The following is a 144,179-nucleotide window of genomic DNA, read 5'->3' on the forward strand; positions in this document are numbered from 1 at the left end:
TAAAACTTTCTCCTGCAACCGGTTCCATTTGTGCTAGATGAACGAACTTCTCTCCATATGCTCAGTTCTCAGAGATAAGTGTGTGTGTAAGACATCCTTCAGCTAGCTTGTTGGGAACACAGAGTTACTTTTCATTTGCAAACTGCACTCCATACATTTATACGGGAAGTACTCACCCCAACTCGGATTTACACTGAAAACTGCAGGTACTTCAAACAGGCACTAGGAAACACACTGAGAAACCAGAGTACTAGTTTCCCTTGCAACCCGTTCCCTTTGTGCTAGATGAACGAACGTCTCTCCACATGCTCAGTTCTCAGAGATATTTGTGTGTGAAAGGCGTCCTTCACCTAGCTTTTTGGGAATACAGAGTTTCTTTTCAGTTGCCAACTGCACTCCATACATATATATGGGGAGGTACTCGCTCCAACTCGGTTTTACAGTGAAAACTGCAGGAACTTCAAACCGGCACTAGGAAACACACTGAGAAACCAAAGTAAAAGTTTCTCATGCAAAATGTTCCCTTTGTGCTAGATGAATGAACGTCTCTCCACATGCTCTGTTCTGAGTGATAAGTGTGTGTGCAAGCCGTCCTTGACTTACCATGTTGGAAACACAAAGTTTCTTTTCAGTTTCAAACTGCACTCCATACATTTATATGGGGAGGTACACGCTCCAACACGGTTTTACACTGAAAACTGCAGGTATTTCACACCGGCACTAGGAAACACACTGAGAAACCAGTGTAAATATTTCTTTTCCACACTGTTCCCTTTGTGCTAGATGAACGATCGTCTCTACACATGCTCAGTTCTCAGAGATATGTATTTGTGAAAGACGTCCTTCACCTATCTTGTTGGGAACACAGAGTTTCTTTTTAGTTGCCAACTGCACTCCATACATATATATGAGGAGGTACACGCTCCAACTCGGTTTTACAGTGAAAACTGCATGAACTTCAAACCGGCACTAGGAAACACACTGAGAAAGCAGATTAAAAGTTTCTTGCAAACCATTCCCTTTGTGCTAGATGAACGAACGTCTCTCCACATGCTCATTTCTGAGAGATAAGTTTGTGTGCAAGCCGACCTTGACATAGAATGTAGGGAACACAAAGATTCTTGTAAGATGAAAACTGCAATACATACATATATATTGGTGGTACCCTCTCAAACACGTTTTTACAGTGAAAATTGCTTTAACATCAAACCGGCACTAGGAAATACACTGAAAATCGAGAGTAAAAGTTTCTCCTGCAACCCATTCCATTAGTGCTAGATGAACGAACGTCTCTCCACATGCTCAGTTCTCAGAGATAAATCTGTGTGAAAACTGTACTTCACATTTCTGGTTGACAAAACAGAGATTCTATTCAGTGGCAAAGAAGAATCCATACATATATATGGGGATTTACTCGCTCCATTTCGATTTTACAGTGAAAACTGCAGGAAATTCTATCCGGCATTAGGAAATAGACTGAGAAACCAGATAAAATTTTCTCCTGCAACCATTTCCCTTTGTGCTAGATGAACGAAAGTCTCTCCACATGCTCAGTTCTCAGAGCTAATTGTGTGTGCAAGCCGTCCTTCACCTAGCTTGTTGGGAACACAAAGTGTCTTATCAGTTGCAAACTGCACTGCATAAATATGTATTGGGAGGTAAAGGCTCCAACTCGTTTTTACCGTGAAAACTGCAGAAACTTCAAACCGGCTCTAGGAAATACACTGAGAGACCAGAGAAAAAGATTCACCTGCAACCCGTTCCCTTTGTGCTAGATGAACGAACGTCTCTCCACATGCTCAGTTCTCAGAGATAAGTGTGTGTGAAGGCCGTACTTCACATTGCTTGTTGGGAACACCGAGTTTCTTTTCAATGGCAAACTGCAATCCATACATATATATGGGGAGGAACTAGCTCCAACTCGGTTTTACAGTGAAAACTGCAGGAACACTAATCGGCACTAGGAAACACACTGAGAAACGAGAGTAAATGTTTCTCCTGCAACCCGTTCCTTTTGCGCTAGATGAACGAACGTCTTTCCAAATGCTAAGTTCTCAGAGGTAAGTGTGTGTGAAAACCGTACTTCACTTAACTTGTTGGGAACACAGAGTTTCTTTTAACTTGCAAACTGCACTCCATAAATATATAAGGGGAAATACCCAGTCCAACACGGTTTTACAGTGAAAATTGCAGGAACTTCAAACTGTCACTCGGAAACACACTGAGAAACGAGAGTAAAAGTTTCTCCTGCAACCCGTTCCATTTGTACTAGATGAACGAACGTCTCTCCACATGCTCAGTTCTCAGAGATAATTGTGTGTGAAAGGCGTCCTTCAACTAGCTTGTTGGGAACACAGAGTTTCTTTTCTGTTGCCAACTGCACTCCATACTTTTATATGGGGAGGTACAAGCTCCAACACGGTTTTACAGTGAAAACTGCAGGAACATCAAATCGGCACTAGGAAACACACTGAGAAACGAGAGGAAAACATTCCCTGGCAACCCATTCCCTTTATTCTATATGAAAGAAAGTCTCTCCACATGCTCAGTTCTGAGAGATAAGTGGGTGTGAAAGCTGTCCTTCAGCTAGCTTGTTGGGAACACAGAGTTTCTTTTCAGTTGCAAAATGCACTCCATAAATATATAAGGGGAAGTACTCGGTCCAACTCTGTTTTAAAGTGAAAATTGCAGGAACTTCAAACCGTCACTAGGAAACACACTGAGAAACCAGAGTAATAGTTTCTCCTGCAACCCGTTCCCTTTGTGCTAGATGAACGAACATCTCTCCACATGCTCAGTTCTCAGAGATATGTGTGTGTGAAAGCCATCCTTCAATTAGCATGTTGGGAACACAAAGTTTCTTTTCAGTTGCAAAGTTGAATCCTTACATATATATGGGGAGATACTCGCTCCACCAAAATTTTACAGTGAAAACTGCAGGAACTTCAAACCGGCACTAGGAAACACACTGAAAAACCAGAGTAAAAGTTTCTCCTGCAAGCCTTTCCCTTTGTGATAGATGAACGAACGTCTCTCCACATGCTCAGTTCTCAGAGATAAGTGTGTTTCAAAGCCTTCCTTAAATTAGCTATTTGGGAACACAGAGTTTCTATTCAGTTGCAAATTGCACTGATACATATATATGGTGAGGTACTCGCTCCAACTCGATTTTACAGTTAAAACTGCAGGAATTTCACCGGCACTAGAAAACACATTCAGAAACCAGTGTAAAAGTTTCTCCTGCAAACCGTCCCGTTTTTGCTAGATGAACGAACGTCTCTCCACATGCTCATTTCTGAGAGGTAGGTGTGTGTGCAAGCCGTGATTCACATAGCTTGTTGGGAACACAAAGTGTCTTATCAGTTGCAAACTGCACTGCATAAATATGTACTGGGAGGCAAATGCTCCAACTCGATTTTACAGTGAAAAATGCAGGAAATTCAAAACGGCACTAGGAAATACACTGACACAACAGAGAAAAAGTTTCACCTACAACACTTTCCTTTATGCAAGATGAACGATCGTCTCTCCACATGCTCAGTTTTCAGATATAAGTGTGTGTGAAAGCCGTCCTTCAACTAGCTTGTTGGGAACACAGAGTTTCTTTTCATTTGAAAACTGCAATCCATACATATATATGGGAGGAACTCGCTCCAATTCGTTTTTACTGTGTAAACTGCAGGAACATCAAAACGGCACTAGGAAACACACAGAGAAACGAGAGGAAAAGTTTCTCTGGCCAAACATTCCCTTTATTCTAGATGAACGAATGTCTGCCACATGCTCAGTTCTGAGAGATTAGTGTGTGTGAAAGCTGTACTTCACCTAGCTTGTTGGGAACACAGAGTTTCTTTTCAGTTGCAAACTGCACTCCATACATTTATAAGGGGAAGTACTCGGTCCAACTCGGTTTTACAGTGAAATTTGCAGGAACTTCAAACCGTCACTAAGAAACACACTGAGAAACGAGAGTAAAACTTTCTCCTGCAACCGGTTCCCTTTGTGCTAGATGAACGAACGTCTCTCCATATGCTCAGTTCTCAGAGATAAGTGTGTTTGTAAGCCATCCTTCAGCTAGCTTGTTGGGAACACAGAGTTACTTTTCATTTGCAAACTACAATCCATACATTTATACGGGAAGTACTCACTCCAACTCGGATTTACCCTGAAAACTGCAGGTATTTCAAACCGGCACTAGGAAACACACTGAAAAACCAGAGAAATAGTTTCTCTTGCAACCCGTTCCCTTTGTGCTAGATGAACGAACGTCTCTACACATGCTCTGTTCTCAGAGATATTTGTGTGTGAAAGGCGTCCTTCACCTAGCTTGTTGGGGACACAGAGTTTCTTTTCTGTTGCCAACTGCACTCCATACTTTTATATGGGGAGGTACACGCTCCAACTCGATTTTACAGTGAAAACTGCAGGAACATCAAATCGGCACTAGGAAACACACTGAGAAACGAGAGGAAAAGTTTCTCTGGCAACCCATTCCGTTTATTCTAGATGAAAAAAAGTCTCTCCACATGCTCAGTTCTGAGAGATAAGTGAGTGTGAAAGCTGTCCTTCACCTAGCTTGTTGGGAACACAGAGTTTTTTTCAGTTGCAAACTGCACTCCATATTTTCTATGGGGAGGTACTCGCTCCAACTCGATTTTACAGTGAAAACTGCAGGAACATCAAAACGTCAGTAGGAAATACACCGACACACCAGAGAAAAAGTTTCACTTGCAAACCGTTCCCTTTATGCAAGACGAATGAACGTCTCTCCACATGCTCAGTTCTCAGAGATAAGTGTTTGTGAAAGACGTTCTTAACCTAGCTTGTTGGGAAAAGAGAGTTTCTTTTCCGTTGAATCTGCAATCCATACATATATATGGGAGGAACACGCTCCAACTCGGTTTTACAGTGAAAACTGCAGGAACATCAAATCGGCACTAGGAAACACACCGAGAAACGAGAGTAAAAGTTTCCCTGGCAACCCATTCCCTATATTCTAGATGAAAGAAAGTCTCTCCACATGCTCAGTTCTGAGAGATAAGTGGGTGTGAAAACTGTCCTTCAACTAGCTTGTTGGGAACACAGAGTTTCTTTTCAGATGCCAACTGCACTCCATAAATATATAAGGGGAAGTACCAGGTCCAACTCGGTTTTACAGTGAAAATTGCAGGAACTTCAAACCGTCACTCGGAAACACACTGAGAAACGAGAGTAAAAGTATCTCCTGCAACCCGTTCCATTTGTGCTAGATGAACGAACGTCTCTCCACATGCTCAGTTCTCAGAGATAATTGTGTGTGAAAGGCGTCCTTCACCTAGCTTGTTGGGAACACAGAGTTTCTTTTCTATTGCCAACTGCACTCCATACATTTATATGGGGAGGTACACGCTCCAACTCGGTTTTACAGTGAAAACTGCAGGAACATCAAATTGGCACTAGGAAACACACTGAGATACGAGAGGAAAAGTTTCTCCTGCAACCCGCTCCATTTGTGCTAGATGAACGAACGTCTCTCCACATGCTCAGTTCTGAGAGATATGTGTGTGTGAAAGCCGTCCTTCAAATAGCATGTTGGGAACACAAAGTTTCTTTTCAGTTGCAAAGTTGAATCCATACATATATATGGGGAGATACTCGCTCCACCAAAATTTTACAGTGAAAACTGGAGGAACTTCAAACCGGCACTAGGAAACACACTGAGAAACCAGAGTAAAAGTTTCTCCTGCAAGCCATTCCCTTTGTGCTAGATTAACGAACGTCTCTCCACATGCTCAGTTCTCAGGGATAAGTGTGTTTCAAAGCCTTCCTTAAATTAGCTAGTTGGGAATACAGAGTTTCTTTTCAGTTGCAAACTGCACTGATACATATATATGGTGAGGTATTCGCTCCAACTCGAGTTTACAGTGAAAACTGCAGGAATTTCACCGGCACTAGTAAACACATTCAGAAACCAGTGTAAAAGTTTCTCCTGCAACCCGTCCCGTTTTTGCTAGATGAACAAACGTCTTTCCACATGCTCATTTCTGAGAGGAAAGTGTGTGTGCAAGCCGTGATTCACATAGATTGTTGGGAACACAAAGTGTCTTATCAGTTGCAAACTGCACTGCATAAATATGTTCTGGGAGGCAATTGCTCCAACTCGATTTTACAGTGAAAAATGCAGGAACTTCAAAACGGCACTAGGAAATACACTGACACAACAGAGAAAAAGTTTCACCTACAACACTTTCCCTTTATGCAAGATGAACGAACGTCTCTCCACATGCTCAGTTCTCAGAGATAAGTGTGTGTGAAAGCAGTCCTTCGCTAGCTTGTTGGGAACACAGAGTTTCTTTTCATTTGAAAACTGCAATCCATACATATATATGGGAGGAACTCGCTGCAATTCGGTTTTACAGTGTAAACTGCAGGAACATCAAATCGGCTCTAGGAAACACACTGATAAACGAGAGGAAAAGTTTCTCTGGCAACCCTTTCCCTTTATTCTAGATGAACGAAAGTCTGTCCACATGCTCAGTTCTGAGAGATTAGTGTGTGTGAAAGCTGTACTTCACCTAGCTTGTTGGGAACACAGAGTTTCTTTTCAGTTGCAAACTGCACTCCATACATTTATAAGGGGAAGTACTCGGTCCAACTCGGTTTTACAGTGAAATTTGCAGGAACTTCAAACCGTCAATACGAAACACACTGAGAAACGAGAGTAAAACTTTCTCCTGCAACCCGTTCCATTTGTGCTAGATGAATGAACGTCTCTCCATATGCTCAGTTCTCAGAGATAAGTGTGTGTGTAAGCCATCCTTCAGCTAGCTTGTTGGGAACACAGAGTTACTTTTCATTTGCAAACTGCAATCCATATATTTATACGGGAAGTACTCGCTCCAACTCGGATTTACACTGAAAACTGCAGGTACTTCAAACCGGCACTAGGAAACACACTGAAAAACCAGAGTAAAAGTTTCCCCTGCAACCCGTTCCCTTTGTGCTAGATGAACGAACGTCTCTCCACATGCTCTGTTCTGAGTGATAAGTGTGTGTGCAAGCCGTCCTTGACTTACCATGTTGGAAACACAAAGTTTCTTTTCAGTTGCAAACTGCACTCCATGCATTTATATGTGGAGGTACACGCTCCAACACGGTTTTACACTGAAAACTGCAGGTATTTCAAACCGGCACTAGGAATCACACTGAGAAAGCAGATTAAAAGTTTCCTGCAAACCATTCCCTTTGTGCTAGATGAACGAACGTCTCTCCACATGCTCATTTCTGAGAGATAAGTTTGTGTGCAAGCCGTCCTTGACATAGAATGTTGGGAACACAAAGTTTTTTTAAGACGAAAACAGCAATACATACATATATATTGGAGGTACTCTCTCCAGCACGTTTTTACAGTGAAACTTGCTTTAACATCAAACGAGCACTAGGAAATACACTGAGAATCGAGAGTAAAAGTTTCTCCTGCAACCCATTCCATTTGTGCTAGATGAACGAACGTCTCTCCTCATGCTCAGTTCTCAGAGATAAATCTGTGTGAAAACTGTACTTCACATTTCTGGTTGACAACACAGAGGTTCTATTCAGTGGCAAAGAAGAATGCATACATATATATGGGGATTTACTCGCTCCATCTCGATTTTACAGTGAAAACTGCAGGAAATTCTATCCGGCATTAGGAAATAGACTGAGAAACCAGATAAAATTTTCTCCTGCAACCATTTCCCTTTGTGCTAGATGAACGAAAGTCTCACCACATGCTCAGTTCTCAGAGATAAGTGTGTGTGAAGGCCGTACTTCACATAGCTTGTTGGGAACACCGAGTTTCTTTTCAATTGCAAACTGCAATCCATACATATATATGGGGAGGAACTCGCTCCAACTCGGTTTTACAGTGAAAACTGCAAGAACATCAAATCGGCACTAGGAAACACACTGAGAAACGAGAGTAAAAGTTTCTCCTGCAACCCGTTCCTTTTGCGCTAGATGAACGAACGTCTTTCCAAATGCTAAGTTCTCAGAGGTAAGTGTGTGTGAAAACCGTACTTCACTTAACTTGTTGGGAACACAGAGTTTCTTTTCAGTTGCAAACTGCACTCCATACATATAAATGGGGAAGTACTCGCTCCAACTCGGTTTTACAGTGAAAATTGCAGGAACTTCAAGCCGGAAATAGGAAACACACTGAGAAACCAGAGTAAAAGTTTATCCTGCAAACCGTTCCTTTGTGCTAGATGAACGAAAGTCTCTCCACATATTCTGTTCTCAGAGATAAGTGTGTGTGAAAGCCGTACTTCACCTAGCATGTTGGGAACACAGATTTTCTTTTCAGTTGCAAACTGAACTCCATACATATATATAGGGAGGTACTCGCTCAATCACGATTTTACACTGAAAATTGCAGGAACTTCAAACCGTCACTAGGAAACACACTGAGAAACGAGGGTAAAAGTTTCTCCTGCAACCCGTTACCTTTGCGCTAGATGAACGAAAGTCTCTCCACATGCTCAGTTCTGAGGAATAAGTGTGTGTGCAAGCCGTTCTTGAGTTACCATGTTGCGAACACAAAGTTTCTTTTCAGTTGCAAACTGCACTTCATACATTTATATGGGGAGGTACATGCTCCAACACGGTTTTACACTGAAAACTGCAGGTACTTCAAACCGGCACTAGAAACACACTGAGAAACCAGTGTAAAAATTTCTCCTGCAAACCTTTCCCCTTGTGCTAGATGAACGAACGTCTCTACACATGCTCAGTTCTCAGAGATAAGTGTTTGTGGATCCGTCCTTCACCTAGCTTGTTGGGAACACAAAGTTTCTTTTCAGTTGCCAACTGCACTCCATACATATATTTGGGGATGTACTCGCTCCAACTCGCTTTTACAGTGAAAACTGCAGGAATTTCTAACCGGCACTAGGAAACAAACTGAGAAAACAGAGTAAAATTTTCCCCTGCAAACCGTTCCCTTTGTGCTAGATGAAAGAAATTCTCTCCACATGCTCAGTTCTCAGAGCTAATTGTGTGTGCAAGCCGTACTTAACCTAGCTTGTTGGGAACACAAAGTGTCTTATCAGTTGCAAACTGCACTGCATACATATGTACTGGGAGGTAATCGCTTCGACACGATTTTACAGTGAAAACTGCATGAACTTCAAACCGGCACTAGGAAATACATTGAGACATTTGAGAAAAAGTTTCACCTGCAAACCGTTCCATTTGTGCTAGATGAAAGAACGTCTCTCCACATGCTCAGTTCTGAGAGATAAGTGGGTGTGAAAGCTGTCCTTCACCTAGCTTGTTGGGAACACAGAGTTTTTTTCAGTTGCAATCTGCACTCCATATTTTCTATGGGGAGGTACTCGCTCCAACTCGATTTTACTGTGAAAACTGCAGGAACATCAAAACGTCAGTAGGAAATACACCGACACACCAGAGAAAAAGTTTCACTTGCAACCCGTTCCCTTTATGCAAGACGAACGAACGTCTCTCCACATGCTCAGTTCTCAGAGATAAGTGTGTGTGAAAGACGTCCTTAACCTAGCTTGTTGGGAAAAGAGAGTTTCTTTTCAGTTGAATCTGCAATCCATACATATATATGGGAGGAACTCGCTCCAACTCGGTTTTACAGTGAAAACTGCAGGAACATCAAATCGGCACTAGGAAACACACTGAGAAACGAGAGTAAAAGTTTCCCTGGCAACCCATTTCCTATATTCTAGATGAAAGAAAGTCTCTCCACATGCTCAGTTCTGAGAGATAAGTGGGTGTGAAAACTGTCCTTCAACTAGCTTGTTGGGAACACAGAGTTTCTTTTCAAATGCCAACTGCACTCCATAAATATATAAGGGGAAGTACCAGGTCCAACTTGGTTTTACAGTGAAAATTGCAGGAACTTCAAACCGTCACTCGGAAACACACTGAGAAACGAGAGTAAAAGTTTCTCCTGCAACCCGTTCCATTTGTGCTAGATGAACGAACGTCTCTCCACATGCTCAGATCTCAGAGATAATTGTGTGTGAAAGGCGTCCTTCACCTAGCTTGTTGGGAACACAGAGTTTCTTTTGTATTGCCAACGGTACTCCATGCATTTATATGGGGAGGTACACGCTCCAACTCGGTTTTACAGTGAAAACTGCAGGAATATCAAATCGGCACTAGGAAACATACTGAGAAACGAGAGGAAAAGTTTCTCCTGCAACCCGTTCCATTTGTGCTAGATGAACGAACGTCTCTCCACATGCTCAGTTCTGAGAGAAATGTGTGTGTGAAAGCCGTCCTTCAATTAGCATGTAGGGAACACAAAGTTTCTTTTCAGTTGCAAAGTTGAATCCATACATATATATGGGGAGATACTCGCTCCACCAAAATTTTACAGTGAAAACTGGAGGAACTTCAAACCGGCACTAGGAAACACACTGAGAAACCAGAGTAAAAGTTTCTCCTGCAAGCCATTCCCTTTGTGCTAGATGAACGAACGTCTCTCCTCATGCTCAGTTCTCAGGGATAAGTGTGTTTCAAAGCCTTCCTTAAATTAGCTAGTTGGGAACACAGAGTTTCTTTTCAGTTGCAAACTGCACTGATACATATATATGGTGAGGTACTCGCTCCAACTCGATTTTACAGTGAAAACTGCAGGAATTTCACCGGCACTAGTAAACACATTCAGAAAACAGTGTAAAAGTTTCTCCTGCAACCCGTCCCATTTTTGCTAGATGAAGAAACGTCTCTCCACATGCTCATTTCTGAGAGGAAAGTGTGTGTGCAAGCCGTGTTTCACATAGATTGTTGGGAACATAAAGTGACTTATCAGTTGCAAACTGCACTGCATAAATATGTTCTGGGAGGCAATTGCTCCAACTCGATTTTACAGTGAAAAATGCAGGAACTTCAAAACGGCACTAGGAAATACACTGACACAACAGAGAAAAAGTTTCACCTACAACACTTTCCCTTTATGCAAGATGAACGAACGTCTCTCCACATGCTCAGGTCTCAGAGATAAGTGTGTGTGAAAGCCGTCCTTCGCTAGCTTGTTGGGAACACAGAGTTTCTTTTCATTTGAAAACTGCAATCCATATATATATATGGGAGGAACTCGCTCCAATTCGGTTTTACAGTGTAAACTGCAGGAACATCAAATCGGCACTAGGAAACACACTGAGAAAAGAGAGGAAAAGTTTCTCTGGCAACCCATTCCCTTTATTCTAGATGAACGAAAGTCTGTCCACATGCTCAGTTCTGAGAGATTAGTGTGTGTGAAAGCTGTACTTCACCTAGCTTGTTGGGAACACAGAGTTTCTTTTCAGTTGCAAACTGCACTCCATACATTTATAAGGGGAAGTACTCGCTCCAACTCGGTTTTACAGTGAAAATTGCAGGAACTTCGATCGTCAATAGGAAACACACTGAGAAACGAGAGTAAAACTTTCTCCTGCAACCCGTTCCATTTGTGCTAGATGAACGAACGTCTCTCCATATGCTCAGTTCTCAGAGAAAAGTGTGTGTGTAAGCCATCCTTCAGCTAGCTTGTTGGGAACACAGAGTTACTTTTCATTTGCAAACTGCAATCCATATATTTATACGGGAAGTACTCGCTCCAAATCGGATTTACACTGAAAACTGCAGGTACTTCAAACCGGCACTAGGAAACACACTGAGAAACCAGAGTAAAAGTTTCCCCTGCAACCCGTTCCCTTTGTGCTAGATGAACGAACGTCTCTACACATGCTCAGTTCTCAGAGATAAGTGTGTGTGTAAGCCATCCTTCACCTAGCTTGTTGGGAATACAGAGTTTCTTTTCAGTTGCCAACTGCACTCCATACATATATATGGGGAGGTACTCGCTCCAACTCGGTTTTACAGTGAAAACTGCAGGAACTTCAAACCGGCACTAGGAAACACACTGAGAAACCAAAGTAAAAGTTTCTCATGCAAAATGTTCCCTTTGTGCTAGATGAACGAACGTCTCTCCACATGCTCTGTTCTGAGTGATAAGTGTGTGTGCAAGCCGTCCTTGACTTACCATGTTGGAAACACAAAGTTTCTTTTCAGTTGCAAACTGCACTCCATGCATTTATATGTGGAGGTACACGCTCCAACACGGTTTTACACTGAAAACTGCAGGTATTTCAAACCGGCACTAGGAATCACACTGAGAAAGCAGATTAAAAGTTCCCTGCAAACCATTCCCTTTGTGCTAGATGAACGAACGTCTCTCCACATGCTCATTTCTGAGAGATAAGTTTGTGTGCAAGCCGTCCTTGACATAGAATGTTGGGAACACAAAGTTTTTTTAAGACGAAAACAGCAATACATACATATATATTGGAGGTACTCTCTCCAGCACGTTTTTACAGTGAAACTTGCTTTAACATCAAACGAGCACTAGGAAATACACTGAGAATCGAGAGTAAAAGTTTCTCCTGCAACCCATTCCATTTGTGCTAGATGAACGAACGTCTCTCCTCATGCTCAGTTCTCAGAGATAAATCTGTGTGAAAACTGTACTTCACATTTCTGGTTGACAACACAGAGGTTCTATTCAGTGGCAAAGAAGAATGCATACATATATATGGGGATTTACTCGCTCCATCTCGATTTTACAGTGAAAACTGCAGGAAATTCTATCCGGCATTAGGAAATAGACTGAGAAACCAGATAAAATTTTCTCCTGCAACCATTTCCCTTTGTGCTAGATGAACGAAAGTCTCACCACATGCTCAGTTCTCAGAGATAAGTGTGTGTGAAGGCCGTACTTCACATAGCTTGTTGGGAACACCGAGTTTCTTTTCAATTGCAAACTGCAATCCATACATATATATGGGGAGGAACTCGCTCCAACTCGGTTTTACAGTGAAAACTGCAGGAACATCAAATCGGCACTAGGAAACACACTGAGAAACGAGAGTAAAAGTTTCTCCTGCAACCCGTTCCTTTTGCGCTAGATGAACGAACGTCTTTCCAAATGCTAAGTTCTCAGAGGTAAGTGTGTGTGAAAACCGTACTTCACTTAACTTGTTGGGAACACAGAGTTTCTTTTCAGTTGCAAACTGCACTCCATACATATAAATGGGGAAGTACTCGCTCCAACTCGGTTTTACAGTGAAAATTGCAGGAACTTCAAGCCGGAAATAGGAAACACACTGAGAAACCAGAGTAAAAGTTTATCCTGCAAACCGTTCCTTTGTGCTAGATGAACGAAAGTCTCTCCACATATTCTGTTCTCAGAGATAAGTGTGTGTGAAAGCCGTACTTCACCTAGCATGTTGGGAACACAGATTTTCTTTTCAGTTGCAAACTGAACTCCATACATATATATAGGGAGGTACTCGCTCAATCACGATTTTACACTGAAAATTGCAGGAACTTCAAACCGTCACTAGGAAACACACTGAGAAACGAGGGTAAAAGTTTCTCCTGCAACCCGTTACCTTTGCGCTAGATGAACGAAAGTCTCTCCACATGCTCAGTTCTGAGGAATAAGTGTGTGTGCAAGCCGTTCTTGAGTTACCATGTTGCGAACACAAAGTTTCTTTTCAGTTGCAAACTGCACTTCATACATTTATATGGGGAGGTACATGCTCCAACACGGTTTTACACTGAAAACTGCAGGTACTTCAAACCGGCACTAGAAACACACTGAGAAACCAGTGTAAAAATTTCTCCTGCAAACCTTTCCCCTTGTGCTAGATGAACGAACGTCTCTACACATGCTCAGTTCTCAGAGATAAGTGTTTGTGGATCCGTCCTTCACCTAGCTTGTTGGGAACACAAAGTTTCTTTTCAGTTGCCAACTGCACTCCATACATATATTTGGGGATGTACTCGCTCCAACTCGCTTTTACAGTGAAAACTGCAGGAATTTCTAACCGGCACTAGGAAACAAACTGAGAAAACAGAGTAAAATTTTCCCCTGCAAACCGTTCCCTTTGTGCTAGATGAAAGAAATTCTCTCCACATGCTCAGTTCTCAGAGCTAATTGTGTGTGCAAGCCGTACTTAACCTAGCTTGTTGGGAACACAAAGTGTCTTATCAGTTGCAAACTGCACTGCATACATATGTACTGGGAGGTAATCGCTTCGACACGATTTTACAGTGAAAACTGCATGAACTTCAAACCGGCACTAGGAAATACATTGAGACATTTGAGAAAAAGTTTCACCTGCAAACCGTTCCATTTGTGCTAGATGAAAGAACGTCTCTCCACATGCTCAGTTCTGAGAGATAAGTGGGTGTGAAAGCTGTCCTTCACCTAGCTTGTTGGGAACACAGAGTTCTTTTCAGTTGCAATCTGCACTCCATATTTTCTATGGGGAGGTACTCGCTCCAACTCGATTTTACTGTGAAAACTGCAGGAACATCAAAACGTCAGTAGGAAATACACCGACACACCAGAGAAAAAGTTTCACTTGCAACCCGTTCCCTTTATGCAAGACGAACGAACGTCTCTCCACATGCTCAGTTCTCAGAGATAAGTGTGTGTGAAAGACGTCCTTAACCTAGCTTGTTGGGAAAAGAGAGTTTCTTTTCAGTTGAATCTGCAATCCATACATATATATGGGAGGAACTCGCTCCAACTCGGTTTTACAGTGAAAACTGCAGGAACATCAAATCGGCACTAGGAAACACACTGAGAAACGAGAGTAAAAGTTTCCCTGGCAACCCATTCCCTATATTCTAGATGAAAGAAAGTCTCTCCACATGCTCAGTTCTGAGAGATAAGTGGGTGTGAAAACTGTCCTTCAACTAGCTTGTTGGGAACACAGAGTTTCTTTTCAAATGCCAACTGCACTCCATAAATATATAAGGGGAAGTACCAGGTCCAACTTGGTTTTACAGTGAAAATTGCAGGAACTTCAAACCGTCACTCGGAAACACACTGAGAAACGAGAGTAAAAGTTTCTCCTGCAACCCGTTCCATTTGTGCTAGATGAACGAACGTCTCTCCACATGCTCAGATCTCAGAGATAATTGTGTGTGAAAGGCGTCCTTCACCTAGCTTGTTGGGAACACAGAGTTTCTTTTGTATTGCCAACGGTACTCCATGCATTTATATGGGGAGGTACACGCTCCAACTCGGTTTTACAGTGAAAACTGCAGGAATATCAAATCGGCACTAGGAAACATACTGAGAAACGAGAGGAAAAGTTTCTCCTGCAACCCGTTCCATTTGTGCTAGATGAACGAACGTCTCTCCACATGCTCAGTTCTGAGAGAAATGTGTGTGTGAAAGCCGTCCTTCAATTAGCATGTAGGGAACACAAAGTTTCTTTTCAGTTGCAAAGTTGAATCCATACATATATATGGGGAGATACTCGCTCCACCAAAATTTTACAGTGAAAACTGGAGGAAATTCAAACCGGCACTAGGAAACACACTGAGAAACCAGAGTAAAAGTTTCTCCTGCAAGCCATTCCCTTTGTGCTAGATGAACGAACGTCTCTCCTCATGCTCAGTTCTCAGGGATAAGTGTGTTTCAAAGCCTTCCTTAAATTAGCTAGTTGGGAACACAGAGTTTCTTTTCAGTTGCAAACTGCACTGATACATATATACGGTGAGGTACTCGCTCCAACTCGGTTTTACAGTGAAAACTGCAGGAACATCAAATCGGCTCTAGGAAACACACTGAGAAACGAGAGGAAAAGTTTCTCCTGCAACCCGTTCCATTTGTGCTAGATGAACGAACGTCTCTCCACATGCTCAGTTCTGAGAGATATGTGTGTGTGAAAGCCGTCCTTCAATTAGCATGTTGGGAACACAAAGTTTCTTTTCAGTTGCAAAGTTGAATCCATACATATATATGGGGAGATACTCGCTCCACCAAAATTTTACAGTGAAAACTGCAGGAACTTCAAACCGGCACTAGGAAACACACTGAGAAACCAGAGTAAAAGTTTCTCCTGCAAGCTATTCCCTTTGTGCTAGATGAACGAACGTCTCTCCACATGCTCAGTTCTCAGAGATAAGTGTGTTTCAAAGCCTTCCTTAAATTAGCTAGTTGGGAACACAGAGTTTCTTTTCAGTTGCAAACTGCACTGATACATATATATGGTGAGGTACTAGCTCCAACTCGAGTTTACAGTGAAAACTGCAGGAATTTCACCGGCACTAGTAAACACATTCAGAAACCAGTGTAAAAGTTTCTCCTGCAACCCGTCCCGTTTTTGCTAGATGAACGAACGTCTCTCCACATGCTCAGTTCTCAGAGATATGTGTGTGTGAAGGCCGTGATTCACATAGCTTGTTGGGAACACAAAGTTTCTTATCAGTTGCAAACTGCACTGCATAAATATGTACTGGGAGGCAATTGCTCCAACTCGATTTTACAGTGAAAATGCAGGAACTTCAAAACGGCACTAGGAAATACACTGACACAACAGAGAAAAAGTTTCACCTACAACATTTTCCCTTTATGCAAGATGAACGAACGTCTCTCCACATGCTCAGTTCTCAGAGATAAGTGTGTGTGAAAGCCGTCCTTCAACTAGCTTGTTGAGAACACAGAGTTTCTTTTAATTTGAAAACTGCAATCCATACATATATATGGGAGGAACTCGCTCCAATTCGGTTTTACAGTGTAAACTGCAGGAACATCAAATCGGCCCTAGGAAACACACTGAGAAACGAGAGGAAAAGTTTCTCTGGCAAACCATTCCCTTTATTCTAGATGAACGAATGTCTGTCCACATGCTCAGTTCTGAGAGTTTAGTGTGTGTGAAAGCTGTACTTCACCTAGCTTGTTGGGAACACATTTTTTCTTTTCAGTGGCAAAGTAGAATCCATATATATATAGGGGGATTTACTCGCTCCATCTCGATTTTACAGTGAAAATTGCAGGAACTTCAAACCTTCACTAGGAAACACACTGAGAAACGAGAGTAAAAGTTTCTCCTGCAACCCGTTCCATTTCTGCTAGATGAACGAACGTCTCTCCACATGCTCAGTTCTGAGAGATAAGTGTGTGTGAAAGCCGTCCTTCAATTAGCATGTTGGGAACACAAAGTTTCTTTTCAGTTGCAAAGTTGAATCCATACATATATATGGGGAGATACTGGCTCGACCAAATGTTTATAGTGAAAACTGCAGGAACTTCAAACAGGCACTAGGAAACACACTGAGAAACCAGAGTAAAAGTTTCTCCTTCAAGCATTTCCCTTTGTGCTAGATGAACGAACGTCTCTCCAAATGCTCAGTTCTCAGAGATAAGTGTGTGTCAAAGCCTTCCTTAAACTAGCTTGTTGGGAACACAGAGTTTCTTTTCAGTTGCAAAGTGTACTCCATACTTTTATATGGGGAGGTACTCGCTCCAACTCGATTTTACATTGAAAACTGCAGGAATTTCACCGGCACTTGGAAACACATGCAAAAACCAGTGCAAAAGTTTCTCCTGCAACCCGTTCCCTTTTTGCTGGATGAACGAAAGTCTCCCCACATTCTCATTTCTGAGAGGTAAGAGTGTGTTCAAGGCGTGATTCACATAGCTTGTTGGGAACACAAAGTATCTTATCAGTTGCAAATTGCACTGCATATATATGTACTGGGAGGCAATCGCTCCAACTCGATTTTACAGTGAAAAATGCAGGAATTTCAAAACGGCACTAGGAAATACACTCACACACCAGAGAACAAGTTTCACCTGCAACCCGTTCCTTTTATGCAAGATGAACGAACGTCTCTCCACATGCTCAGTTCTCAGAGATAAGTGTGTGTGAAAGACGTCCTTCAACTAGCTTGTTGGGAAAACAGATTTTCTTTTCAGTTGAAAACTGCAATCCATACATTTATATGGGATGAACTCGCTCCAACTCGGTTTTACAGATAAAACTGCAAGAACATCAAATCGGCACTAGGAAACACACTGAGAAACGAGAGTAAAAGTTTCCCTGGCAAAACATTCCCTTTATTCTAGATGAAAGAAAGTCTCTCCACATGCTCAGTTCTGAGAGATAAGTGGGTGTGAACGCTGTCCTTCAACTAGCTTGTTGGGAACACAGAGTTTCTTTTCAGTTGCAAAATGCACTCCATAAATATATAAGGGGAAGTACCCTGTCCAACACGGTTTTACAGTGAAAATTGCAGGAACTTCAAACCGTCACTCGGAAACACACTGAGAAACGAGAGTAAAACTTTCTCCTGCAACCCGTTCCATTTGTGCTAGATGAACGAACGTCTCTCCACATGCTCAGTTCTCAGAGATAATTGTGTGTGAAAGGCGTCCTTCACCTAGCTTGTTGGGAACACAGAGATTCTTTTCTTTTGCCAACAGCACTCCATACTTTTATATGGAGAGGTACACGCTCCAACTCGGTTTTACAGTGAAAACTGCAGGAACATCAAATCGGCACTAGGAAACACACTGAGAAACGAGAGGAAAAGTTTCTCTGGCAACCCATTCCCTTTATTCTAGATGAAAAAAAGTCTCTCCACATGCTCAGTTCTGAGAGATAAGTGGGTGTGAAAGCTGTCCTTCAACTAGCTTGTTGGGAACACAGAGTTTCTTTTCAGATGCCAACTGCACTCCATAAATATATAAGGGGAAGTACCCGGTCCAACTCGGTTTTACAGTGAAAATTGCAGGAACTTCAAACCGTCACTCGGAAACTCACTGAGAAACGAGAGTAAAAGTTTCTCCTGCAACCCGTTCCATTTGTGCTAGATGAACGAACGTCTCTCCACATACTCAGTTCTCAGAGATAATTGTGTGTGAAAGGCGTACTTCCCCTAGCTTGTTGGGAACACAGAGTTTCTTTTCTGTTGCCAACTGCACTCCATACATTTATATGGGGAGGTACTCGCTCCAACTCGGTTTTACAGTGAAAACTGCAGGAACATCAAATCGGCTCTAGGAAACACACTGAGAAACGAGAGGAAAAGTTTCTCCTGCAACCCGTTCCATTTGTGCTAGATGAACGAACGTCTCTCCACATGCTCAGTTCTGAGAGATATGTGTGTGTGAAAGCCGTCCTTCAATTAGCATGTTGGGAACACAGAGTTTCTTTTCAGTTGCAAAGTTGAATCCATACATATATTTGGGGAGATACTCGCTCCACCAAAATTTTACAGTGAAAACTGCAGGAACTTCAAACCGGCACTAGGAAACACACTGAGAAACCAGAGTAAAAGTTTCTCCTGCAAGCCATTCCCTTTGTGCTAGATGAACGAACGTCTTTCCACATGCTCAGTTCTCAGAGATAAGTGTGTTTCAAAGCCTTCCTTAAATTAGCTAGTTGGGAACACAGAGTTTCTTTTCAGTTGCAAACTGCACTGATACATATATATGGTGAGGTACTAGCTCCAACTCGAGTTTACAGTGAAAACTGCAGGAATTTCACCGGCACTAGTAAACACATTCAGAAACCAGTGTAAAAGTTTCTCCTGAAACCCGTCCCGTTTTTGCTAGATGAACGAACGTCTCTCCACATGCTCAGTTCTCAGAGATATGTGTGTGTGAAGGCCGTGATTCACATAGCTTGTTGGGAACACAAAGTTTCTTATCAGTTGCAAACTGCACTGCATAAATATGTACTGGGAGGCAATTGCTCCAACTCGATTTTACAGTGAAAAATGCAGGAACTTCAAAACGGCACTAGGAAATACACTGACACAACAGAGAAAAAGTTTCACCTACAACATTTTCCCTTTATGCAAGATGAACGAACGTCTCTCCACATGCTCAGTTCTCAGAGATAAGTGTGTGTGAAAGCCGTCCTTCAACTAGCTTGTTGGGAACACAGAGTTTCTCTTCATTTGAAAACTGCAATCCATACATATATATGGGAGGAACTCGCTCCAATTCGGTTTTACAGTGTAAACTGCAGGAACATCAAATCGGCCTTAGGAAACACACTGAGAAACGAGAGGAAAAGTTTCTCTGGCAAACTATTCCCTTTATTCTAGATGAACGAATGTCTGTCCACATGCTCAGTTCTGAGAGTTTAGTGTGTGTGAAAGCTGTACTTCACCTAGCTTGTTGGGAACACAGAGTTTCTTTTCAGTTGCAAACTGCACTCCATACATTTATAAGGGGAAGTACACGCTCCAACTCGGTTTTACCGTGAAAATTGCAGGAACTTCAAACCGTCACTAGGAAACACACTGAGAAACGAGAGTAAAACTTTCTCCTGCAACCGGTTCCATTTGTGCTAGATGAACGAACTTCTCTCCATATGCTCAGTTCTCAGAGATAAGTGTGTGTGTAAGACATCCTTCAGCTAGCTTGTTGGGAACACAGAGTTACTTTTCATTTGCAAACTGCACTCCATACATTTATACGGGAAGTACTCACCCCAACTCGGATTTACACTGAAAACTGCAGGTACTTCAAACAGGCACTAGGAAACACACTGAGAAACCAGAGTACTAGTTTCCCTTGCAACCCGTTCCCTTTGTGCTAGATGAACGAACGTCTCTCCACATGCTCAGTTCTCAGAGATATTTGTGTGTGAAAGGCGTCCTTCACCTAGCTTTTTGGGAATACAGAGTTTCTTTTCAGTTGCCAACTGCACTCCATACATATATATGGGGAGGTACTCGCTCCAACTCGGTTTTACAGTGAAAACTGCAGGAACTTCAAACCGGCACTAGGAAACACACTGAGAAACCAAAGTAAAAGTTTCTCATGCAAAATGTTCCCTTTGTGCTAGATGAATGAACGTCTCTCCACATGCTCTGTTCTGAGTGATAAGTGTGTGTGCAAGCCGTCCTTGACTTACCATGTTGGAAACACAAAGATTCTTTTCAGTTTCAAACTGCACTCCATACATTTATATGGGGAGGTACACGCTCCAACACGGTTTTACACTGAAAACTGCAGGTATTTCACACCGGCACTAGGAAACACACTGAGAAACCAGTGTAAATATTTCTTTTCCACACTGTTCCCTTTGTGCTAGATGAACGATCGTCTCTACACATGCTCAGTTCTCAGAGATATGTATTTGTGAAAGACGTCCTTCACCTATCTTGTTGGGAACACAGAGTTTCTTTTTAGTTGCCAACTGCACTCCATACATATATATGAGGAGGTACACGCTCCAACTCGGTTTTACAGTGAAAACTGCATGAACTTCAAACCGGCACTAGGAAACACACTGAGAAAGCAGATTAAAAGTTTCTTGCAAACCATTCCCTTTGTGCTAGATGAACGAACGTCTCTCCACATGCTCATTTCTGAGAGATAAGTTTGTGTGCAAGCCGACCTTGACATAGAATGTAGGGAACACAAAGATTCTTGTAAGATGAAAACTGCAATACATACATATATATTGGTGGTACCCTCTCAAACACGTTTTTACAGTGAAAATTGCTTTAACATCAAACCGGCACTAGGAAATACACTGAAAATCGAGAGTAAAAGTTTCTCCTGCAACCCATTCCATTAGTGCTAAATGAACGAACGTCTCTCCACATGCTCAGTTCTCAGAGATAAATCTGTGTGAAAACTGTACTTCACATTTCTGGTTGACAAAACAGAGATTCTATTCAGTGGCAAAGAAGAATCCATACATATATATGGGGATTTACTCGCTCCATTTCGATTTTACAGTGAAAACTGCAGGAAATTCTATCCGGCATTAGGAAATAGACTGAGAAACCAGATAAAATTTTCTCCTGCAACCATTTCCCTTTGTGCTAGATGAACGAAAGTCTCTCCACATGCTCAGTTCTCAGAGCTAATTGTGTGTGCAAGCCGTCCTTCACCTAGCTTGTTGGGAACACAAAGTGTCTTATCAGTTGCAAACTGCACTGCATAAATATGTATTGGGAGGTAAAGGCTCCAACTCGTTTTTACCGTGAAAACTGCAGAAACTTCAAACCGGCTCTAGGAAATACACTGAGAGACCAGAGAAAAAGATTCACCTGCAACCCGTTCCCTTTGTGCTAGATGAACGAACGTCTCTCCACATGCTCAGTTCTCAGAGATAAGTGTGTGTGAAGGCCGTACTTCACATTGCTTGTTGGGAACACCGAGTTTCTTTTCAATGGCAAACTGCAATCCATACATATATATGGGGAGGAACTAGCTCCAACTCGGTTTTACAGTGAAAACTGCAGGAACACTAATCGGCACTAGGAAACACACTGAGAAACGAGAGTAAATGTTTCTCCTGCAACCCGTTCCTTTTGCGCTAGATGAACGAACGTCTTTCCAAATGCTAAGTTCTCAGAGGTAAGTGTGTGTGAAAACCGTACTTCACTTAACTTGTTGGGAACACAGAGTTTCTTTTAACTTGCAAACTGCACTCCATAAATATATAAGGGGAAATACCCAGTCCAACACGGTTTTACAGTGAAAATTGCAGGAACTTCAAACCGTCACTCGGAAACACACTGAGAAACGAGAGTAAAAGTTTCTCCTGCAACCCGTTCCATTTGTACTAGATGAACGAACGTCTCTCCACATGCTCAGTTCTCAGAGATAATTGTGTGTGAAAGGCGTCCTTCAACTAGCTTGTTGGGAACACAGAGTTTCTTTTCTGTTGCCAACTGCACTCCATACTTTTATATGGGGAGGTACAAGCTCCAACACGGTTTTACAGTGAAAACTGCAGGAACATCAAATCGGCACTAGGAAACACACTGAGAAACGAGAGGAAAACATTCCCTGGCAACCCATTCCCTTTATTCTAGATGAAAGAAAGTCTCTCCACATGCTCAGTTCTGAGAGATAAGTGGGTGTGAAAGCTGTCCTTCAGCTAGCTTGTTGGGAACACAGAGTTTCTTTTCAGTTGCAAAATGCACTCCATAAATATATAAGGGGAAGTACTCGGTCCAACTCTGTTTTAAAGTGAAAATTGCAGGAACTTCAAACCGTCACTAGGAAACACACTGAGAAACCAGAGTAATAGTTTCTCCTGCAACCCGTTCCCTTTGTGCTAGATGAACGAACATCTCTCCACATGCTCAGTTCTCAGAGATATGTGTGTGTGAAAGCCGTCCTTCAATTAGCATGTTGGGAACACAAAGTTTCTTTTCAGTTGCAAAGTTGAATCCTTACATATATATGGGGAGATACTCGCTCCACCAAAATTTTACAGTGAAAACTGCAGGAACTTCAAACCGGCACTAGGAAACACACTGAAAAACCAGAGTAAAAGTTTCTCCTGCAAGCCTTTCCCTTTGTGATAGATGAACGAACGTCTCTCCACATGCTCAGTTCTCAGAGATAAGTGTGTTTCAAAGCCTTCCTTAAATTAGCTATTTGGGAACACAGAGTTTCTATTCAGTTGCAAATTGCACTGATACATATATATGGTGAGGTACTCGCTCCAACTCGATTTTACAGTTAAAACTGCAGGAATTTCACCGGCACTAGAAAACACATTCAGAAACCAGAGTAAAAGTTTCTCCTGCAAACCGTCCCGTTTTTGCTAGATGAACGAACGTCTCTCCACATGCTCATTTCTGAGAGGTAGGTGTGTGTGCAAGCCGTGATTCACATAGCTTGTTGGGAACACAAAGTGTCTTATCAGTTGCAAACTGCACTGCATAAATATGTACTGGGAGGCAAATGCTCCAACTCGATTTTACAGTGAAAAATGCAGGAAATTCAAAACGGCACTAGGAAATACACTGACACAACAGAGAAAAAGTTTCACCTACAACACTTTCCTTTATGCAAGATGAACGATCGTCTCTCCACATGCTCAGTTTTCAGATATAAGTGTGTGTGAAAGCCGTCCTTCAACTAGCTTGTTGGGAACACAGAGTTTCTTTTCATTTGAAAACTGCAATCCATACATATATATGGGAGGAACTCGCTCCAATTCGGTTTTACTGTGTAAACTGCAGGAACATCAAAACGGCACTAGGAAACACACAGAGAAACGAGAGGAAAAGTTTCTCTGGCCAAACATTCCCTTTATTCTAGATGAACGAATGTCTGCCACATGCTCAGTTCTGAGAGATTAGTGTGTGTGAAAGCTGTACTTCACCTAGCTTGTTGGGAACACAGAGTTTCTTTTCAGTTGCAAACTGCACTCCATACATTTATAAGGGGAAGTACTCGGTCCAACTCGGTTTTACAGTGAAATTTGCAGGAACTTCAAACCGTCACTAAGAAACACACTGAGAAACGAGAGTAAAACTTTCTCCTGCAACCGGTTCCCTTTGTGCTAGATGAACGAACGTCTCTCCATATGCTCAGTTCTCAGAGATAAGTGTGTTTGTAAGCCATCCTTCAGCTAGCTTGTTGGGAACACAGAGTTACTTTTCATTTGCAAACTACAATCCATACATTTATACGGGAAGTACTCACTCCAACTCGGATTTACCCTGAAAACTGCAGGTACTTCAAACCGGCACTAGGAAACACACTGAAAAACCAGAGAAATAGTTTCTCTTGCAACCCGTTCCCTTTGTGCTAGATGAACGAACGTCTCTACACATGCTCTGTTCTCAGAGATATTTGTGTGTGAAAGGCGTCCTTCACCTAGCTTGTTGGGGACACAGAGTTTCTTTTCTGTTGCCAACTGCACTCCATACTTTTATATGGGGAGGTACACGCTCCAACTCGGTTTTACAGTGAAAACTGCAGGAACATCAAATCGGCACTAGGAAACACACTGAGAAACGAGAGGAAAAGTTTCTCTGGCAACCCATTCCGTTTATTCTAGATGAAAAAAAGTCTCTCCACATGCTCAGTTCTGAGAGATAAGTGAGTGTGAAAGCTGTCCTTCACCTAGCTTGTTGGGAACACAGAGTTTTTTTCAGTTGCAAACTGCACTCCATATTTTCTATGGGGAGGTACTCGCTCCAACTCGATTTTACAGTGAAAACTGCAGGAACATCAAAACGTCAGTAGGAAATACACCGACACACCAGAGAAAAAGTTTCACTTGCAAACCGTTCCCTTTATGCAAGACGAATGAACGTCTCTCCACATGCTCAGTTCTCAGAGATAAGTGTTTGTGAAAGACGTTCTTAACCTAGCTTGTTGGGAAAAGAGAGTTTCTTTTCCGTTGAATCTGCAATCCATACATATATATGGGAGGAACACGCTCCAACTCGGTTTTACAGTGAAAACTGCAGGAACATCAAATCGGCACTAGGAAACACACCGAGAAACGAGAGTAAAAGTTTCCCTGGCAACCCATTCCCTATATTCTAGATGAAAGAAAGTCTCTCCACATGCTCAGTTCTGAGAGATAAGTGGGTGTGAAAACTGTCCTTCAACTAGCTTGTTGGGAACACAGAGTTTCTTTTCAGATGCCAACTGCACTCCATAAATATATAAGGGGAAGTACCAGGTCCAACTCGGTTTTACAGTGAAAATTGCAGGAACTTCAAACCGTCACTCGGAAACACACTGAGAAACGAGAGTAAAAGTATCTCCTGCAACCCGTTCCATTTGTGCTAGATGAACGAACGTCTCTCCACATGCTCAGTTCTCAGAGATAATTGTGTGTGAAAGGCGTCCTTCACCTAGCTTGTTGGGAACACAGAGTTTCTTTTCTATTGCCAACAGCACTCCATACATTTATATGGGGAGGTACACGCTCCAACTCGGTTTTACAGTGAAAACTGCAGGAACATCAAATTGGCACTAGGAAACACACTGAGATACGAGAGGAAAAGTTTCTCCTGCAACCCGCTCCATTTGTGCTAGATGAACGAACGTCTCTCCACATGCTCAGTTCTGAGAGATATGTGTGTGTGAAAGCCGTCCTTCAAATAGCATGTTGGGAACACAAAGTTTCTTTTCAGTTGCAAAGTTGAATCCATACATATATATGGGGAGATACTCCCTCCACCAAAATTTTACAGTGAAAACTGGAGGAACTTCAAACCGGCACTAGGAAACACACTGAGAAACCAGAGTAAAAGTTTCTCCTGCAAGCCATTCCCTTTGTGCTAGATTAACGAACGTCTCTCCACATGCTCAGTTCTCAGGGATAAGTGTGTTTCAAAGCCTTCCTTAAATTAGCTAGTTGGGAATACAGAGTTTCTTTTCAGTTGCAAACTGCACTGATACATATATATGGTGAGGTATTCGCTCCAACTCGAGTTTACAGTGAAAACTGCAGGAATTTCACCGGCACTAGTAAACACATTCAGAAACCAGTGTAAAAGTTTCTCCTGCAACCCGTCCCGTTTTTGCTAGATGAACAAACGTCTTTCCACATGCTCATTTCTGAGAGGAAAGTGTGTGTGCAAGCCGTGATTCACATAGATTGTTGGGAACACAAAGTGTCTTATCAGTTGCAAACTGCACTGCATAAATATGTTCTGGGAGGCAATTGCTCCAACTCGATTTTACAGTGAAAAATGCAGGAACTTCAAAACGGCACTAGGAAATACACTGACACAACAGAGAAAAAGTTTCACCTACAACACTTTCCCTTTATGCAAGATGAACGAACGTCTCTCCACATGCTCAGTTCTCAGAGATAAGTGTGTGTGAAAGCCGTCCTTCGCTAGCTTGTTGGGAACACAGAGTTTCTTTTCATTTGAAAACTGCAATCCATACATATATATGGGAGGAACTCGCTGCAATTCGGTTTTACAGTGTAAACTGCAGGAACATCAAATCGGCTCTAGGAAACACACTGATAAACGAGAGGAAAAGTTTCTCTGGCAACCCTTTCCCTTTATTCTAGATGAACGAAAGTCTGTCCACATGCTCAGTTCTGAGAGATTAGTGTGTGTGAAAGCTGTACTTCACCTAGCTTGTTGGGAACACAGAGTTTCTTTTCAGTTGCAAACTGCACTCCATACATTTATAAGGGGAAGTACTCGGTCCAACTCGGTTTTACAGTGAAATTTGCAGGAACTTCAAACCGTCAATACGAAACACACTGAGAAACGAGAGTAAAACTTTCTCCTGCAACCCGTTCCATTTGTGCTAGATGAATGAACGTCTCTCCATATGCTCAGTTCTCAGAGATAAGTGTGTGTGTAAGCCATCCTTCAGCTAGCTTGTTGGGAACACAGAGTTACTTTTCATTTGCAAACTGCAATCCATATATTTATACGGGAAGTACTCGCTCCAACTCGGATTTACACTGAAAACTGCAGGTACTTCAAACCGGCACTAGGAAACACACTGAAAAACCAGAGTAAAAGTTTCCCCTGCAACCCGTTCCCTTTGTGCTAGATGAACGAACGTCTCTACACATGCTCAGTTCTCAGAGATAAGTGTGTGTGTAAGCCATCCTTCACCTAGCTTGTTGGGAATACAGAGTTTCTTTTCAGTTGCCAACTGCACTCCATACATATATATGGGGAGGTACTCGCTCCAACTCGGTTTTACAGTGAAAACTGCAGGAACTTCAAACCGGCACTAGGAAACACACTGAGAAACCAAAGTAAAAGTTTCTCATGCAAAATGTTCCCTTTGTGCTAGATGAACGAACGTCTCTCCACATGCTCTGTTCTGAGTGATAAGTGTGTGTGCAAGCCGTCCTTGACTTACCATGTTGGAAACACAAAGTTTCTTTTCAGTTGCAAACTGCACTCCATGCATTTATATGTGGAGGTACACGCTCCAACACGGTTTTACACTGAAAACTGCAGGTATTTCAAACCGGCACTAGGAATCACACTGAGAAAGCAGATTAAAAGTTTCCTGCAAACCATTCCCTTTGTGCTAGATGAACGAACGTCTCTCCACATGCTCATTTCTGAGAGATAAGTTTGTGTGCAAGCCGTCCTTGACATAGAATGTTGGGAACACAAAGTTTTTTTAAGACGAAAACAGCAATACATACATATATATTGGAGGTACTCTCTCCAGCACGTTTTTACAGTGAAACTTGCTTTAACATCAAACGAGCACTAGGAAATACACTGAGAATCGAGAGTAAAAGTTTCTCCTGCAACCCATTCCATTTGTGCTAGATGAACGAACGTCTCTCCTCATGCTCAGTTCTCAGAGATAAATCTGTGTGAAAACTGTACTTCACATTTCTGGTTGACAACACAGAGGTTCTATTCAGTGGCAAAGAAGAATGCATACATATATATGGGGATTTACTCGCTCCATCTCGATTTTACAGTGAAAACTGCAGGAAATTCTATCCGGCATTAGGAAATAGACTGAGAAACCAGATAAAATTTTCTCCTGCAACCATTTCCCTTTGTGCTAGATGAACGAAAGTCTCACCACATGCTCAGTTCTCAGAGATAAGTGTGTGTGAAGGCCGTACTTCACATAGCTTGTTGGGAACACCGAGTTTCTTTTCAATTGCAAACTGCAATCCATACATATATATGGGGAGGAACTCGCTCCAACTCGGTTTTACAGTGAAAACTGCAAGAACATCAAATCGGCACTAGGAAACACACTGAGAAACGAGAGTGAAAGTTTCTCCTGCAACCCGTTCCTTTTGCGCTAGATGAACGAACGTCTTTCCAAATGCTAAGTTCTCAGAGGTAAGTGTGTGTGAAAACCGTACTTCACTTAACTTGTTGGGAACACAGAGTTTCTTTTCAGTTGCAAACTGCACTCCATACATATAAATGGGGAAGTACTCGCTCCAACTCGGTTTTACAGTGAAAATTGCAGGAACTTCAAGCCGGAAATAGGAAACACACTGAGAAACCAGAGTAAAAGTTTATCCTGCAAACCGTTCCTTTGTGCTAGATGAACGAAAGTCTCTCCACATATTCTGTTCTCAGAGATAAGTGTGTGTGAAAGCCGTACTTCACCTAGCATGTTGGGAACACAGATTTTCTTTTCAGTTGCAAACTGAACTCCATACATATATATAGGGAGGTACTCGCTCAATCACGATTTTACACTGAAAATTGCAGGAACTTCAAACCGTCACTAGGAAACACACTGAGAAACGAGGGTAAAAGTTTCTCCTGCAACCCGTTACCTTTGCGCTAGATGAACGAAAGTCTCTCCACATGCTCAGTTCTGAGGAATAAGTGTGTGTGCAAGCCGTTCTTGAGTTACCATGTTGCGAACACAAAGTTTCTTTTCAGTTGCAAACTGCACTTCATACATTTATATGGGGAGGTACATGCTCCAACACGGTTTTACACTGAAAACTGCAGGTACTTCAAACCGGCACTAGAAACACACTGAGAAACCAGTGTAAAAATTTCTCCTGCAAACCTTTCCCCTTGTGCTAGATGAACGAACGTCTCTACACATGCTCAGTTCTCAGAGATAAGTGTTTGTGGATCCGTCCTTCACCTAGCTTGTTGGGAACACAAAGTTTCTTTTCAGTTGCCAACTGCACTCCATACATATATTTGGGGATGTACTCGCTCCAACTCGCTTTTACAGTGAAAACTGCAGGAATTTCTAACCGGCACTAGGAAACAAACTGAGAAAACAGAGTAAAATTTTCCCCTGCAAACCGTTCCCTTTGTGCTAGATGAAAGAAATTCTCTCCACATGCTCAGTTCTCAGAGCTAATTGTGTGTGCAAGCCGTACTTAACCTAGCTTGTTGGGAACACAAAGTGTCTTATCAGTTGCAAACTGCACTGCATACATATGTACTGGGAGGTAATCGCTTCGACACGATTTTACAGTGAAAACTGCATGAACTTCAAACCGGCACTAGGAAATACATTGAGACATTTGAGAAAAAGTTTCACCTGCAAACCGTTCCATTTGTGCTAGATGAAAGAACGTCTCTCCACATGCTCAGTTCTGAGAGATAAGTGGGTGTGAAAGCTGTCCTTCACCTAGCTTGTTGGGAACACAGAGTTTTTTTCAGTTGCAATCTGCACTCCATATTTTCTATGGGGAGGTACTCGCTCCAACTCGATTTTACTGTGAAAACTGCAGGAACATCAAAACGTCAGTAGGAAATACACCGACACACCAGAGAAAAAGTTTCACCTGCAACCCGTTCCCTTTATGCAAGACGAACGAACGTCTCTCCACATGCTCAGTTCTCAGAGATAAGTGTGTGTGAAAGACGTCCTTAACCTAGCTTGTTGGGAAAAGAGAGTTTCTTTTCAGTTGAATCTGCAATCCATACATATATATGGGAGGAACTCGCTCCAACTCGGTTTTACAGTGAAAACTGCAGGAACATCAAATCGGCACTAGGAAACACACTGAGAAACGAGAGTAAAAGTTTCCCTGGCAACCCATTCCCTATATTCTAGATGAAAGAAAGTCTCTCCACATGCTCAGTTCTGAGAGATAAGTGGGTGTGAAAACTGTCCTTCAACTAGCTTGTTGGGAACACAGAGTTTCTTTTCAAATGCCAACTGCACTCCATAAATATATAAGGGGAAGTACCAGGTCCAACTTGGTTTTACAGTGAAAATTGCAGGAACTTCAAACCGTCACTCGGAAACACACTGAGAAACGAGAGTAAAAGTTTCTCCTGCAACCCGTTCCATTTGTGCTAGATGAACGAACGTCTCTCCACATGCTCAGATCTCAGAGATAATTGTGTGTGAAAGGCGTCCTTCACCTAGCTTGTTGGGAACACAGAGTTTCTTTTGTATTGCCAACGGTACTCCATGCATTTATATGGGGAGGTACACGCTCCAACTCGGTTTTACAGTGAAAACTGCAGGAATATCAAATCGGCACTAGGAAACATACTGAGAAACGAGAGGAAAAGTTTCTCCTGCAACCCGTTCCATTTGTGCTAGATGAACGAACGTCTCTCCACATGCTCAGTTCTGAGAGAAATGTGTGTGTGAAAGCCGTCCTTCAATTAGCATGTAGGGAACACAAAGTTTCTTTTCAGTTGCAAAGTTGAATCCATACATATATATGGGGAGATACTCGCTCCACCAAAATTTTACAGTGAAAACTGGAGGAACTTCAAACCGGCACTAGGAAACACACTGAGAAACCAGAGTAAAAGTTTCTCCTGCAAGCCATTCCCTTTGTGCTAGATGAACGAACGTCTCTCCTCATGCTCAGTTCTCAGGGATAAGTGTGTTTCAAAGCCTTCCTTAAATTAGCTAGTTGGGAACACAGAGTTTCTTTTCAGTTGCAAACTGCACTGATACATATATATGGTGAGGTACTCGCTCCAACTCGATTTTACAGTGAAAACTGCAGGAATTTCACCGGCACTAGTAAACACATTCAGAAAACAGTGTAAAAGTTTCTCCTGCAACCCGTCCCATTTTTGCTAGATGAAGAAACGTCTCTCCACATGCTCATTTCTGAGAGGAAAGTGTGTGTGCAAGCCGTGTTTCACATAGATTGTTGGGAACATAAAGTGACTTATCAGTTGCAAACTGCACTGCATAAATATGTTCTGGGAGGCAATTGCTCCAACTCGATTTTACAGTGAAAAATGCAGGAACTTCAAAACGGCACTAGGAAATACACTGACACAACAGAGAAAAAGTTTCACCTACAACACTTTCCCTTTATGCAAGATGAACGAACGTCTCTCCACATGCTCAGTTCTCAGAGATAAGTGTGTGTGAAAGCCGTCCTTCGCTAGCTTGTTGGGAACACAGAGTTTCTTTTCATTTGAAAACTGCAATCCATATATATATATGGGAGGAACTCGCTCCAATTCGGTTTTACAGTGTAAACTGCAGGAACATCAAATCGGCACTAGGAAACACACTGAGAAACGAGAGGAAAAGTTTCTCTGGCAACCCATTCCCTTTATTCTAGATGAACGAAAGTCTGTCCACATGCTCAGTTCTGAGAGATTAGTGTGTGTGAAAGCTGTACTTCACCTAGCTTGTTGGGAACACAGAGTTTCTTTTCAGTTGCAAACTGCACTCCATACATTTATAAGGGGAAGTACTCGCTCCAACTCGGTTTTACAGTGAAAATTGCAGGAACTTCGATCGTCAATAGGAAACACACTGAGAAACGAGAGTAAAACTTTCTCCTGCAACCCGTTCCATTTGTGCTAGATGAACGAACGTCTCTCCATATGCTCAGTTCTCAGAGAAAAGTGTGTGTGTAAGCCATCCTTCAGCTAGCTTGTTGGGAACACAGAGTTACTTTTCATTTGCAAACTGCAATCCATATATTTATACGGGAAGTACTCGCTCCAAATCGGATTTACACTGAAAACTGCAGGTACTTCAAACCGGCACTAGGAAACACACTGAGAAACCAGAGTAAAAGTTTCCCCTGCAACCCGTTCCCTTTGTGCTAGATGAACGAACGTCTCTACACATGCTCAGTTCTCAGAGATAAGTGTGTGTGTAAGCCATCCTTCACCTAGCTTGTTGGGAATACAGAGTTTCTTTTCAGTTGCCAACTGCACTCCATACATATATATGGGGAGGTACTCGCTCCAACTCGGTTTTACAGTGAAAACTGCAGGAACTTCAAACCGGCACTAGGAAACACACTGAGAAACCAAAGTAAAAGTTTCTCATGCAAAATGTTCCCTTTGTGCTAGATGAACGAACGTCTCTCCACATGCTCTGTTCTGAGTGATAAGTGTGTGTGCAAGCCGTCCTTGACTTACCATGTTGGAAACACAAAGTTTCTTTTCAGTTGCAAACTGCACTCCATGCATTTATATGTGGAGGTACACGCTCCAACACGGTTTTACACTGAAAACTGCAGGTATTTCAAACCGGCACTAGGAATCACACTGAGAAAGCAGATTAAAAGTTCCCTGCAAACCATTCCCTTTGTGCTAGATGAACGAACGTCTCTCCACATGCTCATTTCTGAGAGATAAGTTTGTGTGCAAGCCGTCCTTGACATAGAATGTTGGGAACACAAAGTTTTTTTAAGACGAATACAGCAATACATACATATATATTGGAGGTACTCTCTCCAGCACGTTTTTACAGTGAAACTTGCTTTAACATCAAACGAGCACTAGGAAATACACTGAGAATCGAGAGTAAAAGTTTCTCCTGCAACCCATTCCATTTGTGCTAGATGAACGAACGTCTCTCCTCATGCTCAGTTCTCAGAGATAAATCTGTGTGAAAACTGTACTTCACATTTCTGGTTGACAACACAGAGGTTCTATTCAGTGGCAAAGAAGAATGCATACATATATATGGGGATTTACTCGCTCCATCTCGATTTTACAGTGAAAACTGCAGGAAATTCTATCCGGCATTAGGAAATAGACTGAGAAACCAGATAAAATTTTCTCCTGCAACCATTTCCCTTTGTGCTAGATGAACGAAAGTCTCACCACATGCTCAGTTCTCAGAGATAAGTGTGTGTGAAGGCCGTACTTCACATAGCTTGTTGGGAACACCGAGTTTCTTTTCAATTGCAAACTGCAATCCATACATATATATGGGGAGGAACTCGCTCCAACTCGGTTTTACAGTGAAAACTGCAGGAACATCAAATCGGCACTAGGAAACACACTGAGAAACGAGAGTAAAAGTTTCTCCTGCAACCCGTTCCTTTTGCGCTAGATGAACGAACGTCTTTCCAAATGCTAAGTTCTCAGAGGTAAGTGTGTGTGAAAACCGTACTTCACTTAACTTGTTGGGAACACAGAGTTTCTTTTCAGTTGCAAACTGCACTCCATACATATAAATGGGGAAGTACTCGCTCCAACTCGGTTTTACAGTGAAAATTGCAGGAACTTCAAGCCGGAAATAGGAAACACACTGAGAAACCAGAGTAAAAGTTTATCCTGCAAACCGTTCCTTTGTGCTAGATGAACGAAAGTCTCTCCACATATTCTGTTCTCAGAGATAAGTGTGTGTGAAAGCCGTACTTCACCTAGCATGTTGGGAACACAGATTTTCTTTTCAGTTGCAAACTGAACTCCATACATATATATAGGGAGGTACTCGCTCAATCACGATTTTACACTGAAAATTGCAGGAACTTCAAACCGTCACTAGGAAACACACTGAGAAACGAGGGTAAAAGTTTCTCCTGCAACCCGTTACCTTTGCGCTAGATGAACGAAAGTCTCTCCACATGCTCAGTTCTGAGGAATAAGTGTGTGTGCAAGCCGTTCTTGAGTTACCATGTTGCGAACACAAAGTTTCTTTTCAGTTGCAAACTGCACTTCATACATTTATATGGGGAGGTACATGCTCCAACACGGTTTTACACTGAAAACTGCAGGTACTTCAAACCGGCACTAGAAACACACTGAGAAACCAGTGTAAAAATTTCTCCTGCAAACCTTTCCCCTTGTGCTAGATGAACGAACGTCTCTACACATGCTCAGTTCTCAGAGATAAGTGTTTGTGGATCCGTCCTTCACCTAGCTTGTTGGGAACACAAAGTTTCTTTTCAGTTGCCAACTGCACTCCATACATATATTTGGGGATGTACTCGCTCCAACTCGCTTTTACAGTGAAAACTGCAGGAATTTCTAACCGGCACTAGGAAACAAACTGAGAAAACAGAGTAAAATTTTCCCCTGCAAACCGTTCCCTTTGTGCTAGATGAAAGAAATTCTCTCCACATGCTCAGTTCTCAGAGCTAATTGTGTGTGCAAGCCGTACTTAACCTAGCTTGTTGGGAACACAAAGTGTCTTATCAGTTGCAAACTGCACTGCATACATATGTACTGGGAGGTAATCCCTTCGACACGATTTTACAGTGAAAACTGCATGAACTTCAAACCGGCACTAGGAAATACATTGAGACATTTGAGAAAAAGTTTCACCTGCAAACCGTTCCATTTGTTCTAGATGAAAGAACGTCTCTCCACATGCTCAGTTCTGAGAGATAAGTGGGTGTGAAAGCTGTCCTTCACCTAGCTTGTTGGGAACACAGAGTTTTTTTCAGTTGCAATCTGCACTCCATATTTTCTATGGGGAGGTACTCGCTCCAACTCGATTTTACTGTGAAAACTGCAGGAACATCAAAACGTCAGTAGGAAATACACCGACACACCAGAGAAAAAGTTTCACTTGCAACCCGTTCCCTTTATGCAAGACGAACGAACGTCTCTCCACATGCTCAGTTCTCAGAGATAAGTGTGTGTGAAAGACGTCCTTAACCTAGCTTGTTGGGAAAAGAGAGTTTCTTTTCAGTTGAATCTGCAATCCATACATATATATGGGAGGAACTCGCTCCAACTCGGTTTTACAGTGAAAACTGCAGGAACATCAAATCGGCACTAGGAAACACACTGAGAAACGAGAGTAAAAGTTTCCCTGGCAACCCATTCCCTATATTCTAGATGAAAGAAAGTCTCTCCACATGCTCAGTTCTGAGAGATAAGTGGGTGTGAAAACTTTCCTTCAACTAGCTTGTTGGGAACACAGAGTTTCTTTTCAAATGCCAACTGCACTCCATAAATATATAAGGGGAAGTACCAGGTCCAACTCGGTTTTACAGTGAAAATTGCAGGAACTTCAAACCGTCACTCGGAAACACACTGAGAAACGAGAGTAAAAGTTTCTCCTGCAACCCGTTCCATTTGTGCTAGATGAACGAACGTCTCTCCACATGCTCAGTTCTCAGAGATAATTGTGTGTGAAAGGCGTCCTTCACCTAGCTTGTTGGGAACACAGAGTTTCTTTTGTATTGCCAACGGTACTCCATGCATTTATATGGGGAGGTACACGCTCCAACTCGGTTTTACAGTGAAAACTGCAGGAATATCAAATCGGCACTAGGAAACACACTGAGAAACGAGAGGAAAAGTTTCTCCTGCAACCCGTTCCATTTGTGCTAGATGAACGAACGTCTCTCCACATGCTCAGTTTTGAGAGAAATGTGTGTGTGAAAGCCGTCCTTCAATTAGCATGTAGGGAACACAAAGTTTCTTTTCAGTTGCAAAGTTGAATCCATACATATATATGGGGAGATACTCGCTCCACCAAAATTTTACAGTGAAAACTGGAGGAACTTCAAACCGGCACTAGGAAACACACTGAGAAACCAGAGTAAAAGTTTCTCCTGCAAGCCATTCCCTTTGTGCTAGATGAACGAACGTCTCTCCTCATGCTCATTTCTCAGGGATAAGTGTGTTTCAAAGCCTTCCTTAAATTAGCTAGTTGGGAACACAGAGTTTCTTTTCAGTTGCAAACTGCACTGATACATATATATGGTGAGGTACTCGCTCCAACTCGATTTTACAGTGAAAACTGCAGGAATTTCACCGGCACTAGTAAACACATTCAGAAACCAGTGTAAAAGTTTCTCCTGCAACCCGTCCCATTTTTGCTAGATGAAGAAACGTCTCTCCACATGCTCATTTCTGAGAGGAAAGTGTGTGTGCAAGCCGTGTTTCACATAGATTGTTGGGAACATAAAGTGACTTATCAGTTGCAAACTGCACTGCATAAATATGTTCTGGGAGGCAATTGCTCCAACTCGATTTTACAGTGAAAAATGCAGGAACTTCAAAACGGCACTAGGAAATACACTGACACAACAGAGAAAAAGTTTCACCTACAACACTTTCCCTTTATGCAAGATGAACGAACGTCTCTCCACATGCTCAGTTCTCAGAGATAAGTGTGTGTGAAAGCCGTCCTTCGCTAGCTTGTTGGGAACACAGAGTTTCTTTTCATTTGAAAACTGCAATCCATACATATATATGGGAGGAACTCGCTCCAATTCAGTTTTACAGTGTAAACTGCAGGAACATCAAATCGGCACTAGGAAACACACTGAGAAACGAGAGGAAAAGTTTCTCTGGCAACCCATTCCCTTTATTCTAGATGAACGAAAGTCTGTCCACATGCTCAGTTCTGAGAGATTAGTGTGTGTGAAAGCTGTACTTCACCTAGCTTGTTGGGAACACAGAGTTTCTTTTCAGTTGCAAACTGCACTCCATACATTTATAAGGGGAAGTACTCGCTCCAACTCGGTTTTACAGTGAAAATTGCAGGAACTTCGATCGTCAATAGGAAACACACTGAGAAACGAGAGTAAAACTTTCTCCTGCAACCCGTTCCATTTGTGCTAGATGAACGAACGTCTCTCCATATGCTCAGTTCTCAGAGAAAAGTGTGTGTGTAAGCCATCCTTCAGCTAGCTTGTTGGGAACACAGAGTTACTTTTCATTTGCAAACTGCAATCCATATATTTATACGGGAAGTACTCGCTCCAAATCGGATTTACACTGAAAACTGCAGGTACTTCAAACCGGCACTAGGAAACACACTGAAAAACCAGAGTAATACTTTCTCCTGCAACCCGTTCCCTTTGTGCTAGATGAACGAACGTCTCTACACATGCTCAGTTCTCAGAGATAAGTGTGTGTGTAAGCCAACCTTCACCTAGCTTGTTGGGAATACAGAGTTTCTTTTCAGATGCCAACTGCACTCCATACATATATATGGGGAGGTACTCGCTCCAACTCCGTTTTACAGTGAAAACTGCAGGAACTTCAAACCGGCACTAGGAAACACACTGAGAAACCAAAGTAAAAGTTTCTCATGCAAAATGTTCCCTTTGTGCTAGATGAACGAACGTCTCTCCACATGCTCTGTTCTGAGTGATAAGTGTGTGTGCAAGCCGTCCTTGACTTACCATGTTGGAAACACAAAGTTTCTTTTCAGTTGCAAACTGCACTCCATACATTTATATGTGGAGGTACACGCTCCAACACGGTTTTACACTGAAAACTGCAGGTATTTCAAACCGGCACTAGGAAACACACTGAGAAACCAGTGTAAAAATTTCTTTTCTAAATGGTTCCCATTGTGCTAGATGAACGATCGTCTCTACACATGCTCAGTTCTCAGAGATAAGTGTTTGTGAATGACGTCCTTCAACTATCTTGTTGGGAACACAGAGTTTCTTTTTAGTAGCCAACTGCAATCCATACATATATATGGGGAGGTAAACTCTCCAACTCGGTTTTAAAGTGAAAACTGCATGAACTTCAAACCGGCACTAGGAAACACACTGAGAAAGCAGATTAAAAGTTTCCTGCAAACCATTCCCATTGTGCTAGATGAACGATCGTCTCTCCACATGCTCATTTCTGAGAGATAAGTTTGTGTGCAAGCCGTCCTTGACATAGAATGTTGGGAACACAAAGTTTTTTTAAGACGAAAACTGCAATACATACATATATATTGGAGGTACTCTCTCCAGCACGTTTTTACAGTGAAACTTGCTTTAACATCAAACCGGCACTAGGAAATGCACTGAGAATCGAGAGTAAAAGTTTCTCCTGCAACCCATTCCATTTGTGCTAGATGAACGAACGTCTCTCCACATGCTCAGTTCTCAGAGATAAATCTGTGTGAAAACTGTACTTCACATTTCTGGTTGACAACACAGAGTTTCTTTTCAGTGGCAAAGAAGAATCCATACATATATATGGGGATTTACTCGCTCCATCTCGATTTTACAGTGAAAACTGCAGGAAATTCTATCCGGCATTAGGAAATAGACTGAGAAACCAGATAAAATTTTCTCCTGCAACCATTTCCCTTTGTGCTAGATGAACGAAAGTCTCAACACATGCTCAGTTCTCAGAGCTAATTGTGTGTGCAAGCCGTACTTCACCTAGCTTGTTGGGAACACAAAGTGTCTTATCAGTTGCAAACTGCACTGCATACATATGTATTGGGAGGTAATCGCTCCAACTCGCTTTTACAGTGAAAACTACAGAAACTTCAAACCGGCTCTAGGAAATACACTGAGAGACCAGAGAAAAAGTTTCACATGCAATCCGTTCCCTTTGTGCTAGATGAACGAACGTCTCTCCACATGCTCAGTTCTCAGAGATAAGTGTGTGTGAAGGCCGTACTTCACATAGCTTGTTGGGAACACCGAGTTTCTTTTCAATTGCAAACTGCAATCCATACATATATATGGGGAGGAACTCGCTCCAACTCGGTTTTACAGTGAAAACTGCAGGAACATCAAATCGGCACTAGGAAACACACTGAGAAACGAGAGTAAAAGTTTCTCCTGCAACCCGTTCCTTTTGCGCTAGATGAACGAACGTCTTTCCAAATGCTAAGTTCTCAGAGGTAAGTGTGTGTGAAAACCGTACTTCACTTAACTTGTTGGGAACACAGAGTTTCTTTTCAGTTGCAAACTGCACTCCATACATATAAATGGGGAAGTACTCGCTCCAACTCGGTTTTATAGTGAAAATTGCAGGAACTTCAAGCCGGAAATAGGAATCACACTGAGAAACCAGAGTAAAAGTTTATCCTGCAAACCGTTCCTTTGTGCTAGATGAACGAAAGTCTCTCCACATATTCTGTTCTCAGAGATAAGTGTGTGTGAAAGCCGTACTTCACCTAGCATGTTGGGAACACAGATTTTCTTTTCAGTTGCAAACTGCACTCCATACATATATATAGGGAGGTACTTGCTCAATCACGATTTTACACTGAAAATTGCAGGAACTTCAAACCGTCACTAGGAAACACACTGAGAAACGAGGGTAAAAGTTTCTCCTGCAACCCGTTACCTTTGCGCTAGATGAACGAAAGTCTCTCCACATGCTCAGTTCTGAGGAATAATTGTGTTTGCAAGCCGTTCTTTAGTTACCATGTTGGGAACACAAAGTTTCTTTTCAGTTGCAAACTGCACTTCATACATTTATATGGGGAGGTACATGCTCCAACACGGTTTTACACTGAAAACAGCAGGTACTTCAAACCGGCACTAGAAACACACTGAGAAACCAGTGTAAAAATTTCTCCTGCAAACCTTTCCCCTTGTGCTAGATGAACGAACGTCTCTACACATGCTCAGTTCTCAGAGATAAGTGTTTGTGGATCCGTCCTTCACCTAGCTTGTTGGGAACACAAAGTTTCTTTTCAGTTGCCAACTGCACTCCATACATATATTTGGGGATGTACTCGCTCCAAATCGCTTTTACAGTGAAAACTGCAGAAATTTCAAACCGGCACTAGGAAACACACTGAGAAAGCAGAGTAAAAAATTCCCCTGCAAACCGTTCCCTTTGTGCAAGATGAAAGAAATTCTCTCCACATGCTCAGTTCTCAGAGCTAATTGTGTGTGCAAGCCGTACTTAACCTAGCTTGTTGGGAACACAAAGTGTCTTATCAGTTGCAAACTGCACTGCATACATATGTACTGGGAGGTAATCGCTTCGACACGATTTTAAAGTGAAAACTGCATGAACTTCAAACCGGCACTAGGAAATACATTGAGAAATTTGAGAAAAAGTTTCACCTGCAAACCGTTCCATTTGTGCTAGATGAAAGAACGTCTCTCCACATGCTCAGTTCTCAGAGATAATTGTGTGTGAAGGCCGTCCTTCACCTAGCTTGTTGGGAACACAGAGTTTCTTTTCAGTTGCAAACTGCAATCCATACATATATATGGGGAGGAACTCGCTCCAACTCGGTTTTACAGTGAAAACTGCAGGAACATCAAATCGGCACTAGGAAACACACTGAGAAACGAGAGTAAAATTTCTTTGGCAAAGCATTCCCTTTATTCTATATTAACGAAAGTCTCTCCACATGCTCAGTTCTGAGAGATAAGTGTGTGTGAAAGCCGTCCTTCACCTAGCTTGTTGGGAACACAGAGTTTGTTTTCAGTTGCAAACTGCAATCCATACATATATAAGGGGAATTACTCGCTCCAACACGGTTTTACAGTGAAAATTGCAGGAACTTCAAACCGTCGCTAGGAAACAAACTGAGAAACGAGAGTAAAAGTTTCTCCTGCAACCCTTTCCCTTTGCGCTAGATGAAAGAAAGTCTCTCCACATGCTCAGTTCTCAGAGATAATTGTGTGTGAAAACCGTCCTTCACCTAGCTTGTTGGGAACACAGAGTTTCTTTTCATTTACCAACTGCACTCCATAAATATATATGGGTAGGTACTCGCTCCAACTCGCTTTTAAATTGAAACTGCAGGAAATTCAAACCGGCACTAGGAAACACACTGAGAAACCAGAGTAAAAGTTTCCCCTGCAAATAATTCCCTTTGTGCTAGATGAATGAACGTCTCTCCACATGCTCATTTCTGAGAGATAATTTTGTGTGCAAGCCGTCCTTGACATAGCATGTTGGGAACACATAGTTTCTTTTAAGATGCAAACTGCAATACATACATATATATTGAGGTACACTCTCCAACACGCTTTTACAGTGAATATTGCAGTAACTTCAAACCGGCACTAGGAAATACACTGAGAAATCAGAGTAAAAGTTTCTCCTGCCACCAGTTCCCTATGTGGTAGATGAACGAACGTCACCCACATGCTCAGTTCTGAGAGATAAGTGTGTGTGAAACCCGTACTTCACCTAGCTTGTTGGGAACACATTGTTTCTTTTCAGTGGCAAAGAACAATCCATACATATATATGGGAATTTACTCATTCCATCTCGATTTTACAGTGAAACTGCAGGAAATTCTATTCGGCATTAGAAAATAGACTGAGAAAACAGATAAAATTTTCTCCTGCAACCATTTCCCTTTGTTCCAGTTGAACGAACGTCTCTCCTCATGCTCAAATCTCAGACATAATAGTGTGTGCAAGCCGTCCTTCACCTAGCTTGTTGGGAACATAAAGTGTCTTATCAGTTGCAAACTGCACTGCATACATATGTACTGGTAGGTAATCGCTCCATCTCGCTTTTACACTGAAAACTGCAGGAACTTCAAACAGGCTCTAGGAAATACACTGAGAGACCAGAGAAAAAGTTTCACCTGCAACCCGTTCCCTTTGTGCTAGATGAACGAAAGTCTCCCCCATGCTCATTTCTCAGAGATAAGTGTGTGTGAAAGTCGTCCTTCAACTAGCTTGTTGGGAACACAGAGTTTCTTTTCATTTGAAAACTGCAATCCATACATATATATGGGAGGAAATCGCTCCAATTCGGTTTTACAGTGAAAACTGCAGGAACATCAAATCGGCACTAGGAAACACACTGAGAAACGAGAGGAAAAGTTTCTCTGGCAACCCATTCCCTTTATTCTAGATGAAAGAAAGTCTGTCCACATGCTCAGTTCTGAGAGATTAGTGTGTGTGAAAGCTGTACTTCACCTAGCTTATTGGGAACACAGAGTTTGTTTTCAGTTGCAAACTGCACTCCATACATTTATAAGGGGAAGTACTCGCTCCAACTCGGTTTTACAGTGAAAATTACGGAACTTCATACCGTCACTAGGAAACACACTGAGAAACGAGAGTAAAACTTTCTCCTGCAACCCGTTCCATTTGTGCTAGATGAACGAACGTCTCTCCACATGCTCAGTTCTCAGAGATATTTGTGTGTGAAAGGCGTCCTTCACCAAGCTTGTTGGGAAAACAGAGTTTGTTTTTTGTTGCCAAATGCACTCCATAGTTTTATATGGGGAGGTACACGCTCCAACTCGGTTTTACAGTGAAAACTGCAGGAATATCAAATCGGCACTAGGAAACACACTGAGAAACGAGAGGAAAAGTTTCTCTGGCAACCCATTCCCTTTATTCTAGATGAAAGAAAGTCTCTCCACATGCTCAGTTCTGAGAGATAAGTGGGTGTGTAAGCTGTACTTCACCTAGCTTGTTGGGAACACAGAGTTTTATTCAGTTGCAAACTGCACTCCATATTTTATATGGGGAGGTACTCGCTTCAACTCGATCTTACAGTGAAAACTGCAGGAACATCAAAACGTCAGTAGGAAATACACTGACACACCAGAGAAAAAGTTTCACCTGCAACTCATTCCCTTTATGCAAGACGAACGAACGTCTCTCCACATGCTCACTTCTCAGGGATAAGTGTGTTTCAAAGCCTTCCTTAAATTAGCTAGTTGGGAACACAGAGTTTCTTTTCACTTGCAAACTGCACTGATACATATATATGGTGAGGTACTCGCTCCAACTCGATTTTACAGTGAAAACTGCAGGAATTTCACCGGCACTAGTAAACACATTCAGAAACCAGTGTAAAAGTTTCTCCTGCAACCCGTCCCGTTTTTGCTAGATGAACAAACGTCTCTCCACATGCTCATTTCTGAGAGGAAAGTGTGTGTGCAAGCCGTGATTCACATAGATTGTTGGGAACACAAAGTGTCTTATCAGTTGCAAACTGCACTGCATAAATATGTTCTGGGAGGCAATTGCTCCAACTCGATTTTACAGTGAAAAATGCAGGAACTTCAAAATGGCACTAGGAAATACACTGACACAACATAGAAAAAGTTTCACCTACAACACTTTCCCTTTATGCAAGATGAACGAACGTCTCTCCACATGCTCAGTTCTCAGAGATAAGTGTGTGTGAAAGCCGTCCTTCAACTAGCTTGTTGGGAACACAGAGTTTCTTTTCATTTGAAAACTGCAATCCATACATATATATGGGAGGAACTCGCTCCAATTCGGTTTTACAGTGTAAACTGCAGGAATATCAAATCGGCACTAGGAAACACACTGAGAAACGAGAGGAAAAGTTTCTCTGGCATCCCATTCCCTTTATTCTAGATGAACGAAAGTCTGTCCACATGCTCAGTTCTGAGAGATTAGTGTGTGTGAAAGCTGTACTTCACCTAGCTTGTTGGGAACACAGAGTTTCTTTTCAGTTGCAAACTGCACTCCATACATTTATAAGGGGAAGTACTCGCTCCAACTCGGTTTTACAGTGAAAATTGCAGGAACTTCAAACCGTCACTAGGAAACACACTGAGAAACGAGAGTAAAACTTTCTCCTGCAACCCGTTCCATTTGTGCTAGATGAACGAACGTCTCTACACATGCTCAGTTCTCAGAGATAAGTGTGTGTGTAAGCAATCCTTCAGCTAGCTTGTTGGGAACACAAAGTTAATTTTCATTTGCAAACTGCAATCCATACATATATATGGGGAGGTACTCGCTCCAACTCGGTTTTACAGTGAAAACTGCAGGAACTTCAAACCGGCACTAGGAAACACACTGAGAAACCAAAGTAAAAGTTTCTCATGCAAAATGTTCCCTTTGTGCTAGATGAACGAACGTCTCTCCACATGATCTGTTCTGAGTGATATGTGTGTGTGCAAGCCGTCCTTGACTTACCATGTTGGAAACACAAAGTTTCTTTTCAGTTGCAAACTGCACTCCATACATTTATATGTGGAGGTACACGCTCCAACACGGTTTTACACTGAAAACTGCAGGTATTTCAAACCGGCACTAGGAAACACACTGAGAAACCAGTGTAAAAATTTCTTTTCCAAACGGTTCCCTTTGTGCTATATGAACGATCGTCTCTCCACATGCTCAGTTCTCAGAGATAATTGTGTGTGAAGGCCGTCCTTCACCTAGCTTGTTGGGAACACAGAGTTTCTTTTCAGTTGCAAACTGCAATCCATATATATATATATGGGGAGGAACTCGCTCCAACTCGGTTTTACAGTGAAAACTGCAGGGACATCAAATCGGCACTAGGAAACACACTGAGAAACGAGAGTAAAAAATTCTTTGGCAACCCATTCCCTTTATTCTAGATTAACGAAAGTCTCTCCACATGCTGAGTTCTGAGAGATAAGTGTGTGTGAAAGCCGTCCTTCACCTAGCTTGTTGGGAACACAGAGTTTGTTTTCAGTTGCAAACTGCAATCCATACATATATAAGGGGAATTACTCGCTCCAACACGGTTTTACAGTGAAAATTGCAGGAACTTCAAACCGTCACTAGGAAACAATCTGAGAAACGAGAGTAAAAGTTTCTCCTGCAACCCTTTCCCTTTGCGCTAGATGAACGAACGTCTCTCCACATGCTCAGTTCTCAGAGATAATTGTGTGTGAAAACCGTCCTTCACCTAGCTTGTTGGGAACACAGAGTTTCTTTTCATTAACCAACTGCACTCCATAAATATATATGGGGAGGTACTCGCTCCAACTCGCTTTTAAAGTGAAACTGCAGGAACTTCAAACCGGCACTAGGAAACACACTGAGAAACCAGAGTAAAAGTTTCCCCTGCAAATAATTCCCTTTGTGCTAGATGAATGAACGTCTCTCCACATGCTCATTTCTGAGAGATAATTTTGTGTGCAAGCCGTCCTTGACATAGCATGTTGGGAACACATAGTTTCTTTTAAGATGCAAACTGCAATACATACATATATATTGAGGTACACTCTCCAACACGCTTTTACAGTGAATATTGCAGTAACTTCAAACCGGCACTAGGAAATACACTGAGAAATCAGAGTAAAAGTTTCTCCTGCCACCAGTTCCCTATGTGGTAGATGAACGAACGTCACCCACATGCTCAGTTCTGAGAGATAAGTGTGTGTGAAACCCTTTCTTCACCTAGCTTGTTGGGAACACATTGTTTCTTTTCAGTGGCAAAGAACAATCCATACATATATATGGGGATTTACTCACTCCATCTCGATTTTACAGTGAAACTGCAGGAAATTCTATTTGGCATTAGGAAATAGACTGAGAAAACAGATAAAATTTTCTCCTGCAACCTTTTCCCTTTGTTCCAGTGGAACGAACGTCTCTCCTCATGCTCAGTTCTCAGAGATAATTGTGTGTGCAAGCCGTCTTTCACCTAGCTTGTTGGGAACACATAGTGTCTTATCAGTTGCAAACTGCACTGCATACATATGTACTGGGAGGTAATCGCTCCATCTCGCTTTTACACTGAAAACTGCAGGAACTTCAAACAGGCTCTAGGAAATACACTGAGAGACCAGAGAAAAAATTTCACCAGCAACCCGTTCCCTTTGTGCTAGATGAACGAAAGTCTCCCCCATGCTCATTTCTCAGAGATAAGTGTGTGTGAAAGACGTCCTTCAACTAGTTTGTTGGGAACACAGAGTTTCTTTTCATTTGAAAACTGCAATCCATACATATATATGGGAGCAACTCGCTCCAATTCGGTTTTACAGTGTAAACTGCAGGAACATCAAATCGGCACTAGGATACACACAGAGAAACGAGAGGAAAAGTTTCTCTGGCAAAACATTCCCTAAATTCTAGATGAACGAAAGTCTGTCCACATGCTAATTTTGAGAGATTAGTGTGTGTGAAAGCTGTACTTCACCTAGCTTGTTGGGAACACAGAGTTTGTTTTCAGTTGCAAACTGCACTCCATACATTTATAAGGGGAAGTACTCGCTCCAACTCGGTTTTACAGTGAAAATTACGGAACTTCATACCGTCACTAGGAAACACACTGAGAAACGAGAGTAAAACTTTCTCCTGCAACCCGTTCCATTTGTGCTAGATGAACGAACGTCTCTCCACATGCTCAGTTCTCAGAGATATTTGTGTGTGAAAGGCGTCCTTCACCTAGCTTGTTGGGAGAACAGAGTTTGTTTTCTGTTGCAAACTGCACTCCATACTTTTATATGGGGAGGTACACGCTCCAACTCGGTTTTACAGTGAAAACTGCAGGAACATCAAATCGGCACTAGGAAACACACTGAGAAACGAGAGGAAAAGTTTATCTGGCAACCAATTCCCTTTATTCTAGATGAAAGAAAGTCTCTCCACATGCTCTGTTCTGAGAGATATGTGGGTGTGAAAGCTGTCCTTCACCTAGCTTGTTGGGAACACAGAGTTTTTTTCAGTTGCAAACTGCACTCCATATTTTATATGGGGAGGTACTCGCTCCAACTCGATTTTACAGTGAAAACTGCAGGAACATCAAAACGTCAGTAGGAAATACACTGACACACCAGAGAAAAAGTTTCACCTGCAACCCGTTCCCTTTATGCAAGATGAACGAACGTCTATCCACATGCTCAGTTCTCAGAGATAAGTGTGTGTGAAAGACGTCCTTCACCTAGCTTGTTGGGAACACAGAGTTTCCTTTCACTTGCAAACTGCAATCCATACATATATAAGTGGAATTACTCGCACCAACACGGTTTTACAGTGAAAATTGCAGGAACTTCAAACCGTCGCTAGGAAACAAACTGAGAAACGAGAGTAAAAGTTTCTCCTGCAACCCTTTCCCTTTGCGCTAGATGAACGAACGTCTCTCCACATGCTCAGTTCTCAGAGATAATTGTGTGTGAAAACCGTCCTTCACCTAGCTTGTTGGGAACACAGAGTTTCTTTTCATTAACCAACTGCACTCCATAAATATATATGGGGAGGTACTCGCTCCAACTCGCTTTTAAAGTGAAACTGCAGGAACTTCAAACCGGCACTAGGAAACACACTGAGAAACCAGAGTAAAAGTTTCCCCTGCAAATAATTCCCTTTGTGCTAGATGAATGAACGTCTCTCCACATGCTCATTTCTGAGAGATAATTTTGTGTGCAAGCCGTCCTTGACATAGCATGTTGGGAACACATAGTTTCTTTTAAGATGCAAACTGCAATACATACATATATATTGAGGTACACTCTCCAACACGCTTTTACAGTGAATATTGCAGTAACTTCAAACCGGCACTAGGAAATACACTGAGAAATCAGAGTAAAAGTTTCTCCTGCCACCAGTTCCCTATGTGGTAGATGAACGAACGTCACCCACATGCTCAGTTCTGAGAGATAAGTGTGTGTGAAACCCTTTCTTCACCTAGCTTGTTGGGAACACATTGTTTCTTTTCAGTGGCAAAGAACAATCCATACATATATATGGGGATTTACTCACTCCATCTCGATTTTACAGTGAAACTGCAGGAAATTCTATTTGGCATTAGGAAATAGACTGAGAAAACAGATAAAATTTTCTCCTGCAACCTTTTCCCTTTGTTCCAGTGGAACGAACGTCTCTCCTCATGCTCAGTTCTCAGAGATAATTGTGTGTGCAAGCCGTCTTTCACCTAGCTTGTTGGGAACACATAGTGTCTTATCAGTTGCAAACTGCACTGCATACATATGTACTGGGAGGTAATCGCTCCATCTCGCTTTTACACTGAAAACTGCAGGAACTTCAAACAGGCTCTAGGAAATACACTGAGAGACCAGAGAAAAAATTTCACCAGCAACCCGTTCCCTTTGTGCTAGATGAACGAAAGTCTCCCCCATGCTCATTTCTCAGAGATAAGTGTGTGTGAAAGACGTCCTTCAACTAGTTTGTTGGGAACACAGAGTTTCTTTTCATTTGAAAACTGCAATCCATACATATATATGGGAGCAACTCGCTCCAATTCGGTTTTACAGTGTAAACTGCAGGAACATCAAATCGGCACTAGGATACACACAGAGAAACGAGAGGAAAAGTTTCTCTGGCAAAACATTCCCTAAATTCTAGATGAACGAAAGTCTGTCCACATGCTAATTTTGAGAGATTAGTGTGTGTGAAAGCTGTACTTCACCTAGCTTGTTGGGAACACAGAGTTTGTTTTCAGTTGCAAACTGCACTCCATACATTTATAAGGGGAAGTACTCGCTCCAACTCGGTTTTACAGTGAAAATTACGGAACTTCATACCGTCACTAGGAAACACACTGAGAAACGAGAGTAAAACTTTCTCCTGCAACCCGTTCCATTTGTGCTAGATGAACGAACGTCTCTCCACATGCTCAGTTCTCAGAGATATTTGTGTGTGAAAGGCGTCCTTCACCTAGCTTGTTGGGAGAACAGAGTTTGTTTTCTGTTGCAAACTGCACTCCATACTTTTATATGGGGAGGTACACGCTCCAACTCGGTTTTACAGTGAAAACTGCAGGAACATCAAATCGGCACTAGGAAACACACTGAGAAACGAGAGGAAAAGTTTATCTGGCAACCAATTCCCTTTATTCTAGATGAAAGAAAGTCTCTCCACATGCTCTGTTCTGAGAGATATGTGGGTGTGAAAGCTGTCCTTCACCTAGCTTGTTGGGAACACAGAGTTTTTTTCAGTTGCAAACTGCACTCCATATTTTATATGGGGAGGTACTCGCTCCAACTCGATTTTACAGTGAAAACTGCAGGAACATCAAAACGTCAGTAGGAAATACACTGACACACCAGAGAAAAAGTTTCACCTGCAACCCGTTCCCTTTATGCAAGATGAACGAACGTCTATCCACATGCTCAGTTCTCAGAGATAAGTGTGTGTGAAAGACGTCCTTCACCTAGCTTGTTGGGAACACAGAGTTTCCTTTCACTTGCAAACTGCAATCCATACATATATAAGTGGAATTACTCGCACCAACACGGTTTTACAGTGAAAATTGCAGGAACTTCAAACCGTCGCTAGGAAACAAACTGAGAAACGAGAGTAAAAGTTTCTCCTGCAACCCTTTCCCTTTGCGCTAGATGAACGAACGTCTCTCCACATGCTCAGTTCTCAGAGATAATTGTGTGTGAAAACCATCCTTCACCTAGCTTGTTCGGAACACAGAGTTTCTTTTCAGTTACCAACTGCACTCCATACATATATATGGGGAGGTACTCGCTCCAACTCGCTTTTAAAGTGAAACTGCAGGAACTTCAAACCGGCACTAGGAAACACACTGAGAAACCAGAGTAAAAGTTTCCCCTACAAATAATTCCCTTTGTGCTAGATGAATGAACGTCTCTCCACATGCTCATTTCTGAGAGATAAGTTTGTGTGCAAGCCGTCCTTGGCAAAGCATGTTGGGAACACATAGTTTCTTTTAAGATGTAAACTGCAATACATACATATATATTGAGGTACACTCTCCAACACGCTTTTACAGTGAAAATTGCAGTAACTTCAAACCGGCACTAGGAAATACACTGAGAAATCAGAGTAAAAGTTTCTCCTGCCACCAGTTCCCTATGTGGTAGATGAACGAACGTCACTCTCATGCTCAGTTCTGAGAGATAAGTGTGTGTGAAACCCGTTCTTCACCTAGCTTGTTGGGAACACATTGTTTCTTTTCAGTGGCAAAGAACAATCCACACATATATATGGGGATTTACTCACTCCATCTCGATTTTACAGTGAAACTGCAGGAAATTCTATTTGGCATTAGGAAATAGACTGAGAAAACAGATAAAATTTTCTCCTGCAACCATTTCCCTTTGTTCCAGTTGAACGAACGTCTCTCCTCATGCTCAGTTCTCAGAGATAATAGTGTGTGCAAGCCGTCCTTCACCTAGCTTGTTGGGAACACAAAGTGTCTTATCAGTTGCAAACTGCACTGCATATATATGTACTGGGAGGTAATCGCTCCATCTCGCTTTTACATTGAAAACTGCAGGAACTTCAAACAGGCTCTAGGAAATACACTGAGAGACCAGAGAAAAAGTTTCACCTGCAACCCGTTCCCTTTGTGCTAGATGAACGAACGTCTCCCCCATGCTCAGTTCTCAGAGAAAAGTGTGTGTGAAGTCCGTACTTCACCTAGCTTGTTAGGAACACAGAGTTTCTTTTCAGTTGCAAACTGCAGTCCATACATATATATGGGGATGAACTCGCTCCAACTCTCTTTTACAGTGAAAACTGCAGGAACATCAAATTGGCACTAGGAAACACACTGAGAAACGAGAGTAAAAATTTCCATGGCAACCCATTCCCTTTATTCTAGATGAACGAAAGTCTCTCCACATGCTCAGTTCTGAGAGATAAGTGTGAGTGAAAGCCGTCCTTCACATATCTAGTTGGGAACACAGAGTTTCTTTTCAATTGCAAACTGCAATCCATACATATATAAGGGGAAGTACTCGCTCCAACACGGTTTTACAGTGAAAATTGCAGAAAATTCAAACCGTCACTAGGAAACACACTGAGAAACGAGAGTAAAAGTTTCTCCTGCAAACCGTTCCCTTTGTGCTAGATGAACGAAAGTCTCTCCACATGCTCAGTTCTCAGAGATAAGTGTGTGTGAAAACTGTCCTTCACCAAGCTTGTTGGGAACACAGAGTTTCTTTTCAGTTGCAAACTGCACTCCATACATATAAATGGGGAAGTACTAGCTCCAAATCGGTTTTACAGTGAAAACTGCAGGAAATTCAAACCGGCACTAGGAAACACACTGAGAAACCAGAGTAAAAGTTTATCTTGCAACCATTTCCTTTTGTGCTAGATGAACGAACGTCTCTCCATATGCTCATTTCTGAGAGATATTTGTGTGTGCAAGCCCTACTTCACCTAGCTTGTTGGGAGCACAAAGTGTCTTATCAGTTGCAAACTGCACTGCATACATATGTAATGGGAGGTAATCGCTCCAACTCGATTCTCAGTGAAAATTGCAGGAACTTCATACGGGCACTAGGAAATACACTGAGAAACCAGAGAAAAAGTTTCACATGCAATCCGTTCCCTTTGTGCTAGATGAACGAACGTCTCTCCACATGCTCAGTTCTCAGAGATAAGTGTGTGTGAAGGCCGTCCTTCACCTTGCTTGTTGAGAACACAGAGTTTCTTTTCAGTTGCAAACTGCAATCCATACATATATATGGGGAGGAACTCGCTCCAACTCAGTTTTACAGTGAAATCTGCAGGAACATCAAATCGGCACTAGGAAACACACTGAGAAACGAGAGTAAAAATTTCTCTGGCAAACCATTCTCTTTATTCTAGATGAACGAAAGTCTCTCCACATGCTCAGTTCTGAGAGATAAGTGTGTGTGAAAGCCGTCCTTCACCTAGCTTGTTGGGAACACAGAGTTTCTTTTCAGTTGCAAACTGCAATCCATACATATATAAAGGGAAGTACTCGCTCCAACATGGTTTTAGAGTGAAAATTGCACGAACTTCAAATTGTCGATAGGAAACAAACTGAGAAACGAGAGTAAAAGTTTATCCTGCAACCCTTTCCCTTTGTGCTAGATGAACGAACGTCTCTCCACATGCTCTGTTCTCAGAGATAAGTGTGTGTGAAAACCGTGCTTCACCTAGCTTGTTGCTAACACAGAGTTTCTTTTCAGTTGCAAACAGCACTCCATACATATAAATGGGGAAGTACTCGCTCCAACTCGGTTTTACAGTGAAAACTGCAGGAAATTCAAACCGGCAATAGGAAACACAATGAGAAACCAGAGTAAAAGTTACTCCTGCAACCCCGTTCCCTTTGTGCTAGATGAACGAACGTCTCTTCACATGCTCAGTTCTGAGGGATAAGTGTGTGTGCAAGCCGTTGTTGACTTACCATTTTGGGAACACAAAGTTTCTTTTCAATTGCAAACTGCACTCCATACATTTATATGGGGAGGTACACGCTCCAACATGTTTTTACAGTGAAAATTGCAGTAACTTCAAACCGGCACTAGGAAATACACTGAGAATCCAAGTAAAAGATTCTCCTGCAACCAGTTCCTTTGTGCTAGATGAACGTACGTCTCTCAACATGCTCAGTTCTCAGAGATATGTGTGTGTGAAAGCCGTCCTTCACCTTGTTTGTTGGGAACACTTTGTTTCTTTTCAGTGGCAAAGTAGAATCCATACATATATATGGGGATTTACTCGCTCAATCTCGATTTTACAGTGAAACTGCAGGAAATTCTATTTGGCATTAGGAAATAGACTGAGAAAACAGATAAAATTTTCTCCTGCAACCTTTTCCCTTTGTTCCAGTGGAACGAACGTCTCTCCTCATGCTCAGTTCTCAGAGATAATTGTGTGTGCAAGCCGTCTTTCACCTAGCTTGTTGGGAACACATAGTGTCTTATCAGTTGCAAACTGCACTGCATACATATGTACTGGGAGGTAATCGCTCCATCTCGCTTTTACACTGAAAACTGCAGGAACTTCAAACAGGCTCTAGGAAATACACTGAGAGACCAGAGAAAAAATTTCACCAGCAACCCGTTCCCTTTGTGCTAGATGAACGAAAGTCTCCCCCATGCTCATTTCTCAGAGATAAGTGTGTGTGAAAGACGTCCTTCAACTAGTTTGTTGGGAACACAGAGTTTCTTTTCATTTGAAAACTGCAATCCATACATATATATGGGAGCAACTCGCTCCAATTCGGTTTTACAGTGTAAACTGCAGGAACATCAAATCGGCACTAGGATACACACAGAGAAACGAGAGGAAAAGTTTCTCTGGCAAAACATTCCCTAAATTCTAGATGAACGAAAGTCTGTCCACATGCTAATTTTGAGAGATTAGTGTGTGTGAAAGCTGTACTTCACCTAGCTTGTTGGGAACACAGAGTTTGTTTTCAGTTGCAAACTGCACTCCATACATTTATAAGGGGAAGTACTCGCTCCAACTCGGTTTTACAGTGAAAATTACGGAACTTCATACCGTCACTAGGAAACACACTGAGAAACGAGAGTAAAACTTTCTCCTGCAACCCGTTCCATTTGTGCTAGATGAACGAACGTCTCTCCACATGCTCAGTTCTCAGAGATATTTGTGTGTGAAAGGCGTCCTTCACCTAGCTTGTTGGGAGAACAGAGTTTGTTTTCTGTTGCAAACTGCACTCCATACTTTTATATGGGGAGGTACACGCTCCAACTCGGTTTTACAGTGAAAACTGCAGGAACATCAAATCGGCACTAGGAAACACACTGAGAAACGAGAGGAAAAGTTTATCTGGCAACCAATTCCCTTTATTCTAGATGAAAGAAAGTCTCTCCACATGCTCTGTTCTGAGAGATATGTGGGTGTGAAAGCTGTCCTTCACCTAGCTTGTTGGGAACACAGAGTTTTTTTCAGTTGCAAACTGCACTCCATATTTTATATGGGGAGGTACTCGCTCCAACTCGATTTTACAGTGAAAACTGCAGGAACATCAAAACGTCAGTAGGAAATACACTGACACACCAGAGAAAAAGTTTCACCTGCAACCCGTTCCCTTTATGCAAGATGAACGAACGTCTATCCACATGCTCAGTTCTCAGAGATAAGTGTGTGTGAAAGACGTCCTTCACCTAGCTTGTTGGGAACACAGAGTTTCCTTTCACTTGCAAACTGCAATCCATACATATATAAGTGGAATTACTCGCACCAACACGGTTTTACAGTGAAAATTGCAGGAACTTCAAACCGTCGCTAGGAAACAAACTGAGAAACGAGAGTAAAAGTTTCTCCTGCAACCCTTTCCCTTTGCGCTAGATGAACGAACGTCTCTCCACATGCTCAGTTCTCAGAGATAATTGTGTGTGAAAACCATCCTTCACCTAGCTTGTTCGGAACACAGAGTTTCTTTTCAGTTACCAACTGCACTCCATACATATATATGGGGAGGTACTCGCTCCAACTCGCTTTTAAAGTGAAACTGCAGGAACTTCAAACCGGCACTAGGAAACACACTGAGAAACCAGAGTAAAAGTTTCCCCTACAAATAATTCCCTTTGTGCTAGATGAATGAACGTCTCTCCACATGCTCATTTCTGAGAGATAAGTTTGTGTGCAAGCCGTCCTTGGCAAAGCATGTTGGGAACACATAGTTTCTTTTAAGATGTAAACTGCAATACATACATATATATTGAGGTACACTCTCCAACACGCTTTTACAGTGAAAATTGCAGTAACTTCAAACCGGCACTAGGAAATACACTGAGAAATCAGAGTAAAAGTTTCTCCTGCCACCAGTTCCCTATGTGGTAGATGAACGAACGTCACTCTCATGCTCAGTTCTGAGAGATAAGTGTGTGTGAAACCCGTTCTTCACCTAGCTTGTTGGGAACACATTGTTTCTTTTCAGTGGCAAAGAACAATCCACACATATATATGGGGATTTACTCACTCCATCTCGATTTTACAGTGAAACTGCAGGAAATTCTATTTGGCATTAGGAAATAGACTGAGAAAACAGATAAAATTTTCTCCTGCAACCATTTCCCTTTGTTCCAGTTGAACGAACGTCTCTCCTCATGCTCAGTTCTCAGAGATAATAGTGTGTGCAAGCCGTCCTTCACCTAGCTTGTTGGGAACACAAAGTGTCTTATCAGTTGCAAACTGCACTGCATATATATGTACTGGGAGGTAATCGCTCCATCTCGCTTTTACATTGAAAACTGCAGGAACTTCAAACAGGCTCTAGGAAATACACTGAGAGACCAGAGAAAAAGTTTCACCTGCAACCCGTTCCCTTTGTGCTAGATGAACGAACGTCTCCCCCATGCTCAGTTCTCAGAGAAAAGTGTGTGTGAAGTCCGTACTTCACCTAGCTTGTTAGGAACACAGAGTTTCTTTTCAGTTGCAAACTGCAGTCCATACATATATATGGGGATGAACTCGCTCCAACTCTCTTTTACAGTGAAAACTGCAGGAACATCAAATTGGCACTAGGAAACACACTGAGAAACGAGAGTAAAAATTTCCATGGCAACCCATTCCCTTTATTCTAGATGAACGAAAGTCTCTCCACATGCTCAGTTCTGAGAGATAAGTGTGAGTGAAAGCCGTCCTTCACATATCTAGTTGGGAACACAGAGTTTCTTTTCAATTGCAAACTGCAATCCATACATATATAAGGGGAAGTACTCGCTCCAACACGGTTTTACAGTGAAAATTGCAGAAAATTCAAACCGTCACTAGGAAACACACTGAGAAACGAGAGTAAAAGTTTCTCCTGCAAACCGTTCCCTTTGTGCTAGATGAACGAAAGTCTCTCCACATGCTCAGTTCTCAGAGATAAGTGTGTGTGAAAACTGTCCTTCACCAAGCTTGTTGGGAACACAGAGTTTCTTTTCAGTTGCAAACTGCACTCCATACATATAAATGGGGAAGTACTAGCTCCAAATCGGTTTTACAGTGAAAACTGCAGGAAATTCAAACCGGCACTAGGAAACACACTGAGAAACCAGAGTAAAAGTTTATCTTGCAACCATTTCCTTTTGTGCTAGATGAACGAACGTCTCTCCATATGCTCATTTCTGAGAGATATTTGTGTGTGCAAGCCCTACTTCACCTAGCTTGTTGGGAGCACAAAGTGTCTTATCAGTTGCAAACTGCACTGCATACATATGTAATGGGAGGTAATCGCTCCAACTCGATTCTCAGTGAAAATTGCAGGAACTTCATACGGGCACTAGGAAATACACTGAGAAACCAGAGAAAAAGTTTCACATGCAATCCGTTCCCTTTGTGCTAGATGAACGAACGTCTCTCCACATGCTCAGTTCTCAGAGATAAGTGTGTGTGAAGGCCGTCCTTCACCTTGCTTGTTGAGAACACAGAGTTTCTTTTCAGTTGCAAACTGCAATCCATACATATATATGGGGAGGAACTCGCTCCAACTCAGTTTTACAGTGAAATCTGCAGGAACATCAAATCGGCACTAGGAAACACACTGAGAAACGAGAGTAAAAATTTCTCTGGCAAACCATTCTCTTTATTCTAGATGAACGAAAGTCTCTCCACATGCTCAGTTCTGAGAGATAAGTGTGTGTGAAAGCCGTCCTTCACCTAGCTTGTTGGGAACACAGAGTTTCTTTTCAGTTGCAAACTGCAATCCATACATATATAAAGGGAAGTACTCGCTCCAACATGGTTTTAGAGTGAAAATTGCACGAACTTCAAATTGTCGATAGGAAACAAACTGAGAAACGAGAGTAAAAGTTTATCCTGCAACCCTTTCCCTTTGTGCTAGATGAACGAACGTCTCTCCACATGCTCTGTTCTCAGAGATAAGTGTGTGTGAAAACCGTGCTTCACCTAGCTTGTTGCTAACACAGAGTTTCTTTTCAGTTGCAAACAGCACTCCATACATATAAATGGGGAAGTACTCGCTCCAACTCGGTTTTACAGTGAAAACTGCAGGAAATTCAAACCGGCAATAGGAAACACAATGAGAAACCAGAGTAAAAGTTACTCCTGCAACCCCGTTCCCTTTGTGCTAGATGAACGAACGTCTCTTCACATGCTCAGTTCTGAGGGATAAGTGTGTGTGCAAGCCGTTGTTGACTTACCATTTTGGGAACACAAAGTTTCTTTTCAATTGCAAACTGCACTCCATACATTTATATGGGGAGGTACACGCTCCAACATGTTTTTACAGTGAAAATTGCAGTAACTTCAAACCGGCACTAGGAAATACACTGAGAATCCAAGTAAAAGATTCTCCTGCAACCAGTTCCTTTGTGCTAGATGAACGTACGTCTCTCAACATGCTCAGTTCTCAGAGATATGTGTGTGTGAAAGCCGTCCTTCACCTTGTTTGTTGGGAACACTTTGTTTCTTTTCAGTGGCAAAGTAGAATCCATACATATATATGGGGATTTACTCGCTCAATCTCGATTTTACAGTGAAAACTGTAGGAAATTCTCTCCGGCATTAGGAAATAGACTGAGAAATCAGATAAAAGTTTCTCCTGCAACCATTTCCCTTTGTGCTAGATGAACGAAAGTCTTTCCACATGCTCATTTCTGAGAGATAAATGTGTGTGCAAGCAGTCCTTCACCTAGCTTGTTGGGAAAACAAAGTGTGTTATCAGTTGCAAATTGCACTTCATACATATGTACTGGGAGGTAATCGCTCCAACTCGATTTTACAGTGAAAACTGCAGGAACTTCAAAACGGCACTATGAAATACACTGTGAAACCAGAGAAAAAGTTTCACCTGAAAACCGTTCCCTATGTGCTAGATGAACGAACGTCTCTCCACATGTTCAGATCTCAGAGATAAGTGTGTGTGAAGGCCGTCCTTCACCTATTTTGTTGGGAACACAGAGTTTCTTTTAAGTTGCAAACTGCAATCCATACATATATATGGGGAGGAACTCGCTCCAACTCGATTTTACAGTGAAAACTGCAGGAACATCGAATCGGCACTACGAAACACACTGAGAAACGAGAGTAAAAATTTCCCTGGCAACCCATTCCCTTTATCTAAATGAACGAAAGTCTCTCCACATGCTCAGTTCTGAGAGATAAGTGTGTGTGAAAGCCGTCCTTCACCTAGCTTGTTGGGAACACAGAGTTTCTTTATAGTTGCAAACTGCAATCCATATATATATAAGGGGAAGTACTCGCTCCAACACGGTTTTACAGTGAAAATTGCATGAACTTCAAACCGTCACTAGGAAACACATTTAGAAACGAGAGTAAAAGTTTCTCCTGCAACCCGTTCCATTTGTGCTAGATGAACGAACGTCTCTCCACATGCTCAGTTCTAAGAGATAAATGTGTGTGAAAACCGTCCTTCACTAGCTTGTTGGGAACACAGAGATTCTTTTCAGTTGCAAACTGCACTACACATATAAATGGGGAAGTACTCGCTCCAACTCGGTTTTACAGTGAAAACTGCAGGAAATTCAAACCGGCACTAGGAAATACACTGAGAAACCAGAGTAAAAGTTTATCCTGCAACCCGTTCTTTGTGCTAGATGAACGAACGTCTCTCCACATGCTCAGTTCTCAGAGATTAGGGTGTGTGAAAGACGTCCTTCACCTATCTTCTTGGGAACACAGAGTTACTTTTCAGGTTCAAATTGCATTCCATACATATATATGGGGAGGTACACGCTCCAACTCGGTTTTACAGTGAAAACTGCAGGAACTTCAATCCCGCACTGGGAAACACACTGAAAACCAGAGTAAAAGTTTCTCCTGCAACCCGTTCCCTTTGTGCTAGATGAACGAATGTCTCTCCACATGCTCAGTTCTCAGAGATTATTGTGTGTGAAGGCCGTCCTTCACCTTGCTTGTTGGGAACACAGTTTCTTTTCAGTTGCAAACTGCAATCCATACATATATATGGGGAGGAACTCGCTCCAACTCGGTTTTACAGTGAAATCTGCAGGAATATCAAATCGGCACTAGGAAACACACTGAGAAACGAGAGTAAAAATTTTTCTGGCAAAACATTCCCTTTATTCTAGATGAACGAAAGTCTCTCCACATGCTCAGTTCTGAGAGATTAGTGTGTGTGAAAGCTGTACTTCACGTAGCTTGTTGGGAACACAGAGTTTCTTTTCAGTTGCAAACAGCAATCCATACATATATAAGGGGAAGTACTCGCTCCAACACGGTTTTACAGTGAAAATTGCAGGAACTTCAAATCGTCAATAGGAAACAAACTGAGAAACGAGAGTAAAAGTTTATCCTGCAACCCATTCCCTTTGTGCTAGATGAACGAACGTCTCTCCACATGCTCTGTTCTCAGAGATAAGTGTGTGTGAAAACCGTCCTTCACCTAGCTTGTTGGGAACACAGAGTTTCTTTTCAGTTGCAAACAGCACTCCAAACATATAAATGGGGAAGTACTTGCTCCAACTCGGTTTTACAGTGAAAACTGCAGGAAATTCAAACCGGCAATAGGAAACACAATGAGAAACCAGAGTAAAAGTTACTCCTGCAACCCCGTTCCCTTTGTGCTAGATGAACGAACGTCTCTACACATGCTCAGTTCTGAGTGATAAGTGTGTGTGCAAGCCGTTCTTGACTTACCATTTTGGGAACACAAAGTTTCTTTTCAGTTGCAAACTGCACTCCATACATTTATATGGGGAGGTACACGCTCCAACACGGTTTTACACTGAAAACTGCAGGAACTTCAAACCGGAACTAGGAAACACACTGAGAAACCAGAGTAAAAGTTTCCCCTGCATACCGTTCCCTTTGTGATAGATGAACGAACGTCTCTCCACATGCTCAGTTCTGAGAGATATGTGTGTGTGAAAGCCGTCCTTCAATTAGCATGTTGGGAAAACAAAGTTTCTTCTCAGTTGCAAAGTTGAATCCATACATATATATGGGGAGATACTCGCTCCACCAAAATTTTACAGTGAAAACTGCAGGAACTTCAAACCGGCACTAGGAAACACACTGAGAAACCAGAGTAAAAGTTTCTCCTGCAAGCCATTCCCTTTGTGCTAGATGAACGAACGTCTCTCCACATGCTCAGTTCTCAGATATAAGTGTGTTTCAAAGCCTCCCTTAAATTAGCTAGTTGGGAACACAGAGTTTCTTTTCAGTTGCAAAGTGCACTGATACATATATATGGTGAGGTACTCGCTCCAACACGATTTTACAGTGAAAACTGCAGGAATTTCACCGGCACTATTAAACACATTCAGAAACCAGTGTAAAAGTTTCTCCTGCAACCAGTTCCATTTGTGCTAGATGAACGAACGTCTCTCCACATGCTCATTTCTGAGAGGAAAGTGTGTGTGCAAGCCGTCCTTCACCTAGCTTGCTGGAAACACAGAGTTTCTTTTCAGTTGCAAACTGCACTCCATACATATATATGAGGAGTTACTCGCTCCAACTCGGTTTTACAGTGAAAACGGCAGGAACTTCTAAACGGCACTTGGAAACACACTGAAAATCCAGAGTAATATTTCCCACTGAAAGCCGTTCCCTTTGAGCTGGATGAACGAAAGGCTCTCCACATGCTCAGTTCTCAGAGATAAGTGTGTGTGCAAGCCGTCCTTCACCTAGCTTGTGGGGAACACAGAGTTTCATTTAATTTGCAAACTGCAATCCATACATATATACGGGGAGGAACTCGCTTCAAGTCGGTTTTACAGTGAAAACTGCAGGAAATTCAAATCGGCACTAGGAAACACACTGAGAAACCAGAGTAAAAGTTTCTCCTGCAACACGATCCCTTTGTGCTAGATGAACAAATGTCTCTCAACATGCTCAGTTCACAGAGATAAGTGTGTGTGAAAGCCGTACTTCACCAAGCTTGTTGGGAACACTGAGTTTCTTTTCAGTTGCCAGTTGCACTCCATAAATATATATGTGGATGTACACGCCCCAACTCGGTTTTACAGTGAAAACTGCAGGAACTTCAAACCGGCACTAGGAAACACACTGAGAAACCAGAGTAAAAGTTTCACCTGCAACTCGTTCCGTTTGTGCTAGATGAACGAACGTCTCTCCACATGCTCAGTTCTGAGGGATAATTGTGTGTGCAAGCCATTCTTGATTTACCATGTTGGGAACACAAAGTTTCTTTTCAGTTGCAAACATCACTCCATACATATATATGGGGAGGTACTCACTCGAACTAGAATTTACGTTGAAACTGCAGGAAATTCAAACCGGAACTAAGAAACACACTGAGAAAACAGAGTAAAATTTTTCCTGCAACCCGATTCTTTGTGCTAGATGAACGAACGTCTCTCCACATGATCATTTCTGAGAGATAAGTTTGTGTGCAAGCCGTCCTTGACATAGCATGTTGCGAACACAAAGTTTCTTTTAAGATGCAAACTGCAATACTTACATATATATTGGAGGTACTCTCTCCAACATGTTTTTACAGTGAAAATTGCAGTAACTTCAAACCGGCACTAGGAAATACACTGAGAATCCAAGTAAAAGATTCTCCTGCAACCAGTTCCTTTGTGCTAGATGAACGTACGTCTCTCAACATGCTCAGTTCTCAGAGATATGTGTGTGTGAAAGCCGTCCTTCACCTTGTTTGTTGGGAACACTTTGTTTCTTTTCAGTGGCAAAGTAGAATCCATACATATATATGGGGATTTACTCGCTCAATCTCGATTTTACAGTGAAAACTGTAGGAAATTCTCTCCGGCATTAGGAAATAGACTGAGAAATCAGATAAAAGTTTCTCCTGCAACCATTTCCCTTTGTGCTAGATGAACGAAAGTCTTTCCACATGCTCATTTCTGAGAGATAAATGTGTGTGCAAGCAGTCCTTCACCTAGCTTGTTGGGAAAACAAAGTGTGTTATCAGTTGCAAATTGCACTTCATACATATGTACTGGGAGGTAATCGCTCCAACTCGATTTTACAGTGAAAACTGCAGGAACTTCAAAACGGCACTATGAAATACACTGTGAAACCAGAGAAAAAGTTTCACCTGAAAACCGTTCCCTATGTGCTAGATGAACGAACGTCTCTCCACATGTTCAGATCTCAGAGATAAGTGTGTGTGAAGGCCGTCCTTCACCTATTTTGTTGGGAACACAGAGTTTCTTTTAAGTTGCAAACTGCAATCCATACATATATATGGGGAGGAACTCGCTCCAACTCGATTTTACAGTGAAAACTGCAGGAACATCGAATCGGCACTACGAAACACACTGAGAAACGAGAGTAAAAATTTCCCTGGCAACCCATTCCCTTTATCTAAATGAACGAAAGTCTCTCCACATGCTCAGTTCTGAGAGATAAGTGTGTGTGAAAGCCGTCCTTCACCTAGCTTGTTGGGAACACAGAGTTTCTTTATAGTTGCAAACTGCAATCCATATATATATAAGGGGAAGTACTCGCTCCAACACGGTTTTACAGTGAAAATTGCATGAACTTCAAACCGTCACTAGGAAACACATTTAGAAACGAGAGTAAAAGTTTCTCCTGCAACCCGTTCCATTTGTGCTAGATGAACGAACGTCTCTCCACATGCTCAGTTCTAAGAGATAAATGTGTGTGAAAACCGTCCTTCACTAGCTTGTTGGGAACACAGAGATTCTTTTCAGTTGCAAACTGCACTACACATATAAATGGGGAAGTACTCGCTCCAACTCGGTTTTACAGTGAAAACTGCAGGAAATTCAAACCGGCACTAGGAAATACACTGAGAAACCAGAGTAAAAGTTTATCCTGCAACCCGTTCTTTGTGCTAGATGAACGAACGTCTCTCCACATGCTCAGTTCTCAGAGATTAGGGTGTGTGAAAGACGTCCTTCACCTATCTTCTTGGGAACACAGAGTTACTTTTCAGGTTCAAATTGCATTCCATACATATATATGGGGAGGTACACGCTCCAACTCGGTTTTACAGTGAAAACTGCAGGAACTTCAATCCCGCACTGGGAAACACACTGAAAACCAGAGTAAAAGTTTCTCCTGCAACCCGTTCCCTTTGTGCTAGATGAACGAATGTCTCTCCACATGCTCATTTCTCAGAGATTATTGTGTGTGAAGGCCGTCCTTCACCTTGCTTGTTGGGAACACAGTTTCTTTTCAGTTGCAAACTGCAATCCATACATATATATGGGGAGGAACTCGCTCCAACTCGGTTTTACAGTGAAATCTGCAGGAATATCAAATCGGCACTAGGAAACACACTGAGAAACGAGAGTAAAAATTTTTCTGGCAAAACATTCCCTTTATTCTAGATGAACGAAAGTCTCTCCACATGCTCAGTTCTGAGAGATTAGTGTGTGTGAAAGCTGTACTTCACGTAGCTTGTTGGGAACACAGAGTTTCTTTTCAGTTGCAAACAGCAATCCATACATATATAAGGGGAAGTACTCGCTCCAACACGGTTTTACAGTGAAAATTGCAGGAACTTCAAATCGTCAATAGGAAACAAACTGAGAAACGAGAGTAAAAGTTTATCCTGCAACCCATTCCATTTGTGCTAGATGAACGAACGTCTCTCCAAATGCTCTGTTCTCAGAGATAAGTGTGTGTGAAAACCGTCCTTCACCTAGCTTGTTGGGAACACAGAGTTTCTTTTCAGTTGCAAACAGCACTCCAAACATATAAATGGGGAAGTACTTGCTCCAACTCGGTTTTACAGTGAAAACTGCAGGAAATTCAAACCGGCAATAGGAAACACAATGAGAAACCAGAGTAAAAGTTACTCCTGCAACCCCGTTCCCTTTGTGCTAGATGAACGAACGTCTCTACACATGCTCAGTTCTGAGTGATAAGTGTGTGTGCAAGCCGTTCTTGACTTACCATTTTGGGAACACAAAGTTTCTTTTCAGTTGCAAACTGCACTCCATACATTTATATGGGGAGGTACACGCTCCAACACGGTTTTACACTGAAAACTGCAGGAACTTCAAACCGGAACTAGGAAACACACTGAGAAACCAGAGTAAAAGTTTCCCCTGCATACCGTTCCCTTTGTGATAGATGAACGAACGTCTCTCCACATGCTCAGTTCTGAGAGATATGTGTGTGTGAAAGCCGTCCTTCAATTAGCATGTTGGGAAAACAAAGTTTCTTCTCAGTTGCAAAGTTGAATCCATACATATATATGGGGAGATACTCGCTCCACCAAAATTTTACAGTGAAAACTGCAGGAACTTCAAACCGGCACTAGGAAACACACTGAGAAACCAGAGTAAAAGTTTCTCCTGCAAGCCATTCCCTTTGTGCTAGATGAACGAACGTCTCTCCACATGCTCAGTTCTCAGATATAAGTGTGTTTCAAAGCCTCCCTTAAATTAGCTAGTTGGGAACACAGAGTTTCTTTTCAGTTGCAAAGTGCACTGATACATATATATGGTGAGGTACTCGCTCCAACACGATTTTACAGTGAAAACTGCAGGAATTTCACCGGCACTATTAAACACATTCAGAAACCAGTGTAAAAGTTTCTCCTGCAACCAGTTCCATTTGTGCTAGATGAACGAACGTCTCTCCACATGCTCATTTCTGAGAGGAAAGTGTGTGTGCAAGCCGTCCTTCACCTAGCTTGCTGGAAACACAGAGTTTCTTTTCAGTTGCAAACTGCACTCCATACATATATATGAGGAGTTACTCGCTCCAACTCGGTTTTACAGTGAAAACGGCAGGAACTTCTAAACGGCACTTGGAAACACACTGAAAATCCAGAGTAATATTTCCCACTGAAAGCCGTTCCCTTTGAGCTAGATGAACGAAAGGCTCTCCACATGCTCAGTTCTCAGAGATAAGTGTGTGTGCAAGCCGTCCTTCACCTAGCTTGTGGGGAACACAGAGTTTCATTTAATTTGCAAACTGCAATCCATACATATATACGGGGAGGAACTCGCTTCAAGTCGGTTTTACAGTGAAAACTGCAGGAAATTCAAATCGGCACTAGGAAACACACTGAGAAACCAGAGTAAAAGTTTCTCCTGCAACACGATCCCTTTGTGCTAGATGAACAAATGTCTCTCAACATGCTCAGTTCACAGAGATAAGTGTGTGTGAAAGCCGTACTTCACCAAGCTTGTTGGGAACACTGAGTTTCTTTTCAGTTGCCAGTTGCACTCCATAAATATATATGTGGATGTACACGCTCCAACTCGGTTTTACAGTGAAAACTGCAGGAACTTCAAACCGGCACTAGGAAACACACTGAGAAACCAGAGTAAAAGTTTCACCTGCAACTCGTTCCGTTTGTGCTAGATGAACGAACGTCTCTCCACATGCTCAGTTCTGAGGGATAATTGTGTGTGCAAGCCATTCTTGATTTACCATGTTGGGAACACAAAGTTTCTTTTCAGTTGCAAACATCACTCCATACATATATATGGGGAGGTACTCACTCGAACTAGAATTTACGTTGAAACTGCAGGAAATTCAAACCGGAACTAAGAAACACACTGAGAAAACAGAGTAAAATTTTTCCTGCAACCCGATTCTTTGTGCTAGATGAACGAACGTCTCTCCACATGATCATTTCTGAGAGATAAGTTTGTGTGCAAGCCGTCCTTGACATAGCATGTTGCGAACACAAAGTTTCTTTTAAGATGCAAACTGCAATACTTACATATATATTGGAGGTACTCTCTCCAACATGTTTTTACAGTGAAAATTGCAGTAACTTCAAACCGGCACTAGGAAATACACTGAGAATCCAAGTAAAAGATTCTCCTGCAACCAGTTCCTTTGTGCTAGATGAACGTACGTCTCTCAACATGCTCAGTTCTCAGAGATATGTGTGTGTGAAAGCCGTCCTTCACCTTGTTTGTTGGGAACACTTTGTTTCTTTTCAGTGGCAAAGTAGAATCCATACATATATATGGGGATTTACTCGCTCAATCTCGATTTTACAGTGAAAACTGTAGGAAATTCTCTCCGGCATTAGGAAATAGACTGAGAAATCAGATAAAAGTTTCTCCTGCAACCATTTCCCTTTGTGCTAGATGAACGAAAGTCTTTCCACATGCTCATTTCTGAGAGATAAATGTGTGTGCAAGCAGTCCTTCACCTAGCTTGTTGGGAAAACAAAGTGTGTTATCAGTTGCAAATTGCACTTCATACATATGTACTGGGAGGTAATCGCTCCAACTCGATTTTACAGTGAAAACTGCAGGAACTTCAAAACGGCACTATGAAATACACTGTGAAACCAGAGAAAAAGTTTCACCTGAAAACCGTTCCCTATGTGCTAGATGAACGAACGTCTCTCCACATGTTCAGATCTCAGAGATAAGTGTGTGTGAAGGCCGTCCTTCACCTATTTTGTTGGGAACACAGAGTTTCTTTTAAGTTGCAAACTGCAATCCATACATATATATGGGGAGGAACTCGCTCCAACTCGATTTTACAGTGAAAACTGCAGGAACATCGAATCGGCACTACGAAACACACTGAGAAACGAGAGTAAAAATTTCCCTGGCAACCCATTCCCTTTATCTAAATGAACGAAAGTCTCTCCACATGCTCAGTTCTGAGAGATAAGTGTGTGTGAAAGCCGTCCTTCACCTAGCTTGTTGGGAACACAGAGTTTCTTTATAGTTGCAAACTGCAATCCATATATATATAAGGGGAAGTACTCGCTCCAACACGGTTTTACAGTGAAAATTGCATGAACTTCAAACCGTCACTAGGAAACACATTTAGAAACGAGAGTAAAAGTTTCTCCTGCAACCCGTTCCATTTGTGCTAGATGAACGAACGTCTCTCCACATGCTCAGTTCTAAGAGATAAATGTGTGTGAAAACCGTCCTTCACTAGCTTGTTGGGAACACAGAGATTCTTTTCAGTTGCAAACTGCACTACACATATAAATGGGGAAGTACTCGCTCCAACTCGGTTTTACAGTGAAAACTGCAGGAAATTCAAACCGGCACTAGGAAATACACTGAGAAACCAGAGTAAAAGTTTATCCTGCAACCCGTTCTTTGTGCTAGATGAACGAACGTCTCTCCACATGCTCAGTTCTCAGAGATTAGGGTGTGTGAAAGACGTCCTTCACCTATCTTCTTGGGAACACAGAGTTACTTTTCAGGTTCAAATTGCATTCCATACATATATATGGGGAGGTACACGCTCCAACTCGGTTTTACAGTGAAAACTGCAGGAACTTCAATCCCGCACTGGGAAACACACTGAAAACCAGAGTAAAAGTTTCTCCTGCAACCCGTTCCCTTTGTGCTAGATGAACGAATGTCTCTCCACATGCTCAGTTCTCAGAGATTATTGTGTGTGAAGGCCGTCCTTCACCTTGCTTGTTGGGAACACAGTTTCTTTTCAGTTGCAAACTGCAATCCATACATATATATGGGGAGGAACTCGCTCCAACTCGGTTTTACAGTGAAATCTGCAGGAATATCAAATCGGCACTAGGAAACACACTGAGAAACGAGAGTAAAAATTTTTCTGGCAAAACATTCCCTTTATTCTAGATGAACGAAAGTCTCTCCACATGCTCAGTTCTGAGAGATTAGTGTGTGTGAAAGCTGTACTTCACGTAGCTTGTTGGGAACACAGAGTTTCTTTTCAGTTGCAAACAGCAATCCATACATATATAAGGGGAAGTACTCGCTCCAACACGGTTTTACAGTGAAAATTGCAGGAACTTCAAATCGTCAATAGGAAACAAACTGAGAAACGAGAGTAAAAGTTTATCCTGCAACCCATTCCCTTTGTGCTAGATGAACGAACGTCTCTCCACATGCTCTGTTCTCAGAGATAAGTGTGTGTGAAAACCGTCCTTCACCTAGCTTGTTGGGAACACAGAGTTTCTTTTCAGTTGCAAACAGCACTCCAAACATATAAATGGGGAAGTACTTGCTCCAACTCGGTTTTACAGTGAAAACTGCAGGAAATTCAAACCGGCAATAGGAAACACAATGAGAAACCAGAGTAAAAGTTACTCCTGCAACCCCGTTCCCTTTGTGCTAGATGAACGAACGTCTCTACACATGCTCAGTTCTGAGTGATAAGTGTGTGTGCAAGCCGTTCTTGACTTACCATTTTGGGAACACAAAGTTTCTTTTCAGTTGCAAACTGCACTCCATACATTTATATGGGGAGGTACACGCTCCAACACGGTTTTACACTGAAAACTGCAGGAACTTCAAACCGGAACTAGGAAACACACTGAGAAACCAGAGTAAAAGTTTCCCCTGCATACCGTTCCCTTTGTGATAGATGAACGAACGTCTCTCCACATGCTCAGTTCTGAGAGATATGTGTGTGTGAAAGCCGTCCTTCAATTAGCATGTTGGGAAAACAAAGTTTCTTCTCAGTTGCAAAGTTGAATCCATACATATATATGGGGAGATACTCGCTCCACCAAAATTTTACAGTGAAAACTGCAGGAACTTCAAACCGGCACTAGGAAACACACTGAGAAACCAGAGTAAAAGTTTCTCCTGCAAGCCATTCCCTTTGTGCTAGATGAACGAACGTCTCTCCACATGCTCAGTTCTCAGATATAAGTGTGTTTCAAAGCCTCCCTTAAATTAGCTAGTTGGGAACACAGAGTTTCTTTTCAGTTGCAAAGTGCACTGATACATATATATGGTGAGGTACTCGCTCCAACACGATTTTACAGTGAAAACTGCAGGAATTTCACCGGCACTATTAAACACATTCAGAAACCAGTGTAAAAGTTTCTCCTGCAACCAGTTCCATTTGTGCTAGATGAACGAACGTCTCTCCACATGCTCATTTCTGAGAGGAAAGTGTGTGTGCAAGCCGTCCTTCACCTAGCTTGCTGGAAACACAGAGATTCTTTTCAGTTGCAAACTGCACTCCATACATATATATGAGGAGTTACTCGCTCCAACTCGGTTTTACAGTGAAAACGGCAGGAACTTCTAAACGGCACTTGGAAACACACTGAAAATCCAGAGTAATATTTCCCACTGAAAGCCGTTCCCTTTGAGCTGGATGAACGAAAGGCTCTCCACATGCTCAGTTCTCAGAGATAAGTGTGTGTGCAAGCCGTCCTTCACCTAGCTTGTGGGGAACACAGAGTTTCATTTAATTTGCAAACTGCAATCCATACATATATACGGGGAGGAACTCGCTTCAAGTCGGTTTTACAGTGAAAACTGCAGGAAATTCAAATCGGCACTAGGAAACACACTGAGAAACCAGAGTAAAAGTTTCTCCTGCAACACGATCCCTTTGTGCTAGATGAACAAATGTCTCTCAACATGCTCAGTTCACAGAGATAAGTGTGTGTGAAAGCCGTACTTCACCAAGCTTGTTGGGAACACTGAGTTTCTTTTCAGTTGCCAGTTGCACTCCATAAATATATATGTGGATGTACACGCTCCAACTCGGTTTTACAGTGAAAACTGCAGGAACTTCAAACCGGCACTAGGAAACACACTGAGAAACCAGAGTAAAAGTTTCACCTGCAACTCGTTCCGTTTGTGCTAGATGAACGAACGTCTCTCCACATGCTCAGTTCTGAGGGATAATTGTGTGTGCAAGCCATTCTTGATTTACCATGTTGGGAACACAAAGTTTCTTTTCAGTTGCAAACATCACTCCATACATATATATGGGGAGGTACTCACTCGAACTAGAATTTACGTTGAAACTGCAGGAAATTCAAACCGGAACTAAGAAACACACTGAGAAAACAGAGTAAAATTTTTCCAGCAACCCGATTATTTGTGCTAGATGAACGAACGTCTCTCCACGTGCTAAGATATCAGAGATAAGTGTGTGTGAAAGCCGTCCTTCACCTTGCTTCTTGGGAACTCAGAGTTACTTTTAGGTGCAAATTGCACTCCATACATATATAAGGGGAGGTACTCGCTCCAACTCGGTTTTACAGTGAAAACTGCAGGAAATTCAAACCGGCCCTAGCAAACACACTGAGAAACCTGAGTAAAAGTTTCTCTTGTAACCATTTCCCTTTGTGCTAGATGAACGAATGTCTCTCCTCATGCTCAGTTTTCAGAGATAAGTGTGTATTAAGCCGTCCTTCAACTATCTTGTTATGAACACAGAGTTTCTTTTCAGTTTCAAACTGCACTCCTTACATAATTATGGTGAGATACTAGCTCCAACTCGGTTTTATTGTGAAAACTGCATTAACTTCAAACTGGCACTTGGAAACACACTGAAAATCCAGAGTAAAAGATCTTCCTGCAACCCGTTCCGTTTGTGCTAAATGAACGAACTTCTATCCACATGCTCAGTTCTGAGAGATAAGTGTGTGTGCAAGCCGTACTTCACCTAGCTTGTTGGGAACACGAAGTGTCTTATCAGTTGCAAACTGCACTGCATACATATGTACTGGGAGGTAATCGCTCCAACTCGATTTTACAGTGAAAACTGCAGGATCTTCAAACCGGCAGTACGAAATACACTTAGAAACCAGAGAAAAAGTTTCACCTGCTAACCGCTCTCTTTGTGCTAGATGAACGAACGTCTCTCCACATGCTCAGTTCTGAGAGATAAGTGTGTGTGAAGGCCGTCCTTCACCTAGCTTGTTGGGAACACAGAGTTTCTTTTCATTTGCAAACTGCAATCCATAAATTTATATGGGGAGAAACTCGCTCCAACTCGGTTTTACAGTGAAAACTGCATTTACTTAAAACTGGTACTTGGAAACACACTGAAAATCCAGAGTAAAAGATCTTCCTGCAACCCGTTCCCTTTGTGCTAGATGAACGAACGTCTCAACACATGCTCAGTTCTGAGAGATAAGTGTGTGTGCAAGCCGTCCTTTACCTAGATTGTTGGGAACAGAGAGTTCCTTTTCATTTGCAAAAAGTACTCCATACATATATATGGATAGGTACACGCTTCAAATCGGTTTTACAGTGAAAAATGCAGGAAATTCAAACCCGCACTAGGAAACACATTGAGAAACCAGAGTAAAGTTTATCCTGCAACCCGTTCCTTTGTGCTAGATGAACGAACGACTCTCCACATGCTCTGTTCACAGAGATAAGTGTGTGTGAAAGCCGTCCTTCACCTAGCATGTTGGGAACACAGAGTTTCTTTTCAGTTGCAAACTGCACTCCATACAAATATATGGGGAGGTACTCGCTCAATCTCGATTTTACTGTGAAAACTGCAGGATTTTCAAACCCGCACTAGGAAACACACTGAGAGACCCGAGTAAAAGTTTCTCCTGCAAACCGTTCCCTTTGTGCTAGATGAACGAATTTCTCTCCACATGATCAGTTCTGAGAGATAAGTGTGTGTGCAAGCCGTCTTTCACATAGCTTGCTGGGAACACAGAGTTTCTTTTCAGTTGCAAACTGCAATCCATACATATATATGGGGAATTACAAGCTTCAACTCGGATTTACAGAGAAAACTGCAGGAAATTCTAATCGGAACTAGGAAACACACTGAGAAACCAGACTAATTGTTTCTCCTGCAACCCGTTCCCTTTGTGCTAGATGAACGAATGTCTCTCCACATGCTCAGTTCTCAGAGATAAGTGTGTGTGAAAGCCGTCCTTCACCTAGCTTGTTGGGAACACAGAGTTTCTTTTCAGTTGCCAACTGCACTCCATACATATATATGGGGAGGTAATAGCTCCAACTCGGTTTTACAGTGAAAAATGCAGGAACTTGAAACCGGCACTGGGAAACACACTGAGAAACCAGAGTATAATTTTCTCCTGCAACCTGTTCTCTTTGTGCTTGATGAAAGAAAGTCTTTCCACATGCTCTTTTCTTAGAGATAAGTGTGTGTGAATGCCGCCCTTCAAATATCTTGTTGGGAACACAGAGATTCTTTTCAGTTGCAAACTGCACTCCATACATATATATGTGGAGGTACACGCCCAACTCGATTTTAGAGTGAAAACTGCAGGAAATTCAAACTGGCACTAGGAAACACCCTGAGAAACCAGAGTAAAAGTTTCCTCTGCAACTCGTTCCGTTTGTGCTAGAAGAACGAACGTCTCTCCACATGCTAGGTTCTGAGGGATAAGTGTGTGTGCAAGCCGTTCTTGACTTACCATGTTGGGAAAACAAAGTTTCTTTTCAGTTGCAAACTGCAATCCATACATATATATGGGGAGGTACTCGCTCTAACTAGGTTTTACAGTGAAAACTGCAGGAAATTCAAACCGGTACTAGGAAACACACTGAGAAACCAGAGTAAAAGTTTTTCCTGCAACACGATCCTTTGTACTAGATGAACGAACGTCTCTCCACATGTTCAGTTCTCAGAGATAAGTGTGTGTGAATTCCGCCCTTCACCTAGCTTGTTGGGATCACAGAGATTCTCTTCAGTTGCAAACTGCACTCCATATATATATATGGGGATGTAATCGCTCCAACTCTGTTTTGCAGTGAAAACTGCAGGAAATTCAAACCGGCACTAGGAAACAGACTGAGAAACCAGAGTAAAAGTATCTCCTGAAATCCGTTTCCTTTGTGCTAGATGAACGAACGTCTCTCCATATGCTCATTTCTGAGAGATTAGTGTGTGTGAAAGCCGTCCTTCACCTAGCTTCTTGGGATCACAGAGATTCTCTTCAGTTGCAAACTGCACTCCATATATATATATGGGGAGGTAATCGCTCCAACTCTGTTTTGCAGTGAAAACTGCAGGAATTTCAAATCGGCACTAAGAAACACACTGAGAAACGAGAGTAAAAGTTTCTCTGGCAACCCATTCCCTTTATTCTAGATGAACGGAAGTCTCTCCACATGCTCATTTCTGAGATATAATTGTGCGTGAAAGCCGTCCTTCATCTAGCTTGCTGGGAACACAGAGTTTCTTTTCAGTTGCAAACTGAACTCCATACATATATAAGGGCAAGTACTCGCTCCAACTCGATTTTAGAATGAAAATTGCTGGAACTTCAAACCGTCACTAGGAAACACACTGAGAAACGAGAGAAAAGTTTCTCCTGCAACTTGTTCTCTTTGTGCTAGATGAATGAAGGTCTCTCCACATGCTCAGTTCTGAGAGATAAGTGTGTGTGCAAGCCGTCCTTTACCTAGCTTGTTGGGAACACCGAGTTCCTTTTCAATTGCAAAAAGCTCTCCATACATATATATGGGTAGGTACTCGCTACAAATCGGTTTTACAGTGAAAACTGCAGGAACTTGAAACCCGCACTAGGAAACACACTGAGAAACCAGAGTAAAAGTTTCTCCTGCAACCCGTTCCCTTTGTGCTAGATGAACGAATGTCTCTATACAAGCTCAGTTCTCAGAGATTAGTGTGTGTGAAAGCCGTCCTTAACCTAGCTTGTAGGGAACACAAAGTATATTTCAGGTGCAAACAGCACTCCATACATATATATATGGGGAGGTACTCGCTGCAACTCGATTTTACAGTAAAAACTGCAGGAACTTCTAACCGGCACTTGGAAACACACTGAAAATCCAGAGTAAAATTTCCTACTGCAACCCGTTCCCTTTGTGCTAGATGAACGAATGTCTCTCCACATTCTCAGTTCTCAGAGATAAGTGTCTGTGCAAGCCGTCCTTCACCTATCTTGTTGGGAACACAGAGATCCTTTTCACATGCAAACAGCACTCCATAAATATATATGTGTAGGTACTCGTTACAAATCTGTTTTACAGTGAAAACTGCAGGAACTTCAAACCCGTACTAGGAAACACACTGAATAACCAGAGTAAAAGTTTCCCCTGCAAACCGTTCCTTTTGTGCTAGATGAAAGAACGTCTCTCCACATGCTCAGTTCTGAGAGAAAAGTGTGTGTGAAAGCCGTCCTTCAACCAGCATGTTGGGAAAACATAGTTTCTTTTCAGTTGCCAACTGCACTCCATACATATATATGGGGAGGTACTCGCTCCAACTCGGTTTTACAGTGAAAACTGCAGGAACTTCAAAATATCACTAGGAAACACAATGAGAAATCAGAGTAAAAGTTTCTCCTGCAACACGTTCCCTTTGTGCTAGATGAACGAATGTCTCTACACAAGCTCAGTTCTCAGAGATTAGTGTGTGTGAAAGCCGTCCTTAACCAAGCTTGTAGGGAACACAAAGTATATTTCAGGTGCAAACTGCACACCAAACTTATATATATGGTGAGGTACTTGCTCCAACTCGATTTTACAGTGAAAACTGCAGGAACTTCTAACCAACACTTGGAAACACACTGAAAATCCAGAGTAAAATTTCCTCCTGCAAACCGTTCCCTTTGTGCTAGATGAACGAAAGTCTCTCCACATGCTCAGTTCTGAGAGAAAAGTGTGTGTGAAAGCCGTCCTTCAACTAGCATGTTGGGAACACAGAGTTTCTTTTCAGTTGCCAACTGCACTCCATACATATATATGGGGAGGTACTCGCTCCAACTCGGTTTTACCGTGAAAACTGCAGGAACTTCAAAATATCACTAGGAAACACACTGAGAAACCAGAGTAAATGTTTCTCCTGCAACCCGTTCCCTTTCTGTTAGATGAACGAACGTCTCTCCACATGCTCAGTTCTTAGAGATAAGTGTGTGTGAAAGCCGGCCTTCACCTAGCTTGTTGGGAACACAGAGTTTCTTTTCAGTTGAAAACTGCAATCCATACATATATATGGGAGGAACACGCTCCAACTCGGTTTTACAGTGAAAACTGCAGGAATTTCAAATCGGCACTAAGAAACACACTGAAAAACGAGAGTAAAAGTTTCTCTGGCAACCCATTCCCTTTATTCTAGATGAACGGAAGTCTCTCCACATGCTCAGTTCTGAGATATTAGTGTGTGTGAAAGCCGTCCTTCACCTAGCTTGCTGGGAACACAGAGTTTCTTTTCAGTTGCAAACTGCACTCCATAAATATATATGGGGAGGTACTCGCCCCAAATCTGTTTTACAGTGAAAACTGAAGGAAATTCAAACCGGCACTAGGAAACACCCTGAGAAACCAGAGAAAAAGTTTCTCCTGAAAACCATTCCCTTTGTGCTAGATGAACGAACGTCTCTCCACATGCTCAATTCTCAGAGTTTAGTGTGTATGAAAGCCGTCTTTCAACTAGCTTGTTATGAACACAGAGTTTCTTTTCAGTTGCAAACTGCACTCCATACATAATTATGGGGAAGTTCTAGCTCCAAATCTGTTTTATACTGAAAACTGCATTAACTTAAAACTGACACTAGGAAACACACTGAAAATCCAGAGTATTATTTCCGCCTGCAAAACTTTCCCTTTGTGCAAGATGAACGAACGTCTCTCTACATGCTCATTTCTCAGAGATAAGTGTGTGTGCAAGCCGCCCTTCACCTAGCTTGTTGGGAACTCAGAGTTCCTTTTCACATGCAAAAAGCACTCCATACATATATATGGGTAGGTACTCGCTACAAATCGGTTTTATACTGAAAACTGCATTAACTTATAACTGGCAATTGTAATCACACTGAAAATCCAGAGTAAAAGGTCTCCTGCAACCAGTTCCTTTTGTGCTAGATGAACGAATGTCTTTCCACGTGCTCAGTTCTGAGAGATAAGTATGTGTGAATGCCGTCCTTCACATATCTGGTTGGGAATACAGAGTTTCTTTTCAGTTGCAAACTGCACTCCATACATATATATGGGAAGTACTCACTCCAACTCGGTTTTACAGTGAAAACTACTGGAATTTAAACCGGCACTTGGAAATACACTGAGAAACCCGAGTAAAAGTTTCTCCAGCAACCCGTTCCCTTTGTGCTAGATGAACGAACGTCTCTCCACATGATCAGTTCTCAGAGATAAGTGTGTGTGAAAGCCGTCCTTCAACTATCTTGTTATGAACACAGAGTTTCTTTTCAGTTTCAAACAGCACTCCTTACATAATTAAGGTGAGATACTAGCTCCAACTCGGTTTTATTGTGAAAACTGCAGTAACTTCAAACTGGCACTTGGAAACACACTGAAAATCCAGAGTAAAAGATCTTCCTGCAACCCGTTCCCTTTGTGCTAAATGAACGAAAGTCTCTCCACATGCTCAGTTCTGAGAGATAAGTGTGTGTGCAAGCCGTCCTTCATCTAGCTTGTTGGGAACACAAAGTGTCTTATCAGTTGCAAACTGCACTGCATACATATGTACTGGGAGGTAATCGCTCCAACTCGATTTTACAGTGAAAACTGCAGGATCTACAAACCGGCAGTACGAAATACACTTAGAATCCAGGGAAAAAGTTTCATATGCTAACCGCTCTCTTTGTGCTAGATGAACGAACTTCTCTCCACATGCTCAGTTCTAAGAGATATGTGTGTGTGAAGGCCGTCCTTCACCTAGCTTGTTGGGAACACAGAGTTTCTTTTCATTTGCAAACTGCAATCCATAAATTTATATGGGGAGGAACTCGCTGCAACTCGGTTTTACAGTGAAAACTGCATTTACTTAAAACTGGCACTTGGAATCACACTGAAAATCCAGAGTAAAAGATCTTCCTGCAACCCGTTCCCTTTGTGCTAGATGAATGAACGTCTCTACACATGCTCAGTTCTGAGAGATAAGTGTGTGTGCAAGCCGTCCTTTACCTAGCTTGTTGGGAACAGAGAGTTCCTTTTCATTTGCAAAAAGCACTCCATACATATATATGGGTAGGTACACGCTACAAATCGGTTTTACAGTGAAAAATGCAGGAAATTCAAACCGGCACAAGAAACACATTGAGAAACCAGAGTAAGAGTTTATCCTGCAACCCGTTCCTTTGTGCTAGATGAACGAACGACTCTCCACATGTTCTGTTCTCAGAGATAAGTGTGTGTGAAAGCCGTCCTTCACCTAGCATGTTGGGAACACAGAGTTTCTTTTCAGTTGCAAACTGCACTCCATACATATATATGGGGAGGTTCTCGCTCAATCACGATTTTACTGTGAAAACTGCAGGAACTTCAAACCCGCAATAGGAAACACACTGAGAAACCAGAGTAAAATATTTCCTGCAACCCAATTCTTTGTGCTAGATGAACGAACGTCTCTCCACGTGCTAAGATCTCAGAGAAAAGTGTGTGTGAAAGCCGTCCTTCACCTTGCTTCTTGGGAAATCAGAGTGACTTTTAGGTGCAAATTGCACTCCATACATATATAAGGGGAGGTACTGGCTCCAACTCGGTTTTACAGTGAAAACTGCAGGAAATTCAAACCGGCCCTAGCAAACACACTGAGAAACCAGAGTATAAGTTTCTCCTGTAACCATTTCCCTTTGTGCTAGATGAACGAATGTCTCTCCTCATGCTCAGTTTTCAGAGATAAGTGTGTATGAAAGCCGTCCTTCAACTATCTTGTTATGAACACAGAATTTCTTTTCAGTTTCAAACTGCACTCCTTACATAATTAAGGTGAGATACTAGCTCCAACTCGGTTTTATTGTGAAAACTGCATTAACTTCAAACTGGCACTTGGAAACACACTGAAAATCCAGAGTAAAAGATCTTCCTGCAACCCGTTCCATTTGTGCTAAATGAACGAACTTCTATCCACATGCTCAGTTCTGAGAGATAACTGTGTGTGCAAGCCGTCCGTCACCTAGCTTGTTGGGAACACAAAGTGTCTTATCAGTTGCAAACTGCACTGCATACATATGTACTGGGAGGTAATCGCTCCAACTCGGTTTTAGAGTGAAAACTGCATTTACTTAAAACTGGCACTTGGAAACACACTGAAAATCCAGAGTAAAAGATCTTCCTGCAACCCGTTCCTTTGTGCTAGATGAACGAACGTCTCTACACATGCTCAGTTCTGAAAGATAAGTGTGTGTGCAAGCCGTCCTTTACCTAGCTTGTTGGGAACAGAGAGTTCCTTTTCATTTGCAAAAAGCACTCCATACATATATATGGGTAGGTACACGCTACAAATCGGTTTTACAGTGAAAAATGCAGGAAATTCAAACCCGCACTAGGAAACACATTGAGAAACCAGAGTAAAAGTTTATCCTGCAACCCGTTCCTTTGTGCTAGATGAACGAACGACTCTCCACATGCTCTGTTCTCAGAGATAAGTGTGTGTGAAAGCCGTCCTTCATCTAGCATGTTGGGAACACAGAGTTTCTTTTCAGTTGCAAACTGCACTCCATACAAATATATGGGGAGGTACTCGCTCAATCTCGATTTTACTGTGAAAACTGCAGGATTTTCAAACCCGCACTAGAAAACACACTGAGAGACCCGAGTAAAAGATTCTCCTGCAAACCGTTCCCTTTGTGCTAGGTGAACGAATTTCTCTCCACATGCTCAGTTCTGAGAGATAAGTGTGTGTGCAAGCCATCTTTCACATAGCTTGCTGGGAACACAGAGTTTCTTTTCAGTTGCAAACTGCAATCCATACATATATATGGGGAATTACAAGTTTCAACTCGGTTTTACAGAGAAAACTGCAGGAAATTCTAATCGGAACTAGGAAACACACTGAGAAACCAGAGTAATAGTTTCTCCTGCAAACCATTCCGTTTGTGCTAGATGAACGAATGTCTCTCCACATGCTCAGTTCTCAGAGATAAGTGTGTGTGAAAGCCGTCCTTCACCTAGCTTGTTGGGAACACAGATTTTCTTTTCAGTTGCCAACTGCACTCCATACATATATATGGGGAGGTACTCGCTCCAACTCGGTTTTACAGTGAAAACTGCAGGAACTTCAAACCGGCACTAGGAAACACACTGAGAAACCAGAGTAAAATTTTCTCCTGCAACCTGTTCTCTTTGTGCTAGGTGAAAGAAAGTCTTTCCACATGCTCTTTTCTTAGGGATAAGTGTGTGTGAATGCCGCACTTCAAATATCTTGTTGGTAACACAGAGATTCTTTTCAGTTGCAAACTGCACTTCATATATATATATGTGGAGGTACACGCTCCAACTCGATTTTAGAGTGAAAACTGCAGGAACTTCAAACCGGCACTTGGAAACACACTGAAAATCCAGAGTAAAATTTCCTACTGCAACCCGTTCCCTTTGTGCTAGATGAACGAAAGTCTCTCCACATTCTCAGTTCTCAGAGATAAGTGTCTGAGCAAGCCGTCCTTCACCTATCTTGTTGGGAACACAGAGATCCTTTTCACATGCAAACAGCACTCCATATATATATATGTGTAGGTACTCGTTACAAATCTGTTTTACAGTGAAAACTGCAGGAACTTCAAACACGCACTAGGAAACACACTGAATAACCAGAGTAAAAGTTTCCCCTGCAAACCGTTCCCTTTGTGCTAGATGAACGAACGTCTCTCCACATGCTCGGTTCTGAGAGAAAAGTGTGTGTGAAAGCCGTCTTTCAACTAGCATGTTGGGAAAACAGAGTTTCTTTTCAGTTGCCAACTGCACTCCACATATATATATGGGGAGGTACTCGCTCCAACTAGGTTTTATAGTGAAAACTGAGGAACTTCAAAATATCACTAGGAAACACACTGAGAAACCAGAGTAAATGTTTCTCCTGCAACCCGTTCCCTTTGTGTTAGATGAACGAACGTCTCTCCTCATGCTCAGTTCTAAGAGTTAAGTGTGTGTGAAAGCCGGCCTTCACCTAGCTTGTTGGGAACGCAGAGTTTCTTTTCAGTTGCAAACAGGAAGCCATACATATATATGGGAGGAACACGCTCCAACTCGGTTTTACAGTGAAAACTGCAGGAATTTCAAATCGGCACTAAGAAACACACTGAAAAACGAGAGTAAAAGTTTCTCTGGCAACCCATTCCCTTTATTCTAGATGAACGGAAGTCTCTCCACATGCTCAGTTCTGAGATATTAGTGTGTGTGAAAGCCGTCCTTCACCTAGCTTGCTGGGAACACAGAGTTTCTTTTCAGTTGCAAACTGCACTCCATAAATATATATGGGGAGGTACTCGCCCCAAATCTGTTTTACAGTGAAAACTGAAGGAAATTCAAACCGGCACTAGGAAACACCCTGAGAAACCAGAGAAAAAGTTTCTCCTGAAAACCATTCCCTTTGTGCTAGATGAACGAACGTCTCTCCACATGCTCAATTCTCAGAGTTTAGTGTGTATGAAAGCCGTCTTTCAACTAGCTTGTTATGAACACAGAGTTTCTTTTCAGTTGCAAACTGCACTCCATACATAATTATGGGGAAGTTCTAGCTCCAAATCTGTTTTATACTGAAAACTGCATTAACTTAAAACTGACACTAGGAAACACACTGAAAATCCAGAGTATTATTTCCGCCTGCAAAACTTTCCCTTTGTGCAAGATGAACGAACGTCTCTCTACATGCTCATTTCTCAGAGATAAGTGTGTGTGCAAGCCGCCCTTCACCTAGCTTGTTGGGAACTCAGAGTTCCTTTTCACATGCAAAAAGCACTCCATACATATATATGGGTAGGTACTCGCTACAAATCGGTTTTATACTGAAAACTGCATTAACTTATAACTGGCAATTGTAATCACACTGAAAATCCAGAGTAAAAGGTCTCCTGCAACCAGTTCCTTTTGTGCTAGATGAACGAATGTCTTTCCACGTGCTCAGTTCTGAGAGATAAGTATGTGTGAATGCCGTCCTTCACATATCTGGTTGGGAATACAGAGTTTCTTTTCAGTTGCAAACTGCACTCCATACATATATATGGGAAGTACTCACTCCAACTCGGTTTTACAGTGAAAACTACTGGAATTTAAACCGGCACTTGGAAATACACTGAGAAACCCGAGTAAAAGTTTCTCCAGCAACCCGTTCCCTTTGTGCTAGATGAACGAACGTCTCTCCACATGATCAGTTCTCAGAGATAAGTGTGTGTGAAAGCCGTCCTTCAACTATCTTGTTATGAACACAGAGTTTCTTTTCAGTTTCAAACAGCACTCCTTACATAATTAAGGTGAGATACTAGCTCCAACTCGGTTTTATTGTGAAAACTGCAGTAACTTCAAACTGGCACTTGGAAACACACTGAAAATCCAGAGTAAAAGATCTTCCTGCAACCCGTTCCCTTTGTGCTAAATGAACGAAAGTCTCTCCACATGCTCAGTTCTGAGAGATAAGTGTGTGTGCAAGCCGTCCTTCATCTAGCTTGTTGGGAACACAAAGTGTCTTATCAGTTGCAAACTGCACTGCATACATATGTACTGGGAGGTAATCGCTCCAACTCGATTTTACAGTGAAAACTGCAGGATCTACAAACCGGCAGTACGAAATACACTTAGAATCCAGGGAAAAAGTTTCATATGCTAACCGCTCTCTTTGTGCTAGATGAACGAACTTCTCTCCACATGCTCAGTTCTAAGAGATATGTGTGTGTGAAGGCCGTCCTTCACCTAGCTTGTTGGGAACACAGAGTTTCTTTTCATTTGCAAACTGCAATCCATAAATTTATATGGGGAGGAACTCGCTGCAACTCGGTTTTACAGTGAAAACTGCATTTACTTAAAACTGGCACTTGGAATCACACTGAAAATCCAGAGTAAAAGATCTTCCTGCAACCCGTTCCCTTTGTGCTAGATGAATGAACGTCTCTACACATGCTCAGTTCTGAGAGATAAGTGTGTGTGCAAGCCGTCCTTTACCTAGCTTGTTGGGAACAGAGAGTTCCTTTTCATTTGCAAAAAGCACTCCATACATATATATGGGTAGGTACACGCTACAAATCGGTTTTACAGTGAAAAATGCAGGAAATTCAAACCGGCACAAGAAACACATTGAGAAACCAGAGTAAGAGTTTATCCTGCAACCCGTTCCTTTGTGCTAGATGAACGAACGACTCTCCACATGTTCTGTTCTCAGAGATAAGTGTGTGTGAAAGCCGTCCTTCACCTAGCATGTTGGGAACACAGAGTTTCTTTTCAGTTGCAAACTGCACTCCATACATATATATGGGGAGGTTCTCGCTCAATCACGATTTTACTGTGAAAACTGCAGGAACTTCAAACCCGCAATAGGAAACACACTGAGAAACCAGAGTAAAATATTTCCTGCAACCCAATTCTTTGTGCTAGATGAACGAACGTCTCTCCACGTGCTAAGATCTCAGAGAAAAGTGTGTGTGAAAGCCGTCCTTCACCTTGCTTCTTGGGAAATCAGAGTGACTTTTAGGTGCAAATTGCACTCCATACATATATAAGGGGAGGTACTGGCTCCAACTCGGTTTTACAGTGAAAACTGCAGGAAATTCAAACCGGCCCTAGCAAACACACTGAGAAACCAGAGTATAAGTTTCTCCTGTAACCATTTCCCTTTGTGCTAGATGAACGAATGTCTCTCCTCATGCTCAGTTTTCAGAGATAAGTGTGTATGAAAGCCGTCCTTCAACTATCTTGTTATGAACACAGAATTTCTTTTCAGTTTCAAACTGCACTCCTTACATAATTAAGGTGAGATACTAGCTCCAACTCGGTTTTATTGTGAAAACTGCATTAACTTCAAACTGGCACTTGGAAACACACTGAAAATCCAGAGTAAAAGATCTTCCTGCAACCCGTTCCATTTGTGCTAAATGAACGAACTTCTATCCACATGCTCAGTTCTGAGAGATAACTGTGTGTGCAAGCCGTCCGTCACCTAGCTTGTTGGGAACACAAAGTGTCTTATCAGTTGCAAACTGCACTGCATACATATGTACTGGGAGGTAATCGCTCCAACTCGGTTTTAGAGTGAAAACTGCATTTACTTAAAACTGGCACTTGGAAACACACTGAAAATCCAGAGTAAAAGATCTTCCTGCAACCCGTTCCTTTGTGCTAGATGAACGAACGTCTCTACACATGCTCAGTTCTGAAAGATAAGTGTGTGTGCAAGCCGTCCTTTACCTAGCTTGTTGGGAACAGAGAGTTCCTTTTCATTTGCAAAAAGCACTCCATACATATATATGGGTAGGTACACGCTACAAATCGGTTTTACAGTGAAAAATGCAGGAAATTCAAACCCGCACTAGGAAACACATTGAGAAACCAGAGTAAAAGTTTATCCTGCAACCCGTTCCTTTGTGCTAGATGAACGAACGACTCTCCACATGCTCTGTTCTCAGAGATAAGTGTGTGTGAAAGCCGTCCTTCATCTAGCATGTTGGGAACACAGAGTTTCTTTTCAGTTGCAAACTGCACTCCATACAAATATATGGGGAGGTACTCGCTCAATCTCGATTTTACTGTGAAAACTGCAGGATTTTCAAACCCGCACTAGAAAACACACTGAGAGACCCGAGTAAAAGATTCTCCTGCAAACCGTTCCCTTTGTGCTAGGTGAACGAATTTCTCTCCACATGCTCAGTTCTGAGAGATAAGTGTGTGTGCAAGCCGTCTTTCACATAGCTTGCTGGGAACACAGAGTTTCTTTTCAGTTGCAAACTGCAATCCATACATATATATGGGGAATTACAAGTTTCAACTCGGTTTTACAGAGAAAACTGCAGGAAATTCTAATCGGAACTAGGAAACACACTGAGAAACCAGAGTAATAGTTTCTCCTGCAAACCATTCCGTTTGTGCTAGATGAACGAATGTCTCTCCACATGCTCAGTTCTCAGAGATAAGTGTGTGTGAAAGCCGTCCTTCACCTAGCTTGTTGGGAACACAGATTTTCTTTTCAGTTGCCAACTGCACTCCATACATATATATGGGGAGGTACTCGCTCCAACTCGGTTTTACAGTGAAAACTGCAGGAACTTCAAACCGGCACTAGGAAACACACTGAGAAACCAGAGTAAAATTTTCTCCTGCAACCTGTTCTCTTTGTGCTAGGTGAAAGAAAGTCTTTCCACATGCTCTTTTCTTAGGGATAAGTGTGTGTGAATGCCGCACTTCAAATATCTTGTTGGTAACACAGAGATTCTTTTCAGTTGCAAACTGCACTTCATATATATATATGTGGAGGTACACGCTCCAACTCGATTTTAGAGTGAAAACTGCAGGAACTTCAAACCGGCACTTGGAAACACACTGAAAATCCAGAGTAAAATTTCCTACTGCAACCCGTTCCCTTTGTGCTAGATGAACGAAAGTCTCTCCACATTCTCAGTTCTCAGAGATAAGTGTCTGAGCAAGCCGTCCTTCACCTATCTTGTTGGGAACACAGAGATCCTTTTCACATGCAAACAGCACTCCATATATATATATGTGTAGGTACTCGTTACAAATCTGTTTTACAGTGAAAACTGCAGGAACTTCAAACACGCACTAGGAAACACACTGAATAACCAGAGTAAAAGTTTCCCCTGCAAACCGTTCCCTTTGTGCTAGATGAACGAACGTCTCTCCACATGCTCGGTTCTGAGAGAAAAGTGTGTGTGAAAGCCGTCTTTCAACTAGCATGTTGGGAAAACAGAGTTTCTTTTCAGTTGCCAACTGCACTCCACATATATATATGGGGAGGTACTCGCTCCAACTAGGTTTTATAGTGAAAACTGAGGAACTTCAAAATATCACTAGGAAACACACTGAGAAACCAGAGTAAATGTTTCTCCTGCAACCCGTTCCCTTTGTGTTAGATGAACGAACGTCTCTCCTCATGCTCAGTTCTAAGAGTTAAGTGTGTGTGAAAGCCGGCCTTCACCTAGCTTGTTGGGAACGCAGAGTTTCTTTTCAGTTGCAAACAGGAAGCCATACATATATATGGGGAGGAACATGCTCCAACTCGGTTTTACAGTGAAAACTGCAGGAACTTCAAATCGGCACTAGGAAACACACTGAGAAACGAGAGTAAAAGTTTCTCTGTCAAACCATTCCCATAATTCTAGATAAACGAAAGTCTCTCCACATGCTCAGTTCTGAGAGATAAGTGTGTGTGCAAGCCGTGCTTCACCTAGCTTGTTGGGAACACAGAGTTTCTTTTCAGTTGCTAACTGCACTCCATACATATATATGGGGAGGTACTCGCCCCAAATCTTTTTTACAGTGAAAACTGAAGGAAATTCAAACCGGCACTAGGAAACACCCTGAGAAACCAGAGAAAAAGTTTCTCCTGAAAACCATTCCCTTTGTGCTAGATGAACGAACGTCTCTCCACATGCTCAATTCACAGAGTATAGTGTGTATGAAAGCCGTCTTTCAACTAGCTTGTTATGAACACAGAGTTTCTTTTAAGTTGCAAACTGCACTCCATACATAATTATGCAGAGGTACTAGCTCCAAATCGGTTTTATACTGAAAACTGCATTAACTTAAACCTGGCACTTGGAAAAACACTGAAATCCAGAGTAATATTTCCGCCAGCAATACGTTCCCTTTGTGCAAGATGAACGAACGTCTCTCTACATGCTCATTTCTCAGGGATAAGTGTGTGTGCAAGCCGCCCTTCACCTAGCTTGTTGGGAACACAGAGTTCCTTTTCACTTGCAAAAAGCACTCCATACATATATATGGGTAGGTACTCGCTACAAATCGGTTTTATAATGAAAACTGCATTAACTTATAACTGGCACTTGAAATCACACTGAAAATCCAGAGTAAAAGATCTTCCTGCAACCCGTTCCTTTTGTGCTAGATGAATGAATGTCTCTCCACGTGCTCAGTTCTGAGAGATAAGTGTGTGTGAAAGCCGTCCTTCACATTTCTGGTTGGGAATACAGAGTTTCTTTTCAGTTGCAAACTGCACTCCATACATATATATGGGAAGTACTCACTCCAACTCGGTTTTACAGAGAAAACTGAAGGAAATTCTAAACGGAACTAGGAAACACACTGAGAAACCAGAGTAATAGTTTCTCCTGCAAACCATTCCCTTTGTGCTAGATGAACGAATGTCTCTCCACATGCTCAGTTCTCAGAGATAAGTGTGTGTGAAAGCCGTCCTTCACCTAGCTTGTTGGGAACACAGAGTTTCTTTTCAGTTGTCAACTGCACTTCATATATATATATGGGGAGGTACTCGCTCCAACTCGGTTTTACAGTGAAAACTGCAGGAACTTCAAACCGGCACTAGGAAACACACTGAGAAACCAGAGTAAAATTTTCTCCTGCAACCTGTTCTCTTTGTGCTAGATGAAAGAAAGTCTTTCCACATGCTCTTTTCTTAGAGATAAGTGTGTGTGAATGCCGCCCTCCAAATAGCTTGTTGGGAACACAGAGATTCTTTTCAGTTGCAAACTGCACTCCATATATATATATGTGGAGGTACACGCTCCAACTCGATTTTAGAGTGAAAACTGCAGGAACTTCAAACCGGCACTAGGAAACACCCTGAGAAACCAGAGTAAAAGTTTCACCTGCAACTCGTTCCGTTTGTGCTAGATGAACGAACGTCTCTCCACATGCTAGGTTCTGAAGGATAAGTGTGTGTGCAAGCCGTTCTTCACTTACCATGTTGGGAAAACAAAGTTTCTTTTCAGTTGCAAACTGCAATCCATACATATATATGGGGAGGTACTCGCTCCAACAAGGTTTTACCGTGAAAACTGCAAGAAATTCAAACCGGCACTAGGAAACACACTGAGAAACCAGAGTAAAAGTTTTTCCTGCAACACGATCCTTTGTACTAGATGAACGAACGTCTCCCCACATGCTCAGTTCTCAGAGATAATTGTGTGTGAATTCCGCCCTTCACCTAGCTTGTTGGGATCACAGAGATTCTCTTCAGTTGCAAACTGCACTCCATATATATATATGGGGAGGTAATCGCTCCAACTCTGTTTTGCAGTGAAAACTGCAGGAAATTCAAACCGGCACTAGGAAACAGACTGAGAAACCAGAGTAAAAGTATCTCCAGAAATCCGTTTCCTTTGTGCTAGACGAACGAAAGTCTCTCCATATGCTCATTTCTGAGAGATTAGTGTGTGTGAAAGCCGTCCTTCACCTAGCTTCTTGGGAACACAGAGTTACTTTTCAGGTGCAAATTGCAATCCATACGTATATATGGGGAGGAACTCGCTGCAACTCGGTTTTACAGTGAAAACTGCAGGAATTTCAAATCGGCACTAAGAAACACACTGAGAAACGAGAGTAAAAGTTTCTCTGGCATCCCATTCCCTTTATTGTAGATGAACGGAAGTCTCTCCACATGCTCAGTTCTGAGAGATAAGTGTGTGTGCAAGCCGTCCTTTACCTAGCTTGTTGGGAACACAGAGTTCCTTTTCAATTGCAAAAAGCTCTCCATACATATATATGGGTAGGTACTCACTACAAATCGGTTTTACAGTGAAAAATGAAGGAACTTCAAACCCGCACTAGGAAACACACTGAGAAACGAGAGAAAAGTTCCTCCTGCAACCTGTTCCCTTTGTGCTAGATGAATGAACGTCTCTCCACATGCTCAGTTCTGAGAGATAAGTGTGTGTGCAAGCCGTCCTTTACCTAGCTTGTTGGGAACACAGAGTTCCTTTTCAATTGCAAAAAGCTCTCCATACATATATATGGGTAGGTACTCGCTACAAATCGGTTTTACAGTGAAAACTGCAGGAACTTGAAACCCGCACTAGGAAACACACTGAGAAACCAGAGTAAAAGTTTCTCCTGCAACCCGTTCCCTTTGTTCTAGATGAACGAATGTCTCTATACTAGCTCAGTTCTCCGAGATTAGTGTGTGTGAAAGCCGTCCTTAACCTAGCTTGTAGGGAACACAAAGTATATTTCAGGTGCAAACAGCACTCCATACATATATATATGGGGAGGTACTCGCTGCAACTCGATTTTACAGTGAAAACTGCAGGAATATCTAACCGGCACTTGGAAACACACTGAAAATCCAGAGTAAAATTTCCTACTGCAACCCGTTCCCTTTGTGCTAGATGAACGAACGTCTCTCCACATTCTCAGTTCTCAGAGATAAGTGTCTGAGCAAGCCGTCCTTCACTTATCTTGTTGGGAACACAGAGATCCTTTTCACATGCAAACAGCACTCCATAAATATATATGTGTAGGTACTCGCTACAAATCGGTTTTACAGTGAAAACTGCAGGAATTTCAAACCCGCACTAGGAAACACACTGAATAACCAGAGTAAAAGTTTCCTCTGCAACCCGTTCCCTTTGTGCTAGATGAACGAACGTCTCTCCACATGCTCAGTTCTGAGAGAAAATTGTGGGTGAAAGCCGTCCTTCAACCAGCATGTTGGGAACACAGAGTTTCTTTTCAGTTGCCAACTGCACTCCATAAATATATATGGGGAGGTACTCGCTCCAACACTGTTTTACAGTGAAAACTGCAGGAACTTCAAATCGGCACTAGGAAACACACTGAGAAACGAGAGTAAAAGTTTCTCTGTCAAACCATTCCCATAATTCTAGATGAACGAAAGTCTCTCCACATGCTCAGTTCTGAGAGATAATATGTGTGCAAGCCGTCCTTCACCTAGCTTGTTGGGAACACAGAGTTTCTTTTCAGTTGCACACTGCACTCCATACATATATATGGGGAGGTACTCGCCCCAAAACTCTTTTACAGTGAAAACTGAAGGAAATTCAAACCGGCACTAGGAAACACCCAGAGATACCAGAGAAAAAGTATCTCCTGAAAACCATTCCCTTTGTGCTAGATGAACGAACGTCTCTCCACATGCTCAATTCTCAGAGTTTAGTGTGTATGAAAGCCGTCTTTCAACTAGCTTGTTATGAACACAGAGTTTCTTTTAAGTTGCAAACTGCACTCCATACATAATTATGCAGAGGTACTAGCTCCAAATCGGTTTTATACTGAAAACTGCATTAACTTAAAACTGGCACTAGGAAACACATTGAAAATCCAGAGTAATATTTCCGCCTGTTAAACGTTCCCTTTGTGCAAGATGAACGAACGTCTCTCTACATGCTCATTTCTCAGAGATAATTGTGTGTGAATTCCGCCCTTCACCTAGCTTGTTGGGAACACAAAGTTCCTTTTCACTTGCAAAAAGCACTCCATACATATATATGGGTAGGTACTTGCTACACATCGGTTTTATACTGAAAATTGCATTAACTTATAACTGGCACTTGGAATCACACTGAAAATCCAGAGTAAAAAATCTTCCTGCAACCCGTTCCTTTTGTGCTAGATGAACGAATGTCCCTCCACGTGCTCAGATTTGAGAGATAAGTGTGTGTGAAAGCCGTCCTTCACCTTTCTGGTTGGGAATACAGAGTTTCTTTTCAGTTGCAAACTGCACTCCATATATTTATATGGGAAGTACTCACTCCAACTCGGTTTTACACTGAAAACTGCTGGAATTTAAACCGGCACTAGGAAATACATTGAGTAACCAGAGTATAAGTTTCTCCAGCAACCCGTTCCCTGTGTGCTAGATGAACGAACGTCTCTCCACATGCTCAGTTCTCAGAGATAAGTGTGTGTGAAAGCCGTCCTTCACCTAGCATGTTGGGAACACAGAGTTTCTTTTCAGTTGCCAACTGCACTCCATACATATATATGGGGAGGTACTCGCTCCAACACTGTTTTACAGTGAAAAATTCAGGAAATTCAAAATACCACTAGGAAACACACTGCGAAACCAGAGTAAAAATTTCTCCTGAAATCCGTTCCCTTTGTGCTAGATGAACGAAGGTCTTTCCACATGCTCAGTTCTCAGAGTTAAGTGTGTGTGAAAGCCGTCCTTCACCTAGATTGTTGGGAACACAGAGTTTCTTTTCAGTTGCAAACGACAATCCATACATATATATGGGGAGGAACTCGCTCCAACGCGGTTTTACAGTGAAATCTGCAGGAACTTCAAATCGACATTATGAAACACACTGAGAAACGAGAGTAAAAATATCTCTGGCAAACCATTCCCATTATTCTAGATGAACGAAAGTCTCTCCACATGCTCACTTCTGAGAGATAAGTGTGTGTGAAAGCGGTCCTTCACCAAGCTTGTTGGGAACACAGAGATATTTTGAGTTGCAAACTGCACTCCATACATGTATAAAAGGAAGTACTCGCTCCAACTCGATTTTACAGTGAAAACTGCAGGAACTTCAAACCGGCACTAGGAAACACACTGAGAAACCAGAGAAAAAGTTTCTCCTGCAACCCGTTCCCTTTGTGCTAGATGAACGAACGTCTCTCCACATGATCAGTTCTCAGAGATAAGTGTGTGTGAAAACCGTACTTCACCTAGCTTCTTGGGAACACAGAGTTTCTTTTCAGTTGCAAACTGCACTCCATGCATATATATGGGGAGGTACTCGCTCCAACTCGCTTTTACAGTAAAAACTGCAGGAAATTCAAACCCGCACTAGGAATCACACTGAGAAACCAGAGTAAATGTTTCCCCTGCAACCCTTTCCGTTTGTGCTAGATGGACGAATGTCTCTCCACGTTGTCAGTTCTCAGATATTAGTGTGTGTGAAAGCCGTCCTTCACCTAGTTTGTAGGACACAAATTTTTTTTCAGTTGCAAACTGCACTCCATAAATATATATATGGCGATGTACTCGCTCCAACTCGGTTTTACAGTGAAAACAGCAGGAACATTAAACCGGCCCTAGGAAACGCACTGAGAGACCAGAAAAAAGTTTCTCTTGTGACCCTATCCCTTTGGGCTAGATGAACGAATGTCTCTCCTCATGCTCAGTTTTCAGAGATAAGTGTGTATGAAAGCCGTTCTTCAACTAGCTTGTTATGAACACAGAATTTCTTTTCAGTTGCAAACAGCAACCCATACATAATTATGGGGAGGTACTAGCTCCAACTCGGTTTTATACTGAAAACTGCACTAACTTAAAACTGGAAATTGGAAACACACTGAAAATCCAGAGTAAAAGATCTTACTGCAACCCGTTCCCTTTGTGCAGATGAACGAACGTATCTCCACATGCTCAGTTCTGAGAGATAAGTGTGTGTGCAAGCCGTCCTTTACCTTGCTTGTTCTGAACACAGAGTTCCTTTTCAATTGCAAAAATCACTCCATACATATATATGGGTAGGTAAACGCTACAAATCGGTTTTACAGTTTAAACTGCAGGAACTTCAAACCCGCACTAGGAAACACACTGAGAAATCAGAATAAAAGTTTCTCCTGCAAACCTTTCCCTTTCTGCTAGATGAACGAATGTCTCTCCACATGCTCAGTTCTCAGAGATTAATGTGTGTGAAAGCCATACTTCACCTAGCTTGTAGGGAACACAAAGTTCATTTCAGTTGCAAACTGCACTCCATACATATATATATGGGGAGGTACATGCTGCAACTCGATTTTACTATGAAAACTGCAGGAACTTCTAACCGGCACTTGGAAACACTCTGAAAATCCAGAGTAATATTTCTTCCTGCAACCCGTTCCATTTGTGCTAGATTAACAAACGTCTCTCCACTTGCTCAGTTCTAAGAGATAATTGTGAGTGCAAGCCGTCCTCCACCTAGCTACCTGGGAACACAGAGTTTCTTTTCATTTGCAAACTGCACTCCATACATATATATGGGGAGTTACTCGCTCCAACTCGTTTTTACAGTGAAAACTGCAGGGACTTCATAAAGACACTAGGAAATACACTGAGAAACCAGAGAAAAAGTTTCACGTGCAACCCGTTCCATTTATGCTAGATGAACGAACGTCTCTCCACATGCTCATTTCTCAGAGATAAGTGCGTGTGAAAGCCGTCCTTCACATTGCTGGTTGGCAACACAGAGTTTCTTTTCAGTTGCAAACTGAACTCCATACATATATTTGGGAAGTACACACTCCAACTCGGTTTTACATTGAAAAATGCAGGAAATTCAAACCGGCACTAGGAAACACACTGAGAAACCAAAGTAAAAGTTTCCCCTGCAACCCGTTCCCTTTGTGCGAGATTAACGAATGTCTCTCCACTTGCTCAGTTCTAAGAGATAAGTGTGTGTGCAAGCCGTCCTCCACATAGCTTGATGGGAACACAGAGTTTCTTATTAGTTTAAAACTGCACTCCATACATATATATGGGGAGGAACTCGCTCCAACTTGGTTTTATAGTGAAAACTGCAGGAACTTCAAATCGGCACTTGGAAACACACTGAGAAACGAGAGTAAAAATTTCTCTGGCAAACCATTCCCATTATTCTAGATGAACGAATGTCTCTCCACATGCTCAGTTCTGAGAGATATGTGTGTGTGCAAGCCATGCTTTAACTAGCTTGTTGGGAACACAGAGTTCCTTTTCACTTGCAAAAAGCACTGTATACATATATATGGGTAGGTACTAGCTACAAATCGGTTTTTCACTGAAAACTGCAGGAACTGCAAACCCACACTCGGAAACACACTGAGAAACCCGAGTAAAAGTTTCTCATGCAACCCGTTCAATTTGTGCTAGATGAACGAACGTCTCTCCACATGCTCAATTCTCAGAGATTAGTGTGTGTGAAAGCCGTACTTCACCTAGCTTCTTAGGAACACTGAGTTACTTTTCAGTTGCAAACTGCACTCCATACATATATATGGGAAGTACTCGCTCCAAATCGGTATTACAGTGAAAACTGCAGGAACTTCAAACAGGCCCTAGGAAACACAATGAGAAAAAAAAGTAAAAGTTTCTCATGTAACCCTTTCACTTTGTGCTAGATGAACGAATGTCTCTCCTCATGCTAGGTTTTCAGAGTTAAGTGTGAATGAAAGCCGCCTTCAACTAGCTTGTTATGAACACAGAGATTCTTTTCAGTTGCAAACTGCACTCCATATATAATTATGGGGAGGTACAAGCTCCAACTCGGTTTTATAGTGAAAACTGCATTAACTTAAAACTGGCACTTGGAAACACACTGAAAATCCAGAGTAAAAGATCTTCCTGCAACCCGTTCCCTTTGTGCTAGATGAACGAACGTCTATGCACATGCTCAGTTCTGAGAGATAAGTGTGTGTGCAAGCCGTCATTTACCTAGCTTGTTGGGAACCCAGACTTCCTTTTCCCTTGCTAAAAGCACTCCATACATATATATGGGTAGGTACTCGCTACAAATCGATTTTACAGTGAAAACTGCAGGAACTTCAAACCCGCACTAGGAAACAAACTGAGAAACCAGAGTAAATGTTTCTCCTGGAAAACATTCCCTTTGTGCTAGATGAACGAATGTCTCTCCACATGGTCAGTTCTCAGAGATTAGTGTGTGTGAAAGCCGTCCTTCACATAGCTTGTAGGACACAAATTTTTTTCAGTTGCAAACTGCACTCCATACATATATATATGGGGAGGTACTCGCTCCAACTCGATTTTACAGTGAAAACTACAGGAACTTCTAACCGGCACTAGGAAACACACTGAAAATCCAGAGTAAAATTTCCTCCTGCAAACAGTTCCCTTTGTGCAAGATGAACGAACGCCTCTCCACATGCTCAGTTCTCAGTGATAAGTGTGTGTGCAAGCCGTCCTTTACCTAGCTTGTTGGGAACACAGAGTTCCTTTTCAAGTGCAAAAAGCACTCCATACATATATATGGGTACTTACTCGCTACAAAACGGTTTTACAGTTAAAACTGCAGGAACTTCAAACCCGCACTAGGAAACACACTGAGAAACCAGAGAAAAGTTTCTCCTGCAAACCGTTCCCTTTGTGCTAGATGAACGAACGTCTCTCCACATGCTCAATTCTCAGAGATTAGTGTGTGTGAAAGCCGTCCTTCACCTAGCTTCTTGGAACACTGAGTTACTTTTCAGGTGCAAATTGCACGCCATACATATATATGGGAAATACTCCCTCCAAATCGGTATTACAGTGAAAACTGCAGGAACTTCAAACGGGCCCTAGGAAACACACTGAGAAACCAGAGTAAAAGTTTCTCAAGTAACCCTTTCAATTTGTGCTAGATGAACGAATGTCTCTCCTCATGCTAGGTTTTCAGAGTTAAGTGTGTATGAAAGCCGCCCTTCAACTAGCTTGTTATGAACACAGAGTTTCTTTTCAGTTGCAAACTGCACTCCAAATATAATTATGGGGAGGTACAAGCTCCAACTCGATTTTATAGTGAAAACTGCATTAACTTAAAACTGGCACTTGGAATCACACTGAAAATCCAGAGTAAAAGATCTTCCTGCAACCCGTTCCCTTTGTGCTAGATGAACGAACGTCTCTGCACATGCTCAGTTCTGAGAGATAAGTGTGTGTGCAAGCCGTCCTTTAGCTAGCTTGTTGGGAACACAGACTTCCTTTTCCCTTGCAAAAAGCACTCCATACATATATATGGGTTTGTACTGGCTACAAATCGTTTTTACAGTTAAAACTGCAGGAACTTCAAACCCGCACTGGGAAACACACTGAGAAACCAGAGTAAATGTTTCTCCTGGAAACCATTCCCTTTGTGCTAGATGAACGAATGTCTCTCCACATGGTCTGTTCTCAGAGATTAGTGTGTGTGAAAGCAGTCCTTCACCTAGCTTGAAGGACACAAAGATTCTTTCAGTTGCAAACTGCACTCCATACATATATATATGGGGAGGTACTCACTCCAACTCGATTTTACAGTGAAAACTGCAGGAAATTCTAACAGGCACTAGGAAAAAAACTGAAAAACCAGAGTAAAATTTCCTCCTGCAAAAAGTTCCCTTTGTGCAAGATGAACGAACGTCTCTCCACATGCTCAGTTCTCAGAGATAAGTGTGTGTGCAAGCCGTCCTTTACCTAGCTTGTTGGGAACACAGAGATACTTTTCACTTGCAAAAAGCACTCGATACATATATATGCGTAGGTACTAGCTACAAATCCGCTTTACAGTGAAAACTGCAGGAACTGCAAACCCACAGTAGGAAACACACTGAGAAACCCGAGTAAAAGTTTCTCCTGCAACCCGTTCCTTTGGGCTAGATGAACGAACGTCTCTCCACATGCTAAGTTCTGAGAGATAAGTGTGTGAGCAAGCCTTCCTTCACCTAGCTTGCTGGGAACACAGAGTTTCTTTTCAGTTGCAATCTGCACTCCATATATATATAAGGGGTGTTACAAGCTCCAACTCGGTTTTAAAGTGAAAACTGCAGGAAATTCAAATCGGCACTAGGAAACACCCTGAGAAACCGGAGAAAAAGTTTCTCCTGCAAACCGTTCCCTTTCTGCTAGATGAACGAAAGTCTCTCCACATGCTCAGGTCTCAGAGGTTAGTGTGTGTGAAAGCCGTCCTTCACCTAGCTTGTAGGGAACACAAATTTTATTTCAGTTGCAAACTGCGCTCCATACATATATATATGGGGATGTACTCGCTCCAACTCGGTTTTACAGTGAAAACTGCAGGAACTTCAAACCGGCCCTAGGAAACACACTGAGAAACCATAGTAAAAGTTTCTCCTTTAACCCTTTCCCATTGTGCTAGATGAACGAATGTCTCTCCTCATGCTCAGATTTCAGAGATAAGTGTGTATGAAAGCCGTCCTTCAAATAGCTTGTTATAAACACAGAGTTTCTTTTCAGTTCCAAACTGCACTCCATACATAATTATGGGGAGGTACTAGCTCCAACTCATTTTTATAGTGAAAACTGCATTAACTTATAACTGGCACTTGGAATCACACTGAAAATCCAGAGTAAAACATCTTCCTGCAACCCGTTCCTTTTGTGCTAGATGAACGAATGTCTCTCCACGTGCTCAGTTCTGAGAGATAAGTGTGTGTGAATGCCGTCCTTCACCTTTCTGGTTGAGAACACAGAGTTTCTTTTCAGTTGCAAACTGCACTCCATACATATATATGGGAAGTACTCACTCCAACACGGTTTTACAGTGAAAATTTCAGGAAATTTAAAATACCACTAGGAAACACACTGAGAAACCAGAGTAAAAATTTCTCCTGCAATCCGTTCCCTTTGTGCTAGATGAACGAAGATCTTTCCACATGCTCAGTTCTCAGAGATAAGTGTGTGTGAAAGCCGTCCTTCACCTAGATTGTTGGGAACACAGAGTTTCTTTTCAGTTGCAAACGGCAATCCATACATATATATGGGGAGGAACTCGCTCCAACGCGGTTTTACAGTGAAAACTGCAGGAACTTCAAATCGGCACTAGGAAACACACTGAGAAACGAGAGTAAATGTTTCTCTGGGAAACCATTCCCATTATTCTAGATGAACGAAAGTCTCTCCACATGCTCAGTTCTGAGAGATAAGTGTGTGTGAAAGCCGTACTTCACCTAGCTTGTTGGAAACACAGAGTTTCTTTTGAGTTGCATACTGCATTCCATACATGTATATAGGGAAGTACTCGCTCCAACTCGATTTTACAGTGAAAATTGCAGGAACTTCAAACCGTCACTAGGAAACACACTGAGAAACGAGAGAAATAGTTTCTCCTGCAACCCGTTCCCTTTGTGCTAGATGAACGAACGTCTCTCCACATGCTCAGGTCTCAGAGATATGTGTGTGTGAAAACCGTACTTCACCTATCTTCTTGGGAACACAAAGCTTCTTTTCAGTTGCAAACTGCTCTCCATGCATATATATGGGGAAGTACACGCTCCAACACGGTTTTACAGTAAAAACTGCAGGAAATTCAAACCGGCACTAGGAAACACACTGAGAATCCAGAGTAAATGTTTCTCCTGCAACCCGTTCTTTGTGCTAGATGAACAAACGTCTCTCCACTTGCTCAGATCTGAGAGATAAGTGTGTGTGCAAGCCGTCCTTCACCTAGCTTGTTGGGAACACAGAGTTTCTTTTCAGTTGCAAACTGCACTCCATAAATTTATATTTGGAGGTAATGTCTCCAACTCTGTTTTACAGTGAAAACTGAAGGAAATTCAAACCGGCACTAGGAAACAGACTGAGAAACCACAGTAAAATTTTCTCCTGAAACCCGTTCCCTTTGTGCTAGATGAACGAAAGTCTCTCCACATGCTCAGTTCTCAGAGATTTGTGTGTGTGAAAGCCGTCCTTCACATAGCTTCTTGGGAACACTGAGTTACTTTTCAGGTGCAAATTGTACTCCATAAATATATATGGGGAATTACACGCACCAACATGTTTTTACAGTGAAAACTGCAGGAAATTCAAATCGGCACTAGGAAACACCCTGAGAAACCAGAGTAAAAGTTTCTCCTGCAAACCGTTCCCTTTCTGCTAGATGAACGAATGTCTCTCCACCTGCTCAGTTCTCAGAGTTTACTGTGTGTGAAAACCGTCCTTCACCTAGCTTGTAGGGAACACAAAGTTTATTTCAGTTTCAAACTGCACTCCATACATATATATATGGGGAGGTACTCGCTCCAACTCTTTTTTACAGTGAAAATTGCAGGAACTTCAAATCTACCCTAGGAAACACACTGAGAAACCAGAGTAAAAGTTTTTCCTGTAAACCTTTCCCTTTGTGCTAAATGAACGAATGTCTCTCCTCATTCTCAGTTTTCAGAGATAATTGCGTATGAAAGCCGCCTTTCAGCTAGCTTGTTTTGAACACAGAGTTTCTTTTCAGTTGCAAACTGCACTCCATACATAATTATGGGGAGGTACTAGCTCCAACTCTGTTTTATAGTGAAAACTGCATTAACTTAAAACTGGCACTTGGAATCAAACTGAAAATCCAGAGTATAAGATCTTCCTGCAACCTGTTCCTTTTGTGCTAGATGAACGAATGTCTCTCCACGTGCTCAGTTCTGAGAGATAAGTGTGTGTGCAAGCCGTCCTTTACCTAGCTTGTTGGGAACACAGAGTTCCTTTTCATTTTCAAAAAGCACTCGATACATATATATGGGTAGGTACTAGCTACAAATCGGTTTTACAGTGAAAACTGCAGGAACTTCAAGCCCGCACTAGGAAACACACTGAGAAACCAGAGTAAGTGTTTCTCCTGCAACCCGTTCCCTTTGTGCTAGATGAACGAATGTCTCTCCACATGGTCTGTTCTCAGAGAATAGTGTGTGTGAAGGCCGTCCTTCACATAGCTTGTAGGACACAAAGATTTTTTCAGTTGCAAACTGAGCTCCATATATACATATATGGGGAGGTACTCGCTCCAACTGTGTTTTACAGTGAAAACTGCAGGAACTTCAAACCGGCACTAGGAAACGCACTGAGAAAACAGAGTAAAAATTTCCCCAGCAAACCGTTCCCTTTGTGATAGATGAACGAAAGTCTCTCCACATGCACATTTCTGAGATAAAATTGTGTGTGAAGCCGTCCTTCACCTAGGTTGTTGGGAACACAAATTTTCTTTTCAGTTGCAAAATGAAATCCATACATATATATGGGGAGGTACTCGCTCCAACTCTGTTTTACCGTGAAACCTGCAGGAAATTCCAACCGGCACTAGGAAACAAACTGAGAACCCAGAGTAAAAGTTTCTGCTACAATCCTTTCCCTTGGTGCTAGATGAACCATAGTCTCTCCACATGCTCAGTTCTGAGAGATATCTCAAAGTGAAAGCCGTACTTCACTTAGCTTGTTGGGAACACAAAGTTTCTTTTCAGTTGCAAATTACATTCCAAACATATATATGGGGAGGTACACGCTCCATCTCGTTTTTACTGTAAAAACTGCAGGATCTTCAAACCGGCACTAGTAAACACACTGAGAATCCTGAGTAAAAATTTCCCCTGCAAACGTTTCCTTTGTGCTAGATGAACGAACGTCTCTCCACATGATCAGTTGTGAGACATATGTGTGTGTGCAAGCCGATTTCACCAAGCTTGTTGGGTACACAGAGTTTCTTTTTTTAGTTGCAAACTGCACTCCATACATATATAAGCGGAGATACTCACTCCAAATCGGTTTTACCGTGAAAACTGCAGGTTCATCATACAGGCACTAGGAAACACACTGAGAAACCAGAGTAAACGTTTCCCTGCAAAAAGTTCACTTTGTGCTAGATGAACGAACGTCTTTCCACATGCTCAGTTCTGAGAAATAAGTGTGTGTTAAAGGCGTCCTTCACATACCTTGTTGGGAACACAAAGTTTCTTTTCAGTTGCAAACTGCATTACATACATATATATGGGGAGGTACACGTTCCAACACGGTTTACAGTGAAAACTGAAGGAAATTCAAACCAGCACTAAGAAACAGACTGAAAAACCAGAGGAAAATTTTCTCCGGCAACCAGTTCACTTTGTGCTAGATGAACGAACGTCTCTCCACATGCTCAGTTCTGAGAGTTAAGTGTGTGTGAAACCCGTCCTTCACCTATCTTGTTGGGAACACAAATTTTCTTTTCAGTTGCAAACTGCACTCCATTCATCTATGTGGGGAGGAACCCGCTCCAACTCGGTTTTACAGTGAAAACTGCAGGAAATTCAAAACGGCACTAGGAAACACACTGTGAAACCAGAGTAAAAGTTTCCCTGCAACCCGTTCCTTTGTGCTAAATGAACGAACGTCTCTCCACATGCTCAGTTCTGAAAGTTAAATGTGTGTGCAAGCCGTCCTTCACCTAGCTTGTTGGGAACACAGAGATTCTCATCATTTGCAAACTGCATTCCCTACATATATATGCGGAGGTACACACTCCAACTCGTTTTTACCGTGAAAACTGCAGGAAATTCAAACCGGCACTAGGAAACACAATGAGAAACACGAGTAAAAGTTTCTCTTGCAAACCGTTCCCTTTGTGCTAGATGAGCGAACGTCTTTCCACATGCTCAATTCTGAGGGTTAATAGTGGGTGAAAGTCGTACTTCACCAAAATTTTTGGGAAAACAATGCTTCTTTTCAGTTGCAAAATGTACTCAATACATATATACGTGGAGGTACTCGCTCCAACTGGGTTTTACCGTGAAAAATGCAGGAAATTCAAACCGGCACTAGGAAACACACTGAGAAACCAGAGTAAAAGTTTCTCCTGCAACCCGTTTCCTTTGTCCTAGATGAAAAAACGTCTCTCCACATGCTCAGTTCTGAGAGATAATTCTGAGTGCAAGTCGTACTTAACCTAGCTTGTTGGGAACACCGAGATTCTTTTCAGTTGCAAACTGCACTCCAAACATATATATGTCGAGGAACCCGCACCAACTCTGCTTTACAGTGAAAACTGCAGGAACTTCAAAACGGCACTCAGAAACAAACTGAGAAACCAGAGTAAAAGTTTCCCCTGCAACCCGTTCCCTTTGTGCTAGATGAACGAACTTCTTTCCACATGCTCACTTATGAAAGATAAGTGTGTGTGAAAGCCGCCCTTCACCTAGCATGTTGGGAACACAAATTTTCTTTTCAGATACAAACAGCACTCCCTACATATATATATGGGGAGGTAAGTGCTCCAAATCGGTTATACCGTGAAAAATGCAGAAAATCTAACCGGCACTAGGAAACACACTGAGAAACCAGAGTATAAGTTTCTCCTGCAACCCGTTCCCTTTGTCCTATATCAAAGAACGTCTCTCCACATGCTCAGTTCTGAGAGATAATTCTGAGTGCAAGTCGTACTTCACCTAGCTTGTTGGGAACACAGAGTTTCTTTTCAGTTGCAAACTGTACTCCAAATATATATATGACGAGGAACCAGCTCCAAATCTGTTTTACAGTGAAAACTGCAGGAACTTCAAAACGGCACTAGGAAACAGACTGAGAAACCAGAGTAAAAGTTTCGCTGCAACCCGTTCCTTTTGTGCTGGATGAACGAACTTCTTTCCACATGCTCAGTTCTGAGAGATAATTGTGTGTGCAAGCCGTCCTTCACCCAGCTTGTTGGGTACCCAGAGATTCTCTTCAGTTGCAAACAGCATTCCATACATATATATGCGGTGGTACTAATTCAAACTCGGTTTTACCGTGAAAACTGCAGGTACTTCAAACCGGTACTAGGAAACACACTGAGAAATCCGAGTAAAAATTTCTCTTGCAAACGTTCCCTTTGTGCTAGATGAGCGAACGTCTTTCCACATGCTCAGTTCTGAAAGTTAAGTTTGTGTGAAAGTTGTCCTTTACCTAGCTTGTTGGGAACTCAGAGATTCTTTTCAGATGCAAAATGCACTCTATATATATATATGGGTAGGTACTCGCTTCAACTAGGTTTTACAGTGAAAACTGCAGGAACTTCAAACCGGCACTAGGAAACACAGTGAGAAGCCAGAGTAAAAGATTCCCCTGCAACCGGTTCCCTTTGTGCTAGATGAACGTACGTCTCACCACATGCTCATTTCTGAGTGTTAAGTGTGTGTGAAGCCGTCCTTCTACTACCTTGTTGGGAACACAGAGTATCTATTCAGTTGCAAACTGCACTCCATACATATAAAGGCGGAGGTACCCACTCCAACTCGGTTTTACCGTGAAAACCGCAGGAAATTCAAACCGGCACTAGGATAAACACTGGGAAACCCGAGTAAAAGTTTCTCCTGCAAACCGTTCCCTTTCTGCTAGATGATCGAACGTCTCTACACATGCTCCGTTCTGAGAGATAAGTGTGTGTGAAAGCCGTCCTTCACCTAGCTTCTTGGGAACACAAATTTTCTTTTCAGTTGCAAACTGCAATTCATACATGTATATGCGGAGGTACTCGCTCCAACAATTTTTACTGTAAAAACTGCAGGAAATTCAAACCGGCACTAGGAAACATTCTGAGAAACCAGAGTAAATGTTCCCTTGCAACCAGTTCCCTTTGTGCTAGATGAACGAAAGTCTCTCCACATGCTCAGTTCTGAGAGATAAGTGTGTGTGAAAGCCGTCCTTCACCTAGCATGTTGGGAACACAAAATTTCTTTCAGTTTCAAACAGCACTCCATACATATATATACGGAGAGGTACTTGCTCCAACTCGGTTTTACCGTGAAAATGCAGGAACTTCAAACCGGCACTAGGAAACACACTGAGAAACCAGAGTAAAAGTTTCTCCTGCAACCCGTTCCATTTGTCCTAGATGAAAGAAAGTTTCTCTTCATGCTCAGTTCTGAGAGATAATTCTGAGTGCAAGTCGTCCTTCACTTGGCTTGTTGGGAACACACAGTTTCTTTTCGGTTGCAAAATGCACTCCTGAAATATATATGGGGAGGTACTCACTCCAACTGTGTTTTACCATGAAAACTGCAGGAAATTCAAACCGGCACTAGGAAACGTACTGAGAAAACAGAGTAAAAATTTCCCCAGCAACCCGTTCCTTTGTGATAGATGAACGAAAGTCTCTCCACATGCTCATTTCTGAGATATAATTGTGTGTGAAATCCGTCCTTCACCTAGCTTGTTGGGAACACAAATTTTCTTTTCAATTGCAAACTGCAATCCATACATATATATGGGGAGGTACTCGCTCCAACTCTGTATTACGGTGAAAACTGCAGGAACTTCCAACCGGCACTAGGAAACAAACTGAGAACCCAGAGTAAAAGTTTCTGCTACAATCCGTTCCCTTGGTGCTAGATGAACCATAGTCTCTCCACATGCTCAGTTCAGAGAATAAACTCTGTGTGAAATCCGTACTTCACTTAGCTTGTTGGGAACACAAAGTTTATTTTCAGTTGTAAACTGCAATCCATACATACATATGGAGAGGTACTCGCTCCAAATGTGTTTTACAGTGAAAACTGCAGGAATTTGAAACCGGCACTAAGAAACAGACTGAGAAATCAGTGTAAAAATTTCTCCTGCAAACCGTTCCCTTTTTGCTAGATGAACGAAAGTGTTTCAACATGCTAAGTTCTGAGAGATAAGTGTGTGTGAAAGCCGTATTTCACCTAGCTTGTTGGGAACACAGAGATTCTTTTCAGTAGCAAATTACATTCCATACATATATATGGGGAGGTACACGCTCCATCTCGGTTTTACTGTAAAAACTGCAGGATCTTCAAACCGGCACTAGGAAACACACTGAGAATCCCGAGTAAAAATTTCCCCTGCAAACTTTTCTTTTGTGCTAGATGAACGAACGTCTCTCCACATGATCAGTTCTGAGACATATGTGTGTGTGCAAGCCGATTTCACTAAGCTTGTTGGGAAACAGAGTTTCTTTTTTTAGTTGCATACTGCACTCCATAAATATATATGCGGTGATACTCACTCCAAATCGGTTTAACCGTGAAAACTGCAGGAAATTCATACAGGCAGTAGGAAACACACTGAGAAACCAGAGTAAAAGTTTCCCTACAATCAGTTCACTTTGTGGTAGATGAACGAACGTCTCTCCACATGCTCAGTTCTGAGAAATAAGTGTGTGTTAAAGGCGTCCTTCACCTAGCTTGTTGGGAACACAAAGTTTCTTTTCAGTTGCAAACTGCATTCCATACATATATATGGGGAGGTACTAGTTCCAACACGGTTTTACAGTGAAAACTGAAGGAATTTCAAACCGGCACTAGGAAACAGACTGAGAAACCAGAGGAAAACTTTCTCCTGCAAAAAGCTCCCTTTGTGCTAGATGAACGAACGTCTCTACACATGCTCAGTTCTGAGAGATAAGTGTGTGTGAAACCCGTCCTTCACCTATCTTGTTGGGAACACAAAGTTTCTGTTCAGTTGCAAACTGCACTCCATACATATATATGGCGAGGGACCCGCTCCAACTCAGTTTTACAGTGAAAACTGCAGGAACTTCAAAACAGCACTAGGAAACACACTGAGAAACCAGAGTAAAAGATTCCCCTGCAACCCGTTCCCTTTGTGCTAGATGAACGAATGTCTCTCCACATGCTCAGTTCTGAGAGATAAGTGTGTGTGAAAGCCGTCCTTCACCTAGCTTGTTGGGAACACAGAGATTCTCTTCAGTTGCAAACTGCATTCCATACATATATAAGCGGAAGTACTCACTCCAACTCGGTTTTACTGTGAAAACTGCAGAAACTTCAAATCGGCACTAGGAAACACACTGAGAATCCAGAGTAATAGTTTCCCTACAACACGTTCCCTTTTTGCTAGATGAGCGAAAGTCTTTCCACATGCTCAGTTCTGAAAGATAATTTTGTGTGAAAGCTGTCCTTCACATAGCTTGTTTGGAACACAGAGTTTCTTTTCAGTTGCAAAATGCACTCCATATATATATATGGGGAGGTAATCGCTCCAACTAGGATTTACAGTGAAAAATGCAGGAACTTCAAACCGGCACTAATAAACAGACTGAGAAACCAGAGTAAAAGTTTCCCCTGCAACCCGTTCCTTTGTGCTAGTTGAACGAACGTTTGTCCACATGCTTAATTCTGATTGAAAAGTGTGGGTGAAATCCGAGTTCACCAAACTTGCTGGGAACACAGAGCTTTTTTTCAGTCGCAAACTGCACTCCATACATATATATGGCGAGGTACTCTCTCCAAATATGTTTTAAAGTAAAAACTGCAAGAAATTCAAACCAGCACTAGGAAAAAGTCTGAGAAAACAGAGTAAATGTTTCCCCTGAAACCCGTTCCCTTTGTGCTAGATGAACGAACGTATCTCCACATGTTCAGAACTCAGAGATAAGTGTGTGTGCAAGACGACTTTCAACTAGCTTGTTGGGATCACAGAGATTCTTTTCAGTTGTAAACTGCACTCCATACATTTTTATGCGGAGGTACACATACCAACTCGTTTTTACCGAGTAAACTGCAGGAAGTTCAACCCGGCACTAGGAAACAGACTGAGAAACCAGAGTAAAAGTTTCCCCTACAACACGTTCCATTTGTGCTACATGAAAGGAAGTCTCTCCACATGCTCAGTTCTGAGAGAAAATTGTGTGTTAAAGCAGTCCTTCACCTAGTATGTTGGGAACACTGTTTCTTTTCAGTTGCAAACAGCACTCCATACATATATATGGGGAGGTACTCGCTCCAACTCTGTTTTACCTTGAAAACTGCAGGAACTTCCAACCGGCACTAGGAAACACACTGAGAATCCTGAGAAAAATTTATATTGCAACCCGTTCCCTTTGTGCTAGTTGAGCGAACGTTTGTACACATGCTCAATTCTGAGGGATAATAGTGGGTGAAAGCCGTACTTCACCTAAATTTTTGGGAACACAGTGATTCTTTTCAGTTGCAAAATGTACTCAATACATATATACGTGGAGGTACTCGCTCCAACTCTGTTTTACTGTGAAAACTGCAGGAAATTCAAACTGGCACTAGGAAACACACTGAGAAACCCGAGTAAAAGTTTCCTGCAAACCGTTCACTTTGTGCTACATGAACGAAAGTCCCTCAACATGATTAATTCTGAGAGATAAGTGTGTGTGAAAGCCGTCCTTCACCTAGCATGTTGGGAACACAAATTTTCTTTTCAGTAGCAAACAGCACTCCATACATATATATATGGGGAGGTACGTGCTCCAACTCGGGTTTACCGTGAAAAATACAGGAAATTCAAACCGGCACTAGGAAACACACTGAGAAACCAGAGTAAAAGTTTCTCCTGCAACCCGTTCCCTTTGTCCTAGATGAAAGAATGTTTCTCCACATGCTCAGTTCTGAGAGATAATTCTGAGTGCAAGTCGTACTTCACCTAGCTTGTTGGGAACACAGAGCTTCTTTTCAGTTGCAAACTGCACTCCAAACATATATATGTCGAGGAACCCGCACCAACTCTGCTTTACAGTGAAAAATGCAGGAACTTCAAAACGGCACTCGGAAACAGACTGAGATACCAGAGTAAAAGTTTCCCCTGCAACCCGTTCCCTTTGTGCTAGATGAACGAACTTCTTTCCACATGCTCAGTTCTAAGAAATAAGTGTGTGTGCAAGCCGTCCTTCACCTAGCTTGTTAGATACACTTAGATTCTCTTCAGTTGCAAACTGCATTCCATACATATATATGCGGAGGTACTAACTCCAACTCGGTTTTACCGTGAAAACTGCAGGTACTTGAAACCGGCACTAGGAAACACACTGAGAAACCCGAGTAAAGTTTCTCTTGCAAACTTTCCCTTTGTGCTAGATGAGCGAACGTCTTTCCACAAGCTCATTTCTGAAAAATAAGTTTGTGTGAAAGCTATCCTTCACCTAGCTTGTTGGGAAAACAGAGTTTCTTTTCAGTTGCAAAATGCACTCCATATATATATATGGGGAGGTACTCGCTCCAACTAGGTTTTATAGTGGAAACTGCAGGTACTTCAAAACGGCACTAGGAAACACACTGAGAAACCAGAGTAAAGGTTTCCCCTGCAAACAGTTCCTTTGTGCTAGATGAACGAACGTATCACCACATGCTCAGTTCTGAGATATAGATGTGTGTGCAAGCCGTCCTTCACCTAGCTTATTGGGAACACAGAGATTCTCTTCAGTTGCAAACTGCACTCCATACAGATATATGGGGTGGTACTCACTCCACCTCGTTTTTACCGTGAAAACTGCAGGTACTTGAAACCAGCACAAGGAAACACACTGAGAAACCCGAGTAAAGTTTCTCCTGAAATCCGTTCCCTTTGTGCTAGATGAACGAAATTTTGTCCACATGCTCAATTCTGAGTATAAGTGTGGGTGAAAGCCGAAGTTCACCTAACTTGCTGGGAACACAGAGCTTCTTTTCAGTTGATAACAGCAATCCATATACATATATGGGGAGGTAAACACTCCAACTCGGTTTTAACGTGAAAACTGCAGGAACATCAAACCAGCACTAGGAAACACACTGAGAAACCAGAGTAAAAGTTTCTCCTGCAAACCGTTCCCTTTGTCCGACATGAACGAAAGTCTCTCCACATGCTCACTTCTGAGAGATAATTGTGAGTGCAAGTCGCACTTCACCTAGCTTGTTGGGAACACAGAGATTCTTTTCAGTTGCAAACTGCACTCCATATATATATAAGGCGAGGTACTCGCTCCAATTATGTTTTAAAGTAAACCTGCAGGAACTTCAAACTGGCACTAGGAAAAAGTCTGAGAAACCAGAGTAAATGTTTCCCCTGAAACCCGTTCCCTTTGTGCTAGATGAACGAAATTCTCTCCACATGCTCAGTTCTCAGAGATAAGTGGGTGTGCAAGCCGTCCTTCACCTAGCTTGTTGGGAACACAGAGTTTCTTTTCAGTTGCAAATTACACTCCATTCATATATATGCGGAGGTACACATCCCAACTCGATTTTTCCGAGTAAACTGTAGGAACTTCTAACCGGCAATAGGAAACAGACTGAGAAACCAGAGTAAAATTTACCCTGCAACCCGTTCCATTTGTGCTACATGAAAGAAAGTCTCTCCACATGCTCAGTTCTGAGAGATAAGTGTGTGTGAAAACCGTTCTTCACCTAGTATGTTGGGAACACAAAGTTTTTTTTCAGTTGCTAACAGCTCTCCATACATATATATGGGGAGGTGCTCGTTCCAACTCGGTTTTACCGTGAAAACTGCAGGAACTTCAAACCGGCACTAGGAAACACACTGAGAATCCCGAGTAAATATTTCTCCTGCAACCCGTTCCCTTTGTGCTAGATGAACGAATGTTTGTACACATGCTAAATTCTGAGGGATAATTGTGGGTGAAAGCCGTACTTCATCTAACTTGTTGGGAACACAGAGCTTCTTTTCATTTGCAAAATGCACTCAATACATATATAAGGGGAGGTACAAGTTCCAAATCTGTTTTACAGTGAAAATTGCAGGAACGTCATAGCGGCACTAGTAAATACACTGAGAAAGCCGAGTAAAATTTTCTCCTGCAGCCAGTTCCCATTGTGCTAGATGAACGAACATCTCTGCACATGCTAGCTCTGAGACATAAGTGTGTGTGAAAGCCATCCTTGACCTAGCTTGTTGGGAACACAAAGTTTATTTTCAGTTGCAAACTGCACTCCTTACATATATATGGGGAGGTACTCGCTCCAACTCGTTTTTACCGTGAAATCTGCAGGAACTTCAAATCGGCACTAGGAAACACACTGAGAATCCAGAGTTATAGTTTCCCTACAACACGTTCCCTTTGTGCTAGATGAACGAAAGTGTCTCCACATGCTCAGTTCTGAGAGATAAGTTTGTGTGAAATCCGTCCTTCACCTAGCTTGTTGGGAACACAAATTTTCCTTTGATTTGCAAACTGCAATTCATACATGTATATGCGGAAGTACTCGCTCCAACAAGATTTAACTGTAAAAACTGCAGGAACTTCAAACCGGCACTAGGAAACAGTCTGAGAAACCAGAGTAAAAGTTCTCATGCAACCCGTTCCCTTTGAGCTAGATGAACGAACGTCTCTCCACATGCTCAGTTCTGAGAGATAAGGGTGTGTTAAAGGCATCCTTCACCTAGCTTGTTGGGAACCCAAAGTTTGTTTTCAGTTGCAATCTTCACTCCATAAATATATATGGGGAGGTACTCACTCCAACTCGCTTTACAGTGAAAACTGCAGGAATTTCAAACCAGCACTTGGAAACAGACTGAGAAACCATTGTAAAAGTTTCCCCTGTAACCCATTCACTTTGTGCTTGATGAACGAACGTCTCTCCACATGCTCAATTCTGAGAGATAATTGTGTGTGAAAACCGTACTACAAAAAGCTTGTTGGGAACACAAAGTTACTTTTCAGTTGCAAACTGCACTCCATACATATATATTGGGAGGTTCCCTCTAAAATTCGTTTTTACATTGAAAACTGCATTAACTTCAAATCGGCACTAGGAATCACATTGAGAAACCCAAGTGATAGTTTCCCTGCAACCCGTTTTATTTGTGCTAGATGAACGAACGTCTCTCCACATGCTCATTTCTGAGAGATAAGTATGTGTGTAATCCGTCCTTCACCCAGCTTGTTGGGAACACAAATTTTGTTTTCAGTGGCAAATTACAATCCATAAATGTATATGCGGAGGTACGAGCTCCAGCTACGTTTTACAGTGAAAACTGCTGGAATTTCAAACCGGCACTAAGAAACAGACTGAGAAACCAGTGTAAAAGTTTCTCCTACAAACCGTTCCCTTTGTGCTAGATGAACGAACGTCTTTCAAAATGCACAGTTCAGAGAGATAAGTGTGTGTGAAGCCATCCTTCACCTAGCTAGTTGGAACACAGATTTTCTTTTCAGTTGCAAATTTCACTCCGTACATATATATGCAGAGGTACTCATTCCAACTCGATTTTACCATGAAAATATCAGGAACTCAAACTGGCACCAGGAAACAGACTGAGAATCCCGAGTAAATGTTTCTCCTGCAAACCGTTCCCTTTGTGCTAGATGAACGAACGTTTGTACACAGGCTCAATTCAGAGATAAATGTGGGTGAAAGCAGCACTTCACCTAACTTGTTGGAAACACAGAGCTTTTTTCATTTGCAAAATGCACTCAATACATATGAAAGGGGAGGTACACGCTCCAAATCGATTTTACAGTGAAAACTGCAGGAACTTCAAACCGGCACTAGGAAACACACTGATAAACCAGAGTAAAGTTTCTCCTGCATCCCGTTCCCTTTGTCCTAGATGAACGATAGACTCTCCTCATGCTCACTTCTGAGAGATAATTGTGAGTGCCAGTCGCCCTTCACCTAGCTTGTTGGGAACACAGAGATTCTTTTCAGTTGCAAACTGCACTCCATATATATATATAAGGCGAGGTACTCGCTCCAAATATGTTTTAAAGTAAAAACTGCAGGAACTTCAAACCGGCACTAGGAAAAAGACTGAGAAACCAGAGTAAACGTTTCCCCTGAAATCCGTTCCCTTTGTTCTAGATGAACGAACGTCTCTCCACATGCCCAGTTCTCAGAGATAAGTGTGTGTGCAAGCCGTCCTTCACCTAGCTTGTTGGGAACACAAAGATTCTTTTCAGTTGCAAATTACACTCCATACATATATATGCGGAGGTACACATTCCAACTCGATTTTTCCGAGTAAACTGTAGGAACTTCAAACCGGCACTAGGAAACAGACTGAGAAACCACAGTAAAAGTTTCCCTGCAACCCGTTCCATTTGTGCTACATGAAAGAAAGTCTCTCCACATGCTCAGTTCTGAGAGATAAGTGTGTGTGAAAACCGTTCTTCACCTAGCATGTTGGGTACACAAAGTTTCTTTTCAGTTGCTAACAGCTCTCCATACATATATATGGGGAGGTGCTCGTTCCAACTCGGTTTTACCGTGAAAACTGCAGGAACTTCAAACCGGCACTAGGAAACACACTGAGAATCACGAGTAAAAATTTCTCCTGCAACTCGTTCCCTTTTTGCTAGATGAACGAACGTTTGAACACATGCTCAATTCTGAGAAATAATTGTGGGTGAAAGCCGTACTTCATCTAACTTGTTGGGAACACAGAGCTTCTTTTCATTGGCAAAATGCACTCAATACATTTATAAGGGGAGGTACAAGTTCCAAATCGGTTTTACAGTGAAAATTGCAGGAACTTCATACCGGCACTAGGAAACACACTGAGAAAGCCGAGTAAAATTTTCTCCTGCAGCCAGTTCCCATTGTACTAGATGAACGAACATCTCTGCACATGCTAGCTCTGAGACATAAGTGTGTGTGAAAGCCATCCTTGACCTAGCTTGTTGGGAATACAAACTTTATTTTCAGTTGCAAACTGCACTCCTTACATATATATGGGGAGATAGTCGCTCAACATGTTTTTACCGTGAAAACTGCAGGAGCTTCAAACCGGCAGTAGGAAACACAATGAGAAACCTGAGTAAAAGTTTCTCTTGCAAACCGTTCCCTTTGTGCTAGATGAGCGAACGTCTTACCTCATGCTCAGTTCTGAAAGTTAATTTTGTGTGGAAGCTGTCCTAAACCTAGCTTGTTGGGAACACAGAGTTTCTTTTCAGTTGCAAAATGCACTACATATATATATATGGGGAGGTACTCGCTCCAACTAGGTCTTCAGTGAAAACTGCAGGAACTTCAAACCGGCACTTGGAAACAGACTGAGAAACCAGAGTAAAAGTTTCCCCTGCAACCCGTTCCCGTTGTGCTAGATGAACGAACGTCTCTCCACATGCTCAATTCTGAGAGATAATTGTGTGTGAAAACCGTCCTACACCAAGCTTGTTGGGAACACAAAGTTTCTTTTCAGTTGCAAACTGCACTCCATACATATATATTGGGAGGTTCCCTCTAAAATTCGGTCTTACATTGAAAACTGCATTAACTTCAAATCAGCACTAGGAAACACACTGAGAAACCCAAGTGATAGTTTCCCCTGCAACCCGTTTTATTTGTGCTAGATGAACGAACGTCTCTCCACATGCTCATTTCTGAGAGATAAGTATGTGTGTAATCCGTTTTCACCTAGCTTGTTGGGAACACAAATATTGTTTTCTGTGGCAAACTACAATCCATAAATGTATATGCGGAGGTACTCGCTCCAGGTAGGTTTTACAGTGAAAACTGCAGGAATTTCAAACCGGCACTAAGAAACAGACTGAGAAACCAGTGTAAAACTTTCTCCTACAAACCGTTCCCTTTGTGCTAGATGAACGAACGTCTCTCCACATGCTAAGATCTGTGAGGTAAGTGTGTGTGCAAGCCTTCCTTCACCTAGCTTGCTGGGAACACAGAGTTTCTTTTCAGTTGCAAACTGCTCTCCATACATATATATGGGGAGTTACACGCTCCAAATCGGTTTTACAGTGAAAAATGCAGGAAATTCAAATCGGCACTTTGAAACACCCTGCGAATCCAGAGTAAAAGTTTCTCATGAATCCCGTTCGCTTTGTGCTAAATGAACGAACGTCTCTACACATGCTCAGGTCTGAGAGATAAGTGTGGGTGCAAGCCGTCCTTCACCTAGCTTGTTGGGAACACAGAGATTCTTTTCAGTTGCTAACTGCACTCCATATATATATATGGGGAAGTACTCGCTCCAACTCTGTTTTACAGTGAAAACTGGAGGAACTTCAAACCGGCCCTAGGAAACACACTGAGAAACCAGAATAAAAGTTTCTCCTGTAACCATTTCACTTTGTGCTAGATGAACGAATGTCTCTCCTCATGCTCAGTTTTCAGAGATAATTTTGTATGAAAGCCGTCCTTCAACTAGCTTGTTATGAACACAGAGTTTCTTTTCAGTTGCAAACTGCACTCCATACTTAATTATGGGGAGGTACTAGCTCCAACACGGTTTTATAGTGAAAACTGCATTAACTTAAAACTGGCACTTGGAAACACTCTGAAAATCCAGAGTAAAAGATCTTCCTGCAACCCGTTCTTTGTGCTAGATGAACGAACGTCTCTCCACTTGCTCAGTTCTGAGAGATAAGTGTGTGTGCAAGCCTCCTTCACCTAGCTTGTTGGGAACACAGAGTTTCTTTTCAGTTGCAAACTGCACTCCATATATTTATATTTGGAGGTAATGTCTCCAACTCTGTTTTACAGTGAAAACTGCAGGAAATTCAAACCGGCACTAGGAAGCAGACTGAGAAACCACAGTAAAAGTTTCTCCTGAAACCCGTTCCCTTTGTGCTAGATGAACGAACTTCTCTCCAAATGCTCAGTTCTCAGAGATTAGTGTGTGTGAAAGCCGTCCTTCACCTAGCTTCTTGGGAACACTGAGTTACTTTTCAGGTGCAAATTGCACTCCATACATATATATGCGGATGTACTCACTCCATCTCGTTTTTACCGTGAAAACTGCAGGAATTTCAAACCAGAACTAGGAAACACACTGAGAAACACGACTAAAGTTTCTCCTGCAACCCGTTCCCTTTGTGCTAGGTGAACGAACGTTTGTCCACATGCTTAATTCTGAGAGAAAATTGTGGGTGAATGCCGAGTTCACCAAACTTGCTGGGAACACAGAGCTTCTTTTCAGTTGCTAACAGCACTCCATATATATATATGGGGAGGTACTCGCTCCAACCATGTTTTAACGTGAAAACTGCATGAACATCAAACCGGCACTAGGAAACACACTGAGAAACCAGAGTAAAAGTTTCTCCTGCAACCCGTTCCCTTTCACCTAGATGAACGAACGTCTCTCCACATGCTCACTTCTGAGAGATAATTGTGAGTGCAAGTCGTCCTTCACCTAGCTTGTTGGGAACACAGAGCTTCTTTTCAGTTGCAAACTGCACTCCTTACATATATATGGGGAGGTACTCGCTCCAACTCGTTTTTACCGTGAAATCTGCAGGAACTTCAAATCGGCACTAGGAAACACACTGAGAAACCAGAGTAAAAGTTTCCCTGCAACACGTTCCCTTTGTACTAGATGAACGAAAGAGTCTCCACATGCTCAGTTCTGAGAGATAAGTATGTGTGAAATCCGCCCTTCACCTAGCTTGTTGGGAACACAAAATTTCTTTTCAGTTGCAAACTGAAATTCATACATGTATATGCCGAGGTACTCGCTCCAACAAGATTTTACTGTAAAAACTGCAGGAAATTCAAACCGGCACTAGGAAACAGTCTGAGAAACCAGAGTAAAAGTTCTCATGCAACCCGTTCCCTGTGTGCTAGATGAACGAACGTCTCTCCACATGCTCAGTTCTGAGAGATAAGGGTGTGTTAAAGGCATACTTCACCTAGCTTGTTGGGAACCCAAAGTTTCTTTTCAGTTGCAAACTGGACTCCATAAATATATATGGGGTGGTACTCGCTCCAACTCGCTTTACAGTGAAAACTGCAGGAATTTCAAACCGGCACTTGGAAACAGACTGAGAAACCAGAGTAAAAGTTTCCCCTGCAACCCGTTCCCGTTGTGCTAGATGAATGAACGTCTCTCCACATGCTCAATTCTGAGAGATAATTGTGTGTGAAAACCGTCCTACACCAAGCTTGTTGGGAACACAAAGTTTCTTTTCAGTTGCAAACTGCACTCCATACATATATATCGGGAGGTTCCCTCTAAAATTCGGTCTTACATTGAAAACTGCATTAACTTCAAATCAGCACTAGGAAACACACTGAGAAACCCAAGTGATAGTTTCCCCTGCAACCCGTTTTATTTGTGCTAGATGAACGAACGTCTCTCCACATGCTCATTTCTGAGAGATAAGTATGTGTGTAATCCGTTTTCACCTAGCTTGTTGGGAACACAAATATTGTTTTCTGTGGCAAACTACAATCCATAAATGTATATGCGGAGGTACTCGCTCCAGGTAGGTTTTACAGTGAAAACTGCAGGAATTTCAAACCGGCACTAAGAAACAGACTGAGAAACCAGTGTAAAACTTTCTCCTACAAACCGTTCCCTTTGTGCTAGATGAACGAACGTCTCTCCACATGCTAAGATCTGTGAGGTAAGTGTGTGTGCAAGCCTTCCTTCACCTAGCTTGCTGGGAACACAGAGTTTCTTTTCAGTTGCAAACTGCTCTCCATACATATATATGGGGAGTTACACGCTCCAAATCGGTTTTACAGTGAAAAATGCAGGAAATTCAAATCGGCACTTTGAAACACCCTGCGAATCCAGAGTAAAAGTTTCTCATGAATCCCGTTCGCTTTGTGCTAAATGAACGAACGTCTCTACACATGCTCAGGTCTGAGAGATAAGTGTGGGTGCAAGCCGTCCTTCACCTAGCTTGTTGGGAACACAGAGATTCTTTTCAGTTGCTAACTGCACTCCATATATATATATGGGGAAGTACTCGCTCCAACTCTGTTTTACAGTGAAAACTGGAGGAACTTCAAACCGGCCCTAGGAAACACACTGAGAAACCAGAATAAAAGTTTCTCCTGTAACCATTTCACTTTGTGCTAGATGAACGAATGTCTCTCCTCATGCTCAGTTTTCAGAGATAATTTTGTATGAAAGCCGTCCTTCAACTAGCTTGTTATGAACACAGAGTTTCTTTTCAGTTGCAAACTGCACTCCATACTTAATTATGGGGAGGTACTAGCTCCAACACGGTTTTATAGTGAAAACTGCATTAACTTAAAACTGGCACTTGGAAACACTCTGAAAATCCAGAGTAAAAGATCTTCCTGCAACCCGTTCTTTGTGCTAGATGAACGAACGTCTCTCCACTTGCTCAGTTCTGAGAGATAAGTGTGTGTGCAAGCCTCCTTCACCTAGCTTGTTGGGAACACAGAGTTTCTTTTCAGTTGCAAACTGCACTCCATATATTTATATTTGGAGGTAATGTCTCCAACTCTGTTTTACAGTGAAAACTGCAGGAAATTCAAACCGGCACTAGGAAGCAGACTGAGAAACCACAGTAAAAGTTTCTCCTGAAACCCGTTCCCTTTGTGCTAGATGAACGAACTTCTCTCCAAATGCTCAGTTCTCAGAGATTAGTGTGTGTGAAAGCCGTCCTTCACCTAGCTTCTTGGGAACACTGAGTTACTTTTCAGGTGCAAATTGCACTCCATACATATATATGCGGATGTACTCACTCCATCTCGTTTTTACCGTGAAAACTGCAGGAATTTCAAACCAGCACTAGGAAACACACTGAGAAACACGACTAAAGTTTCTCCTGCAACCCGTTCCCTTTGTGCTAGGTGAACGAACGTTTGTCCACATGCTTAATTCTGAGAGAAAATTGTGGGAGAATGCCGAGTTCACCAAACTTGCTGGGAACACAGAGCTTCTTTTCAGTTGCTAACAGCACTCCATATATATATATGGGGAGGTACTCGCTCCAACCATGTTTTAACGTGAAAACTGCATGAACATCAAACCGGCACTAGGAAACACACTGAGAAACCAGAGTAAAAGTTTCTCCTGCAACCCGTTCCCTTTCACCTAGATGAACGAACGTCTCTCCACATGCTCACTTCTGAGAGATAATTGTGAGTGCAAGTCGTCCTTCACCTAGCTTGTTGGGAACACAGAGCTTCTTTTCAGTTGCAAACTGCACTCCTTACATATATATGGGGAGGTACTCGCTCCAACTCGTTTTTACCGTGAAATCTGCAGGAACTTCAAATCGGCACTAGGAAACACACTGAGAAACCAGAGTAAAAGTTTCCCTGCAACACGTTCCCTTTGTACTAGATGAACGAAAGAGTCTCCACATGCTCAGTTCTGAGAGATAAGTATGTGTGAAATCCGCCCTTCACCTAGCTTGTTGGGAACACAAAATTTCTTTTCAGTTGCAAACTGAAATTCATACATGTATATGCCGAGGTACTCGCTCCAACAAGATTTTACTGTAAAAACTGCAGGAAATTCAAACCGGCACTAGGAAACAGTCTGAGAAACCAGAGTAAAAGTTCTCATGCAACCCGTTCCCTGTGTGCTAGATGAACGAACGTCTCTCCACATGCTCAGTTCTGAGAGATAAGGGTGTGTTAAAGGCATACTTCACCTAGCTTGTTGGGAACCCAAAGTTTCTTTTCAGTTGCAAACTGGACTCCATAAATATATATGGGGTGGTACTCGCTCCAACTCGCTTTACAGTGAAAACTGCAGGAATTTCAAACCGGCACTTGGAAACAGACTGAGAAACCAGAGTAAAAGTTTCCCCTGCAACCCGTTCCCGTTGTGCTAGATGAATGAACGTCTCTCCACATGCTCAATTCTGAGAGATAATTGTGTGTGAAAACCGTCCTACACCAAGCTTGTTGGGAACACAAAGTTTCTTTTCAGTTGCAAACTGCACTCCATACATATATATTGGGAGGTTCCCTCTAAAATTCGGTCTTACATTGAAAACTGCATTAACTTCAAATCAGCACTAGGAAACACACTGAGAAACCCAAGTGATAGTTTCCCCTGCAACCCGTTTTATTTGTGCTAGATGAACGAACGTCTCTCCACATGCTCATTTCTGAGAGATAAGTATGTGTGTAATCCGTTTTCACCTAGCTTGTTGGGAACACAAATATTGTTTTCTGTGGCAAACTACAATCCATAAATGTATATGCGGAGGTACTCGCTCCAGGTAGGTTTTACAGTGAAAACTGCAGGAATTTCAAACCGGCACTAAGAAACAGACTGAGAAACCAGTGTAAAACTTTCTCCTACAAACCGTTCCCTTTGTGCTAGATGAACGAACGTCTCTCCACATGCTAAGATCTGTGAGGTAAGTGTGTGTGCAAGCCTTCCTTCACCTAGCTTGCTGGGAACACAGAGTTTCTTTTCAGTTGCAAACTGCTCTCCATACATATATATGGGGAGTTACACGCTCCAAATCGGTTTTACAGTGAAAAATGCAGGAAATTCAAATCGGCACTTTGAAACACCCTGCGAATCCAGAGTAAAAGTTTCTCATGAATCCCGTTCGCTTTGTGCTAAATGAACGAACGTCTCTACACATGCTCAGGTCTGAGAGATAAGTGTGGGTGCAAGCCGTCCTTCACCTAGCTTGTTGGGAACACAGAGATTCTTTTCAGTTGCTAACTGCACTCCATATATATATATGGGGAAGTACTCGCTCCAACTCTGTTTTACAGTGAAAACTGGAGGAACTTCAAACCGGCCCTAGGAAACACACTGAGAAACCAGAATAAAAGTTTCTCCTGTAACCATTTCACTTTGTGCTAGATGAACGAATGTCTCTCCTCATGCTCAGTTTTCAGAGATAATTTTGTATGAAAGCCGTCCTTCAACTAGCTTGTTATGAACACAGAGTTTCTTTTCAGTTGCAAACTGCACTCCATACTTAATTATGGGGAGGTACTAGCTCCAACACGGTTTTATAGTGAAAACTGCATTAACTTAAAACTGGCACTTGGAAACACTCTGAAAATCCAGAGTAAAAGATCTTCCTGCAACCCGTTCTTTGTGCTAGATGAACGAACGTCTCTCCACTTGCTCAGTTCTGAGAGATAAGTGTGTGTGCAAGCCTCCTTCACCTAGCTTGTTGGGAACACAGAGTTTCTTTTCAGTTGCAAACTGCACTCCATATATTTATATTTGGAGGTAATGTCTCCAACTCTGTTTTACAGTGAAAACTGCAGGAAATTCAAACCGGCACTAGGAAGCAGACTGAGAAACCACAGTAAAAGTTTCTCCTGAAACCCGTTCCCTTTGTGCTAGATGAACGAACTTCTCTCCAAATGCTCAGTTCTCAGAGATTAGTGTGTGTGAAAGCCGTCCTTCACCTAGCTTCTTGGGAACACTGAGTTACTTTTCAGGTGCAAATTGCACTCCATACATATATATGCGGATGTACTCACTCCATCTCGTTTTTACCGTGAAAACTGCAGGAATTTCAAACCAGCACTAGGAAACACACTGAGAAACACGACTAAAGTTTCTCCTGCAACCCGTTCCCTTTGTGCTAGGTGAACGAACGTTTGTCCACATGCTTAATTCTGAGAGAAAATTGTGGGAGAATGCCGAGTTCACCAAACTTGCTGGGAACACAGAGCTTCTTTTCAGTTGCTAACAGCACTCCATATATATATATGGGGAGGTACTCGCTCCAACCATGTTTTAACGTGAAAACTGCATGAACATCAAACCGGCACTAGGAAACACACTGAGAAACCAGAGTAAAAGTTTCTCCTGCAACCCGTTCCCTTTCACCTAGATGAACGAACGTCTCTCCACATGCTCACTTCTGAGAGATAATTGTGAGTGCAAGTCGTCCTTCACCTAGCTTGTTGGGAACACAGAGCTTCTTTTCAGTTGCAAACTGCACTCCTTACATATATATGGGGAGGTACTCGCTCCAACTCGTTTTTACCGTGAAATCTGCAGGAACTTCAAATCGGCACTAGGAAACACACTGAGAAACCAGAGTAAAAGTTTCCCTGCAACACGTTCCCTTTGTACTAGATGAACGAAAGAGTCTCCACATGCTCAGTTCTGAGAGATAAGTATGTGTGAAATCCGCCCTTCACCTAGCTTGTTGGGAACACAAAATTTCTTTTCAGTTGCAAACTGAAATTCATACATGTATATGCCGAGGTACTCGCTCCAACAAGATTTTACTGTAAAAACTGCAGGAAATTCAAACCGGCACTAGGAAACAGTCTGAGAAACCAGAGTAAAAGTTCTCATGCAACCCGTTCCCTGTGTGCTAGATGAACGAACGTCTCTCCACATGCTCAGTTCTGAGAGATAAGGGTGTGTTAAAGGCATACTTCACCTAGCTTGTTGGGAACCCAAAGTTTCTTTTCAGTTGCAAACTGGACTCCATAAATATATATGGGGTGGTACTCGCTCCAACTCGCTTTACAGTGAAAACTGCAGGAATTTCAAACCGGCACTTGGAAACAGACTGAGAAACCAGAGTAAAAGTTTCCCCTGCAACCCGTTCCCGTTGTGCTAGATGAATGAACGTCTCTCCACATGCTCAATTCTGAGAGATAATTGTGTGTGAAAACCGTCCTACACCAAGCTTGTTGGGAACACAAAGTTTCTTTTCAGTTGCAAACTGCACTCCATACATATATATCGGGAGGTTCCCTCTAAAATTCGGTCTTACATTGAAAACTGCATTAACTTCAAATCAGCACTAGGAAACACACTGAGAAACCCAAGTGATAGTTTCCCCTGCAACCCGTTTTATTTGTGCTAGATGAACGAACGTCTCTCCACATGCTCATTTCTGAGAGATAAGTATGTGTGTAATCCGTTTTCACCTAGCTTGTTGGGAACACAAATATTGTTTTCTGTGGCAAACTACAATCCATAAATGTATATGCGGAGGTACTCGCTCCAGGTAGGTTTTACAGTGAAAACTGCAGGAATTTCAAACCGGCACTAAGAAACAGACTGAGAAACCAGTGTAAAACTTTCTCCTACAAACCGTTCCCTTTGTGCTAGATGAACGAACGTCTCTCCACATGCTAAGATCTGTGAGGTAAGTGTGTGTGCAAGCCTTCCTTCACCTAGCTTGCTGGGAACACAGAGTTTCTTTTCAGTTGCAAACTGCTCTCCATACATATATATGGGGAGTTACACGCTCCAAATCGGTTTTACAGTGAAAAATGCAGGAAATTCAAATCGGCACTTTGAAACACCCTGCGAATCCAGAGTAAAAGTTTCTCATGAATCCCGTTCGCTTTGTGCTAAATGAACGAACGTCTCTACACATGCTCAGGTCTGAGAGATAAGTGTGGGTGCAAGCCGTCCTTCACCTAGCTTGTTGGGAACACAGAGATTCTTTTCAGTTGCTAACTGCACTCCATATATATATATGGGGAAGTACTCGCTCCAACTCTGTTTTACAGTGAAAACTGGAGGAACTTCAAACCGGCCCTAGGAAACACACTGAGAAACCAGAATAAAAGTTTCTCCTGTAACCATTTCACTTTGTGCTAGATGAACGAATGTCTCTCCTCATGCTCAGTTTTCAGAGATAATTTTGTATGAAAGCCGTCCTTCAACTAGCTTGTTATGAACACAGAGTTTCTTTTCAGTTGCAAACTGCACTCCATACTTAATTATGGGGAGGTACTAGCTCCAACACGGTTTTATAGTGAAAACTGCATTAACTTAAAACTGGCACTTGGAAACACTCTGAAAATCCAGAGTAAAAGATCTTCCTGCAACCCGTTCTTTGTGCTAGATGAACGAACGTCTCTCCACTTGCTCAGTTCTGAGAGATAAGTGTGTGTGCAAGCCTCCTTCACCTAGCTTGTTGGGAACACAGAGTTTCTTTTCAGTTGCAAACTGCACTCCATATATTTATATTTGGAGGTAATGTCTCCAACTCTGTTTTACAGTGAAAACTGCAGGAAATTCAAACCGGCACTAGGAAGCAGACTGAGAAACCACAGTAAAAGTTTCTCCTGAAACCCGTTCCCTTTGTGCTAGATGAACGAACTTCTCTCCAAATGCTCAGTTCTCAGAGATTAGTGTGTGTGAAAGCCGTCCTTCACCTAGCTTCTTGGGAACACTGAGTTACTTTTCAGGTGCAAATTGCACTCCATACATATATATGCGGATGTACTCACTCCATCTCGTTTTTACCGTGAAAACTGCAGGAATTTCAAACCAGCACTAGGAAACACACTGAGAAACACGACTAAAGTTTCTCCTGCAACCCGTTCCCTTTGTGCTAGGTGAACGAACGTTTGTCCACATGCTTAATTCTGAGAGAAAATTGTGGGAGAATGCCGAGTTCACCAAACTTGCTGGGAACACAGAGCTTCTTTTCAGTTGCTAACAGCACTCCATATATATATATGGGGAGGTACTCGCTCCAACCATGTTTTAACGTGAAAACTGCATGAACATCAAACCGGCACTAGGAAACACACTGAGAAACCAGAGTAAAAGTTTCTCCTGCAACCCGTTCCCTTTCACCTAGATGAACGAACGTCTCTCCACATGCTCACTTCTGAGAGATAATTGTGAGTGCAAGTCGTCCTTCACCTAGCTTGTTGGGAACACAGAGCTTCTTTTCAGTTGCAAACTGCACTCCTTGCATATATATGGGGAGGTACTCGCTCCAACTCGTTTTTACCGTGAAATCTGCAGGAACTTCAAATCGGCACTAGGAAACACACTGAGAAACCAGAGTAAAAGTTTCCCTGCAACACGTTCCCTTTGTACTAGATGAACGAAAGAGTCTCCACATGCTCAGTTCTGAGAGATAAGTATGTGTGAAATCCGCCCTTCACCTAGCTTGTTGGGAACACAAAATTTCTTTTCAGTTGCAAACTGAAATTCATACATGTATATGCCGAGGTACTCGCTCCAACAAGATTTTACTGTAAAAACTGCAGGAAATTCAAACCGGCACTAGGAAACAGTCTGAGAAACCAGAGTAAAAGTTCTCATGCAACCCGTTCCCTGTGTGCTAGATGAACGAACGTCTCTCCACATGCTCAGTTCTGAGAGATAAGGGTGTGTTAAAGGCATACTTCACCTAGCTTGTTGGGAACCCAAAGTTTCTTTTCAGTTGCAAACTGGACTCCATAAATATATATGGGGTGGTACTCGCTCCAACTCGCTTTACAGTGAAAACTGCAGGAATTTCAAACCGGCACTTGGAAACAGACTGAGAAACCAGAGTAAAAGTTTCCCCTGCAACCCGTTCCCGTTGTGCTAGATGAATGAACGTCTCTCCACATGCTCAATTCTGAGAGATAATTGTGTGTGAAAACCGTCCTACACCAAGCTTGTTGGGAACACAAAGTTTCTTTTCAGTTGCAAACTGCACTCCATACATATATATCGGGAGGTTCCCTCTAAAATTCGGTCTTACATTGAAAACTGCATTAACTTCAAATCAGCACTAGGAAACACACTGAGAAACCCAAGTGATAGTTTCCCCTGCAACCCGTTTTATTTGTGCTAGATGAACGAACGTCTCTCCACATGCTCATTTCTGAGAGATAAGTATGTGTGTAATCCGTTTTCACCTAGCTTGTTGGGAACACAAATATTGTTTTCTGTGGCAAACTACAATCCATAAATGTATATGCGGAGGTACTCGCTCCAGGTAGGTTTTACAGTGAAAACTGCAGGAATTTCAAACCGGCACTAAGAAACAGACTGAGAAACCAGTGTAAAACTTTCTCCTACAAACCGTTCCCTTTGTGCTAGATGAACGAACGTCTCTCCACATGCTAAGATCTGTGAGGTAAGTGTGTGTGCAAGCCTTCCTTCACCTAGCTTGCTGGGAACACAGAGTTTCTTTTCAGTTGCAAACTGCTCTCCATACATATATATGGGGAGTTACACGCTCCAAATCGGTTTTACAGTGAAAAATGCAGGAAATTCAAATCGGCACTTTGAAACACCCTGCGAATCCAGAGTAAAAGTTTCTCATGAATCCCGTTCGCTTTGTGCTAAATGAACGAACGTCTCTACACATGCTCAGGTCTGAGAGATAAGTGTGGGTGCAAGCCGTCCTTCACCTAGCTTGTTGGGAACACAGAGATTCTTTTCAGTTGCTAACTGCACTCCATATATATATATGGGGAAGTACTCGCTCCAACTCTGTTTTACAGTGAAAACTGGAGGAACTTCAAACCGGCCCTAGGAAACACACTGAGAAACCAGAATAAAAGTTTCTCCTGTAACCATTTCACTTTGTGCTAGATGAACGAATGTCTCTCCTCATGCTCAGTTTTCAGAGATAATTTTGTATGAAAGCCGTCCTTCAACTAGCTTGTTATGAACACAGAGTTTCTTTTCAGTTGCAAACTGCACTCCATACTTAATTATGGGGAGGTACTAGCTCCAACACGGTTTTAGAGTGAAAACTGCATTAACTTAAAACTGGCACTTGGAAACACTCTGAAAATCCAGAGTAAAAGATCTTCCTGCAACCCGTTCTTTGTGCTAGATGAACGAACGTCTCTCCACTTGCTCAGTTCTGAGAGATAAGTGTGTGTGCAAGCCTCCTTCACCTAGCTTGTTGGGAACACAAAATTTCTTTTCAGTTGCAAACTGAAATTCATACATGTATATGCCGAGGTACTCGCTCCAACAAGATTTTACTGTAAAAACTGCAGGAAATTCAAACCGGCACTAGGAAACAGTCTGAGAAACCAGAGTAAAAGTTCTCATGCAACCCGTTCCCTGTGTGCTAGATGAACGAACGTCTCTCCACATGCTCAGTTCTGAGAGATAAGGGTGTGTTAAAGGCATACTTCACCTAGCTTGTTGGGAACCCAAAGTTTCTTTTCAGTTGCAAACTGGACTCCATAAATATATATGGGGTGGTACTCGCTCCAACTCGCTTTACAGTGAAAACTGCAGGAATTTCAAACCGGCACTTGGAAACAGACTGAGAAACCAGAGTAAAAGTTTCCCCTGCAACCCGTTCCCGTTGTGCTAGATGAATGAACGTCTCTCCACATGCTCAATTCTGAGAGATAATTGTGTGTGAAAACCGTCCTACACCAAGCTTGTTGGGAACACAAAGTTTCTTTTCAGTTGCAAACTGCACTCCATACATATATATCGGGAGGTTCCCTCTAAAATTCGGTCTTACATTGAAAACTGCATTAACTTCAAATCAGCACTAGGAAACACACTGAGAAACCCAAGTGATAGTTTCCCCTGCAACCCGTTTTATTTGTGCTAGATGAACGAACGTCTCTCCACATGCTCATTTCTGAGAGATAAGTATGTGTGTAATCCGTTTTCACCTAGCTTGTTGGGAACACAAATATTGTTTTCTGTGGCAAACTACAATCCATAAATGTATATGCGGAGGTACTCGCTCCAGGTAGGTTTTACAGTGAAAACTGCAGGAATTTCAAACCGGCACTAAGAAACAGACTGAGAAACCAGTGTAAAACTTTCTCCTACAAACCGTTCCCTTTGTGCTAGATGAACGAACGTCTCTCCACATGCTAAGATCTGTGAGGTAAGTGTGTGTGCAAGCCTTCCTTCACCTAGCTTGCTGGGAACACAGAGTTTCTTTTCAGTTGCAAACTGCTCTCCATACATATATATGGGGAGTTACACGCTCCAAATCGGTTTTACAGTGAAAAATGCAGGAAATTCAAATCGGCACTTTGAAACACCCTGCGAATCCAGAGTAAAAGTTTCTCATGAATCCCGTTCGCTTTGTGCTAAATGAACGAACGTCTCTACACATGCTCAGGTCTGAGAGATAAGTGTGGGTGCAAGCCGTCCTTCACCTAGCTTGTTGGGAACACAGAGATTCTTTTCAGTTGCTAACTGCACTCCATATATATATATGGGGAAGTACTCGCTCCAACTCTGTTTTACAGTGAAAACTGGAGGAACTTCAAACCGGCCCTAGGAAACACACTGAGAAACCAGAATAAAAGTTTCTCCTGTAACCATTTCACTTTGTGCTAGATGAACGAATGTCTCTCCTCATGCTCAGTTTTCAGAGATAATTTTGTATGAAAGCCGTCCTTCAACTAGCTTGTTATGAACACAGAGTTTCTTTTCAGTTGCAAACTGCACTCCATACTTAATTATGGGGAGGTACTAGCTCCAACACGGTTTTATAGTGAAAACTGCATTAACTTAAAACTGGCACTTGGAAACACTCTGAAAATCCAGAGTAAAAGATCTTCCTGCAACCCGTTCTTTGTGCTAGATGAACGAACGTCTCTCCACTTGCTCAGTTCTGAGAGATAAGTGTGTGTGCAAGCCTCCTTCACCTAGCTTGTTGGGAACACAGAGTTTCTTTTCAGTTGCAAACTGCACTCCATATATTTATATTTGGAGGTAATGTCTCCAACTCTGTTTTACAGTGAAAACTGCAGGAAATTCAAACCGGCACTAGGAAGCAGACTGAGAAACCACAGTAAAAGTTTCTCCTGAAACCCGTTCCCTTTGTGCTAGATGAACGAACTTCTCTCCAAATGCTCAGTTCTCAGAGATTAGTGTGTGTGAAAGCCGTCCTTCACCTAGCTTCTTGGGAACACTGAGTTACGTTTCAGGTGCAAATTGCACTCCATACATATATATGCGGATGTACTCACTCCATCTCGTTTTTACCGTGAAAACTGCAGGAATTTCAAACCAGCACTAGGAAACACACTGAGAAACACGACTAAAGTTTCTCCTGCAACCCGTTCCCTTTGTGCTAGGTGAACGAACGTTTGTCCACATGCTTAATTCTGAGAGAAAATTGTGGGTGAATGCCGAGTTCACCAAACTTGCTGGGAACACAGAGCTTCTTTTCAGTTGCTAACAGCACTCCATATATATATATGGGGAGGTACTCGCTCCAACCATGTTTTAACGTGAAAACTGCATGAACATCAAACCGGCACTAGGAAACACACTGAGAAACCAGAGTAAAAGTTTCTCCTGCAACCCGTTCCCTTTCACCTAGATGAACGAACGTCTCTCCACATGCTCACTTCTGAGAGATAATTGTGAGTGCAAGTCGTCCTTCACCTAGCTTGTTGGGAACACAGAGCTTCTTTTCAGTTGCAAACTGCACTCCTTACATATATATGGGGAGGTACTCGCTCCAACTCGTTTTTACCGTGAAATCTGCAGGAACTTCAAATCGGCACTAGGAAACACACTGAGAAACCAGAGTAAAAGTTTCCCTGCAACACGTTCCCTTTGTACTAGATGAACGAAAGAGTCTCCACATGCTCAGTTCTGAGAGATAAGTATGTGTGAAATCCGCCCTTCACCTAGCTTGTTGGGAACACAAAATTTCTTTTCAGTTGCAAACTGAAATTCATACATGTATATGCCGAGGTACTCGCTCCAACAAGATTTTACTGTAAAAACTGCAGGAAATTCAAACCGGCACTAGGAAACAGTCTGAGAAACCAGAGTAAAAGTTCTCATGCAACCCGTTCCCTGTGTGCTAGATGAACGAACGTCTCTCCACATGCTCAGTTCTGAGAGATAAGGGTGTGTTAAAGGCATACTTCACCTAGCTTGTTGGGAACCCAAAGTTTCTTTTCAGTTGCAAACTGGACTCCATAAATATATATGGGGTGGTACTCGCTCCAACTCGCTTTACAGTGAAAACTGCAGGAATTTCAAACCGGCACTTGGAAACAGACTGAGAAACCAGAGTAAAAGTTTCCCCTGCAACCCGTTCCCGTTGTGCTAGATGAATGAACGTCTCTCCACATGCTCAATTCTGAGAGATAATTGTGTGTGAAAACCGTCCTACACCAAGCTTGTTGGGAACACAAAGTTTCTTTTCAGTTGCAAACTGCACTCCATACATATATATCGGGAGGTTCCCTCTAAAATTCGGTCTTACATTGAAAACTGCATTAACTTCAAATCAGCACTAGGAAACACACTGAGAAACCCAAGTGATAGTTTCCCCTGCAACCCGTTTTATTTGTGCTAGATGAACGAACGTCTCTCCACATGCTCATTTCTGAGAGATAAGTATGTGTGTAATCCGTTTTCACCTAGCTTGTTGGGAACACAAATATTGTTTTCTGTGGCAAACTACAATCCATAAATGTATATGCGGAGGTACTCGCTCCAGGTAGGTTTTACAGTGAAAACTGCAGGAATTTCAAACCGGCACTAAGAAACAGACTGAGAAACCAGTGTAAAACTTTCTCCTACAAACCGTTCCCTTTGTGCTAGATGAACGAACGTCTCTCCACATGCTAAGATCTGTGAGGTAAGTGTGTGTGCAAGCCTTCCTTCACCTAGCTTGCTGGGAACACAGAGTTTCTTTTCAGTTGCAAACTGCTCTCCATACATATATATGGGGAGTTACACGCTCCAAATCGGTTTTACAGTGAAAAATGCAGGAAATTCAAATCGGCACTTTGAAACACCCTGCGAATCCAGAGTAAAAGTTTCTCATGAATCCCGTTCGCTTTGTGCTAAATGAACGAACGTCTCTACACATGCTCAGGTCTGAGAGATAAGTGTGGGTGCAAGCCGTCCTTCACCTAGCTTGTTGGGAACACAGAGATTCTTTTCAGTTGCTAACTGCACTCCATATATATATATGGGGAAGTACTCGCTCCAACTCTGTTTTACAGTGAAAACTGGAGGAACTTCAAACCGGCCCTAGGAAACACACTGAGAAACCAGAATAAAAGTTTCTCCTGTAACCATTTCACTTTGTGCTAGATGAACGAATGTCTCTCCTCATGCTCAGTTTTCAGAGATAATTTTGTATGAAAGCCGTCCTTCAACTAGCTTGTTATGAACACAGAGTTTCTTTTCAGTTGCAAACTGCACTCCATACTTAATTATGGGGAGGTACTAGCTCCAACACGGTTTTATAGTGAAAACTGCATTAACTTAAAACTGGCACTTGGAAACACTCTGAAAATCCAGAGTAAAAGATCTTCCTGCAACCCGTTCTTTGTGCTAGATGAACGAACGTCTCTCCACTTGCTCAGTTCTGAGAGATAAGTGTGTGTGCAAGCCTCCTTCACCTAGCTTGTTGGGAACACAGAGTTTCTTTTCAGTTGCAAACTGCACTCCATATATTTATATTTGGAGGTAATGTCTCCAACTCTGTTTTACAGTGAAAACTGCAGGAAATTCAAACCAGCACTAGGAAGCAGACTGAGAAACCACAGTAAAAGTTTCTCCTGAAACCCGTTCCCTTTGTGCTAGATGAACGAACTTCTCTCCAAATGCTCAGTTCTCAGAGATTAGTGTGTGTGAAAGCCGTCCTTCACCTAGCTTCTTGGGAACACTGAGTTACGTTTCAGGTGCAAATTGCACTCCATACATATATATGCGGATGTACTCACTCCATCTCGTTTTTACCGTGAAAACTGCAGGAATTTCAAACCAGCACTAGGAAACACACTGAGAAACACGACTAAAGTTTCTCCTGCAACCCGTTCCCTTTGTGCTAGGTGAACGAACGTTTGTCCACATGCTTAATTCTGAGAGAAAATTGTGGGTGAATGCCGAGTTCACCAAACTTGCTGGGAACACAGAGCTTCTTTTCAGTTGCTAACAGCACTCCATATATATATATGGGGAGGTACTCGCTCCAACCATGTTTTAACGTGAAAACTGCATGAACATCAAACCGGCACTAGGAAACACACTGAGAAACCAGAGTAAAAGTTTCTCCTGCAACCCGTTCCCTTTCACCTAGATGAACGAACGTCTCTCCACATGCTCACTTCTGAGAGATAATTGTGAGTGCAAGTCGTCCTTCACCTAGCTTGTTGGGAACACAGAGCTTCTTTTCAGTTGCAAACTGCACTCCTTACATATATATGGGGAGGTACTCGCTCCAACTCGTTTTTACCGTGAAATCTGCAGGAACTTCAAATCGGCACTAGGAAACACACTGAGAAACCAGAGTAAAAGTTTCCCTGCAACACGTTCCCTTTGTACTAGATGAACGAAAGAGTCTCCACATGCTCAGTTCTGAGAGATAAGTATGTGTGAAATCCGCCCTTCACCTAGCTTGTTGGGAACACAAAATTTCTTTTCAGTTGCAAACTGAAATTCATACATGTATATGCCGAGGTACTCGCTCCAACAAGATTTTACTGTAAAAACTGCAGGAAATTCAAACCGGCACTAGGAAACAGTCTGAGAAACCAGAGTAAAAGTTCTCATGCAACCCGTTCCCTGTGTGCTAGATGAACGAACGTCTCTCCACATGCTCAGTTCTGAGAGATAAGGGTGTGTTAAAGGCATACTTCACCTAGCTTGTTGGGAACCCAAAGTTTCTTTTCAGTTGCAAACTGGACTCCATAAATATATATGGGGTGGTACTCGCTCCAACTCGCTTTACAGTGAAAACTGCAGGAATTTCAAACCGGCACTTGGAAACAGACTGAGAAACCAGAGTAAAAGTTTCCCCTGCAACCCGTTCCCGTTGTGCTAGATGAATGAACGTCTCTCCACATGCTCAATTCTGAGAGATAATTGTGTGTGAAAACCGTCCTACACCAAGCTTGTTGGGAACACAAAGTTTCTTTTCAGTTGCAAACTGCACTCCATACATATATATTGGGAGGTTCCCTCTAAAATTCGGTCTTACATTGAAAACTGCATTAACTTCAAATCAGCACTAGGAAACACACTGAGAAACCCAAGTGATAGTTTCCCCTGCAACCCGTTTTATTTGTGCTAGATGAACGAACGTCTCTCCACATGCTCATTTCTGAGAGATAAGTATGTGTGTAATCCGTTTTCACCTAGCTTGTTGGGAACACAAATATTGTTTTCTGTGGCAAACTACAATCCATAAATGTATATGCGGAGGTACTCGCTCCAGGTAGGTTTTACAGTGAAAACTGCAGGAATTTCAAACCGGCACTAAGAAACAGACTGAGAAACCAGTGTAAAACTTTCTCCTACAAACCGTTCCCTTTGTGCTAGATGAACGAACGTCTCTCCACATGCTAAGATCTGTGAGGTAAGTGTGTGTGCAAGCCTTCCTTCACCTAGCTTGCTGGGAACACAGAGTTTCTTTTCAGTTGCAAACTGCTCTCCATACATATATATGGGGAGTTACACGCTCCAAATCGGTTTTACAGTGAAAAATGCAGGAAATTCAAATCGGCACTTTGAAACACCCTGCGAATCCAGAGTAAAAGTTTCTCATGAATCCCGTTCGCTTTGTGCTAAATGAACGAACGTCTCTACACATGCTCAGGTCTGAGAGATAAGTGTGGGTGCAAGCCGTCCTTCACCTAGCTTGTTGGGAACACAGAGATTCTTTTCAGTTGCTAACTGCACTCCATATATATATATGGGGAAGTACTCGCTCCAACTCTGTTTTACAGTGAAAACTGGAGGAACTTCAAACCGGCCCTAGGAAACACACTGAGAAACCAGAATAAAAGTTTCTCCTGTAACCATTTCACTTTGTGCTAGATGAACGAATGTCTCTCCTCATGCTCAGTTTTCAGAGATAATTTTGTATGAAAGCCGTCCTTCAACTAGCTTGTTATGAACACAGAGTTTCTTTTCAGTTGCAAACTGCACTCCATACTTAATTATGGGGAGGTACTAGCTCCAACACGGTTTTAGAGTGAAAACTGCATTAACTTAAAACTGGCACTTGGAAACACTCTGAAAATCCAGAGTAAAAGATCTTCCTGCAACCCGTTCTTTGTGCTAGATGAACGAACGTCTCTCCACTTGCTCAGTTCTGAGAGATAAGTGTGTGTGCAAGCCTCCTTCACCTAGCTTGTTGGGAACACAAAATTTCTTTTCAGTTGCAAACTGAAATTCATACATGTATATGCCGAGGTACTCGCTCCAACAAGATTTTACTGTAAAAACTGCAGGAAATTCAAACCGGCACTAGGAAACAGTCTGAGAAACCAGAGTAAAAGTTCTCATGCAACCCGTTCCCTGTGTGCTAGATGAACGAACGTCTCTCCACATGCTCAGTTCTGAGAGATAAGGGTGTGTTAAAGGCATACTTCACCTAGCTTGTTGGGAACCCAAAGTTTCTTTTCAGTTGCAAACTGGACTCCATAAATATATATGGGGTGGTACTCGCTCCAACTCGCTTTACAGTGAAAACTGCAGGAATTTCAAACCGGCACTTGGAAACAGACTGAGAAACCAGAGTAAAAGTTTCCCCTGCAACCCGTTCCCGTTGTGCTAGATGAATGAACGTCTCTCCACATGCTCAATTCTGAGAGATAATTGTGTGTGAAAACCGTCCTACACCAAGCTTGTTGGGAACACAAAGTTTCTTTTCAGTTGCAAACTGCACTCCATACATATATATCGGGAGGTTCCCTCTAAAATTCGGTCTTACATTGAAAACTGCATTAACTTCAAATCAGCACTAGGAAACACACTGAGAAACCCAAGTGATAGTTTCCCCTGCAACCCGTTTTATTTGTGCTAGATGAACGAACGTCTCTCCACATGCTCATTTCTGAGAGATAAGTATGTGTGTAATCCGTTTTCACCTAGCTTGTTGGGAACACAAATATTGTTTTCTGTGGCAAACTACAATCCATAAATGTATATGCGGAGGTACTCGCTCCAGGTAGGTTTTACAGTGAAAACTGCAGGAATTTCAAACCGGCACTAAGAAACAGACTGAGAAACCAGTGTAAAACTTTCTCCTACAAACCGTTCCCTTTGTGCTAGATGAACGAACGTCTCTCCACATGCTAAGATCTGTGAGGTAAGTGTGTGTGCAAGCCTTCCTTCACCTAGCTTGCTGGGAACACAGAGTTTCTTTTCAGTTGCAAACTGCTCTCCATACATATATATGGGGAGTTACACGCTCCAAATCGGTTTTACAGTGAAAAATGCAGGAAATTCAAATCGGCACTTTGAAACACCCTGCGAATCCAGAGTAAAAGTTTCTCATGAATCCCGTTCGCTTTGTGCTAAATGAACGAACGTCTCTACACATGCTCAGGTCTGAGAGATAAGTGTGGGTGCAAGCCGTCCTTCACCTAGCTTGTTGGGAACACAGAGATTCTTTTCAGTTGCTAACTGCACTCCATATATATATATGGGGAAGTACTCGCTCCAACTCTGTTTTACAGTGAAAACTGGAGGAACTTCAAACCGGCCCTAGGAAACACACTGAGAAACCAGAATAAAAGTTTCTCCTGTAACCATTTCACTTTGTGCTAGATGAACGAATGTCTCTCCTCATGCTCAGTTTTCAGAGATAATTTTGTATGAAAGCCGTCCTTCAACTAGCTTGTTATGAACACAGAGTTTCTTTTCAGTTGCAAACTGCACTCCATACTTAATTATGGGGAGGTACTAGCTCCAACACGGTTTTATAGTGAAAACTGCATTAACTTAAAACTGGCACTTGGAAACACTCTGAAAATCCAGAGTAAAAGATCTTCCTGCAACCCGTTCTTTGTGCTAGATGAACGAACGTCTCTCCACTTGCTCAGTTCTGAGAGATAAGTGTGTGTGCAAGCCTCCTTCACCTAGCTTGTTGGGAACACAGAGTTTCTTTTCAGTTGCAAACTGCACTCCATATATTTATATTTGGAGGTAATGTCTCCAACTCTGTTTTACAGTGAAAACTGCAGGAAATTCAAACCGGCACTAGGAAGCAGACTGAGAAACCACAGTAAAAGTTTCTCCTGAAACCCGTTCCCTTTGTGCTAGATGAACGAACTTCTCTCCAAATGCTCAGTTCTCAGAGATTAGTGTGTGTGAAAGCCGTCCTTCACCTAGCTTCTTGGGAACACTGAGTTACGTTTCAGGTGCAAATTGCACTCCATACATATATATGCGGATGTACTCACTCCATCTCGTTTTTACCGTGAAAACTGCAGGAATTTCAAACCAGCACTAGGAAACACACTGAGAAACACGACTAAAGTTTCTCCTGCAACCCGTTCCCTTTGTGCTAGGTGAACGAACGTTTGTCCACATGCTTAATTCTGAGAGAAAATTGTGGGAGAATGCCGAGTTCACCAAACTTGCTGGGAACACAGAGCTTCTTTTCAGTTGCTAACAGCACTCCATATATATATATGGGGAGGTACTCGCTCCAACCATGTTTTAACGTGAAAACTGCATGAACATCAAACCGGCACTAGGAAACACACTGAGAAACCAGAGTAAAAGTTTCTCCTGCAACCCGTTCCCTTTCACCTAGATGAACGAACGTCTCTCCACATGCTCACTTCTGAGAGATAATTGTGAGTGCAAGTCGTCCTTCACCTAGCTTGTTGGGAACACAGAGCTTCTTTTCAGTTGCAAACTGCACTCCTTACATATATATGGGGAGGTACTCGCTCCAACTCGTTTTTACCGTGAAATCTGCAGGAACTTCAAATCGGCACTAGGAAACACACTGAGAAACCAGAGTAAAAGTTTCCCTGCAACACGTTCCCTTTGTACTAGATGAACGAAAGAGTCTCCACATGCTCAGTTCTGAGAGATAAGTATGTGTGAAATCCGCCCTTCACCTAGCTTGTTGGGAACACAAAATTTCTTTTCAGTTGCAAACTGAAATTCATACATGTATATGCCGAGGTACTCGCTCCAACAAGATTTTACTGTAAAAACTGCAGGAAATTCAAACCGGCACTAGGAAACAGTCTGAGAAACCAGAGTAAAAGTTCTCATGCAACCCGTTCCCTGTGTGCTAGATGAACGAACGTCTCTCCACATGCTCAGTTCTGAGAGATAAGGGTGTGTTAAAGGCATACTTCACCTAGCTTGTTGGGAACCCAAAGTTTCTTTTCAGTTGCAAACTGGACTCCATAAATATATATGGGGTGGTACTCGCTCCAACTCGCTTTACAGTGAAAACTGCAGGAATTTCAAACCGGCACTTGGAAACAGACTGAGAAACCAGAGTAAAAGTTTCCCCTGCAACCCGTTCCCGTTGTGCTAGATGAATGAACGTCTCTCCACATGCTCAATTCTGAGAGATAATTGTGTGTGAAAACCGTCCTACACCAAGCTTGTTGGGAACACAAAGTTTCTTTTCAGTTGCAAACTGCACTCCATACATATATATCGGGAGGTTCCCTCTAAAATTCGGTCTTACATTGAAAACTGCATTAACTTCAAATCAGCACTAGGAAACACACTGAGAAACCCAAGTGATAGTTTCCCCTGCAACCCGTTTTATTTGTGCTAGATGAACGAACGTCTCTCCACATGCTCATTTCTGAGAGATAAGTATGTGTGTAATCCGTTTTCACCTAGCTTGTTGGGAACACAAATATTGTTTTCTGTGGCAAACTACAATCCATAAATGTATATGCGGAGGTACTCGCTCCAGGTAGGTTTTACAGTGAAAACTGCAGGAATTTCAAACCGGCACTAAGAAACAGACTGAGAAACCAGTGTAAAACTTTCTCCTACAAACCGTTCCCTTTGTGCTAGATGAACGAACGTCTCTCCACATGCTAAGATCTGTGAGGTAAGTGTGTGTGCAAGCCTTCCTTCACCTAGCTTGCTGGGAACACAGAGTTTCTTTTCAGTTGCAAACTGCTCTCCATACATATATATGGGGAGTTACACGCTCCAAATCGGTTTTACAGTGAAAAATGCAGGAAATTCAAATCGGCACTTTGAAACACCCTGCGAATCCAGAGTAAAAGTTTCTCATGAATCCCGTTCGCTTTGTGCTAAATGAACGAACGTCTCTACACATGCTCAGGTCTGAGAGATAAGTGTGGGTGCAAGCCGTCCTTCACCTAGCTTGTTGGGAACACAGAGATTCTTTTCAGTTGCTAACTGCACTCCATATATATATATGGGGAAGTACTCGCTCCAACTCTGTTTTACAGTGAAAACTGGAGGAACTTCAAACCGGCCCTAGGAAACACACTGAGAAACCAGAATAAAAGTTTCTCCTGTAACCATTTCACTTTGTGCTAGATGAACGAATGTCTCTCCTCATGCTCAGTTTTCAGAGATAATTTTGTATGAAAGCCGTCCTTCAACTAGCTTGTTATGAACACAGAGTTTCTTTTCAGTTGCAAACTGCACTCCATACTTAATTATGGGGAGGTACTAGCTCCAACACGGTTTTATAGTGAAAACTGCATTAACTTAAAACTGGCACTTGGAAACACTCTGAAAATCCAGAGTAAAAGATCTTCCTGCAACCCGTTCTTTGTGCTAGATGAACGAACGTCTCTCCACTTGCTCAGTTCTGAGAGATAAGTGTGTGTGCAAGCCTCCTTCACCTAGCTTGTTGGGAACACAGAGTTTCTTTTCAGTTGCAAACTGCACTCCATATATTTATATTTGGAGGTAATGTCTCCAACTCTGTTTTACAGTGAAAACTGCAGGAAATTCAAACCAGCACTAGGAAGCAGACTGAGAAACCACAGTAAAAGTTTCTCCTGAAACCCGTTCCCTTTGTGCTAGATGAACGAACTTCTCTCCAAATGCTCAGTTCTCAGAGATTAGTGTGTGTGAAAGCCGTCCTTCACCTAGCTTCTTGGGAACACTGAGTTACGTTTCAGGTGCAAATTGCACTCCATACATATATATGCGGATGTACTCACTCCATCTCGTTTTTACCGTGAAAACTGCAGGAATTTCAAACCAGCACTAGGAAACACACTGAGAAACACGACTAAAGTTTCTCCTGCAACCCGTTCCCTTTGTGCTAGGTGAACGAACGTTTGTCCACATGCTTAATTCTGAGAGAAAATTGTGGGAGAATGCCGAGTTCACCAAACTTGCTGGGAACACAGAGCTTCTTTTCAGTTGCTAACAGCACTCCATATATATATATGGGGAGGTACTCGCTCCAACCATGTTTTAACGTGAAAACTGCATGAACATCAAACCGGCACTAGGAAACACACTGAGAAACCAGAGTAAAAGTTTCTCCTGCAACCCGTTCCCTTTCACCTAGATGAACGAACGTCTCTCCACATGCTCACTTCTGAGAGATAATTGTGAGTGCAAGTCGTCCTTCACCTAGCTTGTTGGGAACACAGAGCTTCTTTTCAGTTGCAAACTGCACTCCTTACATATATATGGGGAGGTACTCGCTCCAACTCGTTTTTACCGTGAAATCTGCAGGAACTTCAAATCGGCACTAGGAAACACACTGAGAAACCAGAGTAAAAGTTTCCCTGCAACACGTTCCCTTTGTACTAGATGAACGAAAGAGTCTCCACATGCTCAGTTCTGAGAGATAAGTATGTGTGAAATCCGCCCTTCACCTAGCTTGTTGGGAACACAAAATTTCTTTTCAGTTGCAAACTGAAATTCATACATGTATATGCCGAGGTACTCGCTCCAACAAGATTTTACTGTAAAAACTGCAGGAAATTCAAACCGGCACTAGGAAACAGTCTGAGAAACCAGAGTAAAAGTTCTCATGCAACCCGTTCCCTGTGTGCTAGATGAACGAACGTCTCTCCACATGCTCAGTTCTGAGAGATAAGGGTGTGTTAAAGGCATACTTCACCTAGCTTGTTGGGAACCCAAAGTTTCTTTTCAGTTGCAAACTGGACTCCATAAATATATATGGGGTGGTACTCGCTCCAACTCGCTTTACAGTGAAAACTGCAGGAATTTCAAACCGGCACTTGGAAACAGACTGAGAAACCAGAGTAAAAGTTTCCCCTGCAACCCGTTCCCGTTGTGCTAGATGAATGAACGTCTCTCCACATGCTCAATTCTGAGAGATAATTGTGTGTGAAAACCGTCCTACACCAAGCTTGTTGGGAACACAAAGTTTCTTTTCAGTTGCAAACTGCACTCCATACATATATATTGGGAGGTTCCCTCTAAAATTCGGTCTTACATTGAAAACTGCATTAACTTCAAATCAGCACTAGGAAACACACTGAGAAACCCAAGTGATAGTTTCCCCTGCAACCCGTTTTATTTGTGCTAGATGAACGAACGTCTCTCCACATGCTCATTTCTGAGAGATAAGTATGTGTGTAATCCGTTTTCACCTAGCTTGTTGGGAACACAAATATTGTTTTCTGTGGCAAACTACAATCCATAAATGTATATGCGGAGGTACTCGCTCCAGGTAGGTTTTACAGTGAAAACTGCAGGAATTTCAAACCGGCACTAAGAAACAGACTGAGAAACCAGTGTAAAACTTTCTCCTACAAACCGTTCCCTTTGTGCTAGATGAACGAACGTCTCTCCACATGCTAAGATCTGTGAGGTAAGTGTGTGTGCAAGCCTTCCTTCACCTAGCTTGCTGGGAACACAGAGTTTCTTTTCAGTTGCAAACTGCTCTCCATACATATATATGGGGAGTTACACGCTCCAAATCGGTTTTACAGTGAAAAATGCAGGAAATTCAAATCGGCACTTTGAAACACCCTGCGAATCCAGAGTAAAAGTTTCTCATGAATCCCGTTCGCTTTGTGCTAAATGAACGAACGTCTCTACACATGCTCAGGTCTGAGAGATAAGTGTGGGTGCAAGCCGTCCTTCACCTAGCTTGTTGGGAACACAGAGATTCTTTTCAGTTGCTAACTGCACTCCATATATATATATGGGGAAGTACTCGCTCCAACTCTGTTTTACAGTGAAAACTGGAGGAACTTCAAACCGGCCCTAGGAAACACACTGAGAAACCAGAATAAAAGTTTCTCCTGTAACCATTTCACTTTGTGCTAGATGAACGAATGTCTCTCCTCATGCTCAGTTTTCAGAGATAATTTTGTATGAAAGCCGTCCTTCAACTAGCTTGTTATGAACACAGAGTTTCTTTTCAGTTGCAAACTGCACTCCATACTTAATTATGGGGAGGTACTAGCTCCAACACGGTTTTATAGTGAAAACTGCATTAACTTAAAACTGGCACTTGGAAACACTCTGAAAATCCAGAGTAAAAGATCTTCCTGCAACCCGTTCTTTGTGCTAGATGAACGAACGTCTCTCCACTTGCTCAGTTCTGAGAGATAAGTGTGTGTGCAAGCCTCCTTCACCTAGCTTGTTGGGAACACAGAGTTTCTTTTCAGTTGCAAACTGCACTCCATATATTTATATTTGGAGGTAATGTCTCCAACTCTGTTTTACAGTGAAAACTGCAGGAAATTCAAACCAGCACTAGGAAGCAGACTGAGAAACCACAGTAAAAGTTTCTCCTGAAACCCGTTCCCTTTGTGCTAGATGAACGAACTTCTCTCCAAATGCTCAGTTCTCAGAGATTAGTGTGTGTGAAAGCCGTCCTTCACCTAGCTTCTTGGGAACACTGAGTTACGTTTCAGGTGCAAATTGCACTCCATACATATATATGCGGATGTACTCACTCCATCTCGTTTTTACCGTGAAAACTGCAGGAATTTCAAACCAGCACTAGGAAACACACTGAGAAACACGACTAAAGTTTCTCCTGCAACCCGTTCCCTTTGTGCTAGGTGAACGAACGTTTGTCCACATGCTTAATTCTGAGAGAAAATTGTGGGTGAATGCCGAGTTCACCAAACTTGCTGGGAACACAGAGCTTCTTTTCAGTTGCTAACAGCACTCCATATATATATATGGGGAGGTACTCGCTCCAACCATGTTTTAACGTGAAAACTGCATGAACATCAAACCGGCACTAGGAAACACACTGAGAAACCAGAGTAAAAGTTTCTCCTGCAACCCGTTCCCTTTCACCTAGATGAACGAACGTCTCTCCACATGCTCACTTCTGAGAGATAATTGTGAGTGCAAGTCGTCCTTCACCTAGCTTGTTGGGAACACAGAGCTTCTTTTCAGTTGCAAACTGCACTCCTTACATATATATGGGGAGGTACTCGCTCCAACTCGTTTTTACCGTGAAATCTGCAGGAACTTCAAATCGGCACTAGGAAACACACTGAGAAACCAGAGTAAAAGTTTCCCTGCAACACGTTCCCTTTGTACTAGATGAACGAAAGAGTCTCCACATGCTCAGTTCTGAGAGATAAGTATGTGTGAAATCCGCCCTTCACCTAGCTTGTTGGGAACACAAAATTTCTTTTCAGTTGCAAACTGAAATTCATACATGTATATGCCGAGGTACTCGCTCCAACAAGATTTTACTGTAAAAACTGCAGGAAATTCAAACCGGCACTAGGAAACAGTCTGAGAAACCAGAGTAAAAGTTCTCATGCAACCCGTTCCCTGTGTGCTAGATGAACGAACGTCTCTCCACATGCTCAGTTCTGAGAGATAAGGGTGTGTTAAAGGCATACTTCACCTAGCTTGTTGGGAACCCAAAGTTTCTTTTCAGTTGCAAACTGGACTCCATAAATATATATGGGGTGGTACTCGCTCCAACTCGCTTTACAGTGAAAACTGCAGGAATTTCAAACCGGCACTTGGAAACAGACTGAGAAACCAGAGTAAAAGTTTCCCCTGCAACCCGTTCCCGTTGTGCTAGATGAATGAACGTCTCTCCACATGCTCAATTCTGAGAGATAATTGTGTGTGAAAACCGTCCTACACCAAGCTTGTTGGGAACACAAAGTTTCTTTTCAGTTGCAAACTGCACTCCATACATATATATTGGGAGGTTCCCTCTAAAATTCGGTCTTACATTGAAAACTGCATTAACTTCAAATCAGCACTAGGAAACACACTGAGAAACCCAAGTGATAGTTTCCCCTGCAACCCGTTTTATTTGTGCTAGATGAACGAACGTCTCTCCACATGCTCATTTCTGAGAGATAAGTATGTGTGTAATCCGTTTTCACCTAGCTTGTTGGGAACACAAATATTGTTTTCTGTGGCAAACTACAATCCATAAATGTATATGCGGAGGTACTCGCTCCAGGTAGGTTTTACAGTGAAAACTGCAGGAATTTCAAACCGGCACTAAGAAACAGACTGAGAAACCAGTGTAAAACTTTCTCCTACAAACCGTTCCCTTTGTGCTAGATGAACGAACGTCTCTCCACATGCTAAGATCTGTGAGGTAAGTGTGTGTGCAAGCCTTCCTTCACCTAGCTTGCTGGGAACACAGAGTTTCTTTTCAGTTGCAAACTGCTCTCCATACATATATATGGGGAGTTACACGCTCCAAATCGGTTTTACAGTGAAAAATGCAGGAAATTCAAATCGGCACTTTGAAACACCCTGCGAATCCAGAGTAAAAGTTTCTCATGAATCCCGTTCGCTTTGTGCTAAATGAACGAACGTCTCTACACATGCTCAGGTCTGAGAGATAAGTGTGGGTGCAAGCCGTCCTTCACCTAGCTTGTTGGGAACACAGAGATTCTTTTCAGTTGCTAACTGCACTCCATATATATATATGGGGAAGTACTCGCTCCAACTCTGTTTTACAGTGAAAACTGGAGGAACTTCAAACCGGCCCTAGGAAACACACTGAGAAACCAGAATAAAAGTTTCTCCTGTAACCATTTCACTTTGTGCTAGATGAACGAATGTCTCTCCTCATGCTCAGTTTTCAGAGATAATTTTGTATGAAAGCCGTCCTTCAACTAGCTTGTTATGAACACAGAGTTTCTTTTCAGTTGCAAACTGCACTCCATACTTAATTATGGGGAGGTACTAGCTCCAACACGGTTTTAGAGTGAAAACTGCATTAACTTAAAACTGGCACTTGGAAACACTCTGAAAATCCAGAGTAAAAGATCTTCCTGCAACCCGTTCTTTGTGCTAGATGAACGAACGTCTCTCCACTTGCTCAGTTCTGAGAGATAAGTGTGTGTGCAAGCCTCCTTCACCTAGCTTGTTGGGAACACAAAATTTCTTTTCAGTTGCAAACTGAAATTCATACATGTATATGCCGAGGTACTCGCTCCAACAAGATTTTACTGTAAAAACTGCAGGAAATTCAAACCGGCACTAGGAAACAGTCTGAGAAACCAGAGTAAAAGTTCTCATGCAACCCGTTCCCTGTGTGCTAGATGAACGAACGTCTCTCCACATGCTCAGTTCTGAGAGATAAGGGTGTGTTAAAGGCATACTTCACCTAGCTTGTTGGGAACCCAAAGTTTCTTTTCAGTTGCAAACTGGACTCCATAAATATATATGGGGTGGTACTCGCTCCAACTCGCTTTACAGTGAAAACTGCAGGAATTTCAAACCGGCACTTGGAAACAGACTGAGAAACCAGAGTAAAAGTTTCCCCTGCAACCCGTTCCCGTTGTGCTAGATGAATGAACGTCTCTCCACATGCTCAATTCTGAGAGATAATTGTGTGTGAAAACCGTCCTACACCAAGCTTGTTGGGAACACAAAGTTTCTTTTCAGTTGCAAACTGCACTCCATACATATATATCGGGAGGTTCCCTCTAAAATTCGGTCTTACATTGAAAACTGCATTAACTTCAAATCAGCACTAGGAAACACACTGAGAAACCCAAGTGATAGTTTCCCCTGCAACCCGTTTTATTTGTGCTAGATGAACGAACGTCTCTCCACATGCTCATTTCTGAGAGATAAGTATGTGTGTAATCCGTTTTCACCTAGCTTGTTGGGAACACAAATATTGTTTTCTGTGGCAAACTACAATCCATAAATGTATATGCGGAGGTACTCGCTCCAGGTAGGTTTTACAGTGAAAACTGCAGGAATTTCAAACCGGCACTAAGAAACAGACTGAGAAACCAGTGTAAAACTTTCTCCTACAAACCGTTCCCTTTGTGCTAGATGAACGAACGTCTCTCCACATGCTAAGATCTGTGAGGTAAGTGTGTGTGCAAGCCTTCCTTCACCTAGCTTGCTGGGAACACAGAGTTTCTTTTCAGTTGCAAACTGCTCTCCATACATATATATGGGGAGTTACACGCTCCAAATCGGTTTTACAGTGAAAAATGCAGGAAATTCAAATCGGCACTTTGAAACACCCTGCGAATCCAGAGTAAAAGTTTCTCATGAATCCCGTTCGCTTTGTGCTAAATGAACGAACGTCTCTACACATGCTCAGGTCTGAGAGATAAGTGTGGGTGCAAGCCGTCCTTCACCTAGCTTGTTGGGAACACAGAGATTCTTTTCAGTTGCTAACTGCACTCCATATATATATATGGGGAAGTACTCTCTCCAACTCTGTTTTACAGTGAAAACTGGAGGAACTTCAAACCGGCCCTAGGAAACACACTGAGAAACCAGAATAAAAGTTTCTCCTGTAACCATTTCACTTTGTGCTAGATGAACGAATGTCTCTCCTCATGCTCAGTTTTCAGAGATAATTTTGTATGAAAGCCGTCCTTCAACTAGCTTGTTATGAACACAGAGTTTCTTTTCAGTTGCAAACTGCACTCCATACTTAATTATGGGGAGGTACTAGCTCCAACACGGTTTTATAGTGAAAACTGCATTAACTTAAAACTGGCACTTGGAAACACTCTGAAAATCCAGAGTAAAAGATCTTCTTGCAACCCGTTCTTTGTGCTAGATGAACGAACGTCTCTCCACTTGCTCAGTTCTGAGAGATAAGTGTGTGTGCAAGCCTCCTTCACCTAGCTTGTTGGGAACACAGAGTTTCTTTTCAGTTGCAAACTGCACTCCATATATTTATATTTGGAGGTAATGTCTCCAACTCTGTTTTACAGTGAAAACTGCAGGAAATTCAAACCAGCACTAGGAAGCAGACTGAGAAACCACAGTAAAAGTTTCTCCTGAAACCCGTTCCCTTTGTGCTAGATGAACGAACTTCTCTCCAAATGCTCAGTTCTCAGAGATTAGTGTGTGTGAAAGCCGTCCTTCACCTAGCTTCTTGGGAACACTGAGTTACTTTTCAGGTGCAAATTGCACTCCATACATATATATGCGGATGTACTCACTCCATCTCGTTTTTACCGTGAAAACTGCAGGAATTTCAAACCAGCACTAGGAAACACACTGAGAAACACGACTAAAGTTTCTCCTGCAACCCGTTCCCTTTGTGCTAGGTGAACGAACGTTTGTCCACATGCTTAATTCTGAGAGAAAATTGTGGGTGAATGCTGAGTTCACCAAACTTGCTGGGAACACAGAGCTTCTTTTCAGTTGCTAACAGCACTCCATATATATATATGGGGAGGTACTCGCTCCAACCATGTTTTAACGTGAAAACTGCATGAACATCAAATCAGCACTAGGAAACACACTGAGAAACCCAAGTGATAGTTTCCCCTGCAACCCGTTTTATTTGTGCTAGATGAACGAACGTCTCTCCACATGCTCATTTCTGAGAGATAAGTATGTGTGTAATCCGTTTTCACCTAGCTTGTTGGGAACACAAATATTGTTTTCTGTGGCAAACTACAATCCATAAATGTATATGCGGAGGTACTCGCTCCAGGTAGGTTTTACAGTGAAAACTGCAGGAATTTCAAACCGGCACTAAGAAACAGACTGAGAAACCAGTGTAAAACTTTCTCCTACAAACCGTTCCCTTTGTGCTAGATGAACGAACGTCTCTCCACATGCTAAGATCTGTGAGGTAAGTGTGTGTGCAAGCCTTCCTTCACCTAGCTTGCTGGGAACACAGAGTTTCTTTTCAGTTGCAAACTGCTCTCCATACATATATATGGGGAGTTACACGCTCCAAATCGGTTTTACAGTGAAAAATGCAGGAAATTCAAATCGGCACTTTGAAACACCCTGCGAATCCAGAGTAAAAGTTTCTCATGAATCCCGTTCGCTTTGTGCTAAATGAACGAACGTCTCTACACATGCTCAGGTCTGAGAGATAAGTGTGGGTGCAAGCCGTCCTTCACCTAGCTTGTTGGGAACACAGAGATTCTTTTCAGTTGCTAACTGCACTCCATATATATATATGGGGAAGTACTCGCTCCAACTCTGTTTTACAGTAAAAACTGGAGGAACTTCAAACCGGCCCTAGGAAACACACTGAGAAACCAGAATAAAAGTTTCTCCTGTAACCATTTCACTTTGTGCTAGATGAACGAATGTCTCTCCTCATGCTCAGTTTTCAGAGATAATTTTGTATGAAAGCCGTCCTTCAACTAGCTTGTTATGAACACAGAGTTTCTTTTCAGTTGCAAACTGCACTCCATACTTAATTATGGGGAGGTACTAGCTCCAACACGGTTTTATAGTGAAAACTGCATTAACTTAAAACTGGCACTTGGAAACACTCTGAAAATCCAGAGTAAAAGATCTTCCTTCAACCCGTTCTTTGTGCTAGATGAACGAACGTCTCTCCACTTGCTCAGTTCTGAGAGATAAGTGTGTGTGCAAGCCTCCTTCACCTAGCTTGTTGGGAACACAGAGTTTCTTTTCAGTTGCAAACTGCACTCCATATATTTATATTTGGAGGTAATGTCTCCAACTCTGTTTTACAGTGAAAACTGCAGGAAATTCAAACCAGCACTAGGAAGCAGACTGAGAAACCACAGTAAAAGTTTCTCCTGAAACCCGTTCCCTTTGTGCTAGATGAACGAACTTCTCTCCAAATGCTCAGTTCTCAGAGATTAGTGTGTGTGAAAGCCGTCCTTCACCTAGCTTCTTGGGAACACTGAGTTACTTTTCAGGTGCAAATTGCACTCCATACATATATATGCGGATGTACTCACTCCATCTCGTTTTTACCGTGAAAACTGCAGGAATTTCAAACCAGCACTAGGAAACACACTGAGAAACACGACTAAAGTTTCTCCTGCAACCCGTTCCCTTTGTGCTAGGTGAACGAACGTTTGTCCACATGCTTAATTCTGAGAGAAAATTGTGGGTGAATGCCGAGTTCACCAAACTTGCTGGGAACACAGAGCTTCTTTTCAGTTGCTAACAGCACTCCATATATATATATGGGGAGGTACTCGCTCCAACCATGTTTTAACGTGAAAACTGCATGAACATCAAACCGGCACTAGGAAACACACTGAGAAACCAGAGTAAAAGTTTCTCCTGCAACCCGTTCCCTTTCACCTAGATGAACGAACGTCTCTCCACATGCTCACTTCTGAGAGATAATTGTGAGTGCAAGTCGTCCTTCACCTAGCTTGTTGGGAACACAGAGCTTCTTTTCAGTTGCAAACTGCACTCCTTACATATATATGGGGAGGTACTCGCTCCAACTCGTTTTTACCGTGAAATCTGCAGGAACTTCAAATCGGCACTAGGAAACACACTGAGAAACCAGAGTAAAAGTTTCCCTGCAACACGTTCCCTTTGTACTAGATGAACGAAAGAGTCTCCACATGCTCAGTTCTGAGAGATAAGTATGTGTGAAATCCGCCCTTCACCTAGCTTGTTGGGAACACAAAATTTCTTTTCAGTTGCAAACTGAAATTCATACATGTATATGCCGAGGTACTCGCTCCAACAAGATTTTACTGTAAAAACTGCAGGAAATTCAAACCGGCACTAGGAAACAGTCTGAGAAACCAGAGTAAAAGTTCTCATGCAACCCGTTCCCTGTGTGCTAGATGAACGAACGTCTCTCCACATGCTCAGTTCTGAGAGATAAGGGTGTGTTAAAGGCATACTTCACCTAGCTTGTTGGGAACCCAAAGTTTCTTTTCAGTTGCAAACTGGACTCCATAAATATATATGGGGTGGTACTCGCTCCAACTCGCTTTACAGTGAAAACTGCAGGAATTTCAAACCGGCACTTGGAAACAGACTGAGAAACCAGAGTAAAAGTTTCCCCTGCAACCCGTTCCCGTTGTGCTAGATGAATGAACGTCTCTCCACATGCTCAATTCTGAGAGATAATTGTGTGTGAAAACCGTCCTACACCAAGCTTGTTGGGAACACAAAGTTTCTTTTCAGTTGCAAACTGCACTCCATACATATATATTGGGAGGTTCCCTCTAAAATTCGGTCTTACATTGAAAACTGCATTAACTT

Source organism: Camelus bactrianus, chromosome 16 (assembly GCF_048773025.1).
Source record: "Camelus bactrianus isolate YW-2024 breed Bactrian camel chromosome 16, ASM4877302v1, whole genome shotgun sequence".
Classification (NCBI taxonomy): Eukaryota; Metazoa; Chordata; class Mammalia; order Artiodactyla; family Camelidae; genus Camelus; species Camelus bactrianus.